Consider the following 135378-nt stretch of genomic DNA (forward strand, 5'->3'; position numbering starts at 1 on the left):
CGCATTTGCACTCACATCTGCAGGTTCATTTTTTATTACCTTTACATCTATAATACTGACTTCAATCCTTTATCTCATTCGTTTGCGTTCATTTGCTCACATTTGCATTCACACTTGCGTCCTGTCCTCATTCTCATTTGTGTGTGAAACATTTGTGCCCCACGCTTCTTTGTTTGCATTCTTTTTTTGTTTGACCTTGTTTGTTTGCATTTGTTTCGCACTCAGGTATGTTTTTTGGTCAAAATCTGTGTATGTCATTACTTACAAACATTTGCATTCATTTTACATTCGTTTGCATTTGTTCGCACTCATTTGTGTTCGCTTTGCACTGCAATCGTTCACGCTCAGCTGTGTGTTTTTTCAAAATATGTATATGTCGCATTACTTACAAACATTTGCATTCATTTTTCGTTCGTGCGCATTCATTTGCGTTTGTTTTGCACTCATTTGTGTTCGCTTTGCACTGCAATCGTTCGTGCTCAGGTGTGTGTGTTTTTTTCAAAATATGTATGTCGTTACTTACAAACATTTGCATTCCTTTTTCATTCGTTTGTGTTTGTTCGCACTCGTTTGTGTTCACTTCGCACTGCAATCGTTCGCACTCGTTCGTTTGCATTTGTTTCACGCTCAGGTGTGTGTTTTTATTCGAAATATGTATGTTGTTACTTACAAACATTTGCATTCGTTCCGCACTCGTTTGCGTTTGTTTCGGACTTTCATTCACGTGAACGCTCGTTCACGACATTTGTTTTCGTTTGAATCGTTCACGCTCGTTTCTCACTCAGGTGTGTTTCTTTTTTCAATATATATATGTATACATCGCATTACTTACAAACATTTGCATATGTTCCGTACTCATTTGCATTCGTTCGTTCACAACATGTTCGTGTTTGTTTTCATTCGCGCTCGTTTGTTTGCATTTGTTCCACACTCAGGTGTGTTTATTTTTTCGATATATGTCAAATTGCTTACAAACATTTGCATCTGTTTTGCACTTGTTTGCATTCGTGCGCAACACTTCTTTGTAAAGATCTGGAAACACACTCATCGTGGACATGACTCACGCACTGATGATATTCAAACTATTTTTACCAGTGGAAAAGGCCAAAAAATGTCAGATAGCACTACACAGGACGGAAACTGGTGTGAAGTTTGCAAGTATGTGTTTCTGTTTGTCCACGTCTCTCCCGCTAGTAATCAAATTCAAAAGCAAGACATGTCACCGAGGGGGACTGCTGGTTCACGGGAGGTGTATCCACACTTCACAAACACATTGCTCGGTGTGTCATTATGTTTTATAATTTATTCTGTCTCTAATCTATGTGTTAGCAACTGGGATACTCATGGTCTGATCTATCAGGCAAAATGCAAGGCTGCAGGTATTGCCATGAACCACATGGCCTTACCGAAGGGTGCCCTCATCGACAATGTTACTGAACCATCAACTACCCAGTCGAAGCTTGATGGCTTTGCTCACCCCGCTTCTCGATGGACAAAAGAAGGCTTACTTGAGCATATTGTTGAGTTTGTTGTTACCGAAGACTAGGTATTGTGTCTATCATTGTTTGAATTCATTTATCATTGTTATGACAGTCTTTTATGGTCATTAACAAGGGACCTTTTCGAGCTATGCTTTGGTACCAACGTCCTCAAACCCTTGAGTCTGACATCCCACATCGTAGAAGCTTCAAGAAGAGATTCTTGCAAAGGCTAAGGAAGTCAAAGTTAAACTTCGAAAACATTTAAAAGTATGTATCATACATATTCGTACTATTGTGGCTATTGTGGCTGACCTCTGTAGGATGTCCATGGTCAGATCTCTCTCACATTTGATGCCTGGACCTCAATGGCATATGACTCCTACCTCGGTATCACTGCTCACTACATCGATGCACCTGTAGATAAGCCAACTGACTGGGAACTCAAGTCAAGGACCCTGGCCTTCACTGGCATTGATGGTGATCATGGTGGTGCCAATATGGCTTCCATCATTACCAGAGTTGTTGACTGCTATGGTCTTACTGGTAAGATTGGATGGGTGATGTCTGGTAATGCCTCTGCCAATGATAAGGCAATGAAAGTATTGCAGCGAGAGTTTGATAACCCTAATGGCCGTTGTTGGCTGGCAAAACGAGTTAGGTATGTGGCTAGTGTTGTCTAAGTTTATGGTCGAGTAACTGTGGTGGCAGGTATATGGAGCACTCAATGCACCTTGCAGCAAAGGCATTTCTTTAAGAGATCTGCCCAAACCCAGCTCGTATCAAGTCAAAGTCAAAAGGTCAATTGAATGGTGAGGATGAGGATGATGAAGACTGGGTTCATGCTATGGAGCTTGAGGAGCCTGCTCTTGAGGGTGAGGAAGTAGATGAGATAGAGGAGTTCAAGCCAGGTGACCTTCTTTGGAAGGTTCTGGCATTGATCCCTCAGGTATCTCTTTTTTTGTTGCTTCTGATGATGTAACCTATGTTTATAGGTCCGTCTTCGGCCCCAAGCAAAGACATACTTTGCCATAATTTGCAAGGAGGAGGGCTTAGCCCCACTCCAGCTTATCAAGTTGATTCGAACTCGATGGGGCTCCATGTGTGACCTCATCGAGCGACTCATTGTCAATCGTGCAGTATGTGTTATTTTCCTAATTTTGTTCACTTGCTAATTCTCCTATGAGGCTGTTGATAAGTTTTGTGCTATTGCGGACCATTCTTCGAAGGTTCCAAAGCTCAAGGGTAAGAAGTATGCTGACTATGCAATCACTGATGAGGAGTGGAATATGCTGTCCCTCATCGAAGAGGTGTTAAAGGTAAGAGTGACACCTTCTTTGATATCCTTGCTGATATCCTATTATGTAGGGGCCTTGAGATGCCCAGTCAATGTTCTCTTCTGAGAATCAGCCCACTGTGGGCAGGACTATTCCAACTCTTGAGACACTTCAGGAGCGCTGGGAGAGGCTTGCAAGTATGCCGAAGTTCATGAAGCTCAAGACTGCCTTGAACAAGGGACTCGAGAAGCTGAAAAAATATTACCGCCTTGTTGACCAGATCAATGTCTCTTTTATTAACTTAGGTAAGTCATATCTTGCCTGGTTTTTTTCTGACTGTTTCATGTTCTAGCCTTGGACCCCAACTTCAAGCTCGAGTATACAAAAGAACAATGGGACCCAGAATATTATGATGCAGGTATGATTTCACTCAAGGAAGTGGTAAGTTTTTTTTTGCTATGATGTGTCCAGCCCTAAGAACTATGTTAGTTTAATGTGTAGGCAGCCAATGCTGCATCAAATGAAGTACTAGAGGTTTCACCTCCGAAACCTGGTAAGCATGATTGTAATGTAGATACCACCACTTCTAATGTCTCCCTCAGATTTACCTGTCAAGGGGGGTGGATATGGCTCTACCATGATGTGTAAGGTAATAAAGGCCTGTATGGACCGTGAACAACGTGGCTGTGACCCCCACCAAGAGCTCAAGCATTATCTTGAGAGCCCTCTTGAGACTGTGGATGATTTGGTCAAGTGGTGGGGTATAAGTAATGATTTCTACTTATTTATTATTGCTCATCTGACACATGCTTTAGTATCATTCCTTGCAGTACCTCATTATGTCTTCCATTGCCCGTGATTATCTTGCTATCCAAGGTTCATTCACCTCTTCTGAGCGCTCATTCTCAAAGGTGGCTTGACTGTCACCATCAAGCACAACAACTTGCATGCTGAGGCACTGCAGATTTTGAAGGATAGTTATGATTGTGGTGATTTATCTGCAGCTGTAGAGGCAAAGAAGTGGGAGAAGAAGCCCTGGACCCCTGAATAGACTCAGATAACAATTGCAGAATTTTGATATTTTATGTATCTAGGTTCATAGGTTTGAACCAGTTCTGAACCTGGACCGAACCTACCAGAACCAGTTCATGTGAAGTTCAGTTCAGGTTCAGGTTCAGTTCAGTGGAACCTTCAAGGTTCAAGTTCAGGTTCAAAAAAAGTAGTCCCTAAACTGAACTGAACTTTGGCAACCCTAGTTCATCGAGCTTGGAGTGTGGGAACACTTTAACATTCCGAAGATTCATTCAATGATTCACTATGCCAAGTCTATTCATTTGTTTGGGAGGCAGATGGATTCAATACTGAGCTTCCAGAGCGACTTCACATAGATTTTGCCAAACGAGCTTACTGTGCAAGTAACCAACATGATTATGTCATACAAATGACCACCTGGTTGCGACAGCAAGAATCTCTGCAAATTCAAGATGCATACTTGCAGTGGTGGGCATCCCAATGTGCTACTGATGAGGATTCAGCCGCCAGTGAACATGATTCGGCTATTAGCAACTCAGACTCAGACTCCGACTCTCCTAGTGACCCTGGCGCCCCAGAGCTGTTTAATGTCATGCCTCATCAGATACACCGCTTCACCATGCTGATGGCCACACGTCGCTATCTCCCAAAAACTTGCCATTTTCCCAATATGCCAATTCAACACTTGATTGACCACCATGGTGCCTCACTATTTATCCCTACTCTCGAATGTTTATCCACGAACACACCCCGACCATCCAATCACATGGAAATCTGAATCTGCAAGAACACGTTGATGTCTACAAATGGTCCGTGCATTGCCAGTGGTCATGTCCAAAGACCCAAGGAAGCTGCCGGTACCAGCAAGATTCAACACTGCGCTGTTCATGAAGAAAGAGCTTTATACAATGGCAAGGTGATATCAGGTGAGTAATCTTGTCTTATGTTGCGCATAATTTTCTGACTGGAGTCAGGGCTTCCTGTTGGAGAGATCAAGGCCATATTTACCCTTCCTTTGTGTTTTGGTACATTCCCGCACCCCCTCCTTTATATTCATTGATTTCGGCTGCTCCAGACTTTCGATAATGATTTACAAACCTTCTGGCTGGTTAGATTGTCACGCCAGCACCAACTGAATGCTGTAGTTCTGCCGGCTGATCTACTGCTTCGTCCATACCACCTAATTCCATGTTTCAGTCACGAGGGAGTCGTCGACGAGCCAGAACAGTTTTATCTGAACAAGTATATTGACCTAGAATTATTTGAGTGCCTCTCATGACCATTTTTTGTTGCAATTGTATTTTCAGCTATATTGCTATGATTGTGAGCGCATGTGATACAGGATGCTATGTAGATGATACGGGGAGCTACATAGTAACATGTACCTTAGTCATATGCTATATTGTGCAACTGGGGCCATGTAGCGCTATATAGTGTGAGTAGGTGCAAATGGTACTTGACCTTTTTGCTAATGGAGTCATGAATGCTTGCTGTTCTACATAGTTCTGGACTTCATGGCCTGATAGATACAGAAACCAAAGAAATAGCCAAGAAGTGAGTGGCAGTCAGATTCATATCCAGCTTGGGCAAGAGTTGATGGCACATTGATTCCTCTTATGCAACTATGGCTCCGATTCTTATTGGTAGTGTTTTCTTTGACCACAAGTCTAATTACTCTATGAAGACCACATGACCTGCCAATAACCATTATGTTTCTAAGGTCCACATTCTGGGGGATGTTCGGAAACAAGTGATAAGACTAATCTGGATGATATCTGAACTAGAAAGGAAACAGTGAAGGACAAGGGAATAAGCAGAGTTTTGTTGGTGGTACCGAACCTATAAGCTCTCATAACTAAGCATACTGATGTGATATATAGGGTTCTTCACAAACTTACTGGAGAATCAGCAGAATATGGTTGATACTCCTTGTCCTGGTATTCATTTGGGTTACATGTTCTGGTATCAATGTGATTCTGGTCAGTTGATTGTTTGCTACATTCTCCCCCTGCTATCTCTTACACCTGACAACAGATTACTGGAAGTATGAAGAATTATATAGAGTTTTGGTATAACCTAGCCAGTCAAGCCTTTGAGGCTTTAGCATCCAGTATATCTTCTGCCTGCTCTTTATAATAATCACACTGTCCTCCTTCCTCATTGTCCCATTCTTGGATCTTTTGGCCAATAACTCATTGGATTGCTTGGCATCCAATACAAGGAACATAGGTTACTGTTTTTATAATTTTCTAAGGGCTGACTAGGTCTGAGGTGGTCAAGACAGCAAACATTATGGCATCAGAGGTAACATACAGCTTCCATTCTGATCACATTCTGAGTAGATTTTAATTTATATCATGCTGTATTCTGTTTGCATATACATTTTTCTTCCTCTTGGACATCATGCAAAAGACAGTGTCAGTTGAAAGAAAAGAGTTTGACTGAATGTGGAGACAATTTATACTTTTCTCTGTAAACAAAATCAGGAATACAATAAAATTTGATTCTTTTTTGTCATAAAATATAAATTTGACCAAAGTCAACAAGGGTCATGAGCAAGTATGCCATATGCCAGGGCATGCTCCAGCTAAACATACACTGAGCTAGAGTGTTCAAGGATAATTTCCAGCACCATCACAGTGCAAGACAGGGGAACAAGCATAGAAAACTTAGTATGCACTTCATCAATGAGGAGGTGCCTGATGGCATTACTCCAGAATGGTTCCAGATCCTGGCATGACATTGAGGGCAGTTATCTGAATTTCTGTGCCTGGCAGTGAGAGGCCGATCAATGGGCATGTGAATAGTACTACACACACAAGGTGATTAGAAGGATGAGAAGCTAATGACAACAAGGCCTCAAAATTTCACTACCACTGAAAATTTTGGATGCATGTAAGAGTTGATGGGAATAGCCTACAGCACATGTAGCAATTAAAGTCAGGATGCTGTCCTGAGTACAATGAAGATGTTTACAATATTGTGGCTAGAGTCTACAGTTCAAGAGACATGCACATATATCTATATAGCAAATTGATCATGAGTCACCTCCTTGCATAACCATTGATCTAGTGTGTGCTTTGGATCTAGGTAAGTGCTAGCCAATTGCAATTGGTTTGATGGAATTTCCCAGATTTGATATCTGAATCGTCATGGATATCCTCAATTGGATTTGAGAAGCCATAAGAGCTGTTAGATGTCGATCTGATCTTGTGGAATCAGCTTCTCAACATCCACAAATATTTGTGCTGAAACCCTTATAATTAACACCATAATCTGACGCAGGAAGTTTCGAGGAGGTATAGCGGCTCAAGGCAGCTGGAGAGGCTTAGTTGATGGGAATGTGAATGAGCAGGCTGCACATACATCAGTAAAAATACATGTTACTTAAGCTGCCTTAAACAGACTTAAAACCCACTTAAGTGACTTTGGCTAAGTCAATCTACTTAGTCAAAATTTCAACTTTAACATGTTCACAAAAAAATTGTTCAGCTATTCTAATATACATATTTTGTTGTGGTTTGCACTAAAAAAGAATAAGATATCCCAAGTGGATGATGCAGGAGAGAGTAAACAATTTCTAGCAAAGTCAGCCAAGTTGATTAAGTAACGTGTACTTTTACTGATGTACAGAGTCTAGAATGATGTGAGCGCTAGGTGTGCTATGCAATAGTACCAAAGAATGTCACCCACTAGTCCTGATAATGAGATTCAATGCATAAAACACCAGAAATGTAGGTATCAATGTAATCGACATTGCAACACACATAGCAAGATATGGTTAAGATTTTGCGCATGCTTAAGAGAATGGAATTTAGCACAGTGCACTGACTGCTTAAGATGCTGGGAGGCGAATTCGACTGTTGGATGTAGGACCTTTGCAGTTTTGACTCAGACTGGAAATGAGCAAGACTTGAAAGTGATCTTACTGTCATGCAATATGCACAATATCATTGACATTGACATCTGAAATGGACATGCGGGAGATACCAAAGATGCCATCACCATCAGGGAATAAAACAAAAACCCCAAGACCACGGTTGCAATGACGATCCAGGCGATACTATACTGCTCGTATCACATATTGGTGCTGAGGGCAATTCCAAAGAGAAGAGAGAACGATTGCATGACAGCCTCAAAATGCATGTGATTAAACTTCCATTGTCTGTGCTCCGCTCGTTCATCCTCATCCGAGCAGCAGTCATATCTGTGTGACTTGTAGCACCCAAGCCAGTGCTTGCCTAGCACAGCACCGAAAGCAGGAGTAAACAGAACAAGCTTGTGTACATCAGTAAAAGTACACGTTACTTAATCAACTTGGCTGACTTTGCTAGAAATTGTTTACTCTCTCCTGCATCATCCACTTGGGATATCTTATTCTTTTTTAGTGCAAACCACAACAAAATATGTATATTAGAATAGCTGAACAATTTTTTTGTGAACATGTTAAAGTTGAAATTTTGACTAAGTAGATTGACTTAGCCAAAGTCACTTAAGTGGGTTTTAAGTCTGTTTAAGGCAGCTTAAGTAACATGTATTTTTACTGATGTAGGCAATACATTGGATCCTTATATTGGCTGTGGGCGGCGACCAGGTATATGCTGGCGATAGTAGACTCTGCTGCAGTAAAGTTCCCGAGTCCAATTTGGATGAGCTGCATGAGAAGGGCATGCATGGTGTCGTTGGTGCCTGGAGTGAGATTCAACTCCATGGACATAATAAAAGCCGTGTTGACGGGGAGAACAATGCAGCCAGGGCAATATGACTCTGTTGGTAGAAGACCTGCAGGTATAAGCCAAGTAATGGGAGCCGAGCCGCTTACCTACCTGCTCGCTGCAAAAGAGCTCGCACCCAAATTCTGGAGAAGAAGTATTGAGCCCGCCAGCCAGCAGACAAAGAATTTGTTTCTGAAACTCTATCTTCTCGGAATTCCTGATGAATGGGTTTCTGCAAGAGATTATAGCGAGAGTGAACTCATCCAACTTGATCTGGAAGTTGAATATAGAATATAGGAATGGCGCGACCGTGGCAGGGGCGGCAGGACCGCGTCAAAATAGCTATGCCCCTTTGCCTCTCATGGCTCACAGGGTCTGTCATTCAAAAGCCCTTGCAAGCTAGTCGTCCTCTTCAGCCTCTATAGCGGGAGGCTATGGCTCTATCTATCGAGGACAGCTACAACACGCACGAGGACTACCGACTATGAACCAGGACTCCTGCTACTGCGCCCGGACCTGCCTAGGCCGATGGGACGCCCCGCTCCATCTGCCCCCTTCTTGAAATGCAACCGTCCGCAGTTGCACTATGAAAGATGAATGTGTGGGACTCCGAGTGTGAGAACCTGCGCCAGACCACCCTGGTACAATGGTCACAAGTACAGCTTGAAACTTGTGTCGAGCGCGCCCCAGACATTTTTCTACATGAGGTGGTCTGTACTACAGGGCGCCGCTGATTGCAATGAGGAGATTCATAGAAAACTTTCACCCTCATAGTAGAGCTGAAATATATTGTCATCGTTGTCGTACTATGTCACTGTTTGCCAGTGCCAGAGACGAACTAAAACTTTAGCAGGGCTGACACTTATAAACGACATGGAGTAGCCCGACAACATCATGCTCAAATTTAGAAATATTTGTTTCGCTCCAAACCTAAACAAAGGCGGTGAGTTTGTAAAATGGAATTTGGCCTATCGATTTGGAAATAGCTGTAACACAGTACTCCAACGTATATGTATTCTGAGTCATAAATGGCAAAACTCTCTCCGTCTGAAAGTTTATGCATCCTGGGGAACAGTGCGTGTGGTCCATCAGTGCGCCGAATGCAAACTATACAGGGCGGATGGGCTCACCTCCTTGGGACCGGTGCCGGTGGCGTCCAACTTGGCGAATGCCAGGTCCACAATGTCCGGGATATTGTCATCGTGCTCCGAGTGGACCATAATGAAAGGGCAGCATCCACGGAGGACAAAGGGCAGGAGTTTGGGCTTCCACCAAGGGCAGGTGACGACGATGACGAGAAAGATCGGGATCAAAACCACCGCAAGTACACTGCTCACAGTGGGCATGTTATCGGGTAGGGGGGCACTTCCCACTGACGTAAAATTGTCATAGGTGAGAGTGATGGCTACGCTGGGCGCCGGGTGAGCTGCCTGTGCCATTGAAATTGTTCAAGTCCGCCTAGGGAAAGGGGGGGGACGAGGTCAGAGAACAGCGAAGACATCCAGAAATTTACCCGAGCAGCGGCGAAAAATAAAGAGAGAAACAGCCAAGAAAATCGAGCGGAGTGATCGAGCTCGAAGCCTCGCATTCGTATATTATCATCAACGGAGGGACCGAACGAACGGGTTTTTCCCATTCCGGTGCCAGGGGTCCCCTGGCAGATCATTTAACAGTGCATCAGGGTTATCAACATTTAGGAGTACTATCCCTTCCGGTGCAATCGGCACCCCACAGAAGTCGGCAGGTCACACATTTTGGCAGGAAAACGTTACGCTTTTGTTACAAGTAGTCACATTCCGTCACATCAAACCCTGCGAAAAAGCGTGACTGCCGACTTCTGTGGGGTGCCGATTGCAGTGGAAGGGATAGTAGGTTTATATGTCTAGTATTAAATGCAAAGAGAATATTTAAAAATTAAGATGACATAAAGATAGATGCGTAACTTCAAAATTTGCCGGCACCGACGGTGTTTCGTACAGAATCCAACACATCAAATATCCGCAACAATATTCCCATCGACCATTAGGGTGATCAGCATTTGTAAGGATGAGATAGAAGAGTCAGCACAGCGTATTAAATGTCGTAGGCCTCCCGAATGTTAGATAGGGTGCGCGAATAATGGGGTAGACATACAGCGCTGAGAGGTGTGGACTCGGTGTAAGAGAGCTCATAGGTCTAAAGATCTTGGTGAGTAAGGGATAAACAGGATGACGCTGCGGATGCAATATCGCGGAAGAGGGAGGTGGCGGCAACAATGTCTTGAAGATAATTTCGGATGTAGCCTATAAGGCGGGCCCACGCAAGATTGGTGAGAGCCGTTGCATGGTCTGGATGGCTGATGGGACACTGGTCCAGAACCAGCTGAAAATGCTCTACAGTGTCGTTCAGGTGAGAGACTGTCTTGCTCATCGTGTATGTGGCAAACCGTGCGTGGCCCACATCTGTGCCTCGAGCAATCTTGCAGTCTACGAAGGACTGCAGTTTGCATTCTGTCAGCCAAAACTAACAGGACAGATACCAGCGTCACCCACATGCAAAGGTGTATCTTCCTGATCGTCGCAAGCATGTACAATGGCGGCCTTCAGCTTGAGGAAAGGGTGGACGCCGAGCACGGGTGAGAAGGATATATCTACGAGACTTTAGTGTATGTGCATGAACGAGAAGTGAATCACCCACCAAATGGCTCATTTCCATGATCCAGTAGCTCGTTCCATAACATTTGAAGTCCTCTAATCCACCTAGCATTCAACCAAGCTCATAGGACACCCTGATCTTCACTGACAACACAGGTAAGGAGTGTGATGATCTATAATCCAATAGAAAGCCTGCATTGGGTTTACAGAATGACAGTATTCCCCCATGCTACAGATTTATCAGATGATAAGACACTGATGGCTGATTTCGAGCGCCTCCAGGAGTCGACATTGACAGATAGGTAGATGCCAGCGGGAATGCGCTTGGAAGGAACTCGAATATTCTTTCCGTTGATGACCGTACATCATGATCGTACGAGGAGTCTAAGGATGTAGTACCACTCATTTCCGAAAGTCTTGACTCACGTGTTTGTGTATTGTCAAAAAGTATAGAGCGGTGGGAGGCAAATTATGATGTTTTCACTATTTTTGAACCGCCACAAACACGTGAGTCAAGACTTTCGGAAATGAGTGTAATGTTAGACGCAATCACATGAAATTATGAATGCTAGCCAGACTTATTAGGTTTATCTTCATGCCATGCACCGTGACCGAACTTTTTGAAACCTTTCAATTCGCTTTCAGTATCCTCTCCTTATTATCATCTTGTGGCCGCTTGCGCGCTTCTGTAATGTGTAACTACTTTGATGCCAGCACAGCACTTCGAGCCTCATTTTTACCAACCAACCACCTCTCCCATTTAACGCCTTCAACATCTCGATGATCACCGCAGACAAAAACATGCAAGGCACGTCATCACGACGCTGTCCCGCACCCATCGACACTGACACTCCAAGCCTCAGAAGCGAGTAAGTGGCAAGCTAGACTGGGCCGAGCGTAACACTAATGGATTTACAGCGATGGAATCACTGGAAAGCCGCCTCCAACGAGCGAGAAGCTTGCAGAGGCCGTCGTGAGAAGCCCCATTAAGAATGTGTAAGTGCCAAGCAACCAATCAATGCGAAACATTAGAGGTCTGATTGTGCTGGGCGACAGGTCAAACACTGATGAACAGATCCCCAACGAACGACAAGGGCTTCCTATCGCTGAAGAACGTAACAACAAAGACGTCGAATCGAAGTTTTGGGTGACGTATGACAAGTTTTCGACCGAGTACGATAATGACTTTTTAGAGCGGGCGAATGATGATATGGGCATCATCTTAACTTTCGTGCGTTTGTTCATATCTATCAATACAAATCTAACAGGCGAACCAGGCTGGTTTATTCTCAGCTGTCAACTCCATTTTTATCATCGGAATGCAGCCTAACCCAGGCGAAACTACCAACGTCCTCTTGCTTCACCTTATCCAAATGACAGCTAACGGCACAAACACTACAAATGACATCAGCAGTCTTTCCTCTTCCACGCCATATCCTTCTTCGACTATCTGGATGCAAACGCTTGCGTATGCTAGCCTCTTGTTCAGCGTCTTGGCTGCGTTCGGTGCTGTGTTGGGAAAGCAATGGCTCAACGCTTATGAGGCAGCTCGTGGGCTAGGGTCTCTTGAGGAACGCGGCATACATAGGCAGAGGAAACTGGATGGAATGGAGTATTTTCAGCTCCAGACCATCTTGCAGGGGTTCCTCGTGCTCCCCCAGATCTCGCTTCTCTTGTTCGGCTTATCACTCAGCGCCAACATGTGGACCCAGCAAACCACGATATCCAGCGTCGTCATCTGCTCCACCGCATTTGGCATGCTGTTTTACGCAAGCGCTCTCCTCGTGACAATTTTGCGTCCGAACACCAGGAGCTGAACTAATGGGAGCCATCTGCAGAAAATTTCTGCCAGGCAGATTGACTTTCACTCCTGGTGGTGCATCCGTTAAATTGTCAGCCATCCGGTGGATACTAGAGACGTCCACTCATCCAGAAGTTGTCGAGGCTGCGGCTGCAATGATACCTCTCGTGCAATGGCCGCAGAACCTTGATGTTTCCGCAATTTGTGCACGCTTAAACGATCATCTCAGAGCACGCTATGAAATGGAAGAGGTATTTGTGAAGTGTGGCAAGGCCATAGCCCATCTTTGTAGCCAGTCGCTGGGAATACCTCTTGACCTTCGCTACAAAGCCACGTATATCCGTGATTGTTGGGGAGGCAAGAGCCGTTTCATTCGTGATGCGTTCATGGACAGCCGTAACGCCTGCATTCACCTCAAGAACACACAGCAAGCGGACGATCGACAGAAGCATAAGCATAAGGCTGATGCACGCACGTCTTTGAGAACACTCATTGTCCACGGGGATTCCTATTTCTTTGGGCTTCCAGACGAAGAAAGTTTAATTTGGGACGATGATTTCCGGTGGCGGCGTAGTGACGGGCTCCTGCCCAGCTGTGAAGATTTTGACTGGCTCGTCGACTACTTAGTGGAAGAAGCAAACACCACAGCAGATAATGAAACTGTAGGTGACGCTCTGCTTGCGCTGAGTGCCATGCCCAATCTAAGGAGCTCCACCAAGCGTCATTCCTACATCACAGCGCTCATCCGTTGCATGGACCCCGCCAGACCTCCCCGTGTCCGACATGCTGCACTACGAGCCATTGATGATGCTCGAGAAGAATTGTCATCTATGACAAATGAGTCAATACCACAGGGTGTGGATGCAGCACTCCTGGACAAGCTTTCTTGTGCTATTTTGACTGCCGTACGTCCAAATCACTCGCAGGACCAGACAGTCCAAGCTAGTGGACCCGACACTTCGTTTCACGAAGGCCGAGATGCTTGCTACTCTCGTCTTATTTTTGCTCTTTTACAGAATGATGAGTGGCGCAAACGTCTGACCCGTGATGGTCATTTCGAGCATTGCGTTTTTCTAGCCAAGGACGTCTTTAAACGCTACGCTCGGCTTGCCGGACGCTACTTTGCTGGGATCTTCGCATATATCAATCCCTCAGACAAGGTTCTTCCTCTCGGCCCTGCCCAGAAGAGGTGGCAGGCATTCATCAGGGTGAGATGGGACGACGCACGCTACGGAGTTTACACAAACGTCGACGTCGGCGCACTACTGGCCCTCATGGCGGCGACAAGGCATAATTTGCGAAGCTTGGATTCTAGCGTTCTCACGAAAAGCTAACCGGACTCACAAGAGGTGTGTATAGGGCTTTGGAATCAATGCAAAGGAGGAAAGATTCCCTTGTGCTTTATGGTGTCAGTCTAGATCAGGTTTTATTTGATGCTGCCCTATCTTCCGTACAGGGCTTGTATGACGATTTGCGCCGTATGATCGAGGACCCAAACGCTTTGCAGACGGACAATGCGTCTTTGGAGTCTTGAAGGCAAACCGTTATGTGGTGAGTGGAATGATACAGGCCTGAGATACGGCTTTCTACACGCCTGACGCAAACAACGCGTCGAAGTATTGTCTGCCGAATTCACTCCAGGTCGAGCCCACCATCCTCGTGATAGATGATGTGATGTCAGATTCTGCAAGTCCTTTGACCACATAATTTGCCTTGAATCAATGACTCTCCCTTCTTTCATCGCAGTCATCTGAATGCACAACCTCCATGGAATAAATATTGCTATCTTACAGAAATCGACTCTGGCTGGGGACCCACATAGATCAGCAGTTGAGAGTATCATGAAGGGAGTTTTAGTCGCTGCGACTTCTAGTAGCCGCGTGCACGGCCGAAAACAAAGTCGATGTACGTACTGGTGTTATGGAGGGAAAACAGTTATCGTACGAAATTGAATAATAGGCGCAGTACTGGCAAGTCAATGGCTCAATCTTGAAGGATAAATATACCAACCTCAGCGTAAATGTTAGAATTGTAGGATATAAAATACTCGATCACTGGAGCCCATGACGACTGAATCGGACTGATAACAGGGCAATTAAATGTTCAAGCTCAAGCATTACAGTGGCCTACCAGAGATAAACTCGACAGGAATGCAGAGCTGTAATACACCACGGGAATATACACCCTCAAAAATGCATGTCGATCACATACCTTCCGCCCTGCGCCGTATCTAAAACACATTTCCGGCGGGCGTCTTCTCCGAGTCGAATAAATCAAGTTCGAAGTCAGTTACAAGAGATATTCATCACTCACGCAAATAGTCTGAATCCACCGATACCTCTAAAACATTTAATTCGTCACTGTCTTGCACCAAGCTTTTCAATGGCTAGTCCAGGGCCTGGCACCAGCTTTCGTACAGGATGCACAAAGGAATACTTCCGTCGCTCTGTTTCATCTGATTGCACATACAGGGTGAGTGAGAACATGGAGGCAGCAGGGTGTTCAAAGGTGTAGAATGACACTTTGGGGATGACGGTGGAACACCTAAGCCTGAGCGACACAAGCAGGATTTCAAAATTTCATGCTCAAGCTTTGTTCTTATACGGCGGGCAGCGATAATCACGTCAATGCAAAGTACAAGCTAATTGATCAGTACAAAGGAACACGTAAGATTGAATGTGGAATCAAATACATCGCAGGATATAAGTACTTCGACTATATATGCGTTACAAGGACCAGATCACGCCTGGTTTCGCTACGTTACTATAGTACATCTTAGTTGGAAATACTGAGGGGAATCGACATCATGATCGTAAGAGGAGTCTAAGGATTGTCTACTTCTTTTCTGTCGAGTCCTTTGCTGCAGGCCGTTGATAAAATTTGACTTCCAGGTTCACAACAAGGCGAGGGACTTACACACAAGCGATTTTCAAGGATGAACTCGAGAATCTTCTTTCCCAGTTCCTCTCCATGGTGGTCTTGACGACAAATCTCTTTCGCTACTTTCGCTACTGTGACAACCATGGGGGATTTCAGGTAGTAGTCCACGGCAGACTCCACGAGCTCCGAGCCCTTCGACTTGTACGGGAGAAACGTAGAGTACTCGAGGACGATAATGGTGGCTGCTTCCTATCATTAAGACTACAATCGTTCAATACTGTTGAGCATCATCCGAATACAAGATGTGATCAAGACACGCACCACCTGCCAAAAAGAACAGTAAGTGTAAGACCTGTCCACATGAGTTGCAGACAGAAAACCATCAAGGTACTTACTACCTGCTTTCAACAGGTGAGAAGCGATTGTCAGCATGGGTCAAGGATCAGAGACCATCAAAAGTACATACGTTCTGTCAACAAACGAGCAGCAGGGAGGCATGAGGATGATGAGGACGGGTCAATGATTAGAAACCATCAAGGCACTTACATACTGTCAACAGGCGAGCAACAGTGAAGGATGGGGATGATGAGTATGGGTCAAGGACCAGCAACTATCAAGGCACTTACCCACTGTCAATACTAGGCGATCATCAGCGTAGGTCGAGGATTAGAAACCATCAAGACACTTACGTACTGTCAACAGACTCCGGGCAGCAGCGAGCAATGGCGATCATGAACATGGATCAAGGACCGGAAACCATCAAGGCACTTAGTACCGCTGTAAACAGGCGAGCAGTAGCGAGGGATGGTGATCATGAGCATGGGTCAAGGACTGGAAACAGCTTGAGTCTTGATACTACTTCGACCAAAACAGAGACTATCGCCATAAAATAATTTTCTCCACTATCACGCGCGACCTGGCCGACCGTCATCCGGAGATGAGACGAGCGTTAGCGCCGGATGCAGTCCAGGACGCAAATGCTCAAGACTTCAGCGGATGTCGTACAGCAGTGGCAGAAGCTTCTTACGGAACCGCTAGGGAAGCTTTCTGGGTCACCCGTGAGGCCTGTCGTGATCGTTATTGATGCACTGGACGAAAGTGGCAAAGCAGTGGAGACATGCAGCAACCTTCTGCGCATTCTCGCCGGTTAAAATTCGAAACCTAACTTTAAAGTTTCACTCACATCACGAAACTCCCGAAAAACTTCCGGATCATCGTTACTTCTCGCCCACTCCACGATATAGAAGCAGAGCTTGCAGGTGCTCAGCATATTGAATGGGCATCTATAGACGACATTCCACCAGCCACCATGGAGGGTGACATTCACGCTCACATATCAAATGAGCTGGAAGGGCTTTCATATTTGGGGGGTAGAGAGTGCGCAGCGCTTGCTAAGAAAGCCGATGGCCTTTTTGAGTGGGTGCGTCTTGCTTGTAAATCGATCAAAGCACCCCCTCCTGGCTTATCTCCAATCGAGTCCTTCGATGCTGTGGTGTCCCGCAATCCCGCTGAGCGGGAACACTTATTGTATGATATGTATCAGTTTATTTTGACAGAGATCATGCGAATGGACAAATCCACACATTCTGCGTCTCAGTAGAAACAGCTAAGGAGATTTCGTTCCGTGATGGGACAATCCTGGGCGCATCTGAACCCCTCCCTTTGGAGTCCGTGAACGCCATGCGGCTCCATTTTCCAGATAACAGCAAGTATTACGAAGTGCAAGTCATGGTCGAACATATGGGACCCCTCAGTGGCCCCACAAACTCATCTACCCCCATCCGACCTCTTCATGCATCCTTCCATGATTTCCTGACGGACCAATCACACAGTGGAGAATTTTCATCGACGTGTCGAAAGTACAAGATGACCTTGCTTTCGCATCACTTCGAGTGATGAAGCATGGACTTTCCTTCAATATCTAAAATCATCATATCTCCCAAACTCCGAAGACCCCGGACTGCGAGAACGAGCATGTGCAAACAACTCACTTCGATCCAGAACTCACCAGAGAAACAAAAACATTCTTCGAGCATGAGCAACTGTTTTTCTGGCTCGAGGTACTCGGGCTTATGAATGTGCTTAGCGGTGCAGTCCCCGGGTTTCCGCTTATTGCCAAGTGGTTGAAGGTGAGCACATGTTTATTGAGTGTCAGATCGCATATTAACACGCAATCGCAATCGCAGGGTCACACCAGACACGAAGACACATCGTCCGCTGCAATGGACGTGCAAAGATTTATTCAACTCTTCGGCGTCCTCATCTTGTACAGCACACCTCATCTCTATGTATCAGCACTGCCGTTCCCGCTCGTCAACTCTGCACTATCCAGAACGTTTTCCGAACACCTTTTGCAAGGCATCTGGACGCGATATCAACTGGACGGTTATTCAGATCGTGATCACCGGATACACCGGTGACGTTGACTCATTGTCATTCTCACCGGATGGGACTCGCATTGCGACTGGATCGGATGATTGCACTGTGCGGCTGTGGGATGCAGCAACTGGGCAGCCAGTAGGCAAGTCTATCTATTTGGTGTTCCGGGCGCGCCCCGTAAGCATCACCCTGTCACCCCATTCAACTAAACCTCCAAGCGGAAGTCACATTCACGCATCCAACCTGGTCGCAGGTAGCGGCAGCCATCCGGTTTAGCCATATACTGGATGAGAAATACATTTAGTCTGGGTGAGCGCAGTACTATGTTAGAAGTCCAAGGACAACTGGATGATTTTCGATATGAACTCGAAATAGAAGCGACACTGGTCCGTCATGAGTGTCTGGTATCTTGCTGTACGTACCTTACCAAGTTACAATTGGCAAGTGCGCTTACCTTACGACACTCCAGCTGCGCTATGGTGAAATAATATACGCTGTGTATGTTTGCAAGGCCAACACGTTAGCACTGTACTAATAAGCCATCTCTCGTAACCAGCCTCGATATACCGGGTGTCTCTCCGACTCTTCATGTCTTCTCACATATATCAAACTGTGGCATGTAGCAAGTATCACGACAGTCTACGTGACAGATGCTGTGAGTAATCCGAGCAATGCGTCCCATTATCGTCCAACTCACGATTCTCTCATGTAGGGGTGAGTGACATTCTCGATATCGTTGATCAAAATGTAACATCTGAACAGCTGTGAGATCGAACTTAGTCCCATATAATGCTCATTGCTGATTGTCTTGCAGGCATATTTTTCGATTTCGAACAATGGTGGATATTTACCATCGCAAACATCATCCTGGGTGGTGAGCTACTTGGCTTCGATATATGAATAGTGCTATTAATTTGGCTGAAATATCATGCTAGTGATCATGATTGCTCGGTTGCATGCCATGTATCAGCGATCGAGAAAAATGCTCATCTTCCTCGTTGTATTCTTCCTTACCGTGGCGATTACTAGCGCAGTAATCACGGTAATACAAGGCACACATATTACAGGAGGTAAGCTTTGGTCACGCACGAAGGACTTCAGAGAGTCAGGCTTACAAGACAAATAACAGAGGAGCTCGTTCTCTCCGGTACTCATCAGTGCAATTACGAGGGGAATAGCTTTCTTCTATCAGCTGTCACTTCGATACTCGGCACTGTATGGGAAACCCTTGCATTGTATCTTTCAGTCCATATTGCTATAAAGCATCTCCGTGAACGACTATCGACAGGATCAATTATTGAAGACTTTTTCACGATGTTATTAAAAAGTCACGTATTTTACTTTGCAAGGTGAGCTTGTAACATGAGCGACTCATCGTTTTAATGCTGAAGTTCCGCACATCAGCTTTGTTGCTGTTGCTTTCTTCCGCATTAGCTTCGCCTCTCCAAATCTACCGGTGGGCCCATCCACTGCTGACTCATATCCATCTGACTGCTGCTCGATTGTGCAGAACGAAATTCCTGCGGGAGCTGAGCTTTATTACGCTGTTGCGCTACTTTCCTCGCTCTTGCAGATGTTTTTACTGGGACCGCGCCTCGTCCTCAGCGTTCGAGAACACAGCACTAGGCTTGCGGTTGACTCCGACAGAGCAACTGTCATGACTAAGATTGTATTCCAGGAGTGTACACCTGTGTCGACTGATGGTGGTGTGTAGTACAGGAAATACTCCATGACATTGACATCTTGGCATCGGTGTATTACAGGGAGGTTGAGAATGCTGTTTGGATTTCGGAGTTTTGCCATGGTACTGTATGATTGATATGTATGTATTTTCAATTATGTTCGAGAAATAGCCTCGCTGTATATTTAGGAAACCAAACGCGTGTAGTAAATGTGACTATAGCCAGGCGTCGGCGCGCATCCCTAAGGCATAATCGGTGAAGCTAAGCAGTGTGCATCTCTGTCAATTAGCAAGTTTACATAATAAGGTTTCCGAAGTAACTTTCAAACTAGAATCAATTGCGAGATGACTGATGCTGATCAGCCTGGTCACATTTTCAGATACATCCAAGGCATTTACAGCTTACCGGTCTACAGTAGTCGACGTTGATAATCAGTCGGCATCTCATCCACGCAAAACCCCACGTTTGGACGCCGACTCTGACTCTGACTCTGGTTCTGCATCCAGGTCGCGCGATAGTGTCAAAGGCGAGAATGTCGACAGAGGTGGCCCAGTAAGGATTCAAGTCCATGGTTTTGCAGGTTTGCATTCCATTTTGTTCTTGAGGTGTGGTGCTCATGTTAGGATGGTGGGCATTGTAGGCGGTGTCGTCGGATCTGCGTTGAACAAGGTTTCTGATAACTTGTTTGTGCGATTATTTCGCAGCATCAGGGCATTCTTGGAGAAAGGATCCAATGAGTTGAGAGTACAACGTATGAGGGTGTCTACACCGCATGCCGGGGCGTTATGTGTGTTGCTGGGGGGGGGGGGGGGGGGGCGAGGGCTTGTATGAGATGTTGAAAGCCGAAATCCATAGATGCGTCAATCGGCTGGCTGAAGAGCTTGAGAAAGGAGGGTGTAGAGCGGATCGGACATTTCGTCGAGACGTGTGCATGGTTCGAGGGACAAGTGGTGAGTGACATACAATCAGTTTTGGGATTCGCCAAGTTATTGATTCACGGATTCATGTCAAGGCACTGCTGGAATAACTCCTTACCCACCTCGATCGTGATTATGTGCTCAAGAATCCTAGTCTTCCTTCTATTCAGTGAGTTTTCCTTCATGAGAACTCTTTGCACGTGCTGACGCTCAGAACTTCAGCGACCTCGCATTCACTCGTTTCAGAGAGCGCATAGTTAGCTATTTTATCGTGGAAAAGCTTCAGAAAGGCATCTCCACATGGGGTCACATGGGAAAGGAACGAAGAGTACGTTCTTCGATGTTCATTCCATTCGTCTGCCTATACACAACATTCACCCATCAACCAGGCAGGTACACATCCACCGCCCCTTCCTTAAAGAGCTCGTTTCCCACCTCATCACACACCACGTTTACGATGCCATCTTCGAGCGACACTTCGTCGAGCAGACTCGGGAGTACTTCTCAAAAGAATCGTATCAGATGGTCGAGGTTGAGAAAGCCAAGGCGAAGGTATTCCTTGCGCACTGCAACCAGCGGACGAATGAGGAGCAGGGTAGAGCAAGGGATGTGATGCTTGATGGTACGAGCGCGCTTGTAAAGGATGCTGCTATTCGGGCGCTGTTTGAGGTGAGGCTAGAGTGGATGGCTAAAGAAGGTTAGTGTGACTGGGTTCATGGAGTCGTCGTGCTGACATTGTGCAGTCTTCATGGAGTGCAAGGGCACTGCTGACCTGAAGAAAGCGTATGCGCTGTTTTCATCGGTAGACCGTGCTTTTCCGGAAGTTCAAGGCTTATGTCCAGGCGGGTGTCTCATCATCTCTTTCCCCAAACCTGCGCTGATATATTCATGCTCTAGAAAACAGTTCAAGATCTCGTGAAAATCATCGGGCGCTAGCGAAGAGATTGTTGCTGGAACGCAGTGCATCTGATGATTTTGAGAAGGCCATGCTCAAGAAACTCAAAGAGAGTATGTGATAGGGTACTTTTTGTTTTTGAAGTCGCATGCTGATCATTGGTGGGCAGAATATGATCCAGAGTTTGGAATGGGAGATCATATGTTTAACGACCTTGCGCTTTCACAAGATATCATGCGGGAGTATCACGCTCGTATCAGGGATGACAGCTCCGCAAAGCAACTCTCTGTCATGGTTTTGCAACGCAGCGTCTGGCCGTTCCTTGCACGAACAAAACACGTGGACTTGCCTTCTTCAGTGAGCGGTACGGTTTCCGGTGTCCGCGTGGGCTCATGACAATGACTAAATGCAAGCAGATCTGAATCATTACACAACTTTTTACAAGATCAAATACCAAGGGCATAAGCTCGATTGGGATCACTCGCTTGGGACAGCTACGGTAAAGGCGCGGTTTGCGGCTGGTCCTAAAGACCTCACAGTCAGCTTATACCAAGATGTCGTGCTGCTTCTCTTGAACAAGGAGACAGATCGGTATAGATACATCCTAGAAGAGACGCGTATGTGCAATTATCGTTTTTCACGATTGTTATGAGATACTGATGTGAGTTCCAAAATAGACGACGGGGAGCTGAAGAGGACGTTGCAGAGTCTGGCATGGGCGAACAAGAAGGTGTTGAAGAAGCGTCCAGTAGGGAAGGACGTGAACGATCACGCCGTCTTTTACTTTAATCCGGAGTTCACCGATCCGTGGGCGAAGGTGCACATCAACTCTATTTAGGCGAAGGAGACGCTAGGTTTCTCTTCTTGCGATGAAGCGCATCTACACCTCTTATTCGGTTGGTTGTCTTGTAGGCCGAGGAAAACCAACGGACTCAATCGCACATCGAGGGAGACCGGAAGCACTATTTGGATGCAGCGATTGTGCGGATTATGAAAGCGAAGGAGCTTTCACATGAGCAATTGAAGAATGAGACGATTGATGCTGTGAAGAGTCACTTTGTGCCGGACGTGAGCATTATTAAGCAATGGATTGACGGGCTTGTCGAGCAGGAGCATCTGACACGGATGAGGAGGACCGCAATTTGTAATATTTACGTAGTGTAGGGACGTATGATGTGTACTGACGACGTGATATAGGTGCATCGTTTGTTGACCACCATGGCTCAACGTTCAACGTTCAACGCTCATGTCTGTCTTTTGAGGGTCATTTAACATCTGCGAGTCACAAGGAAAAACACTTTCCTTTGTTGACAGCGTAGCTCGACATCATACACCAGTGGTTTTCACGGCTGTCACTACCTTCCTTTTTGGATGACGATGAGATGGAACTATTGGCCGAAACGGTATTCAAATATTTCTGGGCGCTATCATATCATGCAATTGGTCCACTGAGACAGGTCTAAATCAGCGGACGGATTCGACCGGACCATCAGCGTTGTCCAACATGGTCCTCAGCAATTCGGATATTTTTCGATGGAGGTTCTCTAGGTAGCAGTAAACTATTTGCAGACCAGCGAGAAAATGATGGCTTACTACTGGGGCGTCATCAGGTGAGTATCAAGCAATTCATCGTTTAGCCAGGCACGAAGTGAGTCTCGTCATAGGCTTCATAGGCTGCGGGAGATACCATGGATAAAGAGGGAGCAAATCTTGCCGACCGCGTTCTATTGCAGCGCAAGAGACATTATCTGATGGGTTGAAAATGGTCCTTGCGGGCAGTGGTGAGAGATTGCGTCTGCTGCGCAGGTACACATCTTGTTTCTACAAGGCGATCAGACTGAATGTAAAGCAGGGTCTTGCATGCAGGCTTGCAACCCAAGGTTGCGGAGACCTATGAGCCCATCCAGACCAGTCACGCGAAGAATCTGGTTCTGGATATCTTAAATGATCTAAAGAACCACCAAGGTCATGCCATGCGGTACGAACACTAGCTCTTGTGCATTTTGGTCAAGCTATGAAGCCGGGAGCATACCTTGTGGATACGTATCCAATCCTGCGTTTCATCCCAGGCTACCTGAAGGCTGAGTCAGTTGAAGGCATGGCACCAAGATGATCTGGCTCTTTTTAACGGGCAGTCGGATGCGGTGCGAAGACACATGGTTCGTGATTTTTTGTAATGTCAAATGTCCTCGCTCACCAGTGTGAAGCGTGAAGGGACTGCGAGGCCATCATTTGCAAGGTTCATTTTAGAGCACCAGAAACAATATCAGTTCGAAGACAAGGAACTGGGATATATTGCAGGAGGAATGTTTGGGGCTGGTTCTGATACGGCAAGTCCCTACATTGCATTGCTTCTCAAATTGACAACTGTTATAGACTATCCGCAATTACAATTATGATAATGGCTACTACCACTCACACGGATGAACAGGCTCACCTACAAGAGAAACTTGATGAAGTCGTGAGGCGTATGCGGCGTAGGTTATTCCTTTTCTTTACTTATCTGCTGACTGAAATAGTTCCTGATTAGTGCCGACATTTAATGATCAGAAAATGTTGCCACAGGTTACTGCGTTCATGCTTGAGAGTTTCAGGTGGAGACCTGTCAACCTTGGAGGTACATCTTGTTATTTGAGTGGTAATGATGCGGTAAATAAACGATAACCCTGCACTACAGGCTTTGGGCATCGTGCGACTAAGGACATAATTTGGAGAGACCACCTCATTCCGGCAGGTGCGACTGTTATTGTGAATCATTGGTCAGTAGGCAATCATTTTCGTCCTCTCATCTTTATGTTTGACGCTCGTGTTTCAGGGCTATCGCAAACGATCCTGAGGTCTTCCCAGAACCGCACAAGTTTAACCCTCAGCGTTGGATTGACGATGCAGGTCTTGTGCGCGATGATCTCAGGTTTTTCGCTTTTGGTTTTGGCCGCCGGTGAGTAGCATCGTTCGTCACTCAACCCGTTCTCCTACCTTGCTTGAAAATATAAGAGTCTGTCCCGGTCAGCACGTCAGGAATCGGTCCCTCTTTATCACCTTACCACGGCTCTTATTCTCTGGGCTTTTCGCCTTTCTGAGAATCCTGCAGCGAAGATTGATACGCTTGCTTTCTCGGATACTGCAAACATATATGCTGCTCCGTTCGAGATATGTGTGCAGAAGAGGATCAATGAGAATGTCATCAGGAAACTGTGCGCACCGGGGGAGTAAAGGCGTTTATCTAGGAACCAATTTCATAGAGTACCTGTATTCTGTTGCCCTCAGCGCTGCATGCATCACGTGATATTATGTAAGTTCTGTTGGTCCTTCTGTTACCGTGTCCTTTTGTTTGACTTGCTATATTTAGGGGGTATTCTGTTGCCCCTTCTGTTGCCCTCAAGTCAAGCCGCTGTATGCATCACGTGATGTGTCGTAAACTCTGTTGCCGGAAGCTTTGTCATGGCAAGGCTCGGTTGATGATGGTTGCACGCGCTCAACCAGCTTGCTGTGTGCCACCACTGCTTATATTTGTATGCTTAGACTCTTCACAATTCCACTGCCTTGTATTTTGGATTCAAATATCTATAACTCTCACTTACTCATGTCAAACTTAGCATCTAGCACTGAAGGCGCCGAGGACCAGCGCATCCGTGCCGACGAGCAGCTTACCCCAGAACAGACCCTAGCACCCCCGGAGGATTCGGAGTAAGTAACCTATTCCTGATATCTGTCACCCGTATAACAGGAAGATAGGGAGAGGGAAATTGATGGACCTTCAGCGGTGAAGCCACCATCATGGATGTCAGTAGGCTCTGATGCTTCTGTGTAACTCACGAGAACTGTAGCTCGAAAACCCGGCCATCAGAACATTACGAACAGGAAAGTGCTTCGTGCTTCGTAAGTCCCTATCAATAGCCATGATAAACTCATAAATTGTCTCAGCCAGGCAGAAGAGGTTGTAGCGGAGGAGCAGCCGACTCAATTAGGCAAGCGATCGCAGCTGACGACACTCTATATGCAGAGCACATGTCATCGAGAAAGTGCTGGATGTTCTCCAGAACTCGACGATTGAATCGATGAGTGGCGAGGACAATTGGTATCGTTTCTGGGACAAGTCGCAGCGGAACACGACCACAATTTCTCCACCAACACACGAACGACATGGAGAGTATCTTGCTCTTTGTAAGTTTCGCATGCTTATCTTTGATACGTTCTGAGACTGATGTTTGCTCAGTCTGATCTCTTCTCCACTGTTAGCTCGTCTTCATTGTCGCCATGGAGTCCAATCTCAGTCCCGACCCCAGGACACTACGAATGCCCTTCTCGCGCAGATTGGATTCGGCAACTTCACTGCTGCGGGCGCAAGATAGGTTCTGTGCTCAATACTCAGGCTAGTAATACAATATGTGGCTTCGTTGTAGACACAGGCATTCATTCGGAATAAATCAAGACTGAATGACCCATTTCAGTGACTGAAAAAGACTTGGAAATAAATGGATCCTTACCTCGAAACTAGATATGATCGAATCCATGCTTTCTCTATCAAGCACCACAGGAATGGGCAAAACAGTACCCGAAGAATCTTTAACGTTCTGTCCCTTTACCCATTTCAAGTTGGATGTTCGTTCTTTTGCCAATGCTTGAAATGAGGTTCGATCTGTCTTGGTGAATGTCGTACAGTATCGCTTCACTTTGCAAAGCAGATGCTCAGCGAATATCGGTGAAAACTGTAGAACATTCTTGTCTTCACCAGCAAGCGAGGCATCGAGATGGCGATAGAAATGAAGGAAGGCTGCATTCGTCCAATTGCTCCCTCGTCCGTCGATGTTATATCCAAGAAGTAGAAGACCTTGGAAACTTCCCATACCACGATGTTTGTCGATAAATGCAGCTGTTGCCTCTGTTGTGGGCTGTTTTGCTAGTCCAAATATGACAGTGTTGTTTAGAAATTGCAGAGCTGATAATCCATGAATGAAACCTGGGAGTTGCTGCTTGGATAACCAATCCCTGACATCATCAGCTTCCAGTCGATCTTCTTCTGACCAGTGGGCAGGGTCAGTGTTTGCCCTATTTCCAAGCAATGCTAACCAGCTGGATTGAACTGATTTGTCAAATAGGGCAGAAAATTTCTCCTTTGGGGTGAGAGGCTCTTTTGAATGGCTTGTGCATGGGCGGATATCAAAGACAGGAGAGGGAGTTCCCCATATACGGATGTTGCAACATTTGTACTCCTGAGAGTGCTCAACCCTCTCATACAGTGCAACACAAGCATCCAGGGAGTCAAAGCAAAGGGTGTGCTTCTCCACAAACTTCCGAGTTATGAAACCATGTCCGCATGACATGTAGGCTAGAAGGCTGGAAATTCCATTGGCTGTTGTTAGAGATTTGGGAGTAAATGTTTTCTGGAGAAGTCGACTGTAGTGGTTTCCAAATGGGCCATACCGAATGATATTGTAGTGATCTTCATCATGATCCACAGATTTGACACGACCATGTGTAGGCCGGAAACCATCCATAATCCGCTTGACAGTTGAATCACCCTGTGAATTATTTCGACATACGTTCAGGGCTTCACGTATCATAAGAGCTGGCATGGAGAGGGATGCTGATGGTGAAATTATGGCATCGGTGGAAAGGGGAGTAAGATCTTGTTGCTTTGAGTTTTTGGCCCGGGTGTGGTGAGATTTCAGCAATGATGATTTACGAGAAAATGTGGAAGTCTTTGAAGACTGCAGCATATATTTCCACACACCATCAGCTAAGGTGGCTGCAGCACCTATGGCTGAGGGGGAAACATAATTTTGGAGCCATATATCCAATGAAAGAAGAGCTGATGGTGGATCTTTGGTAATGGTGATTCCAATTTCGTTCGGTTTATTTTTGGTGTCAAAGATGCGATGAGAATGGCCCACAAGGTCCCACCAGCGACTAGATGCAAGGACACCATCATCAAAATTGAAAGCACGAACTACAGATGAGATGACTGCAGCACGGCATATGAAGCGTGCCTGAATGGAAGCTTTGTCGAAATTCTTGATAGTCTTGTCATTGAATCTCTTGTCAGCTTCAACGAGATCCTTGAAGAAAATGCTTTCATAGATTAGATCTACAAAGCATCTCTTGCTTGCGGTCTTTATGGACTCCTCTGTGTCCTTCAGAAGACGAGGGTCAACTGCTGGCAGCAGGATATCTTGGTTACTGCTTGATGGTGAAGACTCATGGAGTCCAAACAGATCAATAGGGATGTGCCTAGCATTGGAGGCAGTGATACAACTTGAAGTGACCCCCTTCCCAGTCCCAGTACTGGATGCAGCATTCCGCCTTTGTTTTGCTGATTTGGTTTTGGCAGCCCGCTTTGTTGCCTGCTTTTCAGCTAGAGTGGCCTCAACAAATTGGACAATTGCATCCATGATCTTGAAAAAAATAGGACTGATGGAGTATAGTTCAGTCTTGCTAGCAAAATATTCTTCAGCAAGACAGCCACCAAGCTGGGGACCAATAGTGGTGAACCAGTTATAGATGATGAGGATGCAGCGACCAGCCTGCCAAGTATGAAAGCGAGATGATATGATGTTTTCCTCCCGTTGCTTCAAAAGCCAAGGGAGGTGCCTAGCAGCCCCCTCTACCTGGTGAATGAGTGCTCCAGCATGTTTATCCTGCCAGACATCTGAGCTTGAGAAGGAAGAATGGGTACTGGCATCCATTGCTGCCTGGGCACTAGCCATGTCCAACGAAGAACTGATATTAGCACCTTCACCATCAATGGGCATAAGGGCATTTGATATGGACTCCTTCACTTCGTTTATTTCAGCCTTCAGGAGCTGAGGGTTCAAGAGCCCAGAAAGTGCTGCAAACTGTGAAGATGTCATATCAAGCTCTAGCATATTGCATTGCTGGCTGCAGCCTTCCTCCTGAAATTCCTGCAGCAGCTCCTGACAATCTCTGAAAATTTAATTAGCCTAAACCAGAATAACACAGTCATTAACCTACTGCAGGTCTGAAACTGATAAATAATGATCATACTCTTCTTCAAAACCCTTCCATCGCACTCGATAGAGTTCCCGGCCATCCTAAGTGCACATTAAGACTTCAATTCTATGAAATGAAATATACACACCTCAAGCTCCACCATGCCAGTGATCTTTTCAACTTCATAGCTGACATTAGCATCTTCAAGAGTACCATTCTTGTCAGGGTTGACATCCATATCTTCAGGATCATGAGCATCCTCTCTATCCTCATTCTCCAAGTCATCATCCTCACTCTCAATGACTCTATCCTGGGTCCTGCACTGTCGCTTAGCCATGGTAGAAGCTTCTGGTGGGCCAATATGCTGTCTCTTCTTTGGAATAGTGGGCTTTGATTGTCGCTTTTTGACATTGTGATGTGAAGCCACACCGACCTTCATCGACTGGGACTGCAGTTGACATTTTGCCATAGGAATGATTTGTTCATCAACCACATCCATCAATAACTGCACACGGCGGCGTTGAGACAGAACTTGTTCCTGACTTTGAATAGGATTGAATGGATACTTGCATATAACCTTCTCTCCTTTCTCATTGGTATAGTTGAGTTGGGAAAGCCATAGTGACTGGTCCATGGGAAGTACACGTAGCTTCAGGGAAGCATTCCACTGGGCCATTGCAAACTCCAGCATAAGCCGTGGACGATAGGCTGCTCCCAGCACTACTTGACCCTGTTCCAGATACTTATTTGCCTTTTCATCCTGTGCATCAAATTTGTTGCCTTGGTTTCCAAATGTGAGAGGACCATGTACGCCAAGACCAGAGGACCTTCTTGTTGCATTCCGTGAGGCATATAAGACAAAGCCAACTCGAGATACACCACCAGTGGAATGGCAGATAGCAGTTACTGCTTCATCAAGCTTGTGAAGTTCCTCTGGGGCCAGTCCTGACCCTACTGTATTAGGGTTCTCCTTCGGGGCAAAGCCAGAATGAATGTCATTTCCACGGAATGACAGAATTATGATCACAACATCCAATTCTCGGCAATATAACCCATGCCTGCCAAGGCAGAATGCACCTGGATCACTACCTTTAAATGTTCTCAGTACAGTAATAATGTAAATGATGCTTTGAATACACACCAGGAGGTACTCGTAGTAACAGAATGAATAATGTTGGAAACATGGGATCATCCTTCACATCCACATGCCATGACCCCTGAACACTTCCAATAGCAGATTGCAATATCCCACCAGACTGAATTGACGATACATTCATCTGGCAGGAAACAGGACCGCACTCCAACGATGCAAAGGAGAAGACATTGTTGTCTCTCATGAGAAACTCCAGGCACTCCCACTCCTCCCGTGAAATACATAGTGGCATGACAAGACGCCAGATCTGGTGGAGTAACAACAGCACCTCACTAATTTGTACACCTGCCTCTCTTGTTGCAGCCTGTACAGCAGGCCTTAGCCTTCCTTGACCATCACCCTCCTGAATAGTTGAAGCCAGGTTATATGACCCATCAACTCCAGAAGCATCCTTGTTTGACCTGTCATTGACCCGCATCCCAGGCAGACAATATATTGGGGTGATGGCATTTAACTCATCAGAGCCTTCCCGCCCAAATGTCTGTAGCCATAAGCTTCCCAAGAGGTGGTAAATTTGGCTGTGTTCTTCATACTGTGCAAGTGATTCCAACGTATGTAGGCAAGCTATAGTGATTGATTTTGTTGGATTGTTGTCCACCTGGTGGACAAATGGAATGCCCGGAATCAACTGAGTCTGGCCAGGGATGGGCGGAGTGATTGCCTTGTCCTCATTGAACTCTAGCTGAATGGTCTCAGGAGGAGCTGTGATCTTTCGCATTGCATCCTTGTGATCAGGACACAGAGATGGGTCATAATTTGTGACATATCTATATCCACGTCTCCACCTCCAGTCTGGCTGGTCATTGACTGTAAAAATTTGTGCTTGGGGATACGTCCATCCTGAAGGTGGTGTGGCTGGTGGGTTTGGCTGAAGAACAGTTTTGCTGGGTATACCCTGCATTGACCGGCCAATTTCCCAATGATTATGAGCCAAGGGGGTGGAAGCAGGATTAACACCGCAGGTTGGAAATCCAAACATGTAGTTAGGAAGTTCATCATCTGACATCCCCTGTAAATCAATATTGGAGACACTAGGATGTGATTTTGTCAGATACTGACATACAGGAGGAAATCATTAATACTCACCATGTAAGAGAGTTATGCTTGACAGCTGGTGATAGTGCCATGATTCAATGTAGTTGCCAGTGAATGTACGAAAAATGTATAACTTGAGTTATAGGGGGTTTGTCAGAGGAGGTAGTAGACGGCCAGCATCATATGGGTCACGTGATATGATGTAATGTAGCCCGTTTGGACCCCCAGCTTTCAAAAGCTGGGGGTCCAAACGGGCTACATCATTACATCATATCACATGACCCATACAGCAACAGAACCGGCAACAGAAGGGACAACAGAAGGGGCAACAGAATTTTTGAACAGCCCAGCTTCACTTGTGTGATGAGTCATTGCCACCATGGTCTCTGAATTTCTGTTCTATTTACTGACAGTGATGACATGTTTGATATCTCCTTCTTGTCCATTTCAGACGCTGATATCTAACGCATGCTGCGCATTGACAGTAAGATTATCTCGTGAATTCTCATGGTCATTCCTCATCTGAATCAACACTGCAGGGGTCCTATGCTCAGTGTTCAAACGAGTCTTCAGGTGTTTCCAGCAGCTCAAGATGTCACCCATGGTGAGCCATATTTTCTTACGTCTCCTTGTATTTTGACCGTTTCTTATCAGGCGTGTTGCTGGGGATGCTTGGTACCCTCAGACCAAGTTGGGCCCGATTTTCCGAAGCACTGGCAGGTGAAGACTTGAAGTTACTCTCTATTCTTACATAGGATACCTAGTGCTCATCTCACTCCCCAGGCCCTGTGCGCACTAGTACCCCCAAAGCATTCGCACGACGGTCTCTTCGACTATCACTAGTATCCACCGTGCTTTGCAAAGGGCTGTCTTCCTTACTTCCGCACTTTTCAACAAAGATTAGGGACTCAGAGGCACAACCGCTCGACCAGGATCTGAATGTTTTTGTGGAGGAGAAATCTACCCTTACCCTCCACCTCCGGGACATACCCACTAGCGATCTCGAAGCACCTGCTATCAAGTGGCTGCTTGAGACATCCACGTATCTCGAAGTAGTTCTCGCTCCTGCCAAAATTATTCCGCAGGCCGAATAGCCATGGATCTTGACATTTCAGACATGCTGCATCAGCTGTCTGATATTTTTACGAGTTGCGTCGATGTTCAGGGGAACATCATACAATCGTTGGAGGAGAAGACCTCGACATGTACAACAGCTCTAACTCATGTATACTATGGACGTGTTCTTCAGGCACATCCTGACTGGCGATTTTATTACCCGCGAGAGAGGAGATGTTGACGTATTTTGGGAGATTTTCCGTCGAGGCACCTGTACAACCCACCGCACGGTTCTTCACACGACTATAAATCTTTGTTGTCCAGATAATGTTCCGCAGGCTCCTCTTTTGTCAGGCTTATGGGCATGACTCTGATTGATTTGGCAGAATCTTCAGATGGCAAAAATTTGGGCTGCTGGGATTCATATCGTGTGAGGGGTATAGTCCATGCTATGTGAGTTCTGCCACATAAATTACTGATTTGAAGTGTCTCTGAATCTGTCTCTTCACAGCCTCTAGTCTTTGCAAATGATAAATCGGAAATACAATTTCTCCACTTAAGCTATTTGCGTGTCGCCAGTTAAGAATAATTGTTTCATTCTGTGACCTGGCATCCACTGCTTCATTTCCACCGGCCGTGTTTGCCTTGGATGTGGCACGGCTGTTGCATTATGACCTTCTCTAAAGACTGATCTTTGTACTCAGTTTGCACTTATGGCTACTACATTGATTGAATTGAGACTGAAGGCGGCCCGAGTCATGTCACTGATGCGGCCTTTGAAGGCTTACACGACACCGGCACGGTGAAGCTTGATGCAGAACAATACGGGTGGATGGGACGCACACGACATGGGCCAGACTTGATGCGCAATTAATGGTGGTATGTGTCACAGCATCCGGATAGTTAACGCTCGCTGAACCACCGTCAGTGCGATGAAAGACGAGTACAGAAGGAAGCGTACTGCAAGGTGTTATATCCACTTTGGACAGACTCGGCAAATGATCAAGAAGAGCTTTAAATGATTGTTTCGTGAGGTTCAGACAACACATTTGAAATTTGAGCAGGCATTGGCAATTCTCTTCGTCAATGCTCGCTTGAATCCCCGGTCTCTCATACTATGTTGCGCATCGATGAGGTTGAGAAATATAACGCATGCTCCATGACCTTGGGCTTCGATTTCCGACCAGAAAATAACACATCTGCCACGGATTACGAATCACGATTGGCGTCTCGTTGTCTCCATCACACCAGAAAGAGAGAGAGATTCACGAGCTAGCCTTTGATGCCAAGGTTAGATAAACAGATTCGAGATTGTCTGCGAAGTATAATCATCAACAACAATGATCGCTCGTTTTGACAGCCTCTCGAACTCAAGCTTAGTGGACCGCGAGCAAGACTAGGGACGGTCGATCATTGTCAGAGAAGTTCAAAACATCCGCATTGCTGCAGTGGTATGAAAATTTGTCCAAAACAACTGTACTGATTGAATCCGAACTAGGTGTTGCACCATCAACCATGATGCTGCCAAAGCGAAAGCAGAAACACGGCTCACTGCACTGTTGCGACGTGCTGCTTGGGCTGCCAGCTCAATTTTCAACCTACTGGCAGTACATACCCTCCATCTAAGGTGCGCAGGTGAGTCAATCCTGGTTACACAGCGACCTGATCAGACTTACCTTAGTTCATAATTACCAGGTGCTAAGCGCTAAGCTCTAAAGCTGGATCCTGAGTATATTCAAACTTTATCGTGTGAACACTCTACGAGTGCCACAGTAGGTAAAACTTCCACTCTAAAGCGTGCAGGTGAGTCACGTGGTTGCAACGTTGAGTCCTCGCATGGTGAGCTAAGGCTGGTTATACTCACGCTATCATCTTCACAAACCAAGTCACTGCAGCAATCTGCGGTCTTACATGCACTAACAGACATAGATGCTGTCAAAGCGACCACGACAGGAAGGAGACCATTCTTGCCTAGTAGTACGTGGTCAATATCCCTAGTATGTGTCGTGGCCGCCTGCCCACAACTCCCTTCAAAGTTTTATTCTCCATCCTACAATCACGATGATATCAAGTTGAACTATGGCATACACCGACAACTCTGTACTCCCTCGGAAACAAGTAAGTGGCTGGTCGGCCACTACTATCAGGGTGCAACGTTCTTCGGAGTTCCTCTTCCTCATCAACCGTGTCCGTGTCCCTTGCGCCTCATCCAACACTCGCTCGATGAAGAGAATCACTCCCGGACTCCCCACGATGCTGTTCAATGGAAAGTACGCAGGCAGTAATATTAATACTGTTTATCTTCATCTTTTTTTTCACTTTCATCATAACGTATGACCTTGGGTTTTGACTAAATAACACGTCCGTCACAAATCACAATCAGCAACGAAGCGGCGTCTCATTGACTCCATCACACACAGAGATTCATGAGCTAGCCTTGGAGGCCAACGTTAGATGGACAGATTCAAAATTGTCTCTCCAGTGTATTTCATCTTCATACGACCTCCCAATGTTAATCATCAATAGCAATGATCGCTCGTTTCAACAGCTTCTCGAATTTGAGCTTAGTAGACTATGAGCATGACTAGGCACAGTCGGTCATTTCCAGATGAATTCAAACATCCACGTTGCTCGAGCAGCGCAATTGTTTCTTTCTGAGAACAGCTGTACTTATTGGCTCCAGACTAAGGTATTGCACTATAAAGCAGAAATATGGCTCACTGCGACGTGCCACTTTGGCTGCCGGCTCAAGTTTCAACCGGCTAGGCTGGTGCCATGCAGATCAACACTCCATCCTAAGGCGCAGGTGAGTCATGTGCTTGAATCCTGGTTGCCCAGCAACCTGCTCATACTCACGCTACTACCATCTTCACAAGCCATGTGTCATAACAGCGATCTCCACTTGTCGTGCGATGCCATTCGCTACATGCACTGGCAGACATAGATGCTGTCAAAGCAACAACTACGGCGAGGCTGGAGAAACACATTTTCTGTGCGAGATAATATGGAATCTTCTGAGGGGGTCTCGGATGATATCTGTGAGAATGAGGGAATGCTATAGGACGACGGCCAGCTTTTATATCCTGCATATACTCATAAGCACGATTCTGATCGATTTGGCAGAATCATTGTTGCTGCAGAAATTTCAGCAGGACCTGCAGTGCGTTCAATTGATTATGACAGTTATATCGTGACCTGCCGTTACTGGGACCTTATCGTGTCATTAGGGATATAGTTTATGATATGTGAGTTCTGCCGCATGAATTACTATTTGAACTGAATCCGTCTCTTCGCAGGTTTTCGAGTTGAATCAAGACGACCAGAGTACCAGACAGCTCACTCATAACAAACTACCTGGTTCTCGTTTTTGATCATCGGAGATACAATCAATATTCACGCATCTCAACAGACAAGTATGAAATATGCGTACACAGAATAAACGCGCAACTGGAGGGCATGCGGCGCATAGAGTACATCAATGACCAGTACTGCGAGCTTGGTACAACGTGGGGATCTTCAAAACCTTGAAAGTCTTGTCATCCAAATTGACAGGTTCTGAACATTGAATACGGCGTCACACATTAGCCGTGGATGCTGCCGCCTCTCCCATCATGAGTTGATGAGTGACCTGTTTCTTGCTCCCGTCTACCAAAAGAGCACGACGAGTTCATGCTTCCTCGTACTGTTCAAATTAGACAAACTGTAGTACGAAGATCATCTGAAGACTCCGCACCTTGCATCTATTTCAGGAGGGACAAGGTACTCTATGATGGCCGGACGCAGGTGCTCGAGTCAAAATTTTCGACAGAAGTCTTGTCACCTAATTTGACGGCCTCTATGCACTGTAGCAGATAGCGTCGCATGTCAGGAGCTGGGTGCACCACCTTCTCTCTCGCCAAAATGTTGACGAGTGAGCTTTTGTTTGCTCCAGTCTGCCAAAAGAGCACCATCATAGTTCCGCACGCCTCAGAAGTCTCGTCATCCGAGGCGACAATCTCTGAACATTGCAGCATACAGCATTCTATATTAGGAGCTGTGGGAGCTACCCCACCTCCCACTACGAGGTTGGCGCGTGAACTATTGCTTTCCGTTATCTTCCCGGGAGTACGACATCATATTGTTCCTACTCGTCAATGTTGGCAAAATATGACACAAAGAACATCTGAAGAATACACACTCATTATCGATGTCGGAAGTGATGGGGTACTCCATGATTCCAATGTGGGTCCTTGAGTCGAATGGTTTCAATTGTCTCGAAGATCTTGTCATCCAGGTTGACAGTCTCCGAACATTACGGTATACGGCGCTGCATGTCGGGGGCTGTAGGCGCTACCTCATCTCCCGCCATGAGGCTGATGTGCGAACCAACGCTTGCGTCTGTCTCCTCAGCAAGTACGATATTTTTATCATCGTCACTGTTCATGGATGTTGGAAAGATACAGTGCAAGAAGCATTTCATGACTACACACCTTGCACCCATTTTCGGGAGGGATAGAGTGCTCTTTGATTTCCAGATGCGAGTCCTTGAGCCAAATGGTTTCAAATGCCTTGAAAATCTCGTCATGCAGGTCAACAATTGCTGTATACTGTAATGTACAGAGTCGCAAGTCAGGAGTTGTCGACGCTATCTCCTCTGCCACGGGGTGGTGAACGAGTGAACCAGCGCTTGGCGCCGTCTCCTCAGCGAGTACGATATCTTTATGCTTTTTCCTGCTTATCGACATTAGTAAAATATGGGCACGAGGGGTTTTCCCACATCGGCCGACATCAAACAGTGGAGTTTGAACCCTTTGCGACAGGCGACACTGTTCGATAAGTTGCAAGACGGCGTAGTATGATTGTGTTCGGCACCACTTGAGCATCCCCTGCATATCTGTCAATAGTCGCTGTGGTGACACATGCGTGACCAGCAAAGGTCATCCCGAAGTCTGAGATGGATTGCTCGTTATCCCTCCACCATTCTTCCAATTCTGGTCTTTTGTCTTCTGAACTTGTGGCGACAAGAACGATTGGAACTCTCTCCTTCACTTCAGAGTGGATTTAATTGTAGTTGTGGCAGAGCACCTTCGTCACTCTCACACCCCGTACAGAGTACATGAGATGAATGTCGGTTTGCTTCATAAAATCTCGAAGGAGCTTCTTCAGAATCCTCGCAGCATCCTTGTCAGGGACTGTTCCTTCGGGGCCCTCACCGAGACCTGTAATCCGGTCCAGCAACAAACAGCAAAAAGAGGCGAACTGCACTGACCGACTGTATCGAAAAGTTTTACTTTCAACTTTAGGGTTTCGTTCTGAATTAGGACATCGTGCACATTGGATTCAGTTATACATCCTGTAGCGTCGCAGGATGTCAGCCCCGTTGGCGTCCCAGCGACCAAATTGACCAAGGAGCTTTTACCAGCGCCCGTTTCTCCAAAAATGCCAATGTTGCATGTTTCTGTATGATGCGAAGCTGCGCTCTGACTTGGAGTGTGTAACTGACTTCAGGTTAACTTTTTTTTGAGAAAGGGTAAAACACCACTCACAACTAGGTAGTCCTCTACTGGGAAACGACGACATCGCAAAGATGATTTGACTGTGGACAAAATTCAGCGGCGCAAGGAGGATCTTGACTTGCGGCGTGTTCGGCGTTTTTCATGTACCAGTATTATCCCCCAGTTTGTTAGAACACACTTTAGAGTATCAATCACCTGGCTGGCGTTGGATCCTCAGTGAGCTGCTGGGCTTTTGGAACGTTGGTCAGATGGACCGCTATGGCTGGGTCTACCTTCCACGCTGTTCGGACTATGCCATGCTAAGTCGACTATTGAAAATTTGAAATACATGAATCGCCATTCGCAGTGCTGTCAAAGTGCTTACTTCAAGCATATTGCGCTTGAACAAGCAGGACACGCAGGGATCAATTGACCACCTACAAAAGAATGTGCTTGGATCATTCGACAACAGCTAAGTCTGAGCATACGTATTTATTGCGAGTCTGGTATTGAGCACAGCCGGTCAGGATAATCACACGGAAGCCAAGAGGATTCGTCAGAGACCAAGAGAGAGAGCATCTGTGTGGAGGTAAATTGTCAATACGACTGGAGTAGAGATAGATATCGCATACCAGTAATGATGGCAAGTAGCACTTCACTAAGACGTATCTCTCTGGGGTCCTGGGGGTGTTTCAGGCAATTGGGCAGTTCATGAAACAATACGCACAAGGCCACGCATTTAGATGATCAGAGCACCATAGACATACTGGGCCTTTGGGTGCCTGAAAATGTGAGATTAAGTCCATACAGGTGTTATAAGACACAAAGAACTTACGACCATTATATGCAGGCGAGAGCCTTCGGAAGGGCGATTAAACTGGATCAGAGAAAGAATTAGCTTAGAAAAGAAAGAGCCGGAAACGGTTGGGAGGAGAAGATATTTTCTCAGGAGGAAGATCAAAAAGGAAAACTTCCCAGGCTCAAATTGACATCAATATCATCCCTTTCCCGTTTCTGGCCTTTTGAACCCAATCAATTTGATGGTGAGAATCGAGATTGCTCGCAAGTATACTTACCAGGTGAGTTTTCTCACTAAGTCCCGTCGATACTTAATCTGTGTGATCTGCTGCAGCCGCTGAGCCATTCCAGCAGCTTGATGTCCAGGCCAGTGTAGGGGGCAGGGGTCAGTTTCGCCGGTTGCAACCGGTAGTCGTTCACTCGTATGTCGAGTCTTCGAGTCCCAAATTTCAATTCCATCTTCGTTGAATTCTTCTGCGGTAAGCATTGTTGCGTTGGGTTATTAGCTCACTGTTCACGTGCCGGTGCTGCATCTCTATCATGGATTCAGACCTTCGACTAGTTCGCTGCTCTTTACATCCCACACTCTTACTGTACTGTCCAAGCCCCCACTCACCACTTGCCCACAATTTGGACTCCAGCACACCGAGTCCACCAATTTCGCGTGCCCTCGTCATTCGGTGAAAACCTTCCTGGACCGGTCTCGACGTCACACAATTTCACAGTTCCATCATCGCTTTGACTGGCAATAGTCTTACCATTTGGAGACAAGTCCTTACTCCTGCATCAAATGAACATGTGATAATGCGCTGTTCCCTAGGCAAGTGCGCAATGCCTCGTACCCGCTTAGCATGGCCTCTTGTTGTCTTATGGGGTTTCACTACTGACGTTTTTTTCGTCTTAGCAGTGGCGGAAGGTATGGTCTGTGCTCGGGGGTCTCAACAAAACGATTCGTGGGTAATATGCACGGGAGCAGCGCGTTGAGCTCTTGCTTGACTTAGAGCGGGTTGTCGTTGACTTGCAGGCACCAAGATCGTTGGTAAGTCAACAATTAATTCTATTTCATCCGATTCATGTCAGTAGAAGCGTGTAATGGATTCCTACGCGCAATACAATTTCAGGATGATGCATAGAGCAGTAGCTCGCTACTTGCCGTCGAATGTTTGAAGCAGATCTCGACGAGGATCCTCAATATACCTATCAGACAGCGGTCCTCTTATAATAACTGCCATGAATCTCACTTGCAGCAAGTCCTGCTCATACACAGATATGCTCCGCCAATCCATGAGAGGAAGGAAACACTGTCAACTAAGACAGCTGGCACTTGGTTTGGAGTTCAGGGAGTTGCGCGAGCGTTTGTTCATAAGGTGTCTTCCTTGTGTTATCCTGTTATCTTAGCTTCACAGTGCTGTGCAGACGAAGTGCCACACTCAAGTGCTCAAGCATGGGGCACGACACTGGCGCATTAATGTGCATCTTTCACCAACATTTGACAGAGTGCCTTACTTTATTTCCCGAGTCATCTTTTCATTTCGAAGTCGATGAGCCTTCCTGTCCATCAGAGACAATGAATTAGCTATATATACTGTGATCCGCTAATACAAAGCTACTGGTCCATTAAGTCATACTGAGCTCCTCCAAGCGAGACTGTCCTCACCAACTGGCGTGCAAATCGACTTGTCACTTTACAGACAAATTAAAATATGAGGCGTCGATGATTGTCATTATTGATAACAAAAAAGCGCTGAAATACAACAGAAGGAGGATATCAATATGAATGTGATCGACCATGTTCTAAAACCATCAGTGACCGTCGTCGTTGGACGGAGACGCACAGCAAAGGAACAGCACAACACGAGCCCACCATTTCGAGTTGTTGACGCGTTTTGCTTTGTCGCTAGCTCGTTACGGCCGCCGAGTAACATACAGTGCCTGCAGATAAAACTCAAGAAACCAGCTATTGATAACACATCCCTCAAACGACATACCTTCTTGTCATCTAGTGTAGGGGCGTCGACAACAGGAGGACTGCGACGAGAGGAGGTACCAGGTCCCAGTGGATGTTGCTGAGGTTCGTTTGGTTCATCGGTGTTTGGCCGGGAACGGTGGAAGAGTGAGGGAAGGAGAGCGAGGAGCGCACGTGGACGTGATACCCAGGATGTTGCAAAAGCACTGCGGCGGCGACGTAGAGAGGAATCAGGATGGAGACGGCGGGGATTGGAAGACTGAAAATATGAATATCAGAGCAAGTAGTGCAGGTGAATTGTGGTAACGCACAGGACCGGTGACCGTCTTGCACGTTTTCGAAAAAGCCTGGTGTACTTGACATGGGGCTGGACGGATGGGCGGACGTCGCGTAGCATTAGCCTGGAATGCTGATATCAGGATGAAGGTCAAGGTCAGAAAAAGACATGGCGTACACCTGATAGCTTGTGCGTGTGGGACATTAGCGTGTTTCATATCTGAAAAGTTACAAGATGATACATACCTTGTTTTTGAGTTCAGAATTTTGTGCCTGATAGTCATTGGGAATGAGATAGCGGGTGAGAATCAAGTTGGCACTCACATCAGGTATGGACAGAAGGTCTTCTAGGCCAGCTGTTTTGAGGGTGTCTTGGATGTCCCATATGTACACGTTTCTATCGTTCCAACCTGCAGTGGATAGCAGTGTTCCATCACAGAATCGATACAATTTTCGTGTTGAAGAGGTGGCCCGATTTGGAGGTTTGTGTCAATATTCCAGAGAGGCGCTGTTGTATCCCATGATGCACTCGCAAGGAGGCGGTCGTTGGGAAATAAAATGATGGAGTAGACAAGACGTGTGTGACCCTCCAGCACAGCGATCTGCTGCCATGTGGCAGTGTCGAGTGTCCCAATCGACACCCCCCCCCCCCCCCCCCCCCGGCGTTAAGCTTCTTTTCATCCCATGTCCAGGTTAAGGACCAAACTGGTTGATTGAGTTCGATCATGGACAGCAGCTTGCCCGTCTTTGTGTCCCAGATGCATTTGCCGTATTCAAGTCAGCTTCAAATACCGCCGGAACCGCCATACTTGGCGCGGGTATTTTTGCCAAGGAAGGTGTGCAGATTAACACGAGGCTTATAACTTGATAACACTTCAACTTCAATAGCACACCTTCCTGCACCGCAAACGCTTGGCCCTCTCGCACCAAAGCTTAGAGCTGTTTACTCGCGATCAGAGAAGACTGCGTGAATTTGCTGCCCAAGCAACGTTAACCCTCCTCAATACTACCCTTGATTGTCTACTATGACGGAAACCCATCTTTCAATCTTGATACACTTCTCGCTAGACCTGACATTTCATCCGTTATCGTCATTCTCCCAATCACTCAACGAACAAACATCATCTTGAAAGCACTCGCTGCTGGAAAGATAGGTGAAGTCACCTTCAGTCCTCATACCGTCAACTTCATGAATAAGGAATCAAAATGGTTCAAGACCCCGTGGCGAACTGTTCCGGACGTGAGAGAATGTCAATATCCTCGTTCTGATGTATGGTCTGACAAGTTCTGGCTCGCGCCTTTGCTTCTATCGGATTAGTATCAAGGAGGCTTCCTGGTAAGATTCGTGTTGTGCCCACCTCAACAAGCTGATACGTGGATGAGCATAGCTTGATGATAGTGTGGTTAGTTTCAAATACTTGCAGAAACCCGCAACTGACTTGCTTTCACTCTGCCGCAGCTCTTCATGTCATACTCCCAATTGCTATGACATACCTCTCCAGGTTTGCATCGCTTAACAAGGATTGGCTTGCGCCCCATGATACCATTAACACAATCATGCGGACAGTTCGCATAGCATTTACGAGCTCAGTTTCGCTGCACCCAGCCCATCTCGTTCCGATGCAGGTCGAGGTCTTGCCGCCATCACCGGTACAGATGGCTGGCTCCAGGTTCAGCAGACCATGGCTTGTGACCTCATCCACAACGTCGAGAATGGGTTCAAGTCGGGCACCCGCGATGCAAATGGGGTACTTGGACCCAAAAAGGAGGAAGTTATTGATGAGCCTATGAGAGGCGTAGAATTGGAGCAGGTGAGCTTCTTTGCGGCCATAGATGAAAACTGAAGGGTGTTGCGGTTATTGAGGCGGCCTTGACTGGTGGTGGTGAACTCATAGAAATTCATCAGCCAGTCCTAGACTGTCATATGGCACGGAAAAGTTGCGGAAGTATATGATGTACAAAGCAATCGGCATGTAATCATGGGATCTGTTATCGATGTTCCTTTGCGCCATACACATATATGTGTTTTGATGTCTACTGTGTCTCTTGTAGGTAGTTTTGGATACCGTATGTTTATTATATGTCACTAATGATCAGAATGCATGATGGTACGGAGAGATTTTCGGGAATTCTGAGCTGCGTCACAAGTCGACAATGGCGCCGAGGCACCTGATGTAAAAGGTAAAGCGAGATAGGCAAGATTGGTTCGTACTTTGCAAGTTTTTGCCATATTGTAGTGAGACGAGTAGTGGGATGCATATAAGTGCAGGCATTATTGAATAATTAACCCTACTGATGGCGACCAGGTCAAAACCACCTATGGTGCAAATTGAGTGATGGAGATCTTCAAACACCATTTGTACACCTCAGGGATTATGACGATAGCTCACAACTCCACAATTAAACCAGGTGATCCGACTTCCTGTGCAAAACTCGAAAAACGAATGGTTCGATATGCCGGAAAAGAGTATCGAAAACAGAGGCAACAGAGCGATTACAAAACGCGGAATGTCCAACAGTGAGAAGACAGATGACTTATCGACCAGAAGGTCGTAAGGGCTGACCGGGAGGAAGAACAAAAATTGTAGGAAGCCGGAGATTGAGATCGGATCGGTAAACAGTGAACACCCTGTATATTACACCTGCCGATACACCAGCCTTGCATGTTCTCGACAATCGTGGAAATTCATGTCTGATGTGTGGCACGGCGATTATGCAGTGGCGCAAGGTGGTTCCCTTGCAGTGTGGTAAAAACCTGTCCAGGACAAAGCATGCAGATTCTTTTTCGATTTCATCCACAAACCAGATATATAAATACAAATTCATGTGTGATGCGTGGCACGGCGATCATGCAGTGGCACAAGGTGGTTCCCTTGCAGTGTGGTAAAAACCTGTCCAGGACAAAGCATGCAGATTCTTTTTCGATTTCACTGGAGACCAATTGACTAATTGAACTAATATCTATCCCCATCAACTAAGCCTCTCCGCCTTGAGCTGAGCCGCTATACCTCCTTGAAACTTCCTGTGTCAGATCATGCTGTTAATTATAAGGTTTTCAGCACAAATATTTGTGGATGTTGAGAAGCTGATTCCACAAGATCAGATTGACATCTAACAGCCCTTATGGCTTCTCAAACCCAATTGAGGATATTGATGATTCAGATCTCAAATCTAGGAAATTTCATCAAACCAATTGCAATTGGCTAGCACTTACCTAGATCGAAGCACACACGACTAGGCTAGATAAATGATTATGCAGATTATGCGAGGTGACTCATGATCAATTTGCTATATGGATATATGTGCATGTCTCTTGAACAGTATAGCCACAATATTGTAAACATCTTCATTGCACTCAGGACAACATCCTGACTTTGATTGCTACATGTGCTGTAGGCTATTCCCATCAACTCTTACATGTGTCCAAAATTTTCAGTGGTGGTGAAATTTTGAGGCCTTGTTGTCATTAGCTTCTCATCCTTCTAACCGTACTGTTCACATGCCCGATCAACGGGCATGGTTCACATGCCCATTCACATGCCCGTTGATCGGCCTCTCACTTCAGGCACAGAAATGATTTGGATAATTGCCCTCAATGTCATGCTGGAGTAATGCGGTCACTGGTAGGCATTAGCACGGGTATACCCACGGGTATCAAGAGCTCAACCCGTACCCATGCCCGCCATGGGTTACCCGTACCTGTGCTAATGCCTAGCTGTCAGGCACCTCCTTGTTGATGAAGTGCATACTACTAAGTTTTCTATGCTTGTTCCCCTGTCTTGCACTGTGATGGTGCTGGAAATTATCCTTGAACACTCTAGCTCAGTGTACGTTTAGCTGGAGCATGCCCTAGCATATGACATACTTGCTCGCCAATCATGGAAATTGTGATAATGTTCTGGAATCTGTTAGTATGAGGTAGAGCTAGCAATGAGATGGTTTATGCTCAATGATATCAATACACATTTCACATTTTATGACTGTCGTAAGCCTGGAGCTCAAGTGATTTTTGACAATATGATGTGTCAATTGCAAATAATAGCAAGCGAATTGCAAGTTTGGACCCCCATGTAATAGGCAACAGAACAGGCAACAGAACAGGCAACAGAACAGGCAACAGAACAGGCAACAGAACAGACAACAGAATTTACTTGATTATGTGATATGATGTAATGTAGCTCGTTTGAACCCCCAGCTTTCAAAAGCTGGGGGTTCAAACGAGCTACATTACATCATGTCACAAAGTTGGTCTGAACCAAAAATGCACCAAACACATCTAGACAGATATACCGTCATCACTTTGCTGTCAATGCTCTCAGGTATGCCAATAAATTGAATTATAGGCATCACACCTGCAATACTAACAACAACTCACTTGTATCTAATTACAGTGTCCTCTCTGTTTCTGGTTTACAAGTAACCGAGTTCATCAAGAAGCTACTAGCATGTAGTGTGCAGGGAAAGCAGACATTGGATGTCTTACATGCTCAGGTGCGACACAGCTTCAAGTGTTTGGCAGTGCATAATGTCAGAATGCAGTTTGTGGTTATAGGAACATGTCTTGTATGACACCTTCCTGTATCTCCCTGATACCATTACTTTCATTCACTGGGCCAACATATCTCACCCTACTTCATCCCAGGCACCTACATTTATGATATTTCTCAAGCATTATGTCCTTTGCTTGAAGGTTCACATATGGGATATGTCAGAGGAGCGGGAACCACAGTGACTCAACAAGGTCTGTTACAGCGCTTACTCCTTTCTTTAGTTTTATTTATTCAGTTATCCTGTTAGGACGTGAAGTGCGCTGGTGTTCCCTAATCCCCTTGCTCTTGCCTCAGGCATCATCAGGCTGTACAGCACTGGGGAGATAATCTCTTAGGGATGCTTCATCAGGAGACTTGGATGCAGACACAGGGGAGGGTGCCAGACAAATTTCAATGAAATCGTCTATCATATTCTGCCCTATCCTGATTAAAATTATGTCACTCATTTGGTCTTGTGTTATTACTCTCTACATCAACAGATTCCTCTCGCATCATATGTGCTCCTAGCTGGGTTATATCTACTGAATGTTCATCAGTAACCTCATTTATATACAGTGCTTTGGTGACAATGTCTTAGTAACCCTACTGGAGGTCTTTAGTCAAATGATAGCGCTGAAAATTGGAGTAGAGGCTACCAATGGTGGTGCCATGTCACAAGTGATAGTCACAGTGTGGGAAGTGAGAAGAGGTTGGTGCGATCAGTGGACACAGCAGTGAAGCGAAGAGCCTCAACTGGTACCCAAAAGGCGACTATCTAGTATCTGTGGGGTCAGGGTCATTTGATATTGATACTGTATTCTAAATGATGTCGGGATCAGATGATATGAATTCATGGTGCAATTTGGCTTCTATTGCCTGTCATACTCTTGCTTTCTGATATGCTTGTACTATGGTTCTGTGATCCTTATCTCGCATTCTTCTGAAGAATCCAAAGAGACTTTAGATATAGAAGAAGAGCTCCAGAAGTGTTTTGATATATCCAGAGGCCAGCTGGCCGCTACATGTGGTGATATCTCCTTTTGAATGAGGGGATAATGTACTAGGATCCAATTATATTGTCTTATGATCAATTACACTATTCTGTAGGTGTAAGAATTGCGGTAGAATATCTACTCCATTGTGATAGCAATTTAATATATGATATTTATTCTATCAAGTTTCATCCCACTTCATTAACTAGCTCAGAGGAGTGTATCAGGTGTTTGAGTGCCCATATGATCTAGATTACCTAGATCCCACTGATAAATCTTGGACAATTGCATACGCAGCATGATTGCCTCAAGGCTTTGATCATCAGTTCAGAGTTCTTCACTATCATGTGGAATTTCATTCCGCATTCATCACAAACAGCAGTAGATATTCATTTATGTTGTGTAGTGATAATTTAATATAGATGTGCCCATATAGCAGGAGCCTGAAAAATAAGTTAACCTTATATAAAGTACCGTCATCATATTGGTTACGCAAGTGTCATTACTGAGCAACAGCGAGTTACTCCTTTGAAACTCTCCCACTTCTCCCCCAACCTCAAACTCCACGTCCACATGGCTACAGTTTTTTCAATCAATTCAGGCTAGTGTTGATTTTCCTCTTCCTACTTATAACTCATGATAATTTCAGATTCCACTTACTGCGACTCTTTTGAATCAACTGGAAGTGCTGGAAGTGCTGGTACATTCGGTCCAGCACCAGGTCAACCCAGAATTGCATTAACGCCTGCTCAACTTGATTGGAACAGCACTACTATCCAGATAGCTACGAGTAGGTTCTCATGTTATTTTCCGTCCAGTCCATTTGTTGACTAGCATTGGCAAAGATTCCCAGCTGATAGATATGATGAACCGTTTGGAGAAGAAGGTTGACCAGATGTCAAGTGGGCTCACTAAGGATATCAAAGGTGTTGAAGGAAGAATCACTGCCCATGCCACCAAAATAGTGAGCATGAAGGCTGATATCGATGCTCACAACAACACAGTCCTCTCAGAAATCAACGGAGTGCGGGATGAAATGCAGGGAATGGAGAAGCGTCTCAGTGAAAGGCTTGATGGTCTGAGTGAGAGGCTTCAAGAATTGACTACGTCCCAGAAGACCTTCTTAGATAAAATCTTGGATTTGTTCAAGCAATAATGGTAGCTATAGCGATGGCAGTATGTCAATGAATGTTGTACTAGGATTGCTGTGCATTAGAACATGTAGATAAGCTTTTCCATCCCACAAACTTAGAGGTACCCTCACCTATGCTATACCTACCTTCCAGTAGCTTTTATCTCAATGAGTGGTTCGTGCATGTATGTATGTATCAGTATGCATACTTGGAAATTTAGACTTTCTGTAGACACACAATACTATCCTCAAGTGCATTTATACAATTACACACTCTCATTGTTATCAACAATGAATGACACTAATCATTGGTCATGTTCACGAGTCTTCCGTCCCCTGATCTCTTACAGTAATCAACCTGTGAGTTACAAAGTCACAGTTTAGTGCTCACCACCGTCTCTAAATTTCATCTGGGTCTATTAGGAATGTTCAAAGTTAGGTGGTACTTTGCATGAGTGATGTGCTCGGCCTGGCTTCAGAGGGCTCGGGCTCAGTAAAAACTCAGGCCAGGCCCAACCAGAAGGCTTTGGTCTGGCCTAGGCTTGGCTTTGGCCTAGGCCAGGGCCTCTTAGGCAATAGCATGGGTAACCCATGGGTCACCACATACTGACCCATACTTTTACCCACAAAATACCCATACCCACGACCCAAGAGTACTGTGTCATGGGTCATGCAATGGGTTATGTGGGTAACTCATGGGTAGCATATTAAATTTTGGTCTTCTGAAGTATAATAACGGTACTATGAGCATACATTCTAGCAGAGCATAAACTCGCAAACTATTACTTTTGAATAATTTCGCACAATTTCAGATTTCCTGCAAATATTGCACCCTTAATGAGTTACCAATACATCATGTAATAGGCAACAGAACTGACAACAGAATAGGCAACAGAACAGGCAACAGAACAGGCAACAGAACAGGCAACAGAATTTATACAATTATGTAATATGATGTAATGTAGCTCGTTTGGACCCCCAGCTTTTGAAAGCTGGGGGTCCAAACGAGCTACATTACATCATACCACATGACCATGCTTTAGTCACACAACTATGTAGGAAACTCAGTCCTATCCAAGTATGTGTCACATGACTATTCATATACACATGTCAAAGTAGCATGAAGAGGGCCTGAGGGCCTGAGGCCAGGCCTGGCACATCACTACTTCGCACACCTCACACCGCACACAACCTCCTCTCACATGCACCCCCACCCAAAATGGTAACCTTACATAATTGTCGGACTTTGGACTAAACCTTGCAGCACGCACTGAACAATAGTCACTGAATTGTCTAAGGCAGCATTTCTAAACCTTACCTGTGTGTGACATGCAAAGTACATCTAACTTTGAGTATCTCTAATATTAAATAATTGTACCATATCATCTAAAAGAACATTTTGGTCTATAGAACCACTTGGATTCCAGCTTGGTTTCCTAGCTGTGCAGATTCAAGCTCTGAAGGACTCACCTAAGTAATCCGACATTAAGTTGAACTTCAGTCGGTAGGTGACTTGACCTTACTACCTAACCAAGCATAATTATGCTGATCATGAGTGTTTCTTTTTTCCGGGAGTGGATGAATAAGATGGTGGTAACGAACAGCATGGCTAAGCATTTATCCAATTGATATTAACAATGGGCTTCTTTTTCTTTTGTATGAGAATTGGTCTAGTTCTGCTCCTCTGATAGAATCAATATTTAATTCCATACTGCCTAATGAAAGTAATTTATTGATAATTGATGTAGTGACTATATATGAAATTTTCATCGGATCAACGCCACCAATAATAATAAGAGTCACATCAAAAATTAACCGCGGAGAAGAGTTGGGGCTGGGAGGAGGTCTGTATTGTCACAATCTTAGTACGTATCTTAATATGCTTACATTATGTCTATATACCATGTCAGTTGGAAGGCTACTGATTACTGTACTAGGGCCCATCTATGGTGGATTTATCTAGCATCATAATTCCTATACAGAGAATGAATATCCTTCACTGCTGGCAATTGAGTGATGGTGAGCTCAGAAATTGCAATGTTTGGCAATTGATGGGCCTGGTAGACGAATCTCATTCTAGTTTGATGATTAAACCTTCTGATAGAAAGTATATTGACCCTTCTTACTAGTTTATTTCGCTTCCGAGCCCTTGAGAGATACAGGAAACTATAAGTAAGGTGAATAACAAGACACTTTCTCTGTATTCCAATAACCCATCTCTTCCTCTCCAAAAATGCCCACTATTACTATGCCTGGTGCTCTTCTGGCCCTCAGTGCCCCTTCTCATGCTGAAGAGATTAATTCTTTAGGGAATGCTATTGCGCACCCAGAGGCAGAACATATTCCTTGGTGTTGGCCAGTCTGGCAACAGCGTACTATGCTTAGCTCAACTCCCTTATCAGCAAAGGTAAACGAGGACACTCCTGATGTGTGGAGATTCCCCGAGGTCCATCAGGCTGTCTTGGCATTTGCTCACAATTTCTGGGCTGTTGAGGAGGCTACCCAGGTGGATTACATCAAAAAGGATCGCGCTGATAACGATACCAAAGGTCGACAACATTGGCTGGACTACTGCCATACTAATTGGTCCAGCTGGAAAATAAACAGTACAGTTGATACCGTACTGGCTGAACGGGGCCTGGATCCATATTCAGTGATGAAACGTCTCAAGATGGTAAATGTAAGATTCAAGTACTACTTTTGTCCTCATACTGCACTTATTGTGTAAATAAGCTCCCAGATCTTGCTACCTCACAGGTTGCCCTTGCCTACACTGGCCTAGCAGAGGCACTTTTTGGTCCTGAATCTTTTACAGAAGATGGCATTGCACTTAAGGAGCCAGTCCGGCGCTTCCTGGATGCCCTTGTAGCTCACCATTGGGCAAAGAACAGAAAGTCTATTGGACGGGAAAGAAGTAAACTTGGAAATTTAAAGACTAAAGTAGACAAAATGTGGAAAGGTATGCTTTTTTTCTGAAGTCTTTCTAATGCTGAACAGTATTATCTAGAATTCTTGTCCTTGGCAGAGCAAAGGGAATGTTTGGACGCTGAAGATATTAGAACCTGGCTCAAGGATGTAGATGGACTTACAAAAGTTCTGAGACGATATGGAGATCAGAAGTCACTGAAGCAACTTTCCGAGCAGCAAGAAATGCTGAGTGACCTTCTTCAAGGCTTAGGAATAGATGTGAAGGGTGGAAGTTCACAACGTATGTTAACCTCAGCTCATCTTCATCCCTATTTTTTTACTTTTGTTGAGATAGGTCTGCCTAAGCCACTGCGTCAAGCACTTTCATTCCTTGCTACTCAACAGGATATAACTCTTCTCACTGCATCCATTCAAGACCAGTTGAAACTTTGCGATCCCAATGCCATGCCAGAAGAATCGATCCCGGAATTTGACCCTGATACCACCAGCAACTGCGACTTTCAGTGGTCAGAGGGTGTAGAAGAATACAATCATCTGTCTGAGGACGACCTTTGGACTATACTTGGGCTTCCAGAAAAGCAAATTCCGTTCTTTAACCTTTTGCAAGACTCCTATGGCAATTATGACCCCTGGACCGAGGACGGTCAAACCTGGCTGAAAGAAAATGGGGAACCTCTGGCTCTCCGCTGGCACCAGCTAGTTGGTCTGGTAAAGATGGTCAAGAACGCATTTTGTGAAATGCCCGTACTGCTCATGGATGAAGTGGGCTTAGGTAAAACCATCCAAGTCACAGCCTTAATCGCAGTACTTTCTTTCTATCGTGAATATTATTCTATGCACAACTGCTTTCCGGGTAAAATAGGTAAGCCTCTCTCATTAATGTTTCTACAGTCTTATCAATCTGATATAAATTTTATTAGCTGCAAAGCAGTGGAGGAGCACCACTTCAAACATTCCAAATCTTCCAGTGATGATTGTTATTCCAGCAAGTCTAGTGTCCCAATTTACAGCAGAGTTGCACCGATATCTTCAACGGGGTGCTTTTGATATTCTACCTTATCTGACCACTTGGAGCAGTCGACGAACCTGGTGGGAAGATATATGGAGTAGGTCAAAGCAGCCAGAAGGACGGCGGATTGTCATCACTACTCCAAAGGTGCCAATATAATTCTATTTTCTGCAGGCAAAGCTTAATATTTCTTTATTTTGTCCAGGCTTTAGAATCAGACTGTGACCGTATTTTTGAGACCAACAACTCCGCCCCAACAAAACATCCACGGCAGAAGATCAACTATACTATGGATGTGTCCAGCACAGCTTATGGGCGAGATTTCTTGTTGGGCTTGGTAGATGAAGCTCATAACTACAGAAATATCAAAAAGGCTTACTGGGCCATATTTTGCCTTCGCCTGCTATGTCAAGCCATGGTGGCTATGACAGCTACACCTATTACCTCTCGGCCTCTTGTGAGTTACCAATATCCATTTAATTTTCTTATTCTGATATTGATCTCTTCTTCATTTTGGCAGGATGTATGGAATATTGGAAGATGCCTGGGTTTAGAGCTATTTGACAGCTCTCATGATGAGGAGGCTTCGAAGATGGTTTCTCAGCTACGTGCTGCTGCTGCCAAGGATCGTAAACGCTTCAAAAAAGGCAATCGCATTGCCAAGATAATTATAGGAACAGTAAAGGGCAATTCCGATGCCGAGGTTCCTAGTCTGTACCGTGGTGAGATGCTCACTTGGATCAACATCATCCGAGAGAGATTTTCAGGCATTGTCATACGGCGCACTATTTTGTCTGTTGACTATGGTGGCACCAGAATTTCAGGCTTAGCTCCATTTCAAGAGCATAATCTGCTTATAAAGCTATACAAACACGAGTTAGATAATCTGGAGTGCATTGCCGATAATTTAGTTCAGCAAGGTGGTGCTAAAGCAGCAAAGTATGCTTCTGGCTCGGTACAATTTTTCATTTATTCTTATTTAAGCCTTTACTCATTACAATTATCCAGGATTTCTATATGTGCGTCCGAAGGGCTTTATTGCACCCTAGCTGCAATGCAGGATATCCATGGAAAAATCCCTCCAATTTGGATGAGTGGAAGCAGGACCCATCCCGTAAACTTGATGTTCTTGCACAAGTAATTCGCTGGCATCAGGAGCATGATGGACGTCCACCTCTACGTGTTGTGGATGACATGCTAGTAGCATCATCTACTAATGTTACTGTTGATGTTGTAGATGCTATGCCCTGTGACAAAATAGTGGTCTACTGTGCATTCCCTTCCAGCTATACGCAGGTGCTAAAGGTATCTAATCATCACACTTTGATTTTTGTAATATTGAACTTTTTGAATGGCAGGTTCTGGAACTCAATGATATTCAAACTTTGCAGATCCATGGCAAGTTGTCAACCTCCACCAGAACTAATATCATTGCGCAATTCAAAAACAGTAGACGGGATGGTCCTCGTGTTTTGATAATTTCCAATGTCGGGCTAACAGGTCTCAATTTACCTTGTGCCAATATACTGATCATTGTGGCAAGTATTTTCTTTTCTTTTCACATATTCTCCTACCCTCTATGCTTATACATCCTCACATACAGGATTCTCTGTGGTCTGCCACTGATGAAGGACAACTGATTGGACGTATTTATCGTCATCCCCAATCTAAAATGGTTCATATCTACCGAATTGTTGCAGCTGATACCCAGGATGTCTTTCTGAATAACATCTCCTTCAGTAAAGCTGCCATCCTTGATGCATTCACAGGAGCAACACCCAGTTTACGTATGTATCTCCTATCTGCTCCAAGGTTAAAAATATAATCAGGCATCATGCAGGCTCTTTGTTCAATCATGATGAAGAAGTGGAGGAAATGGGTACACTTTCTGAGATTGATGAAGTTCCTTTGAAGAAGGGAAAAGCTAAGTCAAAGGCACCAAAAGCTAGCTCCTCTCAAAAGAAAAAATCTGGAGGTAAGCAAGCAGTTATCAGAGAAATATACTATTAATTCATTCATGCAGATAAGAAAGCTAGAACAAAGTCTCTAGCCCTTCCTAGCAATGAGCGTAATGATTCTCAGGAGCTTCAAGTCCAGAATCACTCTGGCTCAGCAGCTTCTTCCAAACAGAAGTTTCCACCTGCTCCCAACTCAATTGAGGAGGCTGAGAGGGGAGATATTAGGCAGTTGGACAATCAGGTGAGTGTAGCATTATATATAGGTTAAGAATATTATTGAACTCATATTTTCTCTACAAAGGTCATAATCACACAGACTAGCCCAGAAGAACGCGAGCAGACTGATACTGCACAAGTTAATGCATCCCAGAGATGTGAAGGCTCCCCAGTTACTTCATCTCTTAAGCGCACAGCTGATTCTAGTCTTGAGAATCCCTTATCAAAAGTTTCAAAATCAACATCTGGGGATGATTGTGATGTTTCTACATTTCTTGCAGATATGCAGCAGCATGGCATAGGAGTTGAGCGATTATATGCTTTCCTTAAATTGCTACCTAGTAAGCATAAATTTTCGCCAGTCATACCATAATACGGCCTCTTAATGTCTACATATTACAGGTTCATCTTCCCAGACCCCAGACCATCCATTGGCATCTTTTGTTCCAGGTTTAAGCAGTGCTGGGGAACTGTCAACACCTGCTCCATTGAACCCTACTAGTGCCAAAAAGTAGGGGATTGGTTACATATTTGATTTTGGAGTTTTATTTCTAACATTGAACATACTGTTTCTTCTATTGTTGGTACAATGAGAGTAATCTGGTAGATTTGTAGAATCTATGTGTATATCTTTTCTATTAAAAACACTCATGTCAGTGCTCTGTTACTTGGAGTGACATGCTCTCAAATAAGACAGTCACATAATTGGGATACCGTCCTCTGATGAGTTACCAATACATCATGTAATAGGCAACAGAACAGGCAACAGAACTGGCAACAGAACTGGCAACAGAGTTTTATGATTATATAATATGATGTAATGTAGCTCGTTTGGACCCCCAGCTTTTGAAAGCTGGGGGTCCAAACGAGCTACATTACATCATACCACATGACCATGCTTTAGTCATACTACAGGAAAATCAATTGGTCATGGCAAGGGGACCCTTGCCATGATGAAACTGCCGGGTTGTTTGATACTTGGACTCTATTACATAGCAAGGCACCAGTGGAGGAAATAGAGTTAAGTCAATGTATGAACGTTCAACAACAAGTGTGATGTTCACACTCTGAGTCTTGCTTCTCTACGGCAAAATGTGTCAACAACTCCAAATGGTGGGTTGATGCGGTTTTGTAATGGACACAGCACATGGACAACCTTACATAAAGTTTGAATAGAGGTTGCCAAGGGAGCCTCTGGATCACCTGACCTCCACGTCGCGTTCGAGTTTTAACATTCATTAATATATTACTCGACCATTTCATAGTGAGTCTCAAGTGTTTTTTTTCACAATGTCTTCTGCACCTGGGCTTTGTTCAGCAGTGTACTTTCTCTTGGCAGTCTTGCAATAATTTTGTTACCATCGACCCCAAGAAGTCTGCTGGCGAGCATCAAAACGCGCTTGTCGGGGGCCAATTCAATGCTGAACAAAGTTCACCGATCTACCGAGGTCGTAGAACTACCGTTATTAATGGGATCGAATTTTCACCGGATGGGCGGTGGGTCACTTCTGGGACTAGGAAAGTGACAGCGTACGTCTTTGCTATCAATCCATAAGGCGGAAAGCCAGGCTTGCGAAGCCGTATGGAGAGCAGGGTTGGAATACAAATGAAGCCGTAAGTAAATGTTATCTTCCTGGTCTGTTTAGTTTTGCTCAGATTGCATTAGCAAGTCCCATTGTCCGTTGAATTGTCATCGTCACAGATCCGTCAAGGCACGCAGAAGCTCGGTTGGACCTCCTCCGAGAGCGTGCTGGACTTGGGAAAGGAAAGGGAAAGAAGAAAGAGAATGATATGAAGGCTATAGAGGATGCTAAGGCCTCCATCATTGCCAGGGATTCGAATCAAGGTCATATCAATCTATTCGAGGATTTAGAACAGGTTTGTTTGTTCTCGAGGCTTTGTGCGCATATACTAATATGGTGCTAGCAAGAAATGATTACTTCAATACGAGCGACGAAGAAGACCGCACAGCTGGAGACTGAGAAGGGTGTGCCACTGGCTCCAAGTTGTTAAGGACCTCAACCCATGGTACAGCGAGCGCGATAAGGGAAAGGAATACCCGCAGGATGAGAAGAGCGAACACTTAAGGTATGCAGTTCATACTGTTCCAGCCTTATGACTTCCCTTCAATATCTCAGATTGCGGGATCTTGCTTCAAAGACTATGAATGACCCTCTCACAGCCATCACACATAAGCTTGCATCGAGCTCTTCGTTGAATAATTATTCCCCTGTCTCTCGGCCGTCTGGCATCCAAATATTGCACCCCACCTGGTTCAAATGATAAGATAAAACCGCCTTCCCCACCCTCGGATGCAACGACCGGGTCACACGCGACTCATCAGAACGCGAACGCGCGCTGGCATCGATTCGGCGCAAGCAGCGTGAAATGGACGCCGAGTACTATGCATGGGGGTTACCACATCACTCTTCGTATCCGAGCCATGCCACTTTCCATTTTTCTTTCATTAAACTTACCTTGTGCTCTCATTCTATGATACTCGTTTCGCGACCGATATCTTCGACCGCACCACATGCTTTCTCGTTTTGGCCTAGTCTCCCGCTCGAAAACGTTTATAAACCGTTCATGTACTTCAGTTCACTTTCCCCTTCGGACTCATACAGCCGCCTTACAGCTGGTTAGGGCGTTTGACCCGAGTCGTTCTCGCTCACACCTACCTGGATTTTCGCAGGAGCAGTAATTGTTGTTGTGCTTGGCGAGTACTGCAAAAGAAGATCTTTTGCCAAATATGCATTCCAACTACCCCCTGGACCTCCAAGGAGTTGGTTCTGGGGTAGTGCTATGCCATCAAATAAGTCAGTTGTGTTCGTGCTTCCTAAACAAACTATTGAATTTCTGCTTCAGTGTGACCCATACAATCACACAATGGATACAACAATATGGTCCAGTCGTCTCTGTACGCCAGGGAAATCAAGTCTCGGTCAGCATCGGAAGTGTAGAGGTACGTGGTCAGTTGCTAGATATTGTGCTTCACGAGGACTGACGGTTCTCTAGACAGCCAACGATATCATGGAGAAAGAAGGGAGTGCTCTCGTTGACCGCCCTCAAGCTATAGCTGCTGGTAAAATGTTTTCTCAGAATATGTGTCTTGTCCTTATCTGTGTTGGGTCACGATTTCGTCGGTTTCGCAGAGCGGCAAATGCACAGTTACAACCAAAGGCAATTGAGGCCTACCGAGACATACAATCAGAGGATGCGAGACAGCTTGTGTACGATATTTTGAAAGCACCAGAGAAACACCAGGAACATGTAACACGGTGGGTTATTAGTATCGCTCCTGTAGTCGTTGATTTTGCCAGACCACAATGATGTAGATCTTCGAACTCGGTCATTCTGCTTATGACATATGGGAAGTCGACGCCAACTGCATACACAGATCCTGAGGTAGTAGGCATAAAAATTGCAGCAGAACGTTTTGGAATTGTTATCCAACCCGGTGCTTTTTGGTTGATCGCATCCCTATTCTGCAGTACGTACCCTGGTACGGACGTCAATTGAAGGCTTGGTTTCGTGAGGAGTATGAACTGGTACTAGGGCAGATGGAGCGGGTACAAAATGAGATAGTGAGTCGTATTTCTATTGCGGTGTGTTTTGTGCGCTGATATCTCTTTCAGGCAAGTGGTCTCGCTGGGCTGTCTTTCATGTGTACACTTCTCGAGCAGCATAGGTATCAGCTATCGAGAACTGAGATGTGTTATTTGGGAGGAACGATTCTTGGTGCCGCTACTGACAATGTACATAATTTACGTATTGGTTGGTGAGCGGGGTTAACAGTTCATGTTTAGATTTCCGCGGCCATCACCATTGCTGTCCTGGCAGCGGCTTGTCATCCCGAGGCACAAGCATGTGTGCAAGAACAGCTAGATACAGTCGTAGGTAGAGAACGAGGTATGTCCCGCTTTTATGGTTCAAATGCGGGATGGAATTGGTACGAGATACTTAATTTCTTATTCACACAGTACTAGGTTATCGATTTTTCCTGTTGCGGAGTTTTAAAAAGTAGCCTCGACATTACCTTTTTTGTCTTGCACGTTGAGCTTTAGCAACGAGTGAAGCACACTCTTGCGGACCTTTTCTCCGTTATCAGGTGCACGACTTACTTGCGGATGGCCCGGAATGTTTTAACTACGCTGTACCCGGTTGCACCACGGATTTGATAGCTGAATTATCCGGACGAGCTGATGTTGTACTTGAAGCAAGAATACAAGTCTAGGACTCTAGCAATCTGCTGGTTACCGTGTGCTAAATTGTTCAACGTCTCCCGTGGTAATGATGACGTGCTAGGTTGCGCTAGGTGAGCCCATTCCGAACGTACTAAAATGTATATTCCATGTGTTAGTGGGAATCACTTACATGGACGAATTGTAGCTCCATGGCCCCTCGTGGTACACCTGCTACAAGCCTTGCTGTCATACTGCGGATTCCCCCAAATGAAAGCGTGCTGTTCGGAACTGTATGTCATGAGTCTGTTCATAACCTTATACCTCTCCTGTCGGCTCTTGAGGTACTGCTAATCAAGAGGTTGCCCAGTTCCGCTAGTCGTCCACTTCATTGACCTCAGCAATATAAAAAGGTGTTGGGTTGTGTCCACTTTCCTCGTTACTTTCGCTTTTATCACCCAAAGGAAGCAATGTCACATTACTCAAAGTCTCTCCTGTTGAGTTCACTGTTTGCGTTATCCACTCTTGTCTCAGGGTTGGGCAGATCCTGCTCAGCACCGTTGGGTAGTGGAACAGCGGCTCCAAGCGATCCGTATTGGCTTTAGACTATCAAGCATCAAGGAACTTCAGCTTTTAACTCAGACCCGAGTTCTTACCAGGTTTTCAGGAATGTCAAGGATTTGGAGCCAAGGGCGATGGTGTCACTGATGATACTGCTGCTATCAGGCATGTTATTTTTCTTTACCCAAAACATTAACTTACTCATATCCCAGTTCGGCCATGTTCTCCGGTGGACAATGCGGCGGCGGATCTTGTAATTCCTCCACGTCAGTGCAGAGCGTCACTGATTCTCTGCGAATACATTAACCGATTGTGTCATTCAGTGTTACTCCTGCCATCGTGTATCTCCCTACGGGATAGGTCTGTTCGTTCATATCACGAGATTGCCTACTGACCATCGGACAGGACTTACCTCGTCTCCTCGGCGATTGAGACGTACTATTACATGCAGATTATTGGGGATGCAAAGAAACCTCCAACCCTCCTTGCCAGCTCGTCTTTTAATGGATTTGCAGTCATCGGTACCTGATCCGTCATTTTCGATGTAGACGCCACCTTACGGAAATTTTACCCAGATGCTGATCCTCACATTCCCAATGATTGGGGTGCTCAATGGTTCACTAACCAGAACAACTTGTGCGCTATTTTTTCTGCGAACGGTGTAGCATAGCTCATGGACGTCTAGCTATCGTTCCGTTCGCAACTTGATAATCGACCTTGGGCAAATCCCTGCATCAATTTCTGCAATTGGTTTGCACTGGCAGGTTTCGCAGGGCACTTCGCTCATCAATACCGTGGTCGAGATGTCCACCGCTTCTAATGACAGCCACCATTGGAGGTATGTTCATGGAGAATGGGAGGTGAGCATTTTGAATCTGTTTTAATACGGGAATAAGAAATTTGCATAGCAGACATGATATTCAATGGAGGTAAATCCATGTGATTGCTTTTGTTATTCTTTTTGTAACATTCCGCCAGGAAAGTACGGTATTCAAGTTGGTAACCTACAATTTACGGTTCGTAATCTGACCGTCAACAATGCCGCAACTGGCTTGTCCTCTCATCTATCAATATGTCATGATACTCTAAATACCCATATCGACCGAGACCGACAGCTGTCTCTGGCATCTGGAATTGGGGTAATGATCAGCTTATTGAAATCTATGCAGTTCTCCTGTTCTTCCAGGATTCACGTTTCAAGGAGTCACGATCAACGATTGCGAAGTATGTGTTGAACTTGTAAATATTACCAGCGAGAATTGACAGATGACAGATCGGCTTTGATTTGGCGACCGGTGGAACGTCTACAAGCAATCAGGTTCGCCTTCGCGAGTGTCTAAATTTGCAAATAGCTAAATGCTATCTAGACCGTCGGTTCAGAGGCTATTATCGATGCAGTTGAGACTAATACTACCATTTTTGTTCGCTCTTCGGTAGCGAGTAATGGTTAACTGGCCGGCTCCCTCGTTCTCAACAACATCAAGCTGAGCAATGTTCTCACCGCAGTTGGTGTTACAGGTGGAATCACAGTTCTTGCTGGTGGTACGACGACAATCGCTTCCTGGGGTCAAGGAAATGTGTATTCCGGAACCAGTGGGTCCAAGACATTTACACAGGGAAACATCGTTTCTGCAAATAAGCCCTCCGTACTTTTGGATAGCGCTGGACAAATCTTCGGAAAGGTTTATCCTCAGTACGAGAACTATGGTGTCAGTCAATTCATCAGTATCAAGAGCCAGGGTGCAAAAGGCGACGGCCACACAGATGACACTACCGCTATTCAAAACACCCTTGATGAGGTGTGGCTTATTACTTTGCCCTGTTGAAATCAAGTTGACAACTCGTATCAGTACGCTGGATGCAAGATCATCTTCTTCGATGCCGGAACGTATTATGTGACCATCCCCACTGGAGCTCAGATCGTCGGCGAAGCCTGGTCAGTCATTATGGCTGGTGGGAGTGCTTTCAACGAGCAGAAAAACCCTTGTGTGGTTATTCAAGCAGGCGCAGCGAATTCCCAAGGTGTCCTGGAGATAAGCGATATGGTCTTCACCACTGCAGGCCCTAGTACGTGTGGAAATAGTCCATCTTGTTTCTGAACCTGATCTCTTACAGCTTCCGGTGCCACCATGATTGAGTGGAACGTACATGATCCATCTGGTCAGCAAGCAGCGGCGGGAATGTGGGACACCATATTAGGTTGGTTTTGGTTCTCTCATGGATTCGGGATGCGCTAACGATAATGGTACAGGTTGGGCGGAGGTAAATCTTTCGAGATTTGTTAATGGAGAAACGTTCTAACTTCTCCTTGTTAGCTGTCGGAACAAACATGCAGTATTCACAATGTCCCCCAGGCTCTGTCAATAGCGCCTGTCAAGCTGCTTTCCTTGGGATACATTTGACTTCTGAATCGAGTGCATACCTTGAAGTACGAGGATTAGAAGCCCAAAAAACTTCTCTAATTTGATATTGTTGCATAGGGCACATGGGTCTGGACCGCCGACCACGACCTTGATACTTCCGGCTCCTCTAATATCTCGATCTTTACTGGTCGCGGGATTCTTGCCGAGTCTCATGGCCCAGTATGGCTTATTGGCACATGCGTGTGGTTTTTATGACTCTCGTGACCTAGCTCTAGTTAGATGGGGTTTCTGTGTCATCCTTACAAGTGCTGATCACCCTATCAGATAGACCTTCATGCGGAAGTCACATCCACGCGTTTAGCCTGGTTATAAGGATTATTTTTACTGCCTGTTGAAGGCGTGTCACATCATCGGGGGCCCATGCGAGTAAATAGTTGGGCAGAAATCGGATGTTCTGTAGATATCTCGCACCTTAGCACACAGTATTTTACTTCATGCCAACAGACTTCATGGGTCGGAGTAAGATGGCGGAAACCACATTTACCTTGGGGATATCCTGGACCTTCCCTTACTCACACGTTACAAGACCGAAGATCTGGATGGCTAGATCAGGACCTTCGAAAGTGATGATGAACCAAAGGTATGGTATCGACATGATTCTCCCGAGTGCGGCACGGACTTCTGCGCAGCACAGTCACTAGGGCAATGGGTTGAAGAGAACCTCCAATAGACCTTTGAAGAGCTCGCCCAGGAGTCAATCGACTCCTGCCCGATGAACATGAGATGAAAATGAGAGGTTTGAGTCCAAGTAATTACGCACGCTAATTCATACTAACTTGAAGTCAAGTGTGGGTGTGACAAGCCTGTTACGGTGGTGCAGCATCAAATAAGTATATTCTCGAATCTCGACATCGTCAAATGCAGTGAATGCGATAGAATCTTCTCCAGTACGTAATATATATATTTGTAGATCGGATGATAAGTCTGAGATACATTAATAATATGATGGAGCAATGATGGAGCATGTTGAGCTCGAGCCTCGAGGACTGCTCGTGGGATGCAGTTATACAGTTACTTGCGTCATATAATTTCAATATAGTTGCACCCTCGATCGTGACGGCCGCAAGTCCCAGTAGTGATCTCATACCTGCCTACCGTCAAAGATCAGCAATCAGCTGCCAGGGCTCGCCTTTCCTTGTAGCAACGTATCCAAACCTTTGACCATTCGATGTCCTTAAAAGAAGACCAAAGCAATCGATCCTGGACCAGCCGTTTACTATGGGCACTCTTTCGTCCATTCATGCCAGAGGAGGTTCTTCCTGAACTACCCCACCTACCGTTCCACAGTGGCCCTAGGCCTGGTGGTAGTGTGCCAGTCAGAATTGGTATTCATGGATGATGGATAATAGACCCGATAATCGCTACTTCATGTGTTCACTGAGTCGTATCGATTATTGTAAATGCACTGATGGCGCAGAACATGAATTCCTTCTATTCTATTTCAGACATTTGATCTCTTCAGCCGAGGCTGTCGTATGCGCCGACCGTACTGTGGAACGAGGCAATGGCTCCAGGCAATCATCAAAAATTATATCTCCCTCATCAAAAGAAACTGCTGCATCTGACCACGCACTTCTTCTTGGTTCACCTAAAGATGCAGTCAAACACCTCCGTGATAAACCTGGGCGCTACAGGAAGCTCCGCACGCTCATGTTCCCTCCATCTTCCGCACCCTCTGCACTCCACGTGGCCGCTGTTCTATGCCTTGTTCGTCAACAAGCCCCTGCCTACAACTTGTACGAGCAACAATGTTACTGGTATGCGGATTCCGTATAGATGAGCTTGAAGAAGCTCTTCCCTCAGAATCAAGAATCATGCAAAGATCACAATGCACATACTCATTACTGTGGAGTTGCGATGTCAAGACCGTCATCTGCAACTGTCGAGGCTGTCTGTGCGGCTTATCCGCCAGAGTGGCAGAAGACGATGGATAAACTCACGCAGGTGAAGCAGTGCCACGAAGCGGAACTAGCACAGGTAGGCTATTCTTATCAAATGGGGGTTTCATTTGTTGATCGTAATGGTCTTTGCAGAGTCGACAAGAAGGGTTCATGGAAGCAGAGGTGGGCCATTCTTAGAAAATATGTGTTCTTTTTGACGATACTCTACCTTTCGACAGCAGGCTGCAGATGAGCGGTTTGCCGAGTACAGGTGAGCTATTTGTTCTCAACAAACATATTTTTTGTTTGTTGATGGTCTTTCTGCAGTGGGCCGCGGATGAACAACTGCACAAAATACAGGTGTGTTACTTATTCTCAGCAAATTTGTTTTTCAGTTGTTGATTATGGTCCTTGCCCAGGCCAAAAATGAACAACTTCGTGCAAGACTTGCAGCCTTGGAGGGCCGAACAACTGTTATTTGATTCAGAAGGCCTTGCGCAACTTTGCCTGCGTTCTTCATTTCATGTTCCTTGATTCTTTGGCTTCATTTAAATGATTCATGGCTTCGCTTTGTAGTTCGCCTCAGTGGTCAGATAACCCGGTTCCGCAACATACTGATGCCTATAGACTAATTGTACTGACATGGAATAGAATTGTGGGATACCTGACACCGCAGAGCTGGTTAACACTGCACACCACACTATGCTCTGATCAAGAAATGACCAACTCGGACGTAAATGAAGAAGTAAATTCTTGGAGAATATCTTCCGCATCCAAACTACGTATTGTATAGAACACTTGGTTACAAAGACTGTCGAGTCAAACCTGACAATCGTGCATTAGTATATGTGAAAACTTGCACCGGGTAAATTCACTCAAACCTACATGGTCTACATAGGTGGCTGTGGGTAGTACGTGCCTAGTGCTTGGGCTCGCGACTACTGTGCCTACCAATGTGAAGGAGGCGAACAATACAGATCGACTTGCGTAGGAGGACCGAGGGGCATAGAAGGGATGTAAACGAGGAATCATGAAATGGGCATATTTATGCCTTGATTGATTTTTTAACAACAGGGGAGGAACCGCTAGGAGAAGGTGGTGACTCGCCCATCATTGGATAACCCCACATCCTCCGACATTAAAGTCGACATTTCAGGTGGTAAAGCAGGGAACAAGCTCATGGATGTGCTTGCCGTCTTTGTCTCTGTAGTTGACTCTTCTGCGGTGAAAGAGGAGGCTGGATGGACAATGAAGGTATAAGTTGGGGCTGTTTCTACTGCGGAGAAGGAGGTATTAACTGAGTGGACCACGACGGGGGTCCGTCTGAATGTAAAATCGAATGACGCCTTAGCGGATACAGTATGGTGTCTGCCATGCTGCAGGAGATGTGAGTGCGATCATTGGGTAAGAGTCCTGTGGGGGACAGATGTGAGCGTTTGTGATCGAGACGCGGAGAGAAGCAAGATGTTTGCGAGGCAAGCACTCGAAGTCTTGATCGCAGCGATAGGTCTTATCGGACTCATCTTCGTTGTCCCGGCTAAGTATGCCACCTCTATCCTCATTCGCCATAGCTTTTAACACCCTCAATATTTCTCTCAGCATTCTATTCTCCTCCCTCAGTCTCCTGCACGCCTTGTGGGAATTCGCAAGCGCATTGAATTCAGGAGTGCGGAGGTTTCGAGACAATGCTTTTCTTGGAGCGTCCGGATGTTGGCTCCCATTGCATTCCCAACGCCAGCTCCAGCCCCAACGTTGATCCCTAATCCCACACCACTGCTTACGCTCATAGGGGCTGTGCTCCCCGAGAACGTAGTCCTCGCAGCACTCGAGAATGTCAGGCTTGGGCTCCATCCTGCACCAGCGTCCCTGCCGTACATGCGCTCCTCGTGCCCAACGAAGATGTACTCGCAGCCTCGGAAAATGCCACACGGGAAGGGGCATGGTCCCGCAAGGAAACAGAATGTTTGATAGTCGAATAGTTGCAATCTCTGTCATAACAGCCAATAGACGCTCCACAATCACGATCCAACCGGCTCATCACCGAAGTAGTGCCTTCACGGTCACGGCCACGGTCAAACCGACTCAGCACTGAACTTCCGTCTTCTCAATCCTGCTCAAATCGATTGACACTGACAGACCCAGCCCTCTCTCATTCAAACTTTGTACCAGTCTCTTCTCGTTCCCTGCCGAACAACCCAACGGCAACAAATGCTTCGACAGTCCTCGGACCAGACTATTCCATGGTTGGAGGTCCTGGTGTATGCATGCTGCGGGTGAGGGGAGAGGACACAACTCTATTTTCTCCGGAAATAAGCTTGATTCTGCCTGCTCTCTCTCTCCAACTCCGTTCCTTACACCAAGCCCAAACCTCTGCACCATCGAGACGATTGCTCACGCTTGACCCCGGTTTCTCAACTTGAGCAGATAAGGATGAAGGCTGTCAACACTTAAGCTTCTCTACCGGGTGATAAAGAGGTAGGGATGATGACGGCGACAGATACGGGTTGGGTCGTGGGGGGTGCTTGTAGTTAGGGGAGGGCTGGATATGGGAGTCCTTGGGTTTGCGCTGGCAGTGGTAGTGGAGGGTGAGGAAGTAAGCATGGTTGAGGGAGACGCACTTAGACTGGAGGACGTAGTAGAAGTAGGTACAAGAGTTGTAGTAATACATGGCACCGGAGGCGGAGCTCTGCCAGTAGGCGCAATGTCAACATTTGGGCACAAGGATGTGTCTCTGCAGCTTCGGGTGCCGATCCTGGTACAAATCGTCCAGTAAGTATGTGAATGTGAATTAACGCGAACATGAAAAACTCACCTTAACCGATCCAGCGTGAGCATTCCTTGTCCCAGTATCGGAAGAGAAGCGAGGCATGAATTTGACGTCTACTGATGGACGAGGCACACATGTGTTCGCAGATACCCTCAACCCCGTAGTATCCGATGACCATCACATCACTGTGTCCGCTGTGACCTGCCCAGCCGATAAAGAAAACGGGGGCTGACACCTCTGTGTTCCCGCGGCTATTTCTACAGATGTACCTGGTGCACTCGCAACGATGAAAGGAGAAGCGAAAGTGACGCTCATTCGAAATGAGAATGGTATTCTGAGATGGTTGGGGGGAGAGAGAATACGACTTCGGATGGAAAGAAAGTGTGTGGCAAAGTAGGAGAAGGAGATGGGGAAGGGCTTGTGGAGGGGATATAATTCGAGATAGCCGAGTTGTCAGCTTCGAGGGTGGTTCTAAGGTCAGCAGGGCATGGGTGTACGGCTAGTAATGAATATTTCATAATAGCACTTGAAAGAAACTAGCGAATTTACGAACCATACATCTCGTCATCAGGGGACTGGGAAGTGAAGGAGGAGACTGTCAGAGGCTGAAGCAGCGCAGGCAAGACCGTAGCTCCTTTTGTGCGCATTCAACTCTTCAAAATCAAGACGTGATATAGATATGACAGGGGGGATTATCCTGATCACGTTGATGGTCGCGGACAGAAGAGATGGAAGGTTTGCGATCACTGGAGCGGCGGAGAGAGGCAAAGTGAAATGGGTGCTTTGTTTGTATTGTGGGCTGAGCTGGTTCGCTATTTCCGAAGGGGAGGAAATTACAGATAGCACGAAAGGATGGAATGCTTTATGGTGTGGATGGCGTTGGCGGTGCACTACTCTCAGATGTTTGACACAAGAGTGGGAAGGCATTGGTATTGCTAGACATAGAGGACTGCGACGTGCGCGTACTTATCATGCCCAAGCCAGGTGACAGGTCTGCCATAGTGTCGACAAAGATGAAGAACGTCACGGTTGAACCGTTCCCGACGCTTCCGGGATGAACGTTACACTAGTCAAGTTGCATTTCCTCATTTCGAGCTTTGACGTGTTTTTTTTGAAATAACTGGCCGAGCGACAGCATGCACCAAAAGCACTGGCGCGCAAGATGCATATACTAGTAACTGGTAGTCTGATTTCAAACAAACTTGCCTTTTCGGCAACTTTTCGGTGATAGTCCTCTCTTAAAGCTTATGTAAAGGTTGGCCGCGGACCATTTTTTACCCCTTGCCATCACCAAGCCGATGGATAGCCTTTGCAAGCCAGTGTCTTCACAAATATGTTATAACGCATAGTGTCAGCTGCGAGATCTCTACCTGGTTCAAGCTGGTACTCATCGAGTCTTTTGGTGGCTGGGACTTGTGTGGTGCATATGCCAGCGGTACGTGTTGTGTTCCTTAACTACTGGGTGACTTGGATGAGCTAAAGGAGTCTGCATCCTCGTTCCCCCCGAATTCGTCTCTTACCATGCATGGCCTCCACACTCAAGTTCAGCAGTGCCTCAGCAGCAACTATTGTCCCTCACGTCCTCCAATTCTGAAAGAACGTCGCACCCAATGACTATGGCTCAGTCATCGTGGCACCCCTCGTCAAACTCTTTGCGAGTGCCGACCGTGGCACACATATCGCGCTTCTCGACAATCTCCCTGGCTTCACAGAGAAACTCGATAATAAAAGTTCAGAACAGTCGTTGATTAGATTTGGCCAAACCTGGTACGGATTCATGTTTCATCCTCATCTGCGCAGCAAACTGGCTTCACAGACACAGTACTGTCATTCGAGAAGATAGTATTGTCCTCGCTATCGTCCTACTTTCTCTCAAGGTGTGTTAACTTTAAGGTGTAAACATTGTCGCTAATAATGACTTGTACAGTTATCCGACCGTATACTCAACAACGACCTCCTCTGCCACCTCGTCCGCCTCCAATCAAAACCAAAAGCCTCCATTCACACCAACTGGTCCTTCGCCGGGTATAACAAGTTCTCATTTCTGCATTCAGCATAACGCTCAACGATTCCTTTGTCCGTGCTTGTGGGGCAGACGTCATGGGGTTCATGACAACTGCGGAATGCTTTGATATGGTATAAATGTGCAGGTTGGTTCGTGATCAGGCATTCAAAGTTGTCGAGCTTTTTTTCAAGTGTTTAGAGGCTCACACTTCAACCATGGTAGGCTTGCAGTCTATTATCTAGTTTGTATCACTTCTACACCCCTTTTAGCAACCAGCGACAGCATCTACAGAAGATGGCGGTGAGGATCTACACGCGAGACTTCCAGCTGCATATACCCAGGCTGGCCCCATAAACCTAGCGAGGAGCGCTGCAGCCGCTCTCACAGGGTGGGCTCCCTGTATATTCGCGTCCTCAGTCTCATTGTTGGTATGGTCATCTACTCCTGTCTCCGCCAAGCTGATCTTCGCTGCAGTGTGAGATCCCGCCTTATCACGTACCTCACAATTGTACCACAGGAGGCACCTGCCATTATCGAGAGGAGCAGACCTTTAGCATACTGGCCATCAAGCGACAGTCAGTCGATTGTTGAGAACCTTGTTGTCAGGTACAGCCCTGACCCGCCGGACGTGCTCAAAATATATCATTTGTTGCTCAACCGTCTGAAAAAATTGGGGTGGTTTGTCACATATCCTTGGAACATCTAGCATTTCCAATTGTTCATTATTATCGACAGGTCGGACGGACAGGCTCTGGGAAATCAAGTTTGGCTTTGTCCTTGCTGCGTATGATAGAGGCTAGCGCTGGAAGAATAATGTATGTTATTGTCGGTGTCTTACTCCTTGTTCTAGCATCTAAACACTTTGGTAGCATTGACGGAACAGATATCTCACCATTTGGTTTAGAAGAACTTCGGTTGCAGATAGTGGGTCGATTATTTGATCCCTTGAGAGATTGCTGATTTGTCCCTAGACCATTGTTAGTCAGGATGTTTCGTTGTTTTCTGGTGCACTCAGAAGCAACTTGGACCCATTCGAGGAGCATACCGACCAGGAGTGCTGGGATGTACTCGAGCGATCTCATTTAACAAGGTTGCTCAGTCGGGCGATTGAAAAAGGTGGTTTCACACTTGAGATGCCGATAAGCCAAGGTAGCTTGCTCAGCGCAGGACAAAGGCAACTGCTTGCACTCGCTCGGGCAGTTTTACAAAAAACCAACATCATCATTATGGATGAAGCAACGTCTCAAATAGATTTGCGTTTGGATGACCAGGTTAGTTGACACATTAGTCCAGCCCTGTGTCTCACCAACGTGCGCCTATAGATCCAACTTTCCGGTACACTTGTTATTACTATCACGCATGGCCTTGAGACTATGATCGCATTTTAGCGTTAGATGCTGGGGAGATCATAGAATTTGATGAGCCAAAAGTACTTTTAGCGAAGGTTGAAGGGGCTTTCCGAGAGATGCGTAGAAAGAGTGCAGATTGGCCACAATTGTTTGCTTCCATGAAACGTTAAGACACTATCACTAGTATAACCATCGATTGTATATGGACTTCGGTGTTATGGGACTCTTGTTTGTGACGGCAGCGAGGTTAACCTGAGCAAAAGCAAAAGATGAGATTGGGCAATATTGAATAAAATGATTGGAAGACTCAGCTGCTCAAGCGCTCATCGTTTAGACGGTAAAGCACATGCGGATCATATCATGGCAAGGGGACCTTGCCATGAGTAGGCCCGATTACCAACCTGGACCAGACAGCTTACCACACCACAAGCACTTACATAATGACTTATGGTTAAAATGACATGAGGATGGGGATTCACATGCACATCGTATTATCAGTAACTTCGCGAATATTGGTTGATATATACAGTAATAATCCAGATAGAATCCAATATTCGCGCGACACTTCTACCGGTCCATAATCTAACTCAACTCATCACACACAACGCCAAGAGTCCCAACTGGCAAGAAGGTCTCAAAGTCATGCATCTACTCGGTGAGTCCATCTCATGTATAAATTGACATTGACACTAACACTAACACACAGGGGAGTCCCTCAGCATCCCCATCCACGTCTTCGGCCCTGGCACCCACATCACCAAAATCGTGCCCCTCGCCCTCAGCCTCAAATCCACAACAAGCACAAAAGCACCCACAAGCGTCCTCGCCACCGCACCTGGCTCCCCCAAGATCTTACCCGCAACACCCGAGCCCAGCGGTGTCGGAACCATTCACGCAGACGGCGAACGCACCTAGCCCAATGACGTCGTCGTCCACTTCGGTTCACTCGATCACCAAAGGCTCCAGGCCTGTATACAGACCCCTTGACGAAGAAACCCGCAGCTTCGTCTATGGCCATCCAGGGCATGTTGGACTTTGATTACAGCTGTAAATGCGCGCGCCCCTCTGTGGCAGTTATGATTTACCCCTGTGGTGGACACCACATCCAGAAATTCTAGGGTACACGCGAGACTCTTGAAGAGGCCATGAAGAAGCGCCCCGACGTCCATGTCATTGTTAACTTTGCGTCGAGCAGAAGTGTTTAGGGTATGAGAGTATCAAGGCCATTGCATCGACGACCAAAGGTGTGCCAGAACGCCAGGTGAGGGAGATTCTGTGGAAGGCAAAGGAGAAGGACATGTTGATAATCGGGCCTGCCACTGTTGGAGGGATCAAGCCTGGTCGTTTCAGGATCAGCAATTCCGGAGAGTGCGTTTGCTCCGTTATGCTTGACTCATACTGACTTGAACATCCTCTTGCAGCATGATGGACGACATTATTGCCTCCAAGCTCTACCGCCCTGGCAGTGTCGGCTACGTCTCCAAATCCGGAGGCATGTCCAACGAACTTAACAACATCCTCGGCCTTGTCACAAACAGCACCTACAAAGGCATCACCATCGGTGGTGACTGCTACCCATGGTTGACCTTCGTCGACCACCTCTGCTATGAAGCTGACCCTGCATGCAAAATGCTCGTCCTCCTCAGAAAAGTCGGTCTAAGAGTACTGCGTCATTGAAGCCGTGAAGTCTGGCCAGATCAAGAAGCCTATCATGGCATGGGCCATTCAAACTTGTACCAGTATGTTCGCTACTGAGGTACAGTTTGGACAATAGCGGGACTGCAGACCAAGAACAGGGATATGTGCGAGGCAGGCTTCATCGTGCCGCCACCTTCGAGGAGCTCCCTGCTCTGAAGAACATATATGAGGCGCTCATCGCGCATGGCACTATCGTCCTCACTAAAGAAGTCAAGCCGCCTGTGATTCCCGTGGATTACAAATGGGCGCAGGAGCTGGGGCTTGTTAGGAAGCTGGCTGTGTTTACCAGTATGATCTCTAACGAGCGTGGACAGGACCTGCTCTATGCGGGCATGCGCATCTCAGATGTGTTCAGAGAAGACATCGGCCTTAGGGGAGTCGCGTCTCTCCTCTGGTTCAAACATCGTCTTCCTTCCTGGGTGACCACGTTCATCGAGATAGTGCTGATGCTCACTGCAGACCATGGCCCAGCTGTTAGTGGCGCCATGAACACCATCGTCGCTACCCGCACGGGCAAAGACCTCATCTCGAGTTTGGCGAGTGGCTTGTTGACGATTGGGGGCCAGATCAGTGGGGCGCTGGATGAGGCTGCTAGTACATTCAGTGGGGCTAGGGATACAGGGACGACGCCTAGGGAGTCTGGACAATTCCAGGAAGGCGAATAAGCTCAGTGAGTGTTTCTCTTTTTGTTCTTGTCTTTGTGTTCTTGCGGTTCTATAACTAGGTTAGGTGCGCGGGTGTGACTTCCACGTGAAGGTCTATATATCTGATAGTATGATCAAGTCAAATTTCTCGAGACGTGGTATACATATATAGTCGTATTCAGTAGGGGCAGAATTACATCATCCTACAGCTGCGACGGCTACGATTTCAAGGACTCATGAATTCACTGATGGCTGCCAGAGCACAAAATAAGCAGAAATTACAGTAATTTGGGAGGTTGCAGGAGACTGACCATGTGCAGACATTACCGCACTCTTGTGATGTCATTTGAATTGGATCATCGACGACGTCCGGAACTTCGGAAGTCAATCAAGTTTCATACTCATCAAAGAGAAGAATCGGAGAAAGCCGGAACCAAGGATGGGAATTCAACAAAGCACTAACGTGGGAGTCCATTCAACTTTACGGGTTTCTTACAATGCAATCGTATTTGATCAGCCTCTTCTCCTCTATCGTGAGCACACGATCGATTGTGAGTGAGCTCAGCGAGCTCCGCTTTTTTTTTGTTGGCCAAAACTAGTCAACATCATGACGATTACATTGTGTCACTTATAAGAATTCCGATAATCTATCGTTGACGTGCAATCTTGTACGTACACACCTACGTACATATTATTACTCACAAACCAAAGTGTCCAAGTCATGGACCCCAATACTTCAGGTTTGTATCATTCATTCGCGATACTCTATCCATACGTTAACATATGATGTCAATAGTGATAGAGCCGAGATCTGCACCATCACTCGATAGTTTTGCTAATGAGTTCCCATTTCAAAACTATGTGACTGCGGAGGATTCGAATGACAGCGCCAGGTCAGATGGCACTAGGACCTCCAGCCCTGTTGGATCCAACAGGCTCGGTAGTGCTGCAGGCAGCACAGCGGCAAGCGCTAGTGAGTTCTTCAATTGATATTCAACTTTGTCAACTAACTACCGTTCAGAAGATGAGATGATTACAGAAGCGATTACTTCCTTGAAGACAACATTGACTGGCAAGATGGATGAAAATATGTCATTTCTAGCGGCAATTTCAAAAACAAACACTCTTTTTGTGGACCGGATGACCGACATCGCCATGGAGACCAAAGCGGCTGCGCAAAAGGCAGACATGATGGCGCAAGAGGCAAAAAAGGCTGCAGAGGAAAACAAGGAGGAAGTGCGGTCTCAGATACACGAACTTAAGGTCCAAATTCAGGAAGTGAAGGATCAGATTGACGCGGGCAAGAGTATCTTGGGTAGGATCAAGGATATTTTACAGGGTATATGGCATAACTAGAGGAAAGGGCCGGACTTCGTCGGCAGGGACCTTGTTTCAATCCAATAACTTTTCGACTCGGATGGGCAGCGCACGGGGTGCATGAGGATGACTGTCTCCCATAAGGAGAACGTCCGGGGGGCTATCTCTTATTGGTGCATCGGGCGCACCCCTGTAAGTGCCACCCCATCTAACTAGGATGTACCTGAGAATGGCCTTCCTCCTGTTCTGTACAAGAAAAAGTCGAAATCATGGCTGCTAGAGGTAAAAAGCAAATTCTTTATCATCCACTCTCATTTCTCTCCTATGTCAGCGGAGTCCTATTCGACTTTAGCGACGAGAAGGATGACTCAGTAACGTTACCTTTTCCTCTCCGGACCACTCTTGCTAAAATGTGGTCTGTAGACAGGACAAGTGGCGTATTTCTCCAGGTGGCAGAGGACATACTGCCACGCTTCTAGTACATCAGATCCTGAAGGTAGCCACATAGACTTGTTGCAAAAGTGAGTATTTTGGGAGACATGTTGCGCGAGGCTGGTGCTGATTTTGCATTTGTAAGGATGTTCAAAGCCAGAGCAAATGATCTGAGATGCGGAGTCGCCCAACTCTTTGCGTTCAGTGATGACGAAAATTCTGCGATAGCGTACATCCTAGTTTCTGTCAGTATTATATATATTGATAAATATGCTGACAGCTGGGACGAGTTTTCTAATCATACCGCAGAATCGAAAAGAGATATAGATTTCATCAACTGTGGGTCGCTTTGAGGTGTGCACAACACTGTTCATTTATTGCTCGTGGGTGGAATACATTTGTTTCCACTTTGACATATGCTTACTCTAGCGATGAGTTAGGGTGGGAATGGACAAATGGTTAGTTACTTGCGTGCGAGTGAAACTTGTTGATCTTTATCATCCAGATTTGCAGAGTTACCCAGACTATGTGAGCAATTCCTTCTGACCATCTGCAGCGATCTTGATTTTCATCTTTGCATAGGCCGGTTTCGATCCTATCTTATTCTGTGAGTGAACAGGTGCAAATTACCCACCTGCATTACTGACGTGGTTTCTTTCGGTTCACCATTCGAATGTGGACAGACTATGTATGTATGATTTCATTTTAAGGGTATTGTTCTGTTATTGAATCCCCCAAGTTGGTTACAACGAACAACTCCTTTCAGACGGGCCGCTACTACCATTCCGAACGGAACAAGGAGACTACTGGACCTCTTCTCAGGCCCAATTTCTGCATGACCCAAGTGTACGTAGCAATCTTATGTATTGGATGACATAAATTTACTTTGAATAGATTATTCGTTTCCCGAGTTTAAGGGAATTAAAGGTCGATCCAAACTGCCACGTCATTTCAAGAGCGTGCCTCGGCTTGCAAAGGGTGCAAGCCTACTATGATTTTGATCCATAAACCAACGCGAAGCAGGTAGGCTTGCACGCATGGGAGCACCTACCTGTTCCAAACAAGGAAGATCCTGCCATGCAAACCGATCATACCATTATTTCTCACTACCGCACATTCGCTGTACATGTGAAACTTCTGGAGCATGCATACAACCATTCCTATTCATTCCAACAGCCAAATCGTCAGGTAGTCGCAGGCCAATACAACGGATGGTGAGATCACATGGATAGTGAAGATGTCAGTCTACATGGAAGATGAGAATTGACAACAGGATCAACGTAGCACTAACCTACCTTTCCTGTTGAACTGATTTCATGGAACTATAATTAGCGAGCAACGCGTTAAGAAGGAACAGATGTACTGAAAGCGCTCAAATGGAGATGAACATGGAGTTGACCCGATTCTTAAGAGCTCAGTTGCTCTTATCAATACAAATGTGTCGCTCCATGCCCAGCGATACCCCAAATCACGAGCAGTTTTGCGAGAGGACTGCAATTTTGTGATCAGGCTGCCAACCGGATTCAACTTATAGATGTCCTTGCCCTGGATATCCTGCAGTAGCGGCTCCTTTCCTTCCCACCTGTTGTGTTAGCATATACCGGGTACCTGAACAACCGGATGTGTTAGTACGTAAGAACACCCCGAGATCTGGGAGGAACTCCGTCATAAGAGAGACCTTGAGCCACTAGCATCACCACCATTGTGACTCCCCTTCCTTCATACCTCATGTTTCTACACTAGTACGTCATACACATATCATTATGTTATGACCACTAGAATCATGATAATTTTATGCTATGCACATCACGAAATGTCAGCCATACTATGAATACATCTCAACCTTGATTCGGATTCTAACCGCCCATGCCACGAGTCAGTTCTACAGCTTGTCATCTCATGCATTAATTATGACTGTCCCCAGCGCCAGGTACCCCAAGGTTTTTTCGATGACCTACTGGATCGCATTCATGTATGTCGCTAATATCTCATCCAGTGCTTCTTTCTTGACTTTGATATTCTCAGGTCTCTGCATGACATTGCATCCACCCTCGATCATGGGCATCACATGTAAATACCCTTACTGTTCGGTTTTCCTCTTTATTCCGCCCCATGCATTCCAATGCTCATGATACGTTGTCCCGAGTCCCGACCCTGCCCTTTTTACTGGGTTCGAAATTGACTTTGTAGAAGACAGGGCAGTGAAAATATCAAGCATCACACCGCAGTCGTCGATGTTCCGTATGCCAAGGGCAAACATGTATGTCATCTTTGTCGTCCTCGAATATTCACACCCCATCTCATATCCACGTAGAGGAATGCATCAGCAAGAGAAAGACAGACGAAAATAATTCCATTGAAACCTGCGAACTCTGCCGCAAGCACCTCACGCCCTCCTAATAGCAACACCACACAACACTCTAGCGCTGTCCCCCAAGCCCAATCTTTGCAAGCACAGGCTCCTAGGCGCCGAAACGTCCTCGATACAGTCGCACAACACGTAGAGGTTGACGCATACGCGGCCACGATTGTCGAGAACATGCAAGGCTGGTGTATCGGCAGGTGTAATATACAGGGTGTTCACTGTTTACCGATCCGATCTCAATCTCCGGCTTCCTACAATTTTTGTTCTTCCTCCCGGTCAGCCCTTACGACCTTCTGGTCGATAAGTCATCTGTCTTCTCACTGTTGGACATTCCGCGTTTTGTAATCGCTCTGTTGCCTCTGTTTTCGATACTCTTTTCCGGCATATCGAACCATTCGTTTTTCGAGTTTTGCACAGGAAGTCGGATCACCTGGTTTAATTGTGGAGTTGTGAGCTATCGTCATAATCCCTGAGGTGTACAAATGGTGTTTGAAGATCTCCATCACTCAATTTGCACCATAGGTGGTTTTGACCTGGTCGCCATCAGTAGGGTTAATTATTCAATAATGCCTGCACTTATATGCATCCCACTACTCGTCTCACTACAATATGGCAAAAACTTGCAAAGTACGAACCAATCTTGCCTATCTCGCTTTACCTTTTACATCAGGTGCCTCGGCGCCATTGTCGACTTGTGACGCAGCTCAGAATTCCCGAAAATCTCTCCGTACCATCATGCATTCTGATCATTAGTGACATATAATAAACATACGGTATCCAAAACTACCTACAAGAGACACAGTAGACATCAAAACACATATATGTGTATGGCGCAAAGGAACATCGATAACAGATCCCATGATTACATGCCGATTGCTTTGTACATCATATACTTCCGCAACTTTTCCGTGCCATATGACAGTCTAGGACTGGCTGATGAATTTCTATGAGTTCACCACCACCAGTCAAGGCCGCCTCAATAACCGCAACACCCTTCAGTTTTCATCTATGGCCGCAAAGAAGCTCACCTGCTCCAATTCTACGCCTCTCATAGGCTCATCAATAACTTCCTCCTTTTTGGGTCCAAGTACCCCATTTGCATCGCGGGTGCCCGACTTGAACCCATTCTCGACGTTGTGGATGAGGTCACAAGCCATGGTCTGCTGAACCTGGAGCCAGCCATCTGTACCGGTGATGGCGGCAAGACCTCGACCTGCATCGGAACGAGATGGGCTGGGTGCAGCGAAACTGAGCTCGTAAATGCTATGCGAACTGTCCGCATGATTGTGTTAATGGTATCATGGGGCGCAAGCCAATCCTTGTTAAGCGATGCAAACCTGGAGAGGTATGTCATAGCAATTGGGAGTATGACATGAAGAGCTGCGGCAGAGTGAAAGCAAGTCAGTTGCGGGTTTCTGCAAGTATTTGAAACTAACCACACTATCATCAAGCTATGCTCATCCACGTATCAGCTTGTTGAGGTGGGCACAACACGAATCTTACCAGGAAGCCTCCTTGATACTAATCCGATAGAAGCAAAGGCGCGAGCCAGAACTTGTCAGACCATACATCAGAACGAGGATATTGACATTCTCTCACGTCCGGAACAGTTCGCCACGGGGTCTTGAACCATTTTGATTCCTTATTCATGAAGTTGACGGTATGAGGACTGAAGGTGACTTCACCTATCTTTCCAGCAGCGAGTGCTTTCAAGATGATGTTTGTTCGTTGAGTGATTGGGAGAATGACGATAACGGATGAAATGTCAGGTCTAGCGAGAAGTGTATCAAGATTGAAAGATGGGTTTCCGTCATAGTAGACAATCAAGGGTAGTATTGAGGAGGGTTAACGTTGCTTGGGCAGCAAATTCACGCAGTCTTCTCTGATCGCGAGTAAACAGCTCTAAGCTTTGGTGCGAGAGGGCCAAGCGTTTGCGGTGCAGGAAGGTGTGCTATTGAAGTTGAAGTGTTATCAAGTTATAAGCCTCGTGTTAATCTGCACACCTTCCTTGGCAAAAATACCCGCGCCAAGTATGGCGGTTCCGGCGGTATTTGAAGCTGACTTGAATACGGCAAATGCATCTGGGACACAAAGACGGGCAAGCTGCTGTCCATGATCGAACTCAATCAACCAGTTTGGTCCTTAACCTGGACATGGGATGAAAAGAAGCTTAACGCCGGGGGGGGTGTCGATTGGGACACTCGACACTGCCACATGGCAGCAGATCGCTGTGCTGGAGGGTCACACACGTCTTGTCTACTCCATCATTTTATTTCCCAACGACCGCCTCCTTGCGAGTGCATCATGGGATACAACAGCGCCTCTCTGGAATATTGACACAAACCTCCAAATCGGGCCACCTCTTCAACACGAAAATTGTATCGATTCTGTGATGGAACACTGCTATCCACTGCAGGTTGGAACGATAGAAACGTGTACATATGGGACATCCAAGACACCCTCAAAACAGCTGGCCTAGAAGACCTTCTGTCCATACCTGATGTGAGTGCCAACTTGATTCTCACCCGCTATCTCATTCCCAATGACTATCAGGCACAAAATTCTGAACTCAAAAACAAGGTATGTATCATCTTGTAACTTTTCAGATATGAAACACGCTAATGTCCCACACGCACAAGCTATCAGGTGTACGCCATGTCTTTTTCTGACCTTGACCTTCATCCTGATATCAGCATTCCAGGCTAATGCTACGCGACGTCCGCCCATCCGTCCAGCCCCATGTCAAGTACACCAGGCTTTTTCGAAAACGTGCAAGACGGTCACCGGTCCTGTGCGTTACCACAATTCACCTGCACTACTTGCTCTGATATTCATATTTTCAGTCTTCCAATCCCCGCCGTCTCCATCCTGATTCCTCTCTACGTCGCCGCCGCAGTGCTTTTGCAACATCCTGGGTATCACGTCCACGTGCGCTCCTCGCTCTCCTTCCCTCACTCTTCCACCGTTCCCGGCCAAACACCGATGAACCAAACGAACCTCAGCAACATCCACTGGGACCTGGTACCTCCTCTCGTCGCAGTCCTCCTGTTGTCGACGCCCCTACACTAGATGACAAGAAGGTATGTCGTTTGAGGGATGTGTTATCAATAGCTGGTTTCTTGAGTTTTATCTGCAGGCACTGTATGTTACTCGGCGGCCGTAACGAGCTAGCGACAAAGCAAAACGCGTCAACAACTCGAAATAGTGGGCTCGTGTTGTGCTGTTCCTTTGCTGTGCGTCTCCGTCCGACGACGACGATCACTGATGGTTTTAGAACATGGTCGATCACGTTTATATATATATATATCCAATTTCTGTCCTGTATCAGAGTGAATTCTATGAAGGACAAGACGTTCTAGTCTACTGGACTGGCCGATCACGTTCACACTGATATCCTCCTTTTGTTATCTTTCAGCGTTTTTCTGTTATATATCATTAATCACAATAATTGACGCCTCGCATTCTAATTTGTCTGTAAACAGGTCGATTTGCATGCCAGTCGGCGAGGACTGTCTAGCTTGGAGGAGCTCAGTATGACTTAATCTTACAAATCTATCAAGTACAATTCATACACGTGCTTAATGTATCCCTCGAGCGGTAGACTCTGTTATACGGGCATACCTCTCTGAAGAATGCGAGACGGTCTACTCGCCCATTCGCTAGTGCAATGTCCAAAGGGGCCAACCATCCTACAGATTTTATTCCTTTTCAACATGAGGGGTTCACTCGTTTTCAGCCGAGTCAGAATTAGGTCAAGTATTCCTTTTCGGATGTCCACGACTTAGCCTGACTCTTTGAGGCGAACAGCGCCCATCACTCACTACTCCGTTCTAGCTCGGCCTTCCCGAAGTGATCATCAACGAGACAAAGTTTGCATGAATGTAGTATGTGCCTATGGCATTGTTCACCGCAGTGTTCTAACCAAATAATTAATCTCTACTCTGCTTTGAATTTCCCGTGTTTTCCGTAGTCCGTGCCGCTGTTCAGTCGTCTTTATGCACTCGACTTAGCAAGGCCACTCATCCGACCAATTGACCATTCACTTTCAACTTCATAATTTAGTTTGTTTCATTTCCCATATCGTATTCGACTGATTGGTCTTGAATAGGACACGATTTTTGAAGTGTATGTGAAGTCGACGATTCATTATCGCAGTGGTCCGTCGAGCCACTGTAAACGATAAGACCTAGAATCTCAGCGAGCAAGATCGCGCCCAGACCTTCCTTGCTGGCACAAAATTCATAGAGAAGACTTTCAATGCTAACCAAAAAAGAAAGCCGTTGATCAGGATGTCGACAACGAGCAGCTCTTCAGCGATGATAAAGTCGACAGCAAACCAGCAAAAAAAGGTACGACGTTCTGACCAGTTTGACTGCGAAGGTACTGAGCTTGTCGAATGAGCGTGTCCCGAAACATGGGTCAACAAGGACGATGAAGACCAGGACGCTGTTGGAGGACCACACAAAAAGGAATAGTATGTCAGGCATCTAGGTTTTCTGAGCTTTTTGCTATTTGTCCCAGAGGTCGAGGGTAAGGGTAGATTTATCCTCCACAAAAACATTCAGATCCTGGTCGCGCAGTTGTGCCTCTGAGTCCCTAACCTTTGTCGAAGAGTGTGGAAGTAAGGAAGGCAACCCGTTGCGAAGCACGGTGTATAATGGTCGAAGAGACCATCGTGCGAATGTGCCAGTACTAGTGCGCACAGGGCCTGGGGAGTGAGATGAGCACTAGGTATCCTATGTAAGAATAGAGAGTAACTTCAAGTCTTCACCTGCCAGTGCTTCGGAAAATCGGGCCCAACTTGGTCTGAGGGTACCAAGCATCCCCAGCAACACGCCTGATAAGAAACGGTCAAAATACAAGGAGACGTAAGAAAATATGGCTCACCATGGGTGACATCTTGAGCTGCTGGAAACACCTGAAGACTCGTTTGAACACTGAGCATAGGACCCCTGCAGTGTTGATTCAGATGAGGAATGACCATGAGAATTCACGAGATAATCTTACTGTCAATGCGCAGCATGCGTTAGATATCAGCGTCTGAAATGGACAAGAAGGAGATATCAAACATGTCATCACTGTCAGTAAATAGAACAGAAATTCAGAGACCATGGTGGCAATGACTCATCACACAAGTGAAGCTGGGCTGTTCAAAAATTCTGTTGCCCCTTCTGTTGTCCCTTCTGTTGCCGGTTCTGTTGCTGTATGGGTCATGTGATATGATGTAATGATGTAGCCCGTTTGGACCCCCAGCTTTTGAAAGCTGGGGGTCCAAACGGGCTACATTACATCATATCACGTGACCCATATGATGCTGGCCGTCTACTACCTCCTCTGACAAACCCCCTATAACTCAAGTTATACATTTTTCGTACATTCACTGGCAACTACATTGAATCATGGCACTATCACCAGCTGTCAAGCATAACTCTCTTACATGGTGAGTATTAATGATTTCCTCCTGTATGTCAGTATCTGACAAAATCACATCCTAGTGTCTCCAATATTGATTTACAGGGGATGTCAGATGATGAACTTCCTAACTACATGTTTGGATTTCCAACCTGCGGTGTTAATCCTGCTTCCACCCCCTTGGCTCATAATCATTGGGAAATTGGCCGGTCAATGCAGGGTATACCCAGCAAAACTGTTCTTCAGCCAAACCCACCAGCCACACCACCTTCAGGATGGACGTATCCCCAAGCACAAATTTTTACAGTCAATGACCAGCCAGACTGGAGGTGGAGACGTGGATATAGATATGTCACAAATTATGACCCATCTCTGTGTCCTGATCACAAGGATGCAATGCGAAAGATCACAGCTCCTCCTGAGACCATTCAGCTAGAGTTCAATGAGGACAAGGCAATCACTCCGCCCATCCCTGGCCAGACTCAGTTGATTCCGGGCATTCCATTTGTCCACCAGGTGGACAACAATCCAACAAAATCAATCACTATAGCTTGCCTACATACGTTGGAATCACTTGCACAGTATGAAGAACACAGCCAAATTTACCACCTCTTGGGAAGCTTATGGCTACAGACATTTGGGCGGGAAGGCTCTGATGAGTTAAATGCCATCACCCCAATATATTGTCTGCCTGGGATGCGGGTCAATGACAGGTCAAACAAGGATGCTTCTGGAGTTGATGGGTCATATAACCTGGCTTCAACTATTCAGGAGGGTGATGGTCAAGGAAGGCTAAGGCCTGCTGTACAGGCTGCAACAAGAGAGGCAGGTGTACAAATTAGTGAGGTGCTGTTGTTACTCCACCAGATCTGGCGTCTTGTCATGCCACTATGTATTTCACGGGAGGAGTGGGAGTGCCTGGAGTTTCTCATGAGAGACAACAATGTCTTCTCCTTTGCATCGTTGGAGTGCGGTCCTGTTTCCTGCCAGATGAATGTATCGTCAATTCAGTCTGGTGGGATATTGCAATCTGCTATTGGAAGTGTTCAGGGGTCATGGCATGTGGATGTGAAGGATGATCCCATGTTTCCAACATTATTCATTCTGTTACTACGAGTACCTCCTGGTGTGTATTCAAAGCATCATTTACATTATTACTGTACTGAGAACATTTAAAGGTAGTGATCCAGGTGCATTCTGCCTTGGCAGGCATGGGTTATATTGCCGAGAATTGGATGTTGTGATCATAATTCTGTCATTCCGTGGAAATGACATTCATTCTGGCTTTGCCCCGAAGGAGAACCCTAATACAGTAGGGTCAGGACTGGCCCCAGAGGAACTTCACAAGCTTGATGAAGCAGTAACTGCTATCTGCCATTCCACTGGTGGTGTATCTCGAGTTGGCTTTGTCTTATATGCCTCACGGAATGCAACAAGAAGGTCCTCTGGTCTTGGCGTACATGGTCCTCTCACATTTGGAAACCAAGGCAACAAATTTGATGCACAGGATGAAAAGGCAAATAAGTATCTGGAACAGGGTCAAGTAGTGCTGGGAGCAGCCTATCGTCCACGGCTTATGCTGGAGTTTGCAATGGCCCAGTGGAATGCTTCCCTGAAGCTACGTGTACTTCCCATGGACCAGTCACTATGGCTTTCCCAACTCAACTATACCAATGAGAAAGGAGAGAAGGTTATATGCAAGTATCCATTTAATCCTATTCAAAGTCAGGAACAAGTTCTGTCTCAACGCCGCCGTGTGCAGTTATTGATGGATGTGGTTGATGAACAAATCATTCCTATGGCAAAATGTCAACTGCAGTCCCAGTCGATGAAGGTCGGTGTGGCTTCACATCACAATGTCAAAAAGCGACAATCAAAGCCCACTATTCCAAAGAAGAGACAGCATATTGGCCCACCAGAAGCTTCTACCATGGCTAAGCGACAGTGCAGGACCCAGGATAGAGTCATTGAGAGTGAGGATGATGACTTGGAGAATGAGGATAGAGAGGATGCTCATGATCCTGAAGATATGGATGTCAACCCTGACAAGAATGGTACTCTTGAAGATGCTAATGTCAGCTATGAAGTTGAAAAGATCACTGGCATGGTGGAGCTTGAGGTGTGTATATTTCATTTCATAGAATTGAAGTCTTAATGTGCACTTAGGATGGCCGGGAACTCTATCGAGTGCGATGGAAGGGTTTTGAAGAAGAGTATGATCATTATTTATCAGTTTCAGACCTGCAGTAGGTTAATGACTGTGTTATTCTGGTTTAGGCTAATTAAATTTTCAGAGATTGTCAGGAGCTGCTGCAGGAATTTCAGGAGGAAGGCTGCAGCCAGCAATGCAATATGCTAGAGCTTGATATGACATCTTCACAGTTTGCAGCACTTTCTGGGCTCTTGAACCCTCAGCTCCTGAAGGCTGAAATAAACGAAGTGAAGGAGTCCATATCAAATGCCCTTATGCCCATTGATGGTGAAGGTGCTAATATCAGTTCTTCGTTGGACATGGCTAGTGCCCAGGCAGCAATGGATGCCAGTACCCATTCTTCCTTCTCAAGCTCAGATGTCTGGCAGGATAAACATGCTGGAGCACTCATTCACCAGGTAGAGGGGGCTGCTAGGCACCTCCCTTGGCTTTTGAAGCAACGGGAGGAAAACATCATATCATCTCGCTTTCATACTTGGCAGGCTGGTCGCTGCATCCTCATCATCTATAACTGGTTCACCACTATTGGTCCCCAGCTTGGTGGCTGTCTTGCTGAAGAATATTTTGCTAGCAAGACTGAACTATACTCCATCAGTCCTATTTTTTTCAAGATCATGGATGCAATTGTCCAATTTGTTGAGGCCACTCTAGCTGAAAAGCAGGCAACAAAGCGGGCTGCCAAAACCAAATCAGCAAAACAAAGGCGGAATGCTGCATCCAGTACTGGGACTGGGAAGGGGGTCACTTCAAGTTGTATCACTGCCTCCAATGCTAGGCACATCCCTATTGATCTGTTTGGACTCCATGAGTCTTCACCATCAAGCAGTAACCAAGATATCCTGCTGCCAGCAGTTGACCCTCGTCTTCTGAAGGACACAGAGGAGTCCATAAAGACCGCAAGCAAGAGATGCTTTGTAGATCTAATCTATGAAAGCATTTTCTTCAAGGATCTCGTTGAAGCTGACAAGAGATTCAATGACAAGACTATCAAGAATTTCGACAAAGCTTCCATTCAGGCACGCTTCATATGCCGTGCTGCAGTCATCTCATCTGTAGTTCGTGCTTTCAATTTTGATGATGGTGTCCTTGCATCTAGTCGCTGGTGGGACCTTGTGGGCCATTCTCATCGCATCTTTGACACCAAAAATAAACCGAACGAAATTGGAATCACCATTACCAAAGATCCACCATCAGCTCTTCTTTCATTGGATATATGGCTCCAAAATTATGTTTCCCCCTCAGCCATAGGTGCTGCAGCCACCTTAGCTGATGGTGTGTGGAAATATATGCTGCAGTCTTCAAAGACTTCCACATTTTCTCGTAAATCATCATTGCTGAAATCTCACCACACCCGGGCCAAAAACTCAAAGCAACAAGATCTTACTCCCCTTTCCACCGATGCCATAATTTCACCATCAGCATCCCTCTCCATGCCAGCTCTTATGATACGTGAAGCCCTGAACGTATGTCGAAATAATTCACAGGGTGATTCAACTGTCAAGCGGATTATGGATGGTTTCCGGCCTACACATGGTCGTGTCAAATCTGTGGATCATGATGAAGATCACTACAATATCATTCGGTATGGCCCATTTGGAAACCACTACAGTCGACTTCTCCAGAAAACATTTACTCCCAAATCTCTAACAACAGCCAATGGAATTTCCAGCCTTCTAGCCTACATGTCATGCGGACATGGTTTCATAACTCGGAAGTTTGTGGAGAAGCACACCCTTTGCTTTGACTCCCTGGATGCTTGTGTTGCACTGTATGAGAGGGTTGAGCACTCTCAGGAGTACAAATGTTGCAACATCCGTATATGGGGAACTCCCTCTCCTGTCTTTGATATCCGCCCATGCACAAGCCATTCAAAAGAGCCTCTCACCCCAAAGGAGAAATTTTCTGCCCTATTTGACAAATCAGTTCAATCCAGCTGGTTAGCATTGCTTGGAAATAGGGCAAACACTGACCCTGCCCACTGGTCAGAAGAAGATCGACTGGAAGCTGATGATGTCAGGGATTGGTTATCCAAGCAGCAACTCCCAGGTTTCATTCATGGATTATCAGCTCTGCAATTTCTAAACAACACTGTCATATTTGGACTAGCAAAACAGCCCACAACAGAGGCAACAGCTGCATTTATCGACAAACATCGTGGTATGGGAAGTTTCCAAGGTCTTCTACTTCTTGGATATAACATCGACGGACGAGGGAGCAATTGGACGAATGCAGCCTTCCTTCATTTCTATCGCCATCTCGATGCCTCGCTTGCTGGTGAAGACAAGAATGTTCTACAGTTTTCACCGATATTCGCTGAGCATCTGCTTTGCAAAGTGAAGCGATACTGTACGACATTCACCAAGACAGATCGAACCTCATTTCAAGCATTGGCAAAAGAACGAACATCCAACTTGAAATGGGTAAAGGGACAGAACGTTAAAGATTCTTCGGGTACTGTTTTGCCCATTCCTGTGGTGCTTGATAGAGAAAGCATGGATTCGATCATATCTAGTTTCGAGGTAAGGATCCATTTATTTCCAAGTCTTTTTCAGTCACTGAAATGGGTCATTCAGTCTTGATTTATTCCGAATGAATGCCTGTGTCTACAACGAAGCCACATATTGTATTACTAGCCTGAGTATTGAGCACAGAACCTATCTTGCGCCCGCAGCAGTGAAGTTGCCGAATCCAATCTGCGCGAGAAGGGCATTCGTAGTGTCCTGGGGTCGGGACTGAGATTGGACTCCATGGCGACAATGAAGACGAGCTAACAGTGGAGAAGAGATCAGACTGAGCAAACATCAGTCTCAGAACGTATCAAAGATAAGCATGCGAAACTTACAAAGAGCAAGATACTCTCCATGTCGTTCGTGTGTTGGTGGAGAAATTGTGGTCGTGTTCCGCTGCGACTTGTCCCAGAAACGATACCAATTGTCCTCGCCACTCATCGATTCAATCGTCGAGTTCTGGAGAACATCCAGCACTTTCTCGATGACATGTGCTCTGCATATAGAGTGTCGTCAGCTGCGATCGCTTGCCTAATTGAGTCGGCTGCTCCTCCGCTACAACCTCTTCTGCCTGGCTGAGACAATTTATGAGTTTATCATGGCTATTGATAGGGACTTACGAAGCACGAAGCACTTTCCTGTTCGTAATGTTCTGATGGCCGGGTTTTCGAGCTACAGTTCTCGTGAGTTACACAGAAGCATCAGAGCCTACTGACATCCATGATGGTGGCTTCACCGCTGAAGGTCCATCAATTTCCCTCTCCCTATCTTCCTGTTATACGGGTGACAGATATCAGGAATAGGTTACTTACTCCGAATCCTCCGGGGGTGCTAGGGTCTGTTCTGGGGTAAGCTGCTCGTCGGCACGGATGCGCTGGTCCTCGGCGCCTTCAGTGCTAGATGCTAAGTTTGACATGAGTAAGTGAGAGTTATAGATATTTGAATCCAAAATACAAGGCAGTGGAATTGTGAAGAGTCTAAGCATACAAATATAAGTAGTGGGGGCATACTACAGCAAGCTGTTTGAGCGCGTGCAGCCATCATGAACACGTCTTTCTTGACGCTGAGGGTGTCCACGAACGTTGCCATCTTGGTGTAAGTTCGCAAGTCATGGATATAAGCTAAGCCAAATGACCTATCCTTTTGCCTAGATTTGAAACTCGACACGTTCTGAATTTGTCGTCAAGTAGGTACCGGTGTCACGGCAATTGGCATCAGTGAACCCTTTATATTGTAGCCATGTGAATTGTAGAAGGGTAGAATTCTGCCCCTGCTAAATATTTTCATTTATACCACAAGAAATCTGATTTGTATCTACATAGTCCGGAAATCTAGAGTAACATGAGCAGTGCACAACAAGGTCATGATGTTCCTCCATGGCGGCTGATCAGGGTGGTAAGCCTACTTATGCCAAATATTTTGACCATTGTCATTTTGTTTTATTTACGCTTTACACTACAACTTCATCAACGACATTCTCATGGGAGGTACCTTTGGCACTTGTCAACGAACGTAAAATAACGTCAGATTTTGTAACAACGTCCTGACCTGTCACCATCGCAGCACGCAAAGGACGGCTTGGCAGTGTGGACTGTTATTTTCTTCATTATCACGTGTTGATTTTACGAGTCCTGAATGGCACTCATAGTATGATGATTACTAAAGTCGCGACAGTGGGATCATCCTCTCCCATACTAATAGTCTCCGTGAGTAACGATCTCCCTCCTGACTCGACCATGGACGAAACAAAACGTCCAATTCGTCGCAGATTCTATTCTGCACACACTCCTTCTGCGTGAGGGTCAACTTTCAAGTCATGCTGAGGAAATGATCATAATCTTACGGTTTCGAAACATACTAAGCTTGGTTTTCCACGTACCCGATAGGTGAAGTTTCTGAGCCAAAGTTGTGTTATCCCCTGCCCCTGCGAAGTAAGAAACATCAACAAGAGTACCTTACCAAAAGATGGAAGAACACACCAATCGGTCCTGCACCTGCCAGGTGGACAGCTGATTATTACCTAGTCATAGGATGGTGGCTCGCTTCGAATTTGGGACTTGGAGAGTTGGACGCCAAGGAGGGACAGCGGAGCGTAAGCCGGGCACCATACCATCTGGGACGAAATAAGAAATTCCTGTTGTCAAGACGGCTATCATACAGTGAGTTCAGGCGGGTGTGGCTAGGATAGTGCTGAGAACGGCCGAGTTAGTTTTGAAAAGGGTGAAGGTTGGAAGAATGACTGACTCGGAAATGTGCCGCTTCTGGTAGAATATAAGGCCTCTGACCCTAGCCACGAGACGATCACGCATGGGGGCACAGTGGCTTTTGAGAGTCTGGCCAATGACGATGAAAAGGCCTGATGGATCAAGAGTTGGTGGTGAAGCTCCTGCTGAAGAAGCTGCGGATCAAAGAGGGATCTGAGATGAGCGGCCTGAGCTGCGTGTGCTCGGTCTGCGTCTGGAGAGTTGCAGGGTTGGCGTAGGTGCCGCATATGCTTGTATGGCCGGCCTAGGTTAGGAGTACATAGATAGATGTTCTGTAGCAGGCTGTTCATTGGTACGGATATACTGCTCCTCAGACCTCGGCGCCGTCAGTGTTCGATGCTTTTGACATGAATAAGTGAGAGCTATAGGTACTATTTGGATCCAAAATAAAAGCCAATGGAATGAGGAAGAGTCTGAGCGCACAGAGATAGACACGAGCTGCTTGAGCGCCTGCAACCATCACGAACATGTCATTAGGGATCCTTGTTGACGCTGAGGTGTTCCCGATGATCTAAGTGCGAGTTCAAGTTCAGTTATGTGATAAGCCAAATTTCCGAGTGTATAATTAACTATAAAATTCCTTCTCGATTTGTTCTCAAATCTCGATCCATCCAGTATGTAGGTATGACTGTCGAGCTACATGCGTCACTAGTAGAACGTGTCCACTGCCACACTTGGCTTTCGTCCCCGTAGCTCGGCGAGATGATTCAAGACCATTTTCATCTAACACAAGCCTGAGAATGACTCAGAGAAGACGCGATAGGCTTAGTGCGGCACTAGTGAAATATGCACTCACTCCAATACAGTTCCTAGGCTATGATTTTCCAACAATGATGACATCGGCCTGACCTCCGTCAAGTAATTTTTGATATTGGTCATTGAGCGGACAAATGGCAAGCTTCTTTGCTCTTCGGGCAACAGAATACAGCTAAATATTGTAAGTCAACAGAAGGGCGCAGCAACAGAAGGAGCAACAGAAATTACATAATATCACGTGATGCATACAGTGGCTTGACCTGAGGGCAACAGAAGGGGCAACAGAAGTCAACAGAAGGGCGCAGCAACAGCAACAGAAATTACATAATATCACGTGATACATACATTAGGGCAAATGTTGAAATATCACCGAATGGCCGTATCCATAATCCCACTATAGCAAGTGCATCATTCGACAAGACAGCACAATTGTGGAACCTTGACAATGGACAACCTATCAGCTCACCTCTCCAGCATGTGAATATAGTGCACTGCTTGTCATTTTCCAGTGATGGAAAGGCACTAGCCACTAGCTCGCTTGACACAAACGCGTAAACATGGGATGTTGCTGCGATTGTTCGAGAAGCTGGCCTGTACAACCTTCTTTTGAATTCAAAGGTGATTTTATATTCATGTATCGTTATTGCAACTGAATGCACTCTATCAGACAAACATGTCGACACCCCATGTACGTGACACCTTCATCAAAAGAGTTGTGCTCAACATATATGCTCTAGGATAGTGCTACGCGACCTCTGGTCCAATGACATCCACTGCTTATTGAGTATCCCAAGGTTTTTTCGATGGATTTCCACCAGATCGTTCTCATGTATGTCATCACTATCAATTCAATTTTGTCTTCCTGACTTCCATGTTCTCAGTCTTCTGCACAAAGCCGTCCCCACTCCTCAACCCCGCCAGGCAGCACATTCCTGGTCATCTATTTCACCGAAATCGCAGCCCCTCCAGTGCTCGTGCTACATCACTGTCCTTCCCTCTCGACTGGGCTGGAAATATCTTGAAATGGCGCAGACAAAGTGACACAGGTATCGAATTGCACGGGCACAGCCAAGCAGCTGTTGAGGTTGCATATGCATAGGGAAAATGTGTACGTTCTTTCTCCTTGATCATTCTACTCCAACCAATATCATGTAGAGAAATGCTTCAGCGAGGGAGAAATGCAAAAATATGTTCCCTCGGAAGAACCCTATTTCCGGTAGCTCACAGCCTCCGAAGCCCAATGTTACCCAGCGATTTTTGCAATCACAGACTGCCGCCTCCGGTCCATCCACCGCACCTGCCGTTGGCAATGCTACTGGCAATATCATAGCCATGACTTCAATGCCCTCACGTCCAGGTGCAACAACAAGACAGACCAAATTCTGGACTCACTTCTGGGTCTTTCTCGGTTGTCTCTCTCCTGAACATACAAATGGTCATCATTAGATCTTCTCATCCTTCACGAGTCGCATGCTGTCTGTAATTCCTGAGACGGGACGTACGTCACCGAGGGACTGGGTTGCGGCGACGATTGCATAGGGAAGATGCAAATTTCTAAGCACTGTTAACACTGAGCAGATCTGAACGAGCGGACTGTTTGACTGCTTACCCAGAGAAAATATTGTGGGGATTATTCCTAACGTCTTTTGCGTCTGCAGCAGAGGTACATACTCCGCCGGTGAACCTAACGGATATGATGACGATCTCGGGACTGTACAAATAGCTTAGGTCTGCCTTCAGACACAGCAAAACTCAACCTTACTCTGATCAGTGATCAGGGTGTGCATCGATCACCTGGGCACCATCAATCTTGACGTACATAGGGTACGGGATATAGTGCTTGAGCGCAGATGCCAGTGCACTTCATGAGTGAGTGATACAGGAAACCAACAGTATTTCTTATCGAAGCGACGTTGGTAGTCAATGAGATACAAATTCATCTCACCCGGGAGCGCGGGGGCTTCATACGTGCCTCCTACCAACGTCAGCATTCCCACCCGCTAATTGATCCCACATCCCTCCTACATCATCCCATTGTCCCCCTCCACCTCACCCACCACAAGCGCCTCCTTCTTCACCAGCCCTGCCTCCAATGAAGGTGCAGGGTCAGTCCATAGCGTCTCTCACGACACAGACGTGAAAAATGGGTGTGGCCGAAGTGCCGCATATGAGCGAGCAGAGTCTGGACTGCTGGTGCCAAGCCGTTGTGTTGGATCGGGTATGAAGAGATGCCGTACGAGGTCCTTGGCTTCTTTGTCAAAACTGTCTGGGAAGGTGTAGTCGAGAGACTTGATCTTTTGCCAGGCGAGATATTTGCCGAGGCCTTGGAATGCAAAGCAGCTGGAGATCGTTTGATATATTATACACCAGAGTGCCCAGAGATCTGAGCTATAAGGGTGGTGAGTACATTGATGAGCTGTGTTCGAGGTAAGCAAGACAGTCCAGTTTGCTCTTTAGTACTAACTCTGGTGTGACGTATGGCGCAGTGCCCATAAATGTGCGAGCTTTCTCCGCTTCAGGACTTGTGAGAAATGCGTATACACGGAAGGAACTAGTTTACCTCCATTCTCTAATATCTTTCTGGTACTAAATCAGTAATCTATTTTTCTTTGCCAGCGTTTACAGGAGTGCAGACGCCCCCAATGATCAGAGGCATGTAGACAGGTGCGATATATTGCATAGAGCCATTGTACATGCCAATGCCTTCTCCTCCAATGACGGTATGATTTGCTCATGGACCAAGCAAACAAGTGACGCAGCATGTATGAGACGTCGAGATCCAGAGGCCAGTCGACATGAGGAACAAGGCTAGCAACAACGAGAAATACTTCAGGATCTGTGGATGTCTTAACCAGCCACTTGATGCAAGGTGCTTCAAGAGAGCTGGTAGGTATGTCTGGCAGCTCGAGCTTAAGGAGGGATTGATTCGTGGCTACGATGTTCAGGCTGTGGTCAGAAGATTGTGCTTCAGGCTCCCATGTCAGTACACCACCAGAGTAGAAGGCGCTGAAATAACGGCTGAAGACAGCGCCATGTGAATGAGCAGGCTGCAAATACAGAGTCTAGAGTGATATAAGCGCTAGGTGTGCTATGCAATAGTACCAAAGAACGTCACCCACTAGTCCTGATAATGAGATTCAATGCATAAAACGCCAGAAATATGGGTATCGATGTAATCGACGTCACAACACACATGGCAAGATACGGTCAAGATTTTGCTCATGCTTAAGAGAATGGGACTTACCACAGTGCACTGACTGCTTAAGATGCCGGGAGGCGAATTTGACCGTCGGATGTAGGACCTCTGCAGTTTTGACTCAGACTAGAAATGAGCAAGACATGAAAGTGATCTTACTGTCATGCAATATGCACAATATCGTCGACATTGACATCTGAAATGGACACGCGGGAGATACCAAAGATGCCATCACCATCAGGGAATAAAACAAAAACCTGAAGACCACGGTTGCAATGACGATCCAGGCGATACTATACTGCTCGTACCACATATTGGCGCTGAGGGCAATTCCAAAGAGAAGAAGAGAGAACTGGAGTAGGAGCGGGAACGATTGCACGACAGCCTCAAATGCATGTGATCGAACTTCCGTTGTCTGCGCTCCGCTCGTTCATCCCCATCCTCCGAGCAGCGGTCGTATCTGTCACCTTGTAGCACCCAAGCCAGTGCTTGCCTAGCACAGCACCGAAAGCAGCGAGTAAACAGAACAAGCTTGTGTAGGCGATACATTGGATCCTTATATTGGCTGTGGGCGGCGACCAGGTAGGTGCTGGCGATACTGGCGTAGACCCCGCTGCAGTGAAGTTCCCGAGTCCGATTTGGATGAGCTGCGTGAGAAGGGCATGCGTGGTGTCGTTGGCGCCTGGAGTGAGATTCGACTCCATGGACACAATAAAAGCCGCATTGACGGGGAGAACAGACCAGACTGATCAGACGTCAATCCCAACACAAGGCCAAAGCGAGCATGCGAAACTTACGAAGATTAAAAGTCTCTATTTCATTGTAATATTACTCAAGGAACTCTTCGCCATGTTCCTCGGCGACTCTTTTATATGCCGCCCAGAAACGAGAGCGGGTGTCCTTGCCAGTCTTCAAGGCAATCATTGAGTCCTTGAGAACCTCCAACACTTCCTTCATGACTTGCCCACTGCAGGAATAATATTATCAGTTTTGATTGTTTGGCTTACTTGGCCACTCACATTTCACTTGTATTTGGCTGGTACTCCTGCCCTGCGACCTTTTGCGCCTCCCTGAGATGATATGATGTTCGAGATTACGACTGAGTGGAACTCATGCAGCTGAGGCGCCTTCGGGTGAATCATTCGAAGTACTCTCCTGTGCGTGAAGTTCTGATAACAGGGAAGGCCCAGAGTCCGAGCTGCAATTCATGTAAGGAGGCACAAACAATCGGGGCAGAAACACCCACATTCCCGATGAAGCCACCACCAAGGGCTCACAATATTCCTCCTCACTGTTCAAGGTGGGTGCTCCACGCAGAAGCACCATCCGTGCTACCATGTTTTGATAGCTTTCTGCTACTTTTTGAAGTGATTGATGCTCTCGACATGAGTATGATGTAAGGATTTCAGGGATGAAGAATTAGGGAGAGCCTGAGGTGAGATGACAGAAATGAGTGGTAGTACATAACCAATCAGTCAGGCAGCTATAGCCATGACGAACATCATGGACCATCCTCAAGGCTCGGCTCCGCCTAGTCCAGAGCTTGAATGAACGGTCGAGGTATCTGCAAGGGCATTGTTGGTGTAGATGGTGGAATGAACAATAGATGCGCTGGTGCAAAGGACTAGTGTTGGTATGGATAGTGGTACAGGGATCCTTCGTGACGGTGTGCATGACCTAAGAATGGATGCAGCCAGGGCAATATGACTCTGTTGGTAGAAGACCTGCAGGTATAAGCCAAGTAACGGGAGCCGAGCCGCTCACCTACCTGCTCGTTGCAAAAGAGCTCGCACCCAAATTCTGGAGAAGAAGTATTGAGCCCGCCAGCCAGCAGACAAAGAATTTGTTCCTGGAACTCTATCCAAACACTGTACACCAAGATCCCGATGACACAATGGGCAGACAGTCGCAGACGTTTCAAATTTTCAAAGACTCGCATTTGCACGGACGACAAAATCCACTGTACATGAAACAAGTAGTTATACTGTCTATGTAGATATATCACTAATGTAAGTATATGTGGTACGAATGCGAGAGATAGACAGACAGACAAAGAGATGCCAACCTGTATAATAGTACAGGCTCCCGACTTTCAGAAAACGTACGAAAGTTGTTATACTCTGCGCGGTGGGGGAACAATTAAGGAAGAAGAGGAACGAAGCCAGACGCTGCTCACTGCATCATGAGCATTCTTGAGCACTAGAGTTGGTGTCTTCGTTGCAATTTTCACCAGCACAGGTACGAGTCACGTCATGGCACCCTTCTCCTCGCCAGCCTATGCACAGAGGAACCACATGTTTTGGAAGGGGCCCGTAAGCTCTTGCGAAGCGGCCAGGTGGTGTAGAGAGTAGTCTGGATGGGTAAGGCAATACCGGCTGCTCAATTGTCTCTGACGCACCAGGTTGGAGTCACCGGATGCAGGAACGCAAGGTAGGCGGGGCACGACGAGTGAGCCAATCGACAACAACAGTGACACAAATATTGGTAGTGGCGAAGTACGAAATACTTCATTAAATATTGTCTCACGTTCCACTTCAAGTCTCATAATGCGATCTCAGAGTCATGACAGTCACTTAGTTTCATATCAGCACGATGACATGACTAATGAACACAGATATATATACCATTGACAGTGTGCTCGTTTCTTCCTCTTAGTTATACGTATCGCATTGAGTTTCATGTGTAGGAAGGAGGAAACATAAACAACTAGTACGTTTATGCCGTGGCAATCTTGACATTCGTAAGCATGTACCAGCGGCGAAAAACAATAAACAGGCGTACTTTGGCATACGAGTCTACAGCCTTGCTAATTAACTCCAGGGACCAGAGTCTCAATTGCTGCACCATACATGTTCTGAAAAAAGGATATGAGCATGGATGGAATGAGTGGGAAGAGGGGACGTACATCGACTTTTAGCTCATCAAATATGATCAGGCGCCCTCGTCCCTGATCCAGCACGCCGTGGAACACATTGTCCAAGATCATCTGGGATAGCCTGGAACATGACATCAGCTACTTTTCACAGAGAAAATTTGATACGCACTTGGCCCCAACGTCATCAGGAAACTGGCCTATGCCATATATCTTGCCTGTCTACAGGCCTATAAACGCCTGAACAGAAAGATAGCATTGTCGTAGGAAGTAGAAGTGTTTCTTACAGGCTATGTTCGAGGAATATGCGCCTTTCGTGCTTTTACCGCTCAATGTTGTCGGTTAGGACATCAACCTGGGTTTGCCGGCTGTTAGGAATAGAGTTAAAGTAATTAAGAAGCGTGTGGACTACAGGGAGACATTAACGAAGTATAGCAGGTCAAGAACAGAAGGCACTCACTCAGCTTAGCAGTCTTTGCCTTGGCGGTTGAAGTACAATAGGACTCAGTGGCTAGTTTCAACTAGTAATGTTCCCAGCTTGACAAGACCTGCAAGATGTCCATCGTCAGTCCATCCAGAATATGACCATGCTTCGAGTGTAGGGTATCCAGGCGATCCAGGACGATTAGCTTAATATTGTTGTCTGATTCTTTGATGACCAGATTGATAAAGCACGAAGCAACTGCTAATGATGTGAGCAGACATGCGCACAAGACCTGATCGTAAACATACCTTTCACAGCAGCGAAATTCTGCGTGAGTGTAGTGAATGTCGTAGCAGCTTCATACTTTACTGCATGCGATGATGAATTCAACAACTCAAACATGCATCTGATATATCGCGGCTGCAAGATGACAGAAATGAGGACAAACAAGATGGTTCAAATGAAGAGGACTTACTCGATGTGTCGTGCCGTTCTTGCAATCCAACTCGATGACTTCTATGAATCATGATGCTCATTTGCAGGAGCTCGTCTAGACTCGTCAACTGATCACACATGCTAATTAACCGCTCCGTAGCTTTAGGTATCGTGCAATGTGCAAGGAACACAAATGCATTACGCTTGCACGTTGCGTCAGACTCTGCATCAATGAAAGTTTGCATGAGCTCGGGGGCATCTGGGATGAGGTGTTCATATTCGCGGTAGATAGTGTATATGGCGAATATGGCGTTCTCTATCCCATCGCGATCCAAGTTCCAAGATGCAACGAGGCGTTTAGTATAGCGAATTTGGTGGAGATCACGTCCTGGGGAGCCAATGTGGAACCAATCATCATCAAAACCTGAGCTGCAAGCAGCGGCCCATTGCTTCTGGCTGGTAATGGCATAGTTCTGGAACAGTAACATTAAGAGGTGCAAATTTTTAAAAAAACTAGCTCTGCCTTGTTATCCTTTTCGCCCCCCGGCGCACTTGAAACGGAGTTACGCGGCAAAGCAGGCAGAGCTCTGAGGTGAGCAATTGGTAGTAACTGGCAACTGCAGGGCAAGAACAATAAGTTCGCGCGCATGGCACTTATATAAGCCGGCAACCTCTGCGGGAAAAGTTGGTCATGGCAAGGGGCAAAACGGTCCCCTTGCCATGCCCTAGGACCTTCTGACCTGCTATTGTACAAACAACCACCTTCAGGAAAGCCTTGGCAGTGGCGTGACGGATAAGTCCAGGTGATAATTCCACAACACCAATTCACAACGACCTCTTTATGGCATCTCCATCTACCGAATCACCCTGATCAATTTCAAGCTCGAGCTCGAGCTCCAGTCTCAGTTCATCGTTAGCAATGCCCATCAAGCATAGGTGTCTATCTGCAAAGTCACCTTGCTTCGTACACTCACACCTAGATAAAGGAGCATCGCTCCAGGATTGGCTTGATATCCATACTAAGGATAACGAGGTACCTGGATCAGGCGTTGGAGTCGCCAAGGCTCTTCAGCAACACCATCGGCCTCAACACCACCTTGAATTCTCTTATCCTGATGAAGTCTCAGAAGATGATGATAGCGATACATATGGCGGCAACCTTGCGAAGCAGCTGGCAGAGGCAGCAGTCGGGGTTCGTGAAATGAGCAAGCAACTCGGTGAGCACTGTTCTTATTCTCAGACTTGCTATTCACTCAATAACTATGCTCCTTCAGGACGTGCTCGAATAAAATCCAATATCCAGAACGTCCTCATTGTAACCAAGCCCAGGGATAACTGCCTTATCAACCTGACGCATGAACTTGCATTGTATCTGATGCTTAAACATCGTGAAGGGGGTCAAGGCCTTATTGTGTGAGTTTTTAGCCTAGTATATTATTCAGGGCGTTTACGATGACTTCACCAGCTATGTAGACCATCAACTGCGCATTCGAGGAGGTTTGACGCCGAAGGTTTACAAAGAGATCATCCAGAATTGTTTGAGCCTCTCTCACGAAGACGGTCATCCAGCAGCAACTCTCTCTCTTCCTTGTCATCGTCATCTACTCATCAAGATGATTTCAACACGCCCCAGGAGGGTCAGCTACGATACTGGACTAGTGATATGTGCCGAAATAGTCCGCATCTGTTCGATTCTGTCATCACGGTAAGCGATCCATCTCATATGTTCACTTATTTTGAGACTTAGTTTGGAGGAGATGGCACTGTTCTTTTCACGTCATGGCTCTTTCAGTGAATTGTTCCTCCCGCACTCGGCTCCCTCAGCTTCTCACTAATTTCGACTTTCGCTAACTATCAAGCGGTTGTAGACTCAGCCATTGACGCAGGTATTCGTGTCAACCTATGCATGCGATTTACTTGTACGGACTACCGTGCTGTATTCGACAAGGGAAAGTGCCCAAAAAGGGTGAAACAGGTGAAATCATGATGAAGGACGCAAACAAAGGAAGACGGGAGGCACTCGAAGGAGGCTGGTCTGGCGGATTTACCACCTCGGAGGGCAACAAGTGTTTGAAGGATGAGGACCTCACTCCCGCAGGATTCTTGCACGAGTTTGCGACGTCTGACCCATCTCAGTCAGGCAGTCAGACTCCAGTATTTTCATTATTCCTTCTGGCTGCACGCTTGGCCCTCCATCAACGCCGTTTTCGAAGTCTCACAAGTTCCATAACGAGGGTCGCGAAAACGGTACGGGTACCACTAAACACGGCTCCTTCAAATTTCCCGAGACGGGTGGCCATTACGCTTGGTCATTCCGCTCTCGTAGTCATGAGGATATGATGGAGTGGTGGAATGATGCCAGAATACTATGTGCCCGTTATCTTGTCGCTAGTGAGCAAATGGACCGCGGATGACCAGTTGAGGCGGCAGTCCGTTCTGCCGGATATGTCAGTGACGAAGAGGACGAGGAAGATGGGTCTAGCATTGAACAGGACCAGGAAGACGAAGATGAGGATAATCTGTATGAAGATGCTGACGCTGTTGTTGATGACGAGGAGGATCATAAGACTTCGCCTTCTTACTCCAACCCCACCAAGAATTCTTTCAATGGCACACATCAGGATGGCTACGCGGTAAGTATCCTGATTTTGGTCGAAGTGTCTGCTAATGATCTTTCTGCTCAGCTAGACAAACGAGCGTCGTCGATGAGCCACGACGACAGCATTGCTTCGTCACGCCAAAGCAAGCGTCAGCAGGAAAAGGCATCCGAAGGACGACCTTCACATGACCAACAATCATCTGATACTGTGGGTCAAGCTCCTAGTGAGCACAACGAACGTGGTTCTTGGCATCTCACACGCCCATGCACCTTCTTCCCATGCACCTTCTTCCTTCACCATGGATGATAGCTCATACGTTAACTTTCACCACCGGTTACAAAGGGGAGATAATGGCTTATGTAAGAAGAGAAGTCAATCTTGGCGCTTAGGGCCTGGATGGCGAGAGAGGTGAATTAATAATTAGTAGGAGAAAAATAGGAGCAGCTAAATAAACTGACGAGAAAAAGTCTCCTAAAAGCTTCCAATCCACCATACTACCACCATGACTGGCAAAATTGAATTCATTACTGCTGTATACTGTGACAAATTTGACAACAGCAAAGTCATCTGCATCAGAATCAAGCAATACAGTAATGGTCGTTTCCGGCTCCTTGACAGCAAGAGGAACGACTACTTTCAGCCTCAGGCAATCCTTGACGAACACACCATCTGGATAGACCGAAAGTATAAAAAGCCAGCACAATACCTTGTGCTGTATGACCGTCATAATCGCGATGGTTGGAACAACAAAGGTCCTTACATGGTCTTGAGAGTTGGAAAAGGTGACATGCTGGAAAATATGACCATAGAGCAAATTCTGCCATTGGCATCTTATTTCATTTCTAAGTAAGCATATGACAATCATATCTGGATCATCATATACTGATTAACACGAAAAAAGGACACTGCAGCACGGAACCCAAGAAGAGAAATGTGGATTTGGATGAGGGTGAGAGGGTCAAAGGGGCAGGGGAGTGACTAATGGGGCCTCAATCGCCATTCACCGAGCATATTTTCCAACGATTTATAAGAAATAGCTTATTACTTGTTATCCGACTCTGTTGGACCCGGTGATGCTCTGCCACCTACACAATCGCCTGCAAACGACTCCAGAAAATGGTGATGCCACGTCTGTGCCACTAGTACTACTGACACCACTCATGTGAAGGACGCTGACGTTCTTCGCGACATCCATCAAATCATCGAGGTTTAACATGTCCCCCAAACTCATTACCTTATGCTGGTTCGTGAAAAATCTGCAATGGTCATTATATCTCTACTGATTTTCTCCGTGCTCCTAGCTGCCTCAGGAACTGTATACTTTGACGCGATTTCTATTTTATTTGTATGCTGACCAAAGGCCCAGACGACGTCCACTTTATACATTTTCCTGCTCGCGATGGTTCTATATCCCGAGGTGCAAACACGTGCGCAAGCAGAGATCGATTCCGTCATTGGGGAAATTCTCGAAAGATTGCCCGGCTGGAATGATCGCACTTCCATGCCCTTCATCAATGCCGTCATACTGGAGACGCTAAGGTGGTTCCCTGTCGCTCCCCTGGGTCAGCATTCTTGACTCGTCGAATTCCGGTTAGCATAGTCACTGATTGTGGATGCTACTGTAGTACCCAACGCATGATGATTTATCATATCAAGTGAACAAAGATCAGACATAATCATTTCTTCTTATGCAAGGTTTATGGCACGCAATCCAGATAAATATCCTAACCCAACGAGGTTCATACCCGAGCGTCACATGTCAAAAGTCGCTGTCGAAGAGCCGTCAACACATGGCCCTGCCAGTGATGATATTTCCTTTGTTTTTGGATTTGGAAGGCGTCTTTGGTACGAAGTTTGGAGTTTTGCGGATAGACGGGTTTGCCTCACCTTTCAACAGTGTTGGACAACATGTCGCCGACGCTTCTTTATTCACCGCAGTTGTGAATATTCTAACTGTTTTCCGGTTAGAACGTGCGCCAGGATGGAATGTCGGGCCTGATGCTGAAGGAGTGAAATGGACGGCAGGCTTAACAACGTGAGTCATCTTCGAGAATCCCTGTATTTTATCTGAGCCACCCGATGCAGGCACCCTGTATTCCCATGCATATTCACCCCTCGCCACACGAAAGAAAGGGTATCGCAGTTGATAAAAATGAAATGCCAAGAGCTGTGCGGATATGGTTCTGGGGTGAAATCACGTATTACCTTTTTTTAGTGTCGTTGACTTTCGTTATCCATCAGCATATTCAAGTTTGCTCCAGATTTAATATGTGACATGGGAAGAGGCCTGCCACCTGCCCAGTAGAGGTTAAATGTAAGGCGAGTCTGTTGCATCTTGTGCACACAAGGATCTTGGGAGTCTGTTGGATAGAGAAGTGATATTGCAGTAAGCTATATACATGCGTTCGAAGGAGTAACGTGGTGATAAGCCGGAGTAGCTGCTAGATAGGAAAAACAACGGTATTCATGCAGGATAGACAGTCAGATTCGAGCGCTGGAAAGCACGGACTGCTCGACTTGATGCGATGGGATACATTCTGGAAGCTGCGAAGACAAGAGTCGGACGCATGTATGCATTGCAGATGTGCATACTATCGAGGACAACGGTAGGGTGAGTGCATTACGGTGATCGAGGCGTGGGCACGAACAGCCTCCTGGGCATCTATTGAAATGAGGCAAGCTGTGAAGCACCATAAAACGCACCATACACCCTCTGCAGCTTAGAGAAAGACGTAATCCTTCCAAAGATTAGCCTCGTCTGTATTCCATAACAACAACATCCAGTAAAATGTCGGAGCTCATTACAATCACCACTCCCCTGCGACGGTTGGAAGGTCATGAAGAACGCATAACTGGAGTCGCAGTTTTCCCTGATAAACGTCGGATGGTTATGGGCTCGTATGACCCAACACTTCTTCTGTGGGACTTGAATACAGGTGTTACGTCGAAGAAGATGGAGGGGCCTCGCAGTCAGGTGTTGAGATTGACGGTATCACGAGATGGGCAATTGATAGCAAGCGGTGATGCAAGCGGAGAGGTCATCGTCTGACACGGAGAAACTGGCGAATTACTCGCCAAAATCGAAGCAACACTCCAATTGGATCACCTCGCTGAATGTTTCTCCCGATGGAGCAGCGCTGGCCACTGGTTCATATTGGGAAAAAATGACGAAACTGTGGAATACCAAAACCTGGCGGCTGCAACTTGAAGGAGATCCAATCGAGTTTGTCAACATCTTCTGCGTAATACGGTATTCACCGTCGGGAGGGGCTCAGGTATTTTGCCGCATCACTGCCGTAACTTGCCGCACCACTAACGCATCACACCGAAACATACATTCAATGCTCAGTTCCGACAACTACTGTAATCATACACAAAGATAATTGACCTAGCAGTATTACTCTATGCGCCTCTCGGACATGCCTTTGAGAGGCTGAATTTAGAGGTCTGTCTGCGACGGACGTAGACGTTGATCTGGAGTACCTTAGTATACGAATGTTCGAACTCTCGTTGGCCGCAGGGAATGAAAAATGGGGAAAGACGCTGGCATGCACCAAGACTGATGGAACCCATATGAGGGTCTGCCAGAGCACTGGTATCATGGTGACCGAGATCCGTATGCACCAGAATTTGAAGAAGAGCTGGATGTGCGTCGTTTTCATATTCACGGTGGCAAGAAGTGAGCCTGAAGTCGTTAAGAAAGAGAAACATACCAAAAAGAACCACGGCCACGGCCAAGGAAGGTACATGGAAGTACTTGACGTGCGCGAGGATGAGCGTGCTATTGTGCTCGCCTGCGACTGGGTGTGTGATATCTATCGATTTGTATGAGGCGACGATGTCAGCGAACGAGCGGGCTCAGCCTGGAATGAAATTGCCTCGCGCTTTCCTTGACGCGCGAGGCTCTTATTTTGCACCTGAATGCATGATTGTTAGTCCATATATCTTATGATGAAGGTGCACACGTACACATTTCTCCTTTGTCAGACCGCTGAGAGCCCACTCGTCGAACTCGGGAGGAGTGTCTACGGCAGTCGCATTTGCATCCTAGATGAATGCCTCGCTGATGATGTTCATGGCGAATCCTTGGCCGCTTTTCAAGTTGGTAGCCGTGTCTTTCAGGCGGCCCGCAGCGTTGTGGTTGACTAGCGGGTAGTAAGGTTGATTCCATCTGGTGATGAAAACCAATTGCCAGTCAAGGCTGCAGAGGTGCATGAATTGCTGAGAACAATGCACACCATGGACAATGCTGTAGGTATACTTGATAAGAAGGATGCGTTGGTGCGGTGCGGTAGTGCACAGCCACCAAATCTCAGAATTGCCACACCCTGCCACACCCATGAAAGTACTATATTCACTGTGATACCACTATATTCTTACACAAAAACATGTACTATGGTATTTCTTAATCATAAATCATATCTGAGACCTTTGTGAACGACGTAGACATGTTATATACACATATAAGAGACTTGTTGTGTAGGGCGCGCTGCCGGGCCGATGCGGCACGATGCGGCAAAATCCTAAGACCCCGTTGGGAGGACTTCTTGCCATCGCAACAAACCATGATATTCAAATTTACAATTCAGACACGAGGAAACGCGTCACATCATTCGAGGCTCAAGCTTCAAGCGCGAGTCAAGCGCTCACACCTCATACAACTTTTCACTCGCGTGGATGCCCAATGGTACATCATGTGCATGTCTTCTCACAGGCGGCAATAGTGAAGATCCTACTATTGGGATACGACAACCTGGAAGCAGGTCGGTGATCGATGATCCTTGGACGGGCCACACTGACCAAATCAATTCCGTTGCCATTCATCCTGCTAGCATACTCGTTGCATCCGCATCTAGTGACAACCATGTTTGTCTTTGGCAGCTCTCAGACCGACAAACCATTGCCGTATTCAAGCACTCACTCGCCAATTTTTGCGTCACTTTCTCTGTGGACGGCAATCACATCTTCACTGGAGGTCACGATAAGATGATCTCAGAGTGGACAGTACCTCAGGGTATACATCTGGCAAAGGCATGTTTCCGTCTCTGACTCATATACCACAAATCGAGCATGCTTCTTGCAGACTATTGCCACCACAGCACTCCTCGATGCATGCATAGATGGAGACTTATCTACTGACGAAGAACTACTCATGCAATATATCAATGCCGATGCGAACAACCATACTCCCTACGTCCATCGCTCAAAGGCATGTTTCCGTTGTTGACTCATATATACCACAATTAGAGCATGTTTCGTGCAGATCCTAGCCATCACGACCTCCCGTATTGCATGTCTAAATGGAGACTTATCTACCGCCGAAGAGCTAGTCCGAACAACCATACTTCCTACGCCCATTGGTCATTCGTCATGGCGTGAAAATACGACTGGGACCATGCCCTTCTGGACGCAATCAAGGTGAGAATCATCACCGCCTTATACACTAATTCGACGGTGACATAGTCCATCGGGATTCAGCCCTCATTGACGGGCTATATCTACAAGGGTATTGCTCTCTGTGGAAAAGGCCGCGTCCTGGACGTTCATTTTCTGCTATTGATCAAGGTATGGTATGTTACATTTGCCTCGCATACTCTTCCTCTCATCGCGTTCTTCAATGCAGATCAACATGACGAGGCAAGCCTGCTCCTCAAAGAGCTCACTAGCGGTTGTCCGAATGCTGAAACTCTCACATGTGATATTGTCCAAGTAAGTATCATTCATGCTTGGTCATCAACACTCATATTTACTCCTCACGCATTAGGTATATATACACGTTTAACTCGGAATCAAAGCCTTGGATGGCGCATGCTACGATGAAGCTGCCGAGTATTTCACTGCCGCTCTCGACTCTCGCGATTCATCATCGAAATTGAACATTCATGAAATATGGTGGTGGTACGTCAAGATGATGCATGTATAACACTTTTCATAACTGAATCCCTTGTCCAGCTCTCTGGCTGGGACCTCAAGTCGTTGTGGCGAAAGGCACACCATAAACGCTGTGATGCACTCCTTCGGGCGGGTAAAACTTTAAGACGCCGTGAAGTCATACCTACACATGATGACTTCAAGTGACGAAATTACCAATGCCGACTGCCTTGATTGGTCCAACGGCGAGTCTAGAACCCCAATGTCGCACAGGCGACAATCCTCACCTGTATTCTTCTCAGATTTCAAACAGGAATGCAGCGCACTCTGGCTGCCAATGAAGAGGCTTCCTTCGCTGCAAGCGATTACGACAAGGCTATTGACCTATACTCGATGGCGATCGACCTGGATTCTGCATCCGATATTCTCTTTGCAAGTCGCAGCGAGGCAAAGTTAAGTAAAATGCTGTGGGAGGATGCGCTCCTCGACGCGCAAAAGGTGCGATGGCATCCACATTTTCGTAGCCCATGTTGACTTCGGCGACGCATAGGTCGCCGAACTCAACCCTTCGTCTCATGTTGGGTACCATTTGTCACACTCGGCGCTGCATGGCGAGCAACATTATGATGAAGCCATTGAGGCCTTCACAATCATGTTGTCCAAGTTGGACGATGCTCCAGAGGTGAAGATACGAGGTGAGACATGGAACACTCCTGCATTATCTTGAAATACCTATATCATTCTGCAGATCTGCGTCAGCAGTACGTCTGTCCATCGGAAGCAGAAGACGCTATTCGAAGAGGGGTTTGGATTCAACTCAGCAACGCCCCCCTTTGTCTGCTCAACACCTCTACGGGGATTCTGTGCGACCGAGTAGCGCAGCTAAACTCCTTCAAAACAAGTCCAGAGTATAAGGAGCTTTTGTCATTAATAACGAAGCGTTCGGATCTCCAAATTGAACGCATCCAGGAGGTGGTGGCGATGCACTTCTGTTGCGTTTTGCTATCACGTAGGTAGGAAGAGATGGAGGCGCTGCTGCACCACATCCAGGACAAAGCGGTGTATGAGCTGGATGGACTTAATGGCACCGCAAAACTGCAGTCGTTCTGCAAAATCGCTCGTGATGCGGGGTATTTCTGGGCGTGGATGGATACATGCTGCATCGATAAGAGCAATACCGTCGAGCTTCAAGAATCGGCCAATTCCATGTTCGTCTGGTACCGCCACTCAGCGCTCACCATCGCCTACCTATCCGATGTCCCTCCTTCATCCCAGTCCGGCACACTGGCGAGTAGTGTTTGGAATGAACGAGCATGGACCTTCCGAGAATTCGTCGCTCCGAAAGTCGTTATATTTTATCAGAAGGACTGGTCATTATGTCTCGACGATCGCTCTCCCAACCACAAAGAATCCTCAGCAATCATGAAAGAGTTGGAGGGTGCGACGGGAATAGATGCACAGGTGCTGACCTCCTTCCGTCCAGGGATGAGAGACGCTCGAGAGAAGCTGCGATGGGCATCTAAACGTGTTACTACGATGCAGGAAGACATCACGTACTCGTTGTTTGGTATCTTAGGCATCCACCTGCCTGTAATCTTTGGCGAGAAGAAGCAAAATGTGCTCAGACGGCTCCTGCAGGACATCGTGGCTAGATCGAGCGACATCACTTCCCTGGACTGACCTGTTTTAGCCAAGGTTGTCAACTATGATGGCCTCTGCGGCTTTCTCTTTGTCGGGTACTGCATGCATAACTTCCCCTGCTTCCTCATGGGCCGTCAACTCTTCCTCTACCACTACTTTCCTGCGCTGTACTTTGCAATCCTGCTTAACTGCGCTGTTTTCGACCTTGCCATATTGGCTCTACGAAAAGATTCGTTTACGGATTACCGCCGTCCTCATGATCGTAGTGGTCATTACGTACTCGAAGTCTAGTTCCTTGGCATATGACAATCCTGGACAAAACAGAAGTGCTCCAATGTACAGTGAGTGAAGACGTGGGACTTTGCCTGGTGAGTCTCATATGTTGCATCAGGAGCTTGGGTTTTGGCGGGCATTTGTTAGTGATGAGTTTTTTTGACGATGTGAGTCTTATGTAACTCAAGGAGCATTTCAGCTAAACGCCGAACAGTATTCAGGTGTCACTGTTCCTACTTTGGATCGGTCCACACCGATGGCAACCATTGGCGGCGAGCCCGGTGGGTGTTGCGGCTATTGTGGTCGAGGGCAAGCTCGGGCAAGATAGGGTCGTGCCGCCTGAAGACGAGCAGAGCACCGCTGTCCCTATTGGTGTGCGAAGGACGAACAGAAGGAAATCAAGAGCCAGATGAGGATATTACAAGATGTGCCGGTTAATAATGTGGATGAGAAGGAGATTAACGCGGTGACATCTGAACCGACCGGTGCAGCACTTCAAGAGGGAAAAGAGGAGGTCAAGGTGCAAGCGGACGGCATGAGTGCTACCGGTGATCAGAGGGTCAGGCGCGTCCTGAAGTCATCGGCATCCTGGAAAAAGAGATCGAGGCGGAGCTGGGTGAGGATCATCAGAAATCTCACGGGCCTCTTGACCATGAGGAGGCCATTGCAGATCAGGTGGCGCATATGTTGTATCCCGAGGCCAGGGACGTTGAGTAAATTATTCAATTTGTTGCTATAGATGTGTTGAGTGGTGATTCCCGAGCAGGCCTGATCATATACGAACTAGTACTAGCACATAATACTATGCCTATCCCCCATTCATTGATGGCACTAAATGTATTTCTCGTCCAGTATAGGGCTAAACCGGATGGCTGCCGCTACCTGCGACCAGGTTGGATGCGTGAATGTGACTTCCGCTTGGAGATTTAGTTGAATGGGATGACAGGGTGATGATTACGGGGGCGCGCCCGGAACACCAAATATATAGGACTCGAATGGAGATAAGCCAGAAGGGGGTGCTTTGATGGATTTACAAGCAAGACGCGCCCACTCAAACAGGCCATCAGCTTTTTTTAGCAAGCGTTGCAAACTGTGTGTCCCCAAAATCTGAAGACTCTTCTAGCTCGTTCGATATGTAGGCGTGGATGTCGCTCTGTGGTGGCTGATGAAATTTCGTCCATGGACATCCGTCGAATATGCTGAGCGCATGCAAGCGCTGCTCCTATATCATGGAGCGAGCGAGAAGTAACGATGATCCGGAAGTTTTAGGGAGTTTCGTGATGTGAATGATGGTTGGATCTCGAAGTTTACCGGCAAGAATACACAGAAGGTCGCTGCGTGTCTCCGCTGCCTTGCCACTTTCGTCCAGTGCGTCTATAATAATCATGACAGGCCCCACGGGTGACTCAGAAAGCTTCCCTAACGGTTCGATGAGAAGCTTCTGCCACTGCTGTACGACATCCGCTGTAGTCTTGAGCGCATTTGCGTTCTGGACTGCATCCGCTAACGCTCGTCTCATCTCGGGATGACGGTCAGCCAGGTCGCGCGCGATAGTGGAGAAAACTTTTTTATGGCGATCGTCCGTGTTTCGGTCGAAGCAATAACAAGAACCGAGTCCACCCGCCCCAATGAACGGGCTAGCGATCGTGTGAGCAATGGCTGATTTACCCGTTCCAGCAGGGCCGGATAGCCATATCACACGTGGAATATCATCTCTACTGTTGTTGGTCCATCCCATGATGTCAGAGAGAATGTCCGTGCGCGTCCCTGGCAGGCATTGCTTCATAATATCTAGTCCTGCAGTCTCCGCATAAGCCATAACACTGAATTCTACTATTTTGGCTGTAGAAGTATGAATGGACGTCGAGTCAGAGGCACGTCCAAATCCAATGACTTATTGGAGAGACTCACAAAAGTTTGTCCTTAAATAATCCTGAATGAAACACATTCTAGGGTCTGCTGAGCTATCAATCCGGCGAAGCGCATCGTCTTGCATCACGAAGCCATACATTTGACCCAACTTCTTGTAGAGTTCGAGTATCGCTTTGTCGCGATCCGCTTGAGCAAGAATTATCTGCATGCAGAACAACTGAGCAGGAAATACAAATGATGGTGAGGAAAACGTACTTTTGATGCGCAAGATAGGACGCCCAATGCCATTTTGCATACGGATGTATCTGCAGAACGGTATTAGTCTAGTTCCAAAGAGAAAAAGAGAAATCATACCACTTCGATCGTCCTGATCCTGAATGGTTGAAGATAGGTGGCCTCTATACTGTCTATATCATCTAGCGCTGCTGATGCATTTTTGCCTGTGGACAGTGCTACGGATCTCGCAGGTCCACAAAGTGGATTCATCTGATCTGCAGCATGACTGGCATCCCGAAGTGCCTTGTCCACAGATTGAAGATCGGCACCTTGTTTCACACCAGCAGAAGCATCCTGAACCTGCGCAGTCAAAGTTAGACAAAGAGCTGAAATCAGAACATCACCTACTTTGATATTCGGAATTGAGGAGCCTGCACGGTCGTTGTTTGGGAGAACAGAGCCACGCCGGCTGCGTGAATCCTTCAAGTTCAAGCGCTTGTGTACGATATCAGCCTTATCCCACTCAGTGGTTACATTCAATATTGATCTCGACTCACAGAAATCTTATTGATTACGTCATTCCTAACCTTCCCTAGAAAGTGATAGGTTTTACCATGCGTCGGTTGGCCCTAGACAAAGGATGGGCATTGCATTTCAACTTCATGAACATGGGCAGGGAGGCGAAGAAGATGCTCGAGCGGCGTGGTATGAACTTGGCAAAGTGACTGCGCGTTGGGCTCGGCGCGGTGCAGGTGAAAGCGAAAGGGTACTATAAAGGAGCGGTTTGGTAAATTGGCGGAGAACTATTGTTTTGCCAGGTAGAATTTCAAATAGGACTACGCTTAGTAGCTGCTCAGCCACATCTGCAGGGCTACTAGTCCGAGTACTTAATGTTGCTACTGTGGGACTTGCCAGGCTGAGGACAAGCCTTGTTTGGCAAGCCGTCCGAGGTCAGGATGCCCAAGGTCTGAGTAGCTCAAAGCAGGCAGACAAAGCGACGTTCAATGTGTTGCCAACTTCACCAAACTAACAAACGAGAACCAACGTAGAGTGCTAGGCTACATAATGAACGCATAGGCAACTATGAGCCCTCTGAACTCCGCTTTTCCGACAGCCGTTCAAATTTAATTAGGTGGACAAAGTTCCAATCGCATCCCGGGGAAAGAACTTTGCTGAACCTGTAAACAAGTGAATATGTCGGTCAAAAAGGAAGCTAAGCTTAGTTAGGAGTACTGACGCGTCGATGCGAAGCACGCGACAGGGGGTGTTACCGTTAAGGATCAAGTCGTCCGGGGGAACCGGGATTGTAGGTATAGGACATTGAAATTATAAGTACTTACTTGCAAATACTTGGTATAAATTTTGAAATCAGGGCAGATTTGCCAGGCTTGTCAATTGGCAGTTGCAAACAATTCATCGTTCAAACGTGCAGTATGAACTTGGGGCCCTTACGGCGTAAATGATAGCTGATTACCAATTTTGGTAGTCACGGTTCGAACTTGGTATAACCTCTTCAACATCATGCATCCAGAAGAAGAAGCAAACTATGGCTAGAAATGTTCGTTCTTTTACTGCTCTCTGATGATTTTCCCAAGTTCACTTGTTGTCTTACAAGTATATTTTATTTGAGATATTTGGACAGAGCTGATGTTGTTTTGCAGGACCCCTGGTTGTGACCCAAATTGTGAAATTGAGGAGGCATGCTTCAAGGAGCTATATTTCTCCTACATGGGCAGTATTGATGATGACACGGTATGCTACTATTTAATATTACAGATGCATAAACCTGTTAGACACTGGCTGATTAGAACATCAAGGGCAAAAATGCGCCAGCAAATAATGATGCTGTCTCCCCATAGTGTCATTGTGGAAGCACATGAATGGTCTGGGAGTGTTACTTTCATAAATAGTACTTGTTTTCACTCACTGATTCAAACTACTGTCATCGCACCTTACGTTGGGCAGCTGCATCATGGCAAGAGGTAAAATGGTCTTAGCGGAGGCCAAACCCTTGCCATGACCTATTTTCCATCTGAAAGCTATTCATCACAGCTGAGTGAAAAACAGAAGACCAAGTAGCGGTGGGGTGGCTTGGACCTACTTCTCAGTTTTCTCTTTCCTCTCTATGCAGGTGTTTTTATGAGTAAATGGACTGCCACTCGTGCATGCCGGGGGCTTGAGCATTGGGTTGCCTTGCCTGGGACTAACAAAGAGCAAACAAAGCTAACAAGCATGATTGTTTGAATGTATTGAAAAAATCAGTCTTGGTCCCGAAGAAATGAACCCATCTTAATTCTTCTGTCGGAGCAAGTGAACTCCGCGTTGCTGGCGGAGAAAATATACCATATGGCATTTGTGTGCCCCAAAATTGGTTTCTCTGTCTCTCCTCCATGGCTAGCCAGGGCCTTTCAACTCCCCAGCCGTGTCCATCATCAAGGACCAATTACCATGGTGAGATCAATTTATGCCGCCGACAACTATCAATAGCACACAGTAGCTGACCCTCCGCCAGATGAGAAGGAGAAGTCTAGGCGTTCCACAATGCTACCTTTCCTTAGTAGGAAGAAACTACCCTCTGCCTCAGTTTCCCCTTCATCCAGGATGATTACTAACACTACTTCGGGATTTGCGAAAGAGTGAGTGTAATTATCCTTCTAGTTCATGACTAGTATTTTTGTGAACATGAATGTTTTTTTTTCCTTATATTTCTTGTCCTTATATTGGTTGTCTATGATTAGAAACTGATCAAATATCAAAAATCACTATAGGAAGCACCTCCCTTTGACTAAGGATGGATCCGACAGACAGCTCCCCTGCCCTGTCCCTTTGATAAAGGTTTCACCACCGGGCTCGAAATTCACTGACAATTTCACTTCCTTTCCATCTGACACAGTTTTGAAGGCGCTATACTCTCATTTGAATACATCTTCAGATGTCCTTCCCACCCCCTTTTCTCTTTCACTCTCTCCATCAGCAGCTCATGATGTTACCACTTCTCTGAAGTCTCATGGCTCCACTGGCTTTCAGCATCGGTCTGACATGCTGAGACCCCTCAGTCAACCTTCTGCAGAAAATTCTCTTCTCTACGACTTAGTCGAAGAAGGGGAATTCGATGATCTGTTTTTTACCCCTGAACGTGACCTGGATCAAATGACGTCCAATAAAATGCAGTCTCCTCCTCCCCCTCCATCTCCTCCTCCCCCTCCATCTTCACCGCCCTCTGGTTCAGCTAGGTTCATGGCACCAAATTTGGCACCAAAAGCAGTACACCCTCAAGATCAAATTACGACTGCAGATATGTCACTCCTTGGATCTGCTTGGTATGAAGCTGGGGAGGCTGAGTCTATGGCTAAAGCCATCCATAGGCTGGAGCAAGACGTTCAGAGAATGGCAGCAGAGATAGAGGTTTTGCATAAGCTAATCAAACGTAGTGATCTCCAAGGCTATTGATATTAATTTCCCACATCGATTCAATTTGATTCACCTTGGCAGCAACATCAATTAGTCCACAAACAGAGTGTGAACCTGTTGGTACCAGTAATAGGACCAATCAATTGCTATGTATACGCTGGTAATATTTGGGTCCAGACCTGCCAAGACGTCCAAGGTCTCTAGTATTCGAGCTAATATCAGTCCAGGAAATATTCTTTATTCAAAGACAACCGCCAACATGTTCGTCCAGTCTTGCAAGTATCTCGTTCTGGTCCTGGCTTGACTTGCGAGCACTAGTTATTGATTAGCTGAAGTTATCTGCAGCAATGTTCGGCTTACTCACAAGATTGTGCGAAAACAGTTGAATCAGCTGGGCTATTAATCATGCCCAGTTTGATCAGCGCCATTTGTTTGTGATGACAATGTACATCATGGCAATTGTGACGGACACAGTGCACAGTCTGGGATACCAAAGCATGAGAACTCAAAGTACCAACAAATCGATGAAGGTCATACCTTGAGAAGCGAATCAAGTCATCGTCATTGTCGGACAATTTGGCCCATCAAGATGTCAGAGGAGGCATCAAGATTTCCACATATGCGGATTCTGTAATGCCCTACCGACAGCGTTGGCCAACGTGCCAACAGCATCATACAGTATGGGTGTGTTATTTTTGGAACACAAACACCAGATTCCGGAGTACAGGTTCCAAATAGGGTACAAGCTGGGGCCCAACATCTTCCTCTAATGTTGTGAATATGCTACGTCCTACTTCTTGTGCACATTTGTAAGTTGTCATCCGGGACCAATGATTCGCAAGACCTGGATGAGACTACGCTGCGAGAGTGAAAGTGCTGTGCAGTGAGAGATTCCCTGGGTAGCACCTTCTTGAAAAAGGTAAGAGTTGAAAGATTGAAGGATGACGTATTGTGAGCGAGAACTGCGGGACAACATATGATAAGTATTCAAGATTCAAAAACAGCTCTTCATCTAGGTCACGTGGCGATATTAAGTAAGATGGTTATGATGGTCGGAAGTTGCCGGGCTATACGGTTGTGAGGCTCTATGCTCTGCATCTTTGCTTTGGCTCTTGCGAGGTTTTTGTGACTGAAATTTGCACCTAAAGGGCTGGTGAGAATGTCCTTAAAACTCGTTGGTTGAGATTGACTCACTAGATTCTGTCGCAATCGTGTGCCAACAGAAATCAGTTAGGGTGACAATATTTTGGGCTTGCTCTTGAGTCTTGGTCACTCAGCCCTCATTAATCATTGTCGGGGACGGACCACAGTCGTTATTCAAACATGCAGGCAAGACAGAAACCAGCATTTGTTATGCGAGTGTACCGTCCATACTTTTCAAATGCATCACTGAACGTGACTTTTTGCAGGAACTGCACCAGAGACTCGGAGGCACTCAGGAAGGTCCAGGTCTCTGACATCACCGCCGCAAAGGCAAGTATCATAACATATACTCGATTTTCGTCTCATTCATACTTTCTTTCAAACAGACTATCGCTGATGTTGTTTGAATGGCGTATCTTGGCCCAAAAGCCATGTTCAAGATGATCCTCAATCTGATGGGCGGCATACTGTGCGTCTTACTGCAATCTGTACATATGAGCAGCATATGACTGTAGAGACTCACAGGTCACCAAAACACACACCCTGAAGCAAAGAACACGATCGAATTCAATCGTACTCAAGACGAAGAACATGGTGACGTTACAACCAGCGTTATAATCCTTGGTGCGTGTTCCTAAGCTTCAAAACCATATCATCCCTTGTCATCCTATAGTGGGAGAAATTTTCACTCTATCCCTCTGGCAGCTTGAACGCGACATCCACCATGTTGTTATCATTTCTGCCTACAATGAAGCTCACAAAGAAGCTCTTGCAATAATGATTCACATCTCTCATGAGCAAGTTGATACTAAATATCTTTTCCATGGCTTCCTATGCAATATAATTCTAGTCAAGGTTGGTGATGCTCGCACTGTTTGTTTCAACTCAATGCTGAGCATGTTTATGACATAGGGATATCTTCATATCTCTAGCGGGCCAAGTACCCCAACAAATTCATTGCGATCAGGAACATGCAAAGGCAATGCAACCACTCAGCTCATTAGTAAGGCTACTGTTCCTTCTGTAGCTTATATTGCCACCCTGACCATGAATTGATAAATTCCATCTAGATCTGTTTTGTCCTCTCCGATCAACTAATGTTCAGTGCTGGAGGAAATTCTGGTCACTGGCCCTATTGCACATTCGATTGCACACTTCTGGAGGTTGTTAGTGTCATGAATACTCACGAGCGAGAGGGTCTGTTGAATTGGTGGAACGAGTGTGTCGATTTCCTCCTTTTTTAACATCATACTGATACTTATGTAGCCAAATCTATGCCAACTCTGTGGACCCTGAGGAGGGGGTGTTGAGTATGGCTAGCATCACGACCAAGGTCCAGGCCAATAGTAGCTACTGCCAACCATGGAAATCATGATAATGTTCTGGAATCTGTTGGTACGAGGTAGAGCTAGCAAGGAGATGGTTTATTATGCTCAATGATATCAATACACATTTCACATTTTATGACTGTTGTAAGCCTCAAGCTCAAGTGACTTTTGACAACATGGTATATCAATTGCAAACAATGGCAAGTGAATTGCAAGTTTGGACCCCCAATACATCATGTAATAGGCAACAGACCAGGCAACAGAACGAACACAACAGACAACAGAACAGGCAACAGAACAGGCAACAGAACAGGCAATAGAACAGGCAACAGAACAGGCAACAAAATTTATTTGATTATGTAATATGATGTAATGTAGCTCGTTTGGACCCCCAGCTTTTGAAAGCTGGGGGTCCAAACGAGCTACATTACATCATATCACATGATTTTTATTAGCTCAGCTAGAAGTTGGTCTGAACCAAAAATGCACCAAACACATCTAGACACGACAACTTGAGTGATATACCGCTATGACTTCACTCTATGTCATGTCAACACTCCCAGGTACACCAATAAATTGAATTATGGGCATTACACCTGCAATACTAACAACAACTCGCTGATATGACTTAAAAGTAGCCACACAGATGCTGACATTATTACGGTGGGAATATTGAGGGCAACAGAAGGGGCAACAGAAAGGGCAACAGAAAGGGCAACAGAAAGGGCAACAGAAAGGGCAACAGAAGGATAACAAACCATCAACATAACTAGCAAACTAATAATGGGCTAGATCAAGGGCAACATGTCATCTTGTTGAATGTGTTCTGTACAGCTATTACATGAGTTGACTTTGGCTATGCACCATCAAGTATACCACCCTGGGACATAACTGAACTCGGAAGTTTCTTCATGTTATGGTATATTATTACATAAGCTCACAGCCGCTTTACTTTTCAAAGTTTGTTTTCAATAAGTCTATATCACACCAACATCATGCAACCTCCTGATGAGGATTTACCTGCAATCCAGGTCTCTTTGGAGGAGTTTGTCTTGGCTGCAGAACAAATGTTTAAATCAGACCAACTAGAGACTTTTATTCGCTTTGTCCTTGCTGGACGACTCCAAAGCCATGACAAACTTGCTCGTATTTTTATAAATGCCAGACAAGGAGCTCTTGCACCTCAAATTTCTGAATATAAGCTGCACAGAGACATAGACTCTGTTATAGGCATTACACGAGATTTACCATTCCAAACACATATGGCCATCTTTCCATTGGCATCGTTCCGTGATAGCCTTACGGAGGACAATCATTTAAAATGCCCTCTATCTTGTCCCAAGGTGTGTAAATACCTATTTAATATATACTATGCTGAAATACATATTGTCTTTGATAGGATGTCATAGGTGTTCCACTTCATAGAATTCCTAACATGGCACTGGGAAAAGTTGATCGCCGGCATATCACCCGCATTTTCTTTCCTGGATTATATCACCAAGGCCAAAATCCTGCAATTCCTCCAGAGACAATGTCACTTATCTATGAAAAATGCCTTCGCCCTGCAGTTGTCAGTCTAAATGGTGTTGATCGAAGCCGATGGCCAATCACATATTCAACTGCGATGACTTTGTATCGTGATCAGAAGGGAAAATTCCACTTTGGCACAATTGATTTCCCATCTCATCTTCTGGGCCAGCTAGGACACAAACTTCTGGAATTGTTCCAGAAACAAGATGGACTACAGGATGCATTTTTTGTTCACGAGCTCAGAGGAACAAAGGGTGCATCTCATCATGATCCTAGGGATGCAAGAGCCAGACACGCTGCTTTCAATGCTGTGTTTAATCTCTTTGACATGTCAATCATAAAGCCAGAGGACTGGGTGGTTGATATTGGGCTAGAAATCCAACATGAAGATCATATCTTGCAGTGGCTCACCAAAGGCCATCGACGTTTACTGCAATTTATTTTACCATCTGCCCCTGGACACAAAATAGATTCCATCCTGGCTTCTCAGTCTCAATATCGTTGTGACCTTTCTGCACAATTAGAGGATCTTGGAGGATTCCGAGCCCTTCCAGGCACCCGTGGAAAGGACGACAATGTTTGCTACATCAATGTCTATACAACTGACAAATCTGCAACATATCAACTTCATGATGGCATATTCAAACGTCGCCAGGCATGGCACTTATTTCCTGCAAGTATAGGAAAGCTTCTCAAGGACCTGGAGCGCATTGCAGAGACATTCCGTCTTTGTGGAGGTTCCACTGAAGTAGGTGGATATGAAGGCAGTGCAAGGCTGGAGATTCGAGTGCCATTCAGTCTCACAGATCAAGTGCTCCTGGAAATGCCAGACAGTGTAATACAAGATACAATTGTCACCTTTGATTGTAAATTGTTTTGGTGAGCACTTTTATCACTGCAATCAGTCGTACATAGGTACTGAAGTATACATTCCAACTTGAAGGTATTTCAAGTACTACCGTATGGCTGCACTTTATCATGTGGTCCAAAACCTACAGAAAGCCAGCCGTGCTGCTCGTCTCCAACCTGCATCATTGAAATTAGGAGCTCTTGCTGCTTACCAAATCAATGCACTTATTTACCGGCCAGCGGAGGGTCAAGCAGAGAAGATCTTGCTGGAAGCTTCCTGCCAGCATATACCTGGGCCTACTGATGTGAATGGGCTAAGCACCCATCCAATCATGTATAGGAGGGGCACATACTTTCTGTCAGACATAGTCAATGATGCTGGAGATTACCGACTTCCCAATTCCAGACCTATCGACATCAATACATTACTGGCTCTATATCGAAGGCATTTCATGGAGGACATTGAAGTGGAGTTTTCAGACTCTTACATCTCCAAACATTCAAGTATCAGTCACCTATCAAGGAAGCGCAAGACAACACATCGTATCCACCATAGTGATAACTCAAGCAGTGGTGAAGGAGTCGAAGAAGATTTGGAGGAATCAGAGATACAGAGAAGTATTCATGGTTCCTCTTCCAGGAAAACTGTGGATTCAACTATGTTGGCCAAGCTATCTGATATTCAGCGTCAATTTGCATCAGATATCTTTCAGCTTGCACCATCTCCAAAATCAGCCTCAAATTCTCCTTGGGTACTGCTAGATGCAGGGCAGAGGATGCATGTCAAAATTGACATCTTTTATTCACTGGATCTCAGCAGGGTTTTCAATCAAGTTCAATACCGAGTTATCAGTGATGGTGATTGGAATGACCTGGTATTCAAACGCTACTTTCCACCCAAAGGAATTCCCTCAACCACCAAATCACTTCAGCACTTTCCATCTGCCTCATATTACCGGCAATGGCAATCACTCCTGGATCAGCTTGATGAAGATGAATCAGAGATTATCCAAAATCATCATCTAATGCCATGGTTCAACAAACTCTACTGGGTGCCTCACCCTGAAGGTGACCGTATGTGGTCAACCAAAAAAGGTGGCAAGGAATGGATAATGTTGCCTCCTGGAGGACTGGGAGGTTGCCCACGCATAGCAGTCAACACGAGATTTTATGGCAAAGATGTGCCACGACTGGTTGGAGGAACTTCTTGAAGGCCCCTAAATTCACATAGGCACTCTCTTTAGCGCACTTACTGTACCAATGCAATCAATTTGACAGTCATGTGTCACACCAGCTGATGTCAGTATGAAAATAAGTCTTGGTCACAGATCACAAAGCAAAATGTGCCTTCCCTACCTCCTAATTTACTGAGACTGAGATGACATATTACATACAAAATACATATGATTACTTACTCTCCATTGTTGTGGTAGCACCAAAATTGATGTGAGTACAAGGTGTTTTTCTTTTCCTACTCCAAACTCAACCAATGGCGAAAAAGGCCAGCAAGCTCCAGATCAAGCACCAAAGGCACCCAAGAACTGGAGAAAAGGTCCGTCAAAGGCCAGCAAGAAAAAAGGAAATGCAAGTGATAGTGAGCTGCTAGTGGATAGTGATCATGATGGTCAGCCTGAACTTGAAGATAAGACTGATATCTAGTACCTACCTCTGAGTCTGGGCCAATTTTTACCTTCATTTACCTATGACTCATTCGAGTCCAGCTGGACCCCAACAACCAGTGCTGCTCTCCTGTCTGCCATCACAGACAACACAAATATCAAGCAAGGGCTATTTCCTTCTCCTGGAGCAAATTCACCGACTGGTGGCAAGATAAAGGCAGTGTACCACTGGGCCATATGTGTCACACTGTTTGAGAACCATCTGGACTATCATACACCATTCTCGCATGCCATCACTCCCAAACAGAAAGGCACTTGGGCTAATAAGATCAAAAATTGAATCAAGAGGTAAGTGTCATCCTGATGACATCAAGTGATGCATGCACTTACTATATGGTCCCACAGAATATCCGAGATCATGCACAAGTACATGATGAGAAATGGATGAGACAGGTATGGGTATAACTCAAGTAGAAAACAAGATCAATAGTGAAAAAATTGTTTACAACAAAGTGGGGTGTGTACCTCTATGACAACTAGCTACCTACTGTTCAACATTTTTTTCATGCCAGCAATTATTAAAGAAGCATGCCTGTGGTTCTGCTGAGCGCCCAAATCAAGCTCCCATTGGTCTTGGGCACAGTCAGTCATCAGCAAATCATGGAGTGCCTTATTTGTCCTTATATGCCTTAATTCACATAATAAGGAATATTAAGGCTGTTTTTTCTAAGGAGAATAAGTACATCCCTCGCCATAAACTAAAAAAATTTCCTTAGAATAAGTCAAAGTGATGTCAAAAAGTGCACTTTATTTTCTACCACATAGCTGGTTTGAACTCTCAATCATCCAGCTGACCCAGCTAAGATCACATGATCAATTCTCAAACTGTCAAGCAGCTTTACCAGTAGACTATATTACCTTGTACATATGTAGGCAGCAATTGATATATATACTATATCCATTGGACTTAGAATCAAATACAAATCTACCATTAGGATTTTGATAAGTGACAATGATAGACCATGTGAACTTTTTGAAAGAAAATCAAAGTTGTAACCCTTGTCAAGGGTAGTCTATCCATAGTCTCATGACATTTTTTGGTTGACATCCTAGTGAGTTATAAGCAAAATACTAGAAAGTGGTGTATTCAAGAAAGTTCAGGCACACAAGTAACCTCCTTAATTCTCTTTAATTCTCCTTAGGCTGACTTGCAGCCACCATGCGCCTTAGAATAAATATAATTAAGTATGAAATTACTCCTTAATAGTCCTTATTCTCCTTAGCCACCTTTTAAGTAATCTAAGGCACAAAAAGGAACTGGATGATTTGCTGATGCAGATGGACTATGACATGTCAGCTCTGACTGTTCACAGCTCCGAACCCAATAGTAGATTTATGTCTGATAAACCAGATGTTTCAAATGGCTTTGACGAGTGGCCATTGTCGGATTTAGACAGCGCTGCTGATGAAGTGCTCTCAAAGTGAAAGGCATTAATGAGTGGAGAAAGGCAGAGTAAGAGTAGTGTTACAGGTTTCAAAACAGGCCCACAACCTGGGATGTCCAGACCTGCCACCACTACTAAGGCCCCAAAGAATCCAGTGAAGAGATGAAAGAAGGATAAATTTGCTGAAATTGCACAAGTAGAGGAAGTGACTAGATAGAAAGAGCTTGAAGTGGCCAAGGCAAGAATAGAGAAGGACACTGTACAGGCAAAAGCAAAGTTGGCAAAGCTTGAGTTGCAGAAGGAAAAGTTGGCCTATGCGAGGGAGCAGCAACAAGAGAAGATGAGAATGTGTCTTACTACTATGGAAGGAACAAGCTAACAACATGGATTCCATGAATTCAACATGTACAATACCTTTCCCAGTCCTTTGAGCAGTTCTCACCCACACTTGCCATATCCACCAACTTCTGCATATATCACTCCCTCATCACCTGCTGCTGAGTCTTATGCAAGTGACAACACAGCTAACACAGCTTCCGAATCATTTGATGGATCATCCATCATTTTCCCGTCAGATTAATCTCATTCCAAGTACTTAGTTCAAATCATGTTCTCAACTACATAAAAACTAGATGTCCCCATCTTCTTCTAAGTCTTGCTGCCTTCCTTTGTAATCCTTTGCTCTGAACAAACAATGTTTCAACTGCTCATATCTTTGTGGAGACGTAACCCACACCTCGGGCAGCAGTTTTTGGAGGCAAAAGGTAGGCTTTCAGGCCGGGTTCCTATGTTATGGGAAACCAGCCTGAAAGGCCCATGATTCTCCAATGTAATTTAGGATCTGTTCTAAAAATAATATCATACCTCATTGCCCTGCCTCCCACTACTACCTCTTTGTCCTCCCACTACTACCTTGTTGCCCTCCTGCCAGGCTGCTCACATGCTTCACCTCCAGGATGCCTGGATGCCTCGTGCTGCTCTTGAGCCCCGAGAACCTCCCCACCTCAACATGGATTTTTGTCTATTATGTATTTTACTTAAGAGGTACTGCTTAAAAATGGTACTTTTCCATTTCTTATACCTTATGTGATTCCCAGCATTCACTAGCACCATTTCTGATATTCCTGTAATGTAACAGGCAGGTGTTGTACCTCTAGCACATACTCTCATACATCTGTATATCTGAGTCCTCTTGGACCTCCAGCACATCCTCTCAGACCTCCAGCGCATGGCATCCGCCACTACATTCAATCACAACCTCTAGCACCTCACAAACTTCCCATTACCTGAGACAGGGAGGTATGACTTTCTCTGATATATCAATTTCTAGTGTCTGATAGTTCTATGCAGGTATTGTTTGAGGTGTCGCCACCTCAGACTCTGCCTGCTGCCCCGTCAATGTTCATGAGACCTACCTCTCTTGATACTTGTGCTACCATGTGCAGCAACTGCACAGCCATGGCCCCTTCCATTTCCCACCCAATTCATACTTTTTCTCTACTGTATATCTCCCTCGCATGCAGATGAGCATGGGGCCGCTGTCTACTCTGTGACTGGCTGCCTTGCATCACTCAACTGCACTGCATCACACCCACATGCCCCAATTGTGCCCTCCTGGACTCCAGTCCTGTAGCACACTCTTGTCATCTAAGAGCTAATTACAGTTGCTGCATGACAAAGCTATGATAGCAATGTGAGTGGACGCTCTCTACTTATCAGTCTCAATATTTAACATAGTAAGATGCTGATAATGTTCAAATAGGCTGTACGGAACACTCCACAGCACCTGCTATTGCACAGTTGCAGACCTCATCAATTGGTGATGCTATTAACTGTCTAGTACGATACATGTTTTTGTAGCAATAGCTATTTTATATAATATATGTGCTACCCAAGGGTAAACTCTGCTATGAAGGTATGAGGCAGTAGGATCATCCAGCAGCAGGCGGTTAGATCATGTTTTGTGCATGCCAGAATACTACTACAGCTGGATTGCCAAACAAAAAAACTACTAAGTAGATACTAGTGTACACTAGTCTGTGCTCATAACAAAAAGCTGAAGAGCATAGAAAGTGAAGCAGGTCACCAAGAGTCGAGTGGGTTATGAGAGTGAGATGAATTTTGATCTGAGACAAGTTTCAGTCCTACATAGTACAGACTTGGACTACAGTAGCCAGCTTCAAACTCTTGAAAGTTAAATGTTCATAATACTGCAAAGTGCAGTGTTCTGGATCATCTACCTTACAATGATACTTGATGATGGTCTTGTGATCTATAGGGACTGCTATACTGCTACTTTGGACAATTCAAGATGCTGCTATCGTCCATACACAGTCCATAATCAATGTTTTATGTCTTGATTGGAGTTTTATTTGTCATCTGATTGGCTGCTTAAGCCTCTCAAGAGCATTTCACGAGGCTTCTTGAGAGCTATGCAGTTCCAGATCTTTCTCAAGTTGATTTACAATCATTCTCTTGTGATTCTCCATACAATTTGCGATGTCGTGCAGTGTCACATGATCTTTGTGTACTAGCTATGGTACACATACAACAGTACCATTCATCCAAACTTCAAACTCCTTTGATCATCTCACTGATCATGTCCCACCACTGAATGCTTCCATCTCTCCTCCCGCATGCAATCATCTTGCCATCCAGTGAAAGTGCCATCAATGTCGCCCCATTGTGCTTCACATCTCTTAACTATACCAACCAGCTGATCATATGCATCAGACAACTGGTGAGCCGTAGATATTGTCATATATGCTGATATTATGATCATATATAGAAAAGGTTTTTGTTGTGTTGGAATATAAAGTCACACGAGAAACACATCTACATCAGTAAATTTGCACATTCCTTACCTTCCTTTTCGTCACTTATTTTCTCACATAAGAGCGCACAAGAATCATATCATCTCCTTGTCACAAGCTTCAACAAGTTCAAAAGCAGATCCCTTCCTCTTGTATTTAGCTTTTGTTCACTTTTTTTGCACTTTCTGTGCACTTATTTGAGAATGTAGTGCATTGCAATCATGATAGGTTTAATTTATATCCCCTTTTTCGCTCTTATTTTCAACTTATTTTCAACTTATTTGTGCTTGATCACTCTTGTTACGAGGAAAAAAACATTTGCATTTCAACCAAACAAGACAATTAAGTAGGTAGCAAGAAAAATAAGTAGTAGTAAGTAGAATAAGTGTGAAACTAAAAATAGAACAAAACATTGAAACGGACAATAAAAATGGTAGTATGATGACATTAGTGCTAGTAGTAGAGGCACCACCGACAAGACGGCACAACAAGATGGCGACAGCAACAAGACAGCAACAGCGTGGCAACTTGAATGAGAAAACAACCAAGGTACCAGCTAGTAGTAGTAGTAGTAGTCAGATTCAAGATGATAACAAGAGCGAAGAACATTACCTTTAGAAAATGAGGGCTCACTCATCCTCAGTTTGGTCATCCACCTCCATCCATGTGCCGCACCTCTTCATGGCAAGGTTGTGTGCGAGCTCTGCAATGCAGTAAATGGCAAGCGGCTGATAGATGTGATGTAAGCCCTGGTCTGCACGCCTGAATTGGTATCTGAAAACGCCAATGGAACACTACTCTCTTTACCCATTGACAGATTAATGTGCAGCAGGGTCTTGTTGTTTCGGCAGTTGCCAGCGGTGTCGATGTCGCTCAGAAGCATCTGCCCATTGGCAAAAAGTTTGATGGCATGTTCCATCCAAAACACAGGGTGAGTCAGCTGTATGAGGAGGAAAAAAATACATGCCACTGCTGTAATGAGAGCAAGAGCGCCCTTCGAGTGTCCCAGCAATGTGTTGTTTATTCCTGGCATGTTGACAGTGCCAGACGTGGCACATTTGTGCTGGACGAGGACCTGCACAAGGAGGTCAGACTGGAATGGTCTGGACATCTCTCTGTCCTCTGAGATGTCCCCGAACAAAAAGCAGAGATTTTCGAGCAAGCCCGATGCAAAATCTTGATGGTCCTGATCGGTGTCGAGGTCCTCCTGGGAGATCATGAAGTTTGCGAGTACAATGAGAGCCACATTGCTAATACTATTGTGCCACTTCGACAACCGCTGGAGGGTCTGCAAATAAAATGATCAGATTTACATCATGTGCGAAAAAAAATATACGAGGGCGATGACAGGCCCGTCTGCTGTAACCGTGTGTGGAATCTTGTCTTTGTAGACCGCGTCCCAGGCTGAGGGCCTGTGGGCCTGTCTGCTGTAACCATGTGTGGAATCTTGTCTTTGTAGACCGCGTCCAAGGCTGACTGCAAGATAGGACAGAGAATGTCATCTGATAGAGTCCATACTTCGTATAAATTGCCAACACAGCGAATGGCAGTAGGAATGAACTCCCTTGCCCACTTGTTTGCCATCTGACAACCCTTTGGAAGATGCTTCTTTCTGAATGCAGAACATGCAATTGCCTTGGAGAAGTGGCGATAGCAAGATGGGAACCAGTTATAGTAGTAGTGGATGATTCGGACTTCAGCCGTTTTGCCGGAGGGGCTTTGAGAGTGGTAGCAATGTTGGTCTGACAACTCGCAATCAGTTAAACATAGAATCAAGCAAACAAAACAAACCATAGATGTCAACCAGTGCATGGACACTGGTTCAGAAGTAGGTTCAGCCTTAGTTGTGATCATACGGTCATTAGTGACCTCCACGATTTCATCATCGGATGACAGCAACAATAAGCCGTCATCGCTCAGAAGAGGTGGCTGTTTCTGCTTCTGGCTTGCAGCCAGCAACTTGTAATCCACTGGGAAGATGGAGTGAGATGTGGGTTTTTGGGCAAGGGGTGGAGGTACAAGGTCAGAGTCATAATCCGTGGCCTGTAGCTCGTGACTGGCATTGGAATTGGACTTATAGTCCCCCAGGAAGGCAAGCTGTGGAGGAGGGGTGATATTGCCAATATCCAAATTCATGAAGATAATTTGGTCGCAGATATCACGGGGGACTTCTGCATGCTTGGCATCCTCAATTGGATCAGGTTCTGAGGTTGCACCACGAGGGAAAACATCGTCAAGAGCTTTGGACGTGATTTGCAGTTTTGGTTGGAACTACATCAAATTTGAATATCAATATGATCAGACTCACAGTTAAAGCCTTTTTGCCTGTGAAACCAGAAAGAGGTTTATTGAACAGCTCCTCGTCCTCGTCAACATCAGATGCATACAGGTTCGAGAAAGTAGACCCAGCATCGGGAATACTGATGGGTGTGGACGGAGGTGGACCATTGCTGCTGATAGTGTTCCCTCTTGTGAGCTTAGAGAAAGTAGTAGTACTGGTGGGTGCGAAGTAGCAACCTTGGACACGGAGGATGGCTTTGAGGCGTTTGCGGGAACAATCGATACCCACCCCGGGATACGTCCAGAATATGAAAATTGTTTGGGACTTGCAGTATCGATATCAGAATTAATTATTGCGATATTGAAGAAAAAAAGGGCAGTTTCAGTCAAAGGAGACTCATAGTTACTGTTAAGACAAACACTTACATATCCAATTGAAGCTTCTGAATGTTTGCGTCACGTGCCTTTGTTGATCCGTCGAATGACTCGATAACGACGCCAGTGTTTAACGCTTCAATCGCATCTCTCACCAGTGGTTTGGTGGTCTTTTTTCTCTGGGGTTTTGCTGCTACCGGCTCCTCCTCCAAGTCTTCATCACTCGCAGGATATTCAACATTAGCACCAGCTGCTAACTGTCTGGCTCTACCCTTTTGACCCTTGCCTTTGGCAACAACAGGCTTATCAGTGGCGACAATTTCTGCTCCTGCTTGCCCACCATCCATAGTCAAGTCGGGGGTCTTTGAGGTTTTTGCAGCCTTCCCCACTTGGCGTGCACGAGGACACTTAGGCTTAGGTGCGTCAACACGGGCATTATCTTGATCAGCCTGCATCTGTGCTTGCATAGTTGCAATACACTGATAACTTTCCTGCACAGCTTTATTACTTGCCTCCTTTGCCTCCTTTTCACGCTGTTCGTCAGCAGCCTTCTGAGCAGCGGTACGTCTCTTTCCCTGACTTTCAATCAAGATGCATCCCGGATGTTGAGTTTCATTCTTAGGTCAAGTTGCCATGCACTGTGTAACTGCGTTGGGCTGAGACATTGTGTCAATGGAGGGATTTGGAGGCTGAAGAAAGTTGGAGGCGATGGGTTACCGGGAGTTCAAGGCGAGTTTCATTACATTTTAAAATTTATGGTTGATAGCTGACTCTGAATAATTAACGAACCCTACTTAATAGTCTGATGTATTTGTCTATCTAACTAATGTGAGTCTACTGCGACTGACATAAACCTCCGGAGCATATTTGCCAGCACTTTTTTGGCAGAATAAAAAGACCCATGCCAAATTGAAATACCTTTAGTCTGGTGAGTATCAACATTTACTAAAACCTGTCCGTTGGTATATTGACGTGCACTGGGGATATTTCAGTTCTGGTGGTGAGGTGACAATACTCACCAAAACCTTTCTGATGGTGGGGTGCCATTCGCGGATGTTCACCAAAACCTTTCCAGTGGCCCGGCAATGTAAAGTTCACCAAAAATTTCTGGTGGTGCGGTTACATAACTGTCCATGTTACCAGAACTTAGCCGCCCATCGCCAAAACGAGCAGAGTCTGGATCCGATATTAGAGGCCATTGTTGAACCCTGAATATTTCCCTAGTCTCTGAAATCTTTTGCTAGCCATACACTGTATCAACCCGCACTCCTCATACCATGCCTGGAATTCGCCCTACTCATTGTTCCCTTCAGTTTCCATGTTTATCTCCAGGCTGTATGTGCTGGTTTCGAAACGCCTCAAGCCGCACTCAACACATGCATGCGTGCCATCTAGTTGCACTCGCTCAAGATTTTCTACCAACACCGCCTCAGTCGCCACCTCCTCCTGATTTTCTACCAACTCCACCTCAGTCGCCACCTCCTCCTGATTTCTTGCCACCTCCTCCTGATTTCTCGCCACCCCCACCTGATGTCGTACCATTGGATGATGATGAGGATCCAGAGTCAGAATTTATGGACGTGAGTGGGCGTTACTATCGTACGTATCATTCGCTCATCAATGGTAAGTTCCTTTCAATCAGTGCCCTTTCATGAATCGTGACTCAGACACGCTCTTAGGACTGCCATGCACAGCTGACAGTGTATTTCTACCGCCCAGTACACCACCAACTCCTGCTCCACTGAAGTCTCCTCATGACTGGAGTCTGTATCGCAGTGATGTTGAGTTTTCAATGGCAGAGTTTACCCTCAAGCAATGCCATATGTCTAACAAAGCTTCGGGCATACTATTCGACTTGATGGCTGCGCAGCTATTAAAACACAACGACTCCCCTCCATTTGTGGACCACAAGGATTTGCACAAGGTCATTGATGCTACACAGCTTGGCAATGTCCCTTGACAATGTCTCTTGGTTCAATACACAGGGGAACACCCTGAGCACGATACTCCTCTGTGGATGGGCAAAGACTATGAAGTTTGGTACAGAGACCCCTGTGTGATGGCACACAACATGTTGGCCAATACCACCTACAAGGGTGAGATTGACTATGCGCCATTTCGAGAGTATGATTCATCAGATGATACACGCCGATGGAAAGACTTTATGTCTGGAGACTGGGCATGGCAACAAGCCGTATGTATTCGATGCATTTCTTATAACTCGGGGCATACCAACATTTATCAGGACAAGTTATCGAAGGATCCGAACACACATGGATCAATGTTCATCCCAATAATCCTTGGGAGTGACAAGACCACTGTATCTGTGGGCACGGGTAATAACAAATATTACCCCTTGTATGCCTCGATCGGCAATGTGCACAACAATGTGCGACGCGCTCATCATGATGCTCTCGTTATCATTGGTTTCCTCTCTATACCGAAAAGTATGTGTATTAATGTTTAAAATTGTGTTCTTCATCTGATCTATAGCGCAGCTACAAGGAAATATGCTCACGGCGATTCATTTCATCTATTTTGCTGCCAGCTTTTTCACTGCTTGCTATCTGCAATTCTTTCCACCCTGAAGCCTGCGATGACCGAGTACGAGGTCCTGTGTTGTGCAGATGGTCATTTTCAACGCATTATATTTGGCCTAGGACCTTATATAGCTGACTATGAGGAGCAACTGGTGCTATCTTGTACCGTCAAAAACTGGTGCCTGAAGTGAGCTCTTTCTTAATTCTACTCAACTTTTACTGACAATGTTTGTAGATGTCTTGCACATTGGGGTGACCTGGATAATGGTGGTATCCCACGCACTCGAGAGCATACAGATCTCCTCGTACGTGAAAACATAGACTCAGATACATTGTGGCATGAATTTTGTATCGTTAGCGTTCTCGTCGTGAGTGATACTACCCACTCTCAAATTATGTACTTATTTATTTTGTACAGCCATTCACAAATAATTCTCCCTGAGCCAACATTCATCAGTTGATATCCTTTGATCTCCTCCACCAGCTAGTCAAAGGCACTTTCAAGGATCATCTTGTGGATTGGGTACTAAAGTATCTCAAACTTATGCATGGGACCAAACTAGGAGAAGAGATCATGAGTGACATAGATCACAGGTACGTGACCTCACTCCGTCATTCACTGGTCTATGGTAATTTCCTGACGGCTGCGGCTTCAAACAGTGGATGGGTAACAATTCCAAGGCCCTCATGAAGGTTTTCATTCCGGCTATTGAAGGCCATGTACCTCAAGATATGGTGCGCGCGTTTTGCGTGCTTTTAGAATTTTGTTATATTGCACGACGCAATGTAATTACCGAAGCCTCTCTGGTTCAACTCAGTGATGTGCTCACTAGGTTCCACCACTACTGCCAGATTTTCGAAACCACAGGCACAGTCCCTCACTTCTCATTACCTCGTCAACACTCAATGATCCACTATGCGGACATGATCTGGTTGTTTGGTGCGCCAAATGGATTATGTTTGTCGATCACGGAATCCAAACACATCAAGGCGGTGAAGGAACCTTGGTGGTGGTCTAACAAGCACAACGCCCTTGGTCAAATGCTATTGACTAACCAATGGCTTGATAAACTCGCAGCAAGTTGCTGGGACTTTGCTGCTCGTGGGATGCTCGTTGGCTCTGTGTTATCAAGAGCCGTGGCTGCTCTCGGTAAGTTTTCATACTTAATCAGATCATTTTACTTACTTAATATGCAGCTGTCGGCCCTGAAGATGAGCCAAACACCCCGGTGATCGCACCAGAAGTGGAAGGTGAGGTTGATGAGGGTGAAGCTGTTGATGGCCCATTTAAGCTCACTTTTGTGCAGCTGGCAAAGACACCTTGTAAGGCAAGGACACCTCGCAAGTAATGCTCTAGTTAATTTTGATACTCATTAAGGTTTTAATAGAACAAAATTGCATACGGACTGTAGCAGAACTAGCGGATGAGGTCGACGTACCTCACCTGCGACACTTTATCCGGTACTTTCTGTTCTCTCAACTCTTCCTGAACGATCCCCGCAACCCGGAGGATGTCCCTGCTGCTAGCTGTCCTCGGCATGAAGGTGGACTTTATGTCTTCAATTCTGCAGCCGCAACATTCTATGCCCCAAGTGATCCCAGTGGCATCGGCGGCATGCAACACGAACAGATCCAAGCTTGTCCACTCTGGCGGAACGTCTCTCCCCATAATGATTGTGTGTTTGTCAACACCAATTCAGACCTTGAAGGGATGAAAGGGCTCAAAGTTGCAAGAGCCAAATGTTTTTGTTCTTTCAAGTTTGATTGGGTCACATATCCATGTGCCCTTGTTCAGTGGTTCGACAAGGTCAGTGACTGTGCAGACGAGGATACTGGCATGTGGATAGTCTGTCCAAGTGTTTATGACGACGGCACCCCAAACTTCGCCATCATCCATATCGACACAGTTTACCATGCAGCACACTTAATCCCTGTCTATGGTCCCGACTTCATCGCTGATGACATCAAGTACTTTCATTCTTATGATGCATTTCGCTCATTCTATGTTAATAAATTTGCTGATCACCATGCCTTCGAGATCGCGTCGTGATCGCCAAACTTCGAGGAGATTGAGACAAAGACAAAGACTACTAACGGCCGACGCCCCCACTGCACAACCAGACGATACAATGGGTGACGTCGTCATGTGGTACGACAAATATAACAATGGCGAGAATGAAGAAACGGATGACGGGTGACGTCGTCATGCGGTGTGATGAATATAATAATGGCAAGAATGAAGAAATAGCCAACACTCCCATTGCACAACCAGATGATACGGAAGGTGATGTCGCCATGCGCTACGACGAATACAACAAGAGATACTAACTAGCGACTCTCGTCAGCAGCAGCAACAACAACTACAGCCATCCACTCCTGATCCGTTCCCAGCCTCACAAATTCCATCCATCCATTCTCGTTTGAATGATTCTAATACCAATGTGAGTTAGTCATTTGTTTATCAAAATATATTGACTCACCTCCAGTCCACCGGCACACAGCTTCACGCCAAGTCATGAACACTTGCAAGCGTCTTTTCATCCAGGCACCCACAAAGTGCCCTCATCGCCCTCCAAATCCCAACCCCCAAACTCCTGATCACTCCCAGGCCTCTCCCTTCAACTCCTGGTCCCCTTGCTTTGTTGCGTCTTCCTCGCGTGTAGTAGACATTAGTGTCTACTACAACGCGTCTCTGATCTTCTCCAAACTGGACTAAGTGTTACGAGCGATTGCATCCATTCGCACACAAGACGCAGCACTCACCATTTGTGTGAGGTTCATTGTTTGATGATCAGAGTAAGTGTTTGCTACTAGTGAATGATACCAGTGGGCTGAAGATAGACTTTTTTCAGCCGCTGAACTTTTGTCACGCTGCTCGTTGTCGAGCACAGCGAGGAACTTAGTATCATTACTCATTTGTAGCTACTTAATTCAATTGTATACAATGTTTTCACTTTTTCTCGCTTTCACTACTTAACTGCTTGACTGCACTTGTAAGTGCTTGGAAAAAAATAGTGACAAGTGACTAAGCACAACTAAACAGCGGCATGTCAAACATTTTCATGACAAGTGACGAAAAAGCACATTAAAGCATGTTAAGCATTGTGCGAATTTACTGATGTACATTGCAACACACATGCTATCTCATGCAGCCTTGTTGGCCATGCACTTCACTCCAGGCTCCAGCTGACCACCTTCTTTCTGTTGGTAGACAACACTATGGTCCACACTTTAATTTCTCCATCCTGCAACTCCTGCCAGCCGTCTCTTATCTGTTTCCCACTCTTCAAGTTCCATACTCGCAGTGAGATGCTGTCATGCTTCCTGTCACGAATGGCTGCTCATCAAGTCATTGCTGAATGCCCTGGTGTCCATTGTGATGTAAGTTCATCAGGTCAAGCACAGCGCCTGTGTGCAGCTTTTGGAGGATGGGTTGATGTTCCTGTGTGTGGATGTTGAGAGCAAGCAACTGTGTGGATGCATGTCTGGCCTCCTCTTTCCATCCACAATGAGTCGCAGCTGCGTATAGACACAGAGGCTGGTCTAGAGCGGGGGTGACATAATAAGCAGGCGTATGAGCGGCATAGGCCCTGGCATATCATATTTTTCTGCGGCGAATAACAGTGCATCAACCTCATCATGCAATATGAGCGGATTGGTTGGCAGACTGCAAATTATAAGTAGAGGACTCTAGTGTGTGTGAGTCCTCATCTAGATTGATGACCTCAGGGTGATTTGGAAGAGGGTTTTGTTGAGGAGGGATTGGAACCAGCCTGATGTCATCTTGAGCATCCATGAGTGGATATGGAACAGAGTATGATCTTTGGCACCCAGCACAACATCAGCATCTAGAAAAGAGAATGACTGGTGGAAGGTGCTGCCATAATGACTAAGGACGTATCAGGAATGGACTCGTTTCACCATTGTGACTGCCAGTGTAATCAAGTGAGATGAGCTGACTAGAGCAGAACTTCAGTACTTTGCTTCTTTCAATATCAAATGGCCTGACTTGGTGGTACCATGCAGATCTTGCAATTGGGGTTTCTCAGGCTCATTGAGGCCCAAGGGTACTAGCTGAGCTGCTGATACATGGTCACATGTTCACTTGAGCATTGTTACATTCTCAACCTCATTCTCGACTGCCGCGATCCATCATCAAAATACATTCATGAAACATACACGTAGGTCAAAACTGCATTCTGAGGCACGCAGGTGAGTCATGAGGTTGATCCTGGTTTCACAATGACCTGCTCATGCTCACTTTGCAGATTCCCTACTCAAGCTGCGGCTCAGGCCAGAGCCGGGCCAAAGCCAGCCATCATTTGCAGCTTTGGCCCAGCTTGGATTTTTTTGCAGGCCAGAGCTGTCTGAAGCCAGGCCAAAGCCACAGCTTTTGGGCAATCTTCAACTCGAGCATCAATATATTATAGCTCCCATCAAACCCTGCAATATCTGACCAGTTTCTACTTGCAGACCATCAACCGGCCGTTCATGTAGTCCTCTTGTCTATGCTCAAATTGTTACTGTACGATGCCAACATCAGCAACATCCTCACATGTTCCACATATCCCAAGTATGAGACTCCACCGTCAGGGAACTAGCATTCTCGAGAGGCACCAGGAGGTTCTAACACCTTCCAGGATGCATTGCAAGGAAGTCTTAATGTCTCCCATGATGCACTGCAAAGAGGTCTCAACGTCTTGCATGGTCCTAGATCTACCAGGGGAGGGACTTCTGTGATGCTCGTAGAATGTCCTACAGACTTATATTCTTGTATTCCTAATATTAAATACAAAGTTCTTGCTGTGTTCCATGTCGAGGTCAAATACAAACAGCTCATGGGGTGTGAGACCAAGCTGCAGCACCTCTAAAACATGTGCGAAGCAACTGAAACACACCTAAATAAAACATTGTCACTGATCAAATGAACTCCTAGCTGGAGGTTCTATGAAACACACCACGGTCCTCTTGAATAAGCTCCTTCTCGCTGGAGGCTCTACAACAGTCCTGAACAGGAACTAAGGGGAGGCCTCCCTGTGGAGGTGGGCTTTCAGGCAGGTTACTGCCTACAATGAAACCTACCCTGAAAGGCCTTCAGTACCTTTTCCAAGTGGTGCCAAGGGTGGTAACCCACTGGCCAGGCCTTGCAAGATACTAGGAAGGTTTTCATGACTGTCGGAATCAGAGTCTGATGAAAGGCCTAGTGCTATGAAAGGATCTTCACTATTGGAATTATCCCTTTTGCGCTCATCAGCCTCGCATTGCATTGCAAATGCATGAAGGCCAACACAAGCGGCAACCCAGTATGTAGCAAACTGGTGAGATTTCTTGTCCTTGATTCTTACCCGAAGACCTTTTAGCAACTGAAAATGTCCCTTCAGAAACCCAATAGCATGCTTTGACCAAATCTGCACCATCGACACATGATTGTTGAACATTTTGTTTTGTTTTTGTGTGAGGTCTTTCTTGGGTTTCTTGTATGGAGCAATGACCCATGTATGTAACTGACTGATGTAAGTTTCTGCTGTAGTACACCTAGTGCTGGAGGAAGAATTGTTTGCGGGCATTTGTGTTGGCATAACCGGCAGAAGCGGCAGAACCACCACTTCTGCCACTTGGCAAAATTTTCAAAGCACTACAAGCTATTCTATGACAATATGTTACTAGGAAACACCGTTTGACGACATCAGCACATCCGCATCCCACTGTCCGTCATTGTGTGAGGTGTGTTCAATTACCATGATCTCATCATCAACAGATTTTGGTGCAAGACCTTGATCAACATGCTCCAATGACGCGAAATCATAAACCTGGCCCTCCAACACCTCATTTCCATCAATCAGCTCTCGTTCAAACATGTCTTTCTCACATTCCAGTAGTGCAAATGCTGCATCAATCTCATTGAGTGATATGGATTCAGGACCTGCAAGATTGTCGTCAATATTCTGTCGTGATGATTGTCTATGTACTAGTACAGGCTGTACAACAAAAAATTTCTTAAATCTACAGGTAATGAAGTTCAGTTGCTCTGACTGATCAGAAAAGGTTACTATGGCCAAATAAGGTGGTGAAAGTTATTGAAACATCTTTCACTGTGATCCCCAGTGGTTTGTCATTCTGCCAGATTCTGCCCACAGAATTCTGCCCACAACACTAAGTACACCACATCAACAGACAACTTACCAGATATGCAGAGTCTGCCCAGACAAATTCTCCGCGCAACATGCGCACACATTCCTGTGCTTCACAATGTATATGCACGTGCACTTTCCTGCACTTGAGCGCCCTAGTATAGTGCCAGCCATCCAGAAACATCCATCCACTGTCCACCAAGCTCTCTAGTGCATATATTTCCATTTCTCTTATTTGCATATTGTTCCACCTTTATTTTATCATGGACCCTTACTTACATATATCTTTACATACCTTATTCGGTAGCGCTTCGGCTCCACATGACAGTGCTTAGGCATCATATGTAAGCGCCAGCAGTACATACTATTAGAAACTGACTGAACCCCCAAGTACTCACTACCCAGTTCTCTAGAAAGTTGCAGTAGCAATCTATTCTCTGACATCCATCTATCTCACCTTGTACTCACATCTCTTGTCTTGCATCATATCATCATTTAAGCAAACTCGCTCTTAGTCTCTCTCATTTCTGCATATATGCACGCACTTTCCTGCGCTTCGCGCACCTGCACTTTCTCGCACCTTGCATTGGCCAACCAGTAGCGCCTTCAGTGCATACTTCTAGATCCTTGCTGCACTCACTTCCCCTTTAGGGTTGAACACACTTGTTGTCTCAAGTATAGCAGACTAGGCAATGCGTGACCTTACAACATTTATAGATACAGTCAGGAGTCTTGTTCGTGCCTCACTGTATTGTTGAACCTTCATCACTGGATGAGTTACCACTATTGTCTTCATCTTCAGAGGTGGAGCTTTGGATATGGAGGTGCCTGAGTCAGCGTTTGAGTCGGACAATGAGAATAATGGTAGGCTTTCTGACTTGGAGCTCAACAATTGACATGAGTCGGTGTTTGAGTCAGACAACAAGAACGATGGTAGGCTTTCTGACTCAGAGCTTGATTGACATGGTAGAGAGGGAGCTTGATGAGATCCTAACACAGCTAGCAAAGTACGCCGGCTTCACACAGCATGACATCTAGCACATTTAAATTGAGCAATGCAATACCTGATAAAGGCACTGAGTAATTTTTCAACCCATCACTGTCTAGGTGTGAAACAGGGCATTATCGCCAGTGTATTTGAAGCCTGAGACGGAGAACAGTAGTAGACAAGTTGAATATAATTACATAATAAATGTGTTTAAAGGGAGCAGAATCGTGTAGTTGAATTGGGGGTGGTCAAAGTTAACTATGATTCAAGGACGATCTAAAATTTTGAATTGGCCTCTGAATCACAATTTGGATCAAGCGTAAATCACCAACTCTGACTTCCCCTATCTCTACTAGCTTGCCTGAAAGGGAAGACAAAAATATACCTGCACGCACTGTGCCCACTGGTGCTGACCCTACTGCACACACTGACAATGATCCTTGGAATGAGACAGAATACTTTGACCCTGCATGTGAGGTGGATGATGCCTTTGGAGTGCCTGAGGTACTAACAGCTGAAAAGAAACACTAGAGAACTGCAGGAGTAAGTCTCCAGTGTTATGAAGAAGCTGTATCTAATCTCAGAACATATAGGACAATCTCATGTCTTTTTGGCTACCAGAACGTCAAACATATGTGGATGAATTTATACGAGTGGAAAGAAGAAGTCAGGGTGCAGACATCCAATGCAAGTGTGGTAGCCATGATGCGGTTTTCCGCTGTCAAGATTGTTTCTCTGTCGAGCTTACATGAAAGACTTTTTCAGCAAGAAAAAATTGTAAAAAAGGTTTAAATGGACCAAAATTAGAGGTTTATTTAAACCTTTTCTTACAAATTTTCAACATTTTTCTTGTCAAAAAGTCTTTCATGCTTCCAGTGATTACCAAAAGTTGTGGTTAATTTGGTGGGTGCAAAATTATTGCAGAGTAATGAAATATGTGCAATGGGGATTCTGCATGTCTGCAGAACCATTCAATATGGGGATCCATAATTGCCACTCAAGTGCATATTGCCCCCTCACCACCAGAGACACAATAGACAAAGGGACTTTGCATTGGGAGTTCATACCAAAGAAGATGGTCGGGAAAACCACTGTGACATGCGACAACATGGCAACCATAATCTGGCATTTTGGGAGTTAGGGCTGCATAGAAGAAGGAGATGAAAATGTGGAAACATATATTGTGGAAGCAGTGTGAGGGAGGAAAAATCACATTAGTGAAGTGAATTTGTAACTTGACAGGTGACAGATAGAATCAATATGAGTAGCCCGTTGGCCTAGTGGGACTCTTACCATCACATCTGATGTACACAACTTTACATTCCATTACAGCATTTTTTTTCATTCTGGGACACAAAATGCTGTAATCCCATGGACTCCCATGTGATGGTTGGGTCTCTTTGGAAGAAGGTGATGAAAGTGTTGAGACATATATTGCAGTAGCGAACATATGAATTCACAATAATGAGGAAAAGAGAGCACAATGTAAATGGAGTATCTCCGAATATGATAGAATCACCATTGAAAGTCAAGCAAAGAGAGACATAGAGGTAAAGGTGAGGTCCTAGGATGCCTGGAGGGCCATGGTATT

The 135378-nt window shown here is 45.9% G+C and overlaps 41 protein-coding genes across 41 annotated transcripts; 25 read left to right on the forward strand and 16 right to left on the reverse strand.

The window, feature by feature from the left end:
• Window positions 1-4593: 4593 nt before the first annotated feature.
• Window positions 4594-5923, forward strand: F5147DRAFT_656203 (uncharacterized protein; the record flags this gene model as incomplete). Its single annotated transcript, XM_041434078.1, has 7 exons — window positions 4594-4703; window positions 4985-5029; window positions 5095-5110; window positions 5178-5222; window positions 5291-5341; window positions 5668-5766; window positions 5822-5923. The coding sequence occupies 7 exons, from the start codon at window positions 4594-4596 to the stop codon at window positions 5921-5923; spliced, it is 468 nt and encodes a 155-aa protein (XP_041288719.1).
• Window positions 5924-9446: 3523 nt separating this feature from the next.
• Window positions 9447-10055, reverse strand: F5147DRAFT_839708 (uncharacterized protein). The gene is made up of 2 exons (XM_041444246.1): window positions 9633-10055; window positions 9447-9566 (listed from the first exon to the last, which is right to left on the reverse strand). Exons 1-2 carry the CDS (start codon window positions 9939-9941, stop codon window positions 9558-9560), a joined length of 318 nt encoding a protein of 105 aa, XP_041288720.1. The 5' UTR covers window positions 9942-10055; the 3' UTR covers window positions 9447-9557.
• A 622-nt stretch (window positions 10056-10677) lies between these two features.
• F5147DRAFT_656204 (uncharacterized protein) lies at window positions 10678-11221 on the reverse strand (the record flags this gene model as incomplete). Its single annotated transcript, XM_041434079.1, has 3 exons — window positions 10678-10977; window positions 11010-11131; window positions 11179-11221. The coding sequence occupies 3 exons, from the start codon at window positions 11219-11221 to the stop codon at window positions 10678-10680; spliced, it is 465 nt and encodes a 154-aa protein (XP_041288721.1).
• Window positions 11222-12258: 1037 nt separating this feature from the next.
• Window positions 12259-12664, forward strand: F5147DRAFT_533929 (uncharacterized protein; the record flags this gene model as incomplete). Its single annotated transcript, XM_041430125.1, has 2 exons — window positions 12259-12366; window positions 12413-12664. Coding segments are annotated over 2 exons (360 nt in total), but the record flags the coding sequence as incomplete, so codon positions are not given.
• A 606-nt stretch (window positions 12665-13270) lies between these two features.
• On the forward strand, window positions 13271-14484 carry F5147DRAFT_714541 (uncharacterized protein). Its single transcript, XM_041438478.1, has 2 exons — window positions 13271-14189; window positions 14252-14484. Exons 1-2 carry the CDS (start codon window positions 13323-13325, stop codon window positions 14468-14470), a joined length of 1086 nt encoding a protein of 361 aa, XP_041288723.1. The 5' UTR covers window positions 13271-13322; the 3' UTR covers window positions 14471-14484.
• Window positions 14485-15293: 809 nt separating this feature from the next.
• On the reverse strand, window positions 15294-16555 carry F5147DRAFT_656206 (uncharacterized protein; the record flags this gene model as incomplete). Its single annotated transcript, XM_041434080.1, has 7 exons — window positions 15294-15480; window positions 15857-16065; window positions 16138-16168; window positions 16283-16285; window positions 16363-16365; window positions 16443-16454; window positions 16506-16555. The coding sequence occupies 7 exons, from the start codon at window positions 16553-16555 to the stop codon at window positions 15294-15296; spliced, it is 495 nt and encodes a 164-aa protein (XP_041288724.1).
• A 2523-nt stretch (window positions 16556-19078) lies between these two features.
• F5147DRAFT_363955 (uncharacterized protein) lies at window positions 19079-20099 on the forward strand. The gene is made up of 4 exons (XM_041429399.1): window positions 19079-19265; window positions 19325-19544; window positions 19600-19651; window positions 19706-20099. The coding sequence occupies exons 1-4, from the start codon at window positions 19124-19126 to the stop codon at window positions 19907-19909; spliced, it is 618 nt and encodes a 205-aa protein (XP_041288725.1). The 5' UTR covers window positions 19079-19123; the 3' UTR covers window positions 19910-20099.
• A 3278-nt stretch (window positions 20100-23377) lies between these two features.
• F5147DRAFT_754832 (cytochrome P450) lies at window positions 23378-25456 on the forward strand (the record flags this gene model as incomplete). Its single annotated transcript, XM_041440305.1, has 11 exons — window positions 23378-23410; window positions 23431-23495; window positions 23542-23667; window positions 23770-23848; window positions 23897-23997; window positions 24066-24166; window positions 24220-24306; window positions 24367-24448; window positions 24505-24627; window positions 24686-24883; window positions 25417-25456. 11 exons carry the CDS (start codon window positions 23378-23380, stop codon window positions 25454-25456), a joined length of 1035 nt encoding a protein of 344 aa, XP_041288726.1.
• A 660-nt stretch (window positions 25457-26116) lies between these two features.
• On the reverse strand, window positions 26117-27013 carry F5147DRAFT_583310 (uncharacterized protein; the record flags this gene model as incomplete). The annotated part of the gene is made up of 1 exon (XM_041431711.1): window positions 26117-27013. One exon carries the CDS (start codon window positions 27011-27013, stop codon window positions 26117-26119), a length of 897 nt encoding a protein of 298 aa, XP_041288727.1.
• Window positions 27014-31335: 4322 nt separating this feature from the next.
• Window positions 31336-31922, forward strand: F5147DRAFT_777834 (uncharacterized protein; the record flags this gene model as incomplete). The annotated part of the gene is made up of 3 exons (XM_041442035.1): window positions 31336-31432; window positions 31483-31548; window positions 31612-31922. The coding sequence occupies 3 exons, from the start codon at window positions 31336-31338 to the stop codon at window positions 31920-31922; spliced, it is 474 nt and encodes a 157-aa protein (XP_041288728.1).
• A 3726-nt stretch (window positions 31923-35648) lies between these two features.
• Window positions 35649-37709, reverse strand: F5147DRAFT_656209 (uncharacterized protein; the record flags this gene model as incomplete). The annotated part of the gene is made up of 7 exons (XM_041434081.1): window positions 35649-35961; window positions 36062-36112; window positions 36180-36268; window positions 36354-36749; window positions 36949-37082; window positions 37133-37321; window positions 37652-37709. The coding sequence occupies 7 exons, from the start codon at window positions 37707-37709 to the stop codon at window positions 35649-35651; spliced, it is 1230 nt and encodes a 409-aa protein (XP_041288729.1).
• A 2352-nt stretch (window positions 37710-40061) lies between these two features.
• On the reverse strand, window positions 40062-40682 carry F5147DRAFT_656210 (uncharacterized protein; the record flags this gene model as incomplete). The annotated part of the gene is made up of 5 exons (XM_041434082.1): window positions 40062-40088; window positions 40145-40222; window positions 40297-40381; window positions 40434-40523; window positions 40645-40682. 5 exons carry the CDS (start codon window positions 40680-40682, stop codon window positions 40062-40064), a joined length of 318 nt encoding a protein of 105 aa, XP_041288730.1.
• A 441-nt stretch (window positions 40683-41123) lies between these two features.
• F5147DRAFT_816243 (uncharacterized protein) lies at window positions 41124-42242 on the forward strand (the record flags this gene model as incomplete). Its single annotated transcript, XM_041443562.1, has 7 exons — window positions 41124-41234; window positions 41287-41387; window positions 41467-41638; window positions 41717-41734; window positions 41787-41796; window positions 41858-41900; window positions 41966-42242. 7 exons carry the CDS (start codon window positions 41124-41126, stop codon window positions 42240-42242), a joined length of 732 nt encoding a protein of 243 aa, XP_041288731.1.
• A 1751-nt stretch (window positions 42243-43993) lies between these two features.
• On the forward strand, window positions 43994-45130 carry F5147DRAFT_656212 (uncharacterized protein; the record flags this gene model as incomplete). The annotated part of the gene is made up of 6 exons (XM_041434083.1): window positions 43994-44021; window positions 44114-44225; window positions 44577-44646; window positions 44683-44717; window positions 44790-44889; window positions 44951-45130. 6 exons carry the CDS (start codon window positions 43994-43996, stop codon window positions 45128-45130), a joined length of 525 nt encoding a protein of 174 aa, XP_041288732.1.
• A 1425-nt stretch (window positions 45131-46555) lies between these two features.
• On the forward strand, window positions 46556-47661 carry F5147DRAFT_656213 (uncharacterized protein; the record flags this gene model as incomplete). Its single annotated transcript, XM_041434084.1, has 5 exons — window positions 46556-46709; window positions 46738-47001; window positions 47070-47095; window positions 47120-47236; window positions 47491-47661. The coding sequence occupies 5 exons, from the start codon at window positions 46556-46558 to the stop codon at window positions 47659-47661; spliced, it is 732 nt and encodes a 243-aa protein (XP_041288733.1).
• Window positions 47662-49299: 1638 nt separating this feature from the next.
• Window positions 49300-53677, forward strand: F5147DRAFT_777839 (uncharacterized protein; the record flags this gene model as incomplete). The annotated part of the gene is made up of 15 exons (XM_041442036.1): window positions 49300-49731; window positions 49785-50010; window positions 50059-50259; window positions 50314-50841; window positions 50900-51135; window positions 51194-51445; window positions 51509-51943; window positions 51997-52293; window positions 52347-52475; window positions 52532-52634; window positions 52689-52775; window positions 52829-52963; window positions 53012-53187; window positions 53248-53503; window positions 53565-53677. The coding sequence occupies 15 exons, from the start codon at window positions 49300-49302 to the stop codon at window positions 53675-53677; spliced, it is 3606 nt and encodes a 1201-aa protein (XP_041288734.1).
• Window positions 53678-54254: 577 nt separating this feature from the next.
• Window positions 54255-55445, forward strand: F5147DRAFT_656215 (uncharacterized protein; the record flags this gene model as incomplete). The annotated part of the gene is given in 8 exon segments (XM_041434085.1): window positions 54255-54275; window positions 54502-54692; window positions 54719-54776; window positions 54809-54839; window positions 54865-55040; window positions 55089-55149; window positions 55169-55250; window positions 55301-55445. 8 exon segments carry the CDS (start codon window positions 54255-54257, stop codon window positions 55443-55445), a joined length of 765 nt encoding a protein of 254 aa, XP_041288735.1.
• Window positions 55446-57813: 2368 nt separating this feature from the next.
• Window positions 57814-61673, forward strand: F5147DRAFT_816246 (glycoside hydrolase family 55 protein; the record flags this gene model as incomplete). Its single annotated transcript, XM_041443563.1, has 19 exons — window positions 57814-57935; window positions 57986-58069; window positions 58117-58170; window positions 58228-58245; window positions 58310-58425; window positions 58480-58540; window positions 58590-58764; window positions 58888-58958; window positions 59012-59043; window positions 59091-59143; window positions 59272-59337; window positions 59389-59703; window positions 59755-59971; window positions 60020-60103; window positions 60220-60332; window positions 60385-60507; window positions 60751-60845; window positions 61008-61075; window positions 61615-61673. The coding sequence occupies 19 exons, from the start codon at window positions 57814-57816 to the stop codon at window positions 61671-61673; spliced, it is 1926 nt and encodes a 641-aa protein (XP_041288736.1).
• Window positions 61674-62184: 511 nt separating this feature from the next.
• Window positions 62185-62741, forward strand: F5147DRAFT_777842 (uncharacterized protein; the record flags this gene model as incomplete). The annotated part of the gene is made up of 5 exons (XM_041442037.1): window positions 62185-62304; window positions 62361-62390; window positions 62447-62478; window positions 62535-62567; window positions 62627-62741. The coding sequence occupies 5 exons, from the start codon at window positions 62185-62187 to the stop codon at window positions 62739-62741; spliced, it is 330 nt and encodes a 109-aa protein (XP_041288737.1).
• Window positions 62742-63554: 813 nt separating this feature from the next.
• Window positions 63555-64058, reverse strand: F5147DRAFT_816248 (uncharacterized protein; the record flags this gene model as incomplete). Its single annotated transcript, XM_041443564.1, has 1 exon — window positions 63555-64058. One exon carries the CDS (start codon window positions 64056-64058, stop codon window positions 63555-63557), a length of 504 nt encoding a protein of 167 aa, XP_041288738.1.
• Window positions 64059-65285: 1227 nt separating this feature from the next.
• F5147DRAFT_777844 (uncharacterized protein) lies at window positions 65286-65621 on the reverse strand (the record flags this gene model as incomplete). Its single annotated transcript, XM_041442038.1, has 2 exons — window positions 65286-65473; window positions 65528-65621. 2 exons carry the CDS (start codon window positions 65619-65621, stop codon window positions 65286-65288), a joined length of 282 nt encoding a protein of 93 aa, XP_041288739.1.
• A 2171-nt stretch (window positions 65622-67792) lies between these two features.
• On the forward strand, window positions 67793-68498 carry F5147DRAFT_747414 (P-loop containing nucleoside triphosphate hydrolase protein; the record flags this gene model as incomplete). The annotated part of the gene is made up of 4 exons (XM_041439946.1): window positions 67793-67903; window positions 67951-68250; window positions 68302-68314; window positions 68350-68498. 4 exons carry the CDS (start codon window positions 67793-67795, stop codon window positions 68496-68498), a joined length of 573 nt encoding a protein of 190 aa, XP_041288740.1.
• A 975-nt stretch (window positions 68499-69473) lies between these two features.
• On the forward strand, window positions 69474-70691 carry F5147DRAFT_656218 (citrate synthase-like protein; the record flags this gene model as incomplete). Its single annotated transcript, XM_041434086.1, has 5 exons — window positions 69474-69497; window positions 69524-69696; window positions 69750-69978; window positions 70016-70067; window positions 70114-70691. The coding sequence occupies 5 exons, from the start codon at window positions 69474-69476 to the stop codon at window positions 70689-70691; spliced, it is 1056 nt and encodes a 351-aa protein (XP_041288741.1).
• Window positions 70692-73163: 2472 nt separating this feature from the next.
• On the forward strand, window positions 73164-73589 carry F5147DRAFT_816252 (uncharacterized protein; the record flags this gene model as incomplete). The annotated part of the gene is made up of 3 exons (XM_041443565.1): window positions 73164-73269; window positions 73314-73397; window positions 73447-73589. Coding segments are annotated over 3 exons (333 nt in total), but the record flags the coding sequence as incomplete, so codon positions are not given.
• A 2190-nt stretch (window positions 73590-75779) lies between these two features.
• Window positions 75780-76898, reverse strand: F5147DRAFT_816255 (uncharacterized protein; the record flags this gene model as incomplete). Its single annotated transcript, XM_041443566.1, has 7 exons — window positions 75780-76056; window positions 76122-76164; window positions 76226-76235; window positions 76288-76305; window positions 76384-76555; window positions 76635-76735; window positions 76788-76898. 7 exons carry the CDS (start codon window positions 76896-76898, stop codon window positions 75780-75782), a joined length of 732 nt encoding a protein of 243 aa, XP_041288743.1.
• A 507-nt stretch (window positions 76899-77405) lies between these two features.
• Window positions 77406-77947, forward strand: F5147DRAFT_777848 (uncharacterized protein; the record flags this gene model as incomplete). The annotated part of the gene is made up of 4 exons (XM_041442039.1): window positions 77406-77432; window positions 77486-77575; window positions 77628-77864; window positions 77921-77947. The coding sequence occupies 4 exons, from the start codon at window positions 77406-77408 to the stop codon at window positions 77945-77947; spliced, it is 381 nt and encodes a 126-aa protein (XP_041288744.1).
• Window positions 77948-84090: 6143 nt separating this feature from the next.
• On the forward strand, window positions 84091-84987 carry F5147DRAFT_583329 (uncharacterized protein; the record flags this gene model as incomplete). Its single annotated transcript, XM_041431714.1, has 1 exon — window positions 84091-84987. The coding sequence occupies one exon, from the start codon at window positions 84091-84093 to the stop codon at window positions 84985-84987; it is 897 nt and encodes a 298-aa protein (XP_041288745.1).
• A 75-nt stretch (window positions 84988-85062) lies between these two features.
• F5147DRAFT_656223 (uncharacterized protein) lies at window positions 85063-86004 on the reverse strand (the record flags this gene model as incomplete). The annotated part of the gene is made up of 5 exons (XM_041434087.1): window positions 85063-85175; window positions 85251-85411; window positions 85536-85553; window positions 85728-85818; window positions 85926-86004. 5 exons carry the CDS (start codon window positions 86002-86004, stop codon window positions 85063-85065), a joined length of 462 nt encoding a protein of 153 aa, XP_041288746.1.
• Window positions 86005-90058: 4054 nt separating this feature from the next.
• F5147DRAFT_816261 (uncharacterized protein) lies at window positions 90059-91835 on the reverse strand (the record flags this gene model as incomplete). The annotated part of the gene is made up of 6 exons (XM_041443567.1): window positions 90059-90323; window positions 90684-90997; window positions 91180-91257; window positions 91308-91388; window positions 91440-91483; window positions 91538-91835. 6 exons carry the CDS (start codon window positions 91833-91835, stop codon window positions 90059-90061), a joined length of 1080 nt encoding a protein of 359 aa, XP_041288747.1.
• Window positions 91836-91959: 124 nt separating this feature from the next.
• F5147DRAFT_777854 (uncharacterized protein) lies at window positions 91960-92469 on the reverse strand (the record flags this gene model as incomplete). The annotated part of the gene is made up of 3 exons (XM_041442040.1): window positions 91960-92098; window positions 92151-92201; window positions 92378-92469. The coding sequence occupies 3 exons, from the start codon at window positions 92467-92469 to the stop codon at window positions 91960-91962; spliced, it is 282 nt and encodes a 93-aa protein (XP_041288748.1).
• Window positions 92470-93937: 1468 nt separating this feature from the next.
• Window positions 93938-95555, reverse strand: F5147DRAFT_816263 (uncharacterized protein; the record flags this gene model as incomplete). Its single annotated transcript, XM_041443568.1, has 9 exons — window positions 93938-93985; window positions 94037-94127; window positions 94176-94225; window positions 94552-94685; window positions 94736-94847; window positions 94903-94940; window positions 94999-95335; window positions 95415-95479; window positions 95534-95555. The coding sequence occupies 9 exons, from the start codon at window positions 95553-95555 to the stop codon at window positions 93938-93940; spliced, it is 897 nt and encodes a 298-aa protein (XP_041288749.1).
• A 226-nt stretch (window positions 95556-95781) lies between these two features.
• On the forward strand, window positions 95782-97851 carry F5147DRAFT_816264 (uncharacterized protein; the record flags this gene model as incomplete). Its single annotated transcript, XM_041443569.1, has 9 exons — window positions 95782-96079; window positions 96137-96275; window positions 96336-96499; window positions 96731-96748; window positions 96811-97016; window positions 97076-97253; window positions 97281-97495; window positions 97547-97685; window positions 97772-97851. The coding sequence occupies 9 exons, from the start codon at window positions 95782-95784 to the stop codon at window positions 97849-97851; spliced, it is 1437 nt and encodes a 478-aa protein (XP_041288750.1).
• A 977-nt stretch (window positions 97852-98828) lies between these two features.
• Window positions 98829-99869, forward strand: F5147DRAFT_714577 (cytochrome P450). The gene is made up of 5 exons (XM_041438479.1): window positions 98829-99024; window positions 99133-99307; window positions 99360-99497; window positions 99548-99679; window positions 99745-99869. Exons 1-4 carry the CDS (start codon window positions 98862-98864, stop codon window positions 99675-99677), a joined length of 606 nt encoding a protein of 201 aa, XP_041288751.1. The 5' UTR covers window positions 98829-98861; the 3' UTR covers window positions 99678-99679; window positions 99745-99869.
• Window positions 99870-100864: 995 nt separating this feature from the next.
• F5147DRAFT_656229 (uncharacterized protein) lies at window positions 100865-101803 on the reverse strand (the record flags this gene model as incomplete). The annotated part of the gene is made up of 5 exons (XM_041434088.1): window positions 100865-101103; window positions 101176-101277; window positions 101313-101379; window positions 101432-101487; window positions 101701-101803. The coding sequence occupies 5 exons, from the start codon at window positions 101801-101803 to the stop codon at window positions 100865-100867; spliced, it is 567 nt and encodes a 188-aa protein (XP_041288752.1).
• A 4666-nt stretch (window positions 101804-106469) lies between these two features.
• Window positions 106470-108005, reverse strand: F5147DRAFT_816272 (uncharacterized protein; the record flags this gene model as incomplete). Its single annotated transcript, XM_041443570.1, has 7 exons — window positions 106470-107089; window positions 107159-107305; window positions 107352-107424; window positions 107474-107695; window positions 107744-107830; window positions 107893-107898; window positions 107949-108005. 7 exons carry the CDS (start codon window positions 108003-108005, stop codon window positions 106470-106472), a joined length of 1212 nt encoding a protein of 403 aa, XP_041288753.1.
• Window positions 108006-109725: 1720 nt separating this feature from the next.
• F5147DRAFT_777859 (uncharacterized protein) lies at window positions 109726-110785 on the forward strand (the record flags this gene model as incomplete). Its single annotated transcript, XM_041442041.1, has 3 exons — window positions 109726-109786; window positions 109848-109971; window positions 110104-110785. 3 exons carry the CDS (start codon window positions 109726-109728, stop codon window positions 110783-110785), a joined length of 867 nt encoding a protein of 288 aa, XP_041288754.1.
• Window positions 110786-112069: 1284 nt separating this feature from the next.
• On the forward strand, window positions 112070-113572 carry F5147DRAFT_656233 (uncharacterized protein; the record flags this gene model as incomplete). The annotated part of the gene is made up of 8 exons (XM_041434089.1): window positions 112070-112107; window positions 112156-112223; window positions 112415-112513; window positions 112563-112744; window positions 112822-112892; window positions 112995-113108; window positions 113156-113222; window positions 113462-113572. The coding sequence occupies 8 exons, from the start codon at window positions 112070-112072 to the stop codon at window positions 113570-113572; spliced, it is 750 nt and encodes a 249-aa protein (XP_041288755.1).
• Window positions 113573-114212: 640 nt separating this feature from the next.
• F5147DRAFT_583311 (uncharacterized protein) lies at window positions 114213-116807 on the forward strand (the record flags this gene model as incomplete). The annotated part of the gene is made up of 3 exons (XM_041431712.1): window positions 114213-114560; window positions 114617-115172; window positions 116431-116807. The coding sequence occupies 3 exons, from the start codon at window positions 114213-114215 to the stop codon at window positions 116805-116807; spliced, it is 1281 nt and encodes a 426-aa protein (XP_041288756.1).
• Window positions 116808-122102: 5295 nt separating this feature from the next.
• On the reverse strand, window positions 122103-124793 carry F5147DRAFT_656235 (uncharacterized protein; the record flags this gene model as incomplete). The annotated part of the gene is made up of 9 exons (XM_041434090.1): window positions 122103-122227; window positions 122281-122761; window positions 122810-122949; window positions 123047-123215; window positions 123265-123744; window positions 123782-123949; window positions 123991-124078; window positions 124180-124707; window positions 124768-124793. 9 exons carry the CDS (start codon window positions 124791-124793, stop codon window positions 122103-122105), a joined length of 2205 nt encoding a protein of 734 aa, XP_041288757.1.
• A 711-nt stretch (window positions 124794-125504) lies between these two features.
• Window positions 125505-128718, forward strand: F5147DRAFT_747415 (uncharacterized protein; the record flags this gene model as incomplete). Its single annotated transcript, XM_041439947.1, has 8 exons — window positions 125505-125751; window positions 126114-126575; window positions 126627-126855; window positions 126904-127036; window positions 127126-127266; window positions 127329-127818; window positions 128057-128344; window positions 128369-128718. 8 exons carry the CDS (start codon window positions 125505-125507, stop codon window positions 128716-128718), a joined length of 2340 nt encoding a protein of 779 aa, XP_041288758.1.
• A 116-nt stretch (window positions 128719-128834) lies between these two features.
• F5147DRAFT_777864 (uncharacterized protein) lies at window positions 128835-129384 on the forward strand (the record flags this gene model as incomplete). The annotated part of the gene is made up of 3 exons (XM_041442042.1): window positions 128835-128957; window positions 129014-129113; window positions 129155-129384. The coding sequence occupies 3 exons, from the start codon at window positions 128835-128837 to the stop codon at window positions 129382-129384; spliced, it is 453 nt and encodes a 150-aa protein (XP_041288759.1).
• Between the last annotated feature and the right edge of the window lie 5994 nt (window positions 129385-135378).

The sequence above is a fragment of the Suillus discolor genome (genome assembly GCF_016758755.1).
Source record: "Suillus discolor strain FC423 chromosome Unknown F5147scaffold_63, whole genome shotgun sequence".
Classification (NCBI taxonomy): Eukaryota; Fungi; Basidiomycota; class Agaricomycetes; order Boletales; family Suillaceae; genus Suillus; species Suillus discolor.

Coding starts and splice junctions, on each gene's coding strand:
- F5147DRAFT_714577 (XM_041438479.1), top strand. CDS start 98,862: ATGGTTCTATATCCCGAGGTGCAAACACGTGCGCAAGCAGAGATCGAT. Junction 99,025..99,132: donor GTTCCCTGTCGCTCCCCTGG/GTCAGCATTCTT, acceptor AACAAAGATCAG/ACATAATCATTTCTTCTTAT. Junction 99,498..99,547: donor TGGACGGCAGGCTTAACAAC/GTGAGTCATCTT, acceptor CACCCGATGCAG/GCACCCTGTATTCCCATGCA.
- F5147DRAFT_714541 (XM_041438478.1), top strand. CDS start 13,323: ATGGACAGCCGTAACGCCTGCATTCACCTCAAGAACACACAGCAAGCG. Junction 14,190..14,251: donor GAGTTTACACAAACGTCGAC/GTCGGCGCACTA, acceptor CTTGGATTCTAG/CGTTCTCACGAAAAGCTAAC.
- F5147DRAFT_839708 (XM_041444246.1), bottom strand. CDS start 9,941: ATGGCACAGGCAGCTCACCCGGCGCCCAGCGTAGCCATCACTCTCACC.
- F5147DRAFT_363955 (XM_041429399.1), top strand. CDS start 19,124: ATGCTAGTGATCATGATTGCTCGGTTGCATGCCATGTATCAGCGATCG. Junction 19,545..19,599: donor CACGTATTTTACTTTGCAAG/GTGAGCTTGTAA, acceptor TCCGCACATCAG/CTTTGTTGCTGTTGCTTTCT. Junction 19,652..19,705: donor TCGCCTCTCCAAATCTACCG/GTGGGCCCATCC, acceptor TCGATTGTGCAG/AACGAAATTCCTGCGGGAGC.